We start from the raw sequence: 144,179 nt of genomic DNA, 5'->3' as shown, positions 1-144,179 counted from the left end.
TAGGTATACACATTGGTGGATCATAAACATCGGTGGATCATAAACTGAGGGTGGGTTGTAATTATACACATCAGAGAATCATGAACTAAAGGTAGATATTAGTTATACACATCAGTGTATCCAACACTGAAGGTGGGTTGTAATTATACACATCAGAGAATCATGAACTAAAGGTAGATATCAGTTATACACATCAGTGTATCCAACACTGAAGGTGGGTTGTAATTATACACATCAGAGAATCATGAACTAAAGGTAGATATCAGTTATACACATCAGTGTATCCAACACTGAAGGTGGGTTGTAATTATACACATCAGAAAATCATGAACTAAAGGTAGATATCAGTTATACACATCAGTGTATCCAACACTGAAGGTGGGTTGTAATTATACACATCAGAGAATCATGAACTAAAGGTAGATATCAGTTATACACATCAGTGTATCCAACACTGAAGGTGGGTTGTAATTATACACATCAGAAAATCATGAACTAAAGGTAGATATCAGTTATACACATCAGTGTATCCAACACTGAAGGTGGGTTGTAATTATACACATCAGAGAATCATGAACTAAAGGTAGATATTAGTTATACACATCAGTGTATCCAACACTGAAGGTGGGTTGTAATTATACACATCAGAGAATCATGAACTAAAGGTAGATATTAGTTATACACATCAGTGTATCCACCACTGAAGGTGGGTTGTAATTATACACGTCAGAGAATCATGAACTAAAGGTAGATATCAGTTATACACATCAGTGTATCCAACACTGAAGGTGGGTTGTAACTGTACAGAATCTGATGTTAAAGTTACATCAATAGTATCGTTAACCTGGGACACAGATGTAACGCAAGCGTTTTGCGAGGCGGACGCTTGTGAGATATGCCTGTGCGTGGTACATTCATATCATTACTGTCACTAGAAGTCAGTGAGTATTCTTTTACACCGCTTGTTGAAATAGTCAGACAGCAATTCTTGACTGCGGGAGATACCAGAAATGTGCTTCACACATTGTATCCATGTGTGTGGTCTGACAAGCGAACGCTTTAAACCACTAGCCTACACCGTCGCAAACTCAGATATTATTAATGTTGTGGGGAGTTAACATACGTCACTTAAAGTAGAAATGATATTGTTAAGAATTCTCTCCAGGGAAATTCGAATATCAGCATGTGTTAATTTGGACTGAGAGAAACTTTTAAACCTTTCCATTGTGAGTATAACACCATACGTATACAACACGGACCTAAGCGGGTTTGTATCTGTGTAATGTATCTTAAGTTAGTGTAAATTTAACTTGATTTAACTACAATTTTTATCCACCGTCATAACAGCTGCATTTATTTATTTGCAGCTTCTGTATGTTGACGGACAGATGACATAGTTGACATTGAAGTGTTCTCAGAGAGCCTCGATCTTCACCTTTCTACGACTACCAAAACATGTGGGCAGCGTTCATTGTCACTGGCATGTGCACGAGTATCCTTGGCAGTGATGTGGTCAAGGTTGGAGTGCTACTGCCCTCAAGTGGAAACTATCCATGGGTCATTCAGAAAACACTACCAGCGCTACAGATTGCCATAGAGCAATTATCAAAGAGCACAGATATTTTACCGAACCATCTACTTCAACTTGCTATCAGAGATAGTAAGTGTTCCGGAACAGAGGGGCCACTTGAAGCCATAGACTTATATAAAACAAGCAACGCTCATGTATTTATCGGGCCGGCCTGTGATTATGCTGTTGCGCCCGTGGCCCGATTCAGCAAACGATGGGGTATACCTGTGGTGACCGCGGGAGCTTTGGTCAGTGCATTCCACGATAAATCCGAGTATAAGCTGTTGACACGAATGATAGGTCCCTACAACAAAGTAGGGGAATTCGTCTTGAGCATTCTAACACATTTCAAGTGGCAACATGTTGGCATACTATACCCGGATCATACATACGGTCCAAATAAAGGAAAGTCAAGCTGTTTCTTCCAAGCGGAAGCGGTTTACATGGCACTGAAGAAAGCCTTTCCCGTCAGACCTTGGCATAAATCCTTCAGCCCCACACTCGGGGATGACCAGCTGAAGGCTTTGCTCCAGGAAGCTATAAACAACACAAGAGGTGAGTAAATCAGTTGCCTACATCATTCCATGATGTGGCATACTGTACCTTATACAACACGGCATGTTGATACCATATTCAATGCACAGTAAACAATGACTGCACGAAGTACATGGGTATTACATAGTAAAGAAAGGCTCAGCCTTAGCCATAGAATATTTAACACGTTTGAATCCAACAATCTGCAAAAGACATTGATCACCTTTAAGGAAAACTTATTAAAGGCTGTGTCAATAATGTTTTGCCATCTCACAATCCCCCAATGGATAGACATATTTAAGATACCTTAGGCCAATATTTTCTCAAAATGTTTGATGTAACGACGCTGTTGGCGCTTCGTGTCGCCATACTGCCCGTTCAATGGCGGCCACAAAGTATCATTAATTGTCTCATATATTATTTTAAGCAATTGGTCTCATATTTAGAACTGATACTGTATCATACTACATCGGTCCAAGGTCAAGTGCACAAGTTAAGGGTCAGTGCATATCACTGTACATTGATTCGTTCAACTGGTAAACTCGCGACACATGTTATAATGAAAAGTAAGCGTGGTGATCTAAATTAAACAGAGAAGAGACTGATATGGTTGTATCTGATACTAATTACAATGCTATTGAGTGATCTCGTTAAATCCTCAGTGTGGAACCGGAGTATTACCCATTGGTTACATGGCCTTTGAGACAGTTTGCTATGGTATATCTTTACAATATTCCACCAAGTGTGAACTTCACACGCAACACCAAGATCGGGAAGGTAGCGGGCAGCCTAAGTGTTAAAGCACTTGCTCTTCAATCCAAAGATACGGGTTCGGTTCGGCGCATGAGTGAGATGGCATCCACGGAGATATTGCTGAAGTATTATAAAAACTCCCACTCCATATTAAAGTCGAGTCTATTTAACATCATTACACAGAGTTTAACACTTTGTGGTTTCACTGTTACTTGAACGGATTTCGCACTAATGAACATTTCCGCAAGCAGGAATCATCAAGTACATTGGTTGACAACAACTGGTTGAAGCGAGCAAATCTTGATCAGTGATAATACAAGATTAGTATTAGTCATTGCACAAATCCATTACACGCACTACACAGCTGGTGATAATCATAATTAAATAAGACAGTTAGTGATAACCATTATTACTAAAGACAATTAGTGATAAACCTCATAACACAAGGATAGTCGTGATACTAAACATCACATATCATAATAAATCATAGCCTTTATTGAACGAGGACAGGAACTGATTGCACAGGACAATCAGTGAAAACATCACTTCAGTACACAAAGACTGCCATGATAAACCTCATCACACAAGGACAGTCCTTAGAACCCTCATCACATAAGGACAGTAAATGGTAACCCGCATTACACATGGTCAGTAAATGGTAACCCGCATTACACATCGTCAGTAAATGGTAACCCGCATTCCACATGGTCAGTAATTGATAACCTTCATTACAAACGGACAGATGTATAACAATAAAATGTTCTCGTCACGATATGGCTGAAATATTGCCGATGTGACGATAAATTATAACTCACTCACTCACTCACTCACTACAAACGGACAGTAAACGGTAACCCGCATTAACCAAGAACAGTCGTGATAACCCGCATGACACTAGAACAGTCATGATAACCCTCGTCACCAAAGGAAAGTCCTGATAACCCTCTTCACACAATGAGAGTACATGATAATCCGCATTAAAAAATGACAGTAAAAGATAACCCCCATAACTATAGGACAATAAATGATAACCCGCATTACAGGAGGACATTAATGATAACCCAAATTACATAAAGACAGTAAAAGAACACCCGCATTTCTCAAGGACAGTAAATGATAATGCTCATTAAACAAGGACAGTCATAATAACCCTCATTACACGAGAACAGTAAATGATAACCCGCATTAAATAATACAGTCCTGACAACCCATATTACAGAAGGACAGTAAATGGTAACCCGCATTACAGAAGGACAGTAAATGGTAACCCGCATTACAAAAGGACAGTAAATGGTAACACGCATTACAGAAGGACAGTAAATGGTAACCCGCATTACAAAAGGACAGTAAATGGTAACCCGCATTACAGAAGGACAGTAAATGGACAATCCTGATAACCCTCATCACACATGGACAGTAAATGATCACCCAAATTACACAAGGACAGTCTGTGATAACCTTCATTAGACAAATACAATCAGTGATAACCCTCGCTACACAATTACAATCAGTGATAACCCTCATTACACAATCACAATCAGTGATAACCCTCGTTACACAATAAGAATCAGTGATAACCCTCGTTACACAATAACAACCATTCATAACCCTCATTAAAAAAATACAATCAGTGATAATCCTCATTTCACAATTACAGTGATAACCTTCATTACACAATTACAATCAGTGATAAACCTCATTACACAATTGCGATCAGTGATAACCCTCAGTCCACAATTACAATCAGCGATAACCCTCATTACACAATTACAATCAGTGATAACCCTCATTACACAATTACAATCAGTAATAGCCCTCATTACACAATCACAGTGACTGTTAACCCTCATTAAAAGTTACAATCAGTGATAACCCTCATTACACAATTACAAGTTGCGATAACCCTCATTACACAATCACAATCAGTGATAACCCTCATTACATAATTACAATCAGTGACATTCCTCATTACACAACTACAATCACTGATAACCCTCATTACACAATCACAATAAGTGATAACCCTCATTACACAATCACAATAAGTGATAAACCTCATTACACAATTACAATCACTGATAACCCTCATTACACAATCACAATTAGTGATAGCCCTCATTACACAATCACAATTAGTGATTACCCTCATTACACAATAACAATCAGTGATAACCCTCATTACACAATCACATTCAGTGAAAACCCTCATTACACAATCACAATTAGTGATTACCCTCATTACACAATTACAATCAGTGATAACCCTCATTACACAATCACATTCAGTGAAAACCTTCATTACACAATTACAATTAGTGATAACCCTCGTTACATAATTACAATCAGTGATAACCCTCATGATACAATCACAGTTAGTGATAAACCTCATTACACAATCACAATCAGTGATAACCCTCATTACACAATCACAATCAGTGATAACCCTCATTACACAATCACAATTAGTGATAATCCTCATTACACAATTGGGATCAGTGATAACCCTCATTACTATGTCACAATTAGTGATAACCCTCATTTCACAGTTAAAATCAGTGATAACCCTCGTTACACAATCACGATTATTTATAACCCTCATTGCACAATTACAATCAGTGATAACCCTCATTACATAATCACAATAAGTGATAAACCTCATTACACAATTACAATCAGTGATAACCCTCATTACACAATCACATTCAGTGAAAACCTTCATTACACAATTACAATTAGTGATAACCCTCATTACACAATTACAATTAGTGATAACCCTCGTTACATAATTACAATCAGTGATAACCCTCATGATACAATCACAGTTAGTGATAAACCTCATTACACAATCCAAATCAGTGATAACCCTCTTTATACAATTACAATTAGTGATAAACCTCATTCCACAATCACAATTAGTGATAATTCTCATTACACAATCACAATCAATGATAACACTCATTACACGATTACAATCAGTGATAACCCTCGTTACACAAGCACAATCACTGATAGTGATAACCCTCATTACACAATTACAATCAGTGATAACAATCTCGTTACACAATTACAATCAGTGATAAAGCTTATTACATAATTGCGATCAGTGATAACCCTCAGTACACAATTACAATCAGTGATAACACGCATTACATAATTACAATCAGTGATAACCCTCGTTACACAATTACAATCAGTGATAACCCTCATTACACCATCACAATCAGTGATAACCCTCATCACACAATTACAATCAGTGATAACCCTCGTTACACAATTTCAATCAGTGATAACCCTCGTTACACAATTACAATCAGTGATAACCCTCATTACACAATTGCAATCAGTGATAACCCTCATTACACAATCACAATCAGTGATAACCCTCATTACACAATCACAATCAGTGATAACCCTCATTACACAATCAGTGATAACACTCAATACTGAAGGACAACTAGTGATAACGATCAGTACTCAAGGACAGTGAATGATAACCCTCATTACACCAAGACCAGACTCACTTTCAACACTGATAGGGATCCTCTACCACCAACATTGCCTTCCATGCACTTTGTTGTATCATGACCGGGCGTAAACAAGAAACACTTGATTGTTCAAAACCAAACAACTCCCAGGAAACAGTACAGTCGAGTGTGAATGGTGGAGCTTGTGTGACCTGCAGTGTGAAGCCTTTGCAATCCGAGCATTTGCTTGTGATCTGCGACAGAGGACTTGTGCCACTACTTGTTTTAACGTGGTGTCACGACAACAAGTGGCTTCACTTCAACTCATGTCGTGTTTGCTCTGGCGGTGGTACGTGTACGTGCCTACAGAGTACATGCCAAAGAAACACCAGCACACGTCCGCTATCTATCACAAAGTTTGAAGTTTCAATCAATCTTTATTTGGTACTTAAAAGGCCACAGTCCTGTTGCACATGCAAATACACAATATTTACAACTGGGTAGCAGGAAGGCATATGTTAAATATATTTACAGATTACAGGTTCTGTAATTCAATAGTATTTGTTAACAATAAAGTCATTCTTATTTCATTTGGCTGGGTATAATAGTGGGATGTTAAATATCTCTTTCTAAGGTTTTCATAGGCGGGACAGATGAAAAGAAAACGGTATTTGTCTTTTACAGCATTAACGTTACAGATGTTGCAAATTCTACGATTACGGGGAATATTGATATAACGCCCAGTTTCAACAAACAACTCGTGCGGTGAGCAGCGAAAACGGGATAAGGTTACAATGAGTTTCTTTCCAGTGATTTTTGATGAATGCATTTCTAGGCATAGTTCCGATTTCCAATATTTATAATACAGACATTTAGAGGATAGATTGATTCAAGCCATGTTTGTTATAGTATGGGGGCGTGGTGGGCGAGCTGTATAAATAGATTATAATAAAATGAACATAAAATGATATGATGATAATATATGATAAAAATGGAAAAGCAAATTGGGTAACTGATGTAAGGGAATATTTTATTCAAAAGGGGATATGGTTATGTGTGGAATAATCAAAACGCCCAACCAGAACATTATTTTATCATGTCTCAGATCCAACGAATGAAAGACATCTACCAACAAAGCTTGAATTAGGCTTTGGCAGTGTAGGTATCCGTTTTCAGGCACGGATTCGTTCAGGAATACGATGTGTTTTTCAAACCAATGTTACAACACCATTTCCCACTAGCCTTGTGTACCAACAAGTCTAGGTATATGTGTGCTATCTGTTTCTAATGGTACAAAGTTTGTGTTCTTCACTGTTTATCTCATATACGTTTTCGCACATAATATTAAAAGTATTCTGTAGAGCTCGTCGTATTTTTGGCATCCTTTTGGGTTGAATAAATGTCTTTTTTGATATAATTCCACAATATTTTGTACTTCATCTTACATGTTTTATTATCCACCCAGAGGACTCTGAATCTGAAATCTTTGCGGTGATCAATGGTGTTTAATACGCACGTGACAAGGAGGAGAAAGACGGAATGTCATGTTTAACACGCTGGGTTTGGAGTATATATAAATGAGTTTTTTCGAAGACTCTGGAAGGAAGCCTAACTCGTATAATAGTTCTGAGTTACACATTACTGATGTTATATCCAGTTCATTTCACACTGACGGTGATGGGCATGGATTAAATGGGTTTGTCCATGTGTTTCTTGAGACCTTTACTGTGAAAATTACCTTTATTTTTTTTCTGTTTAGTTATTTTGCTGTGTGCATCCCCCGACACTGTGAGGAATATCATGATCCAGTTCGCCCAACTTGGGCTTGACAACGGCGAGTTTGTGGTCATCAATCTGGACATGTTCTCAAAGTAAGAAGAAGGCATGTTTGCATATATTTGGAGCTATGGTACTTGTCTTCACGGAAAGATAGTCTGTAATAGATGAGCTGTTTAAGTTAATTTTATCTCCCTTTTTAGAAGGCTACATTCAATTTATGGATACATTTGTCTCCTGCGTGAACTCATTTGGACGTTCTGACGTTCCAACGGATCACCCGGTTGTGTCAGGTGCAGCAAATCGCTGAAGAGATTCGTCCCTCTGGCAGGGCGAAACCCCGTGACTTTGATTTCCATTCCTGGCTCGATTCCTGGGTCGACCCGATTTTGTTTCCAGGTTTGTCAGCATCAGACTCGTGCTCTTTGGTTTCACCAGAATGGATAATGTGCGTGACTTTCATAACCTCGGCCTTTACACCAACATCAAGCTGACAAGAGATGTTCCAAGAGATGTTCATATCAAACTAAATCACTCCATATGTCTTTAACACACACACACACACCAGTTCATTTTACCTTGACGTCATAGAAGCTGCTGGCGTTTATGTTTCATGGCTTTGGACATTTGTGCACGAATTACCATTGTTTTTCTTCCCTTGCGTAGAGTACTCTAAGTTGATTTTCCAAAATATCAAGACACTCTAAAAATATACTTTGTCGCAGGATAAAGTACACTCAGTGCACACGCACACGCACGAAAGCAAGCTAACACACACACGCGCACGCTGGAAGTTTTGATGAAGGCTAGATAGGAACATGATAAATAAAAACAAATTTAAAAAAATCATTGGAATATGATTATCATTGCATTCACTTATGCTTACAGTTGGAAAAGCGGAAGCAGTATACCTTGGTTCCGTGGAAGTGACACGACAGAGAGAAACACACAGGCAAAGAAGGCATATGAGTCTGTGATGACAGTTACCCACCGGCACCCCGCCAGTGCTGAGTTCGCCACGTTCTCGAAGGAAGTGAGAAGAAGGGGGTCCAGCTTGTACCCAGACTACGTTTATGACGAGGAGGAGGTACAGGGCTTCATTGTGACTGGTCAAACCTCCTTTCATCTTAAACATATATATATAACAACCAATTTTTAAATAGAAGAAAAAATATTATAATCTCAAAAGTGAATACGTTACTCTTGATCTTGCTCTATTATTAGTCGAGAACCATACTCAACGTGAAAGTAACATGTCACACCAGCTTTTCTATCATTTTTGTTGTTTTTGATTCACCAAACTTCTGTTTAGTGTGACAGTTCCACAGGCAGCTAACGGTTTCACTTTTGTCTCCACCTATTACCTGTCACAACAATGGACCAGCACACGGTCATGCGCGATCTTAAATAAAAACTACAAACAAAAAATATGGGAACACCCTAAAAATTGATAGTCATATATAAATTGAAGCGTGATGGGGTCATTTATACTCTAAGGTAAATGCAACTTTTTGTGTGCTTAATGGGCACTATAAACGACATGTTGGAACATGTAGTGAAGGATGCTGAAACACACCAGCACCATGTTTGATTCAAACGCCCAAACACAACAGCCTAGTGCATGTGGAAGACAGACTTCCCCTGCAGCTTGTGTCAACTGGGCACAGGCAGTTGTGAATCGGTTCCGAAGGGCTCGGACCATAGCATATCGGTCATCTGCCCTTGATGCTTTTCTGGGTATTCGAGAGCGAGGTCTCACCTTTACTCTACCAGTGGCCTGGAACCTGTCCCTGGGGACACCTCAAGACGGAGAGCAGCACTTATGCATTCTCCATCCTGTAACCATGCAATGGTCCTGCCTCTGTTGCGGACGCTTAACGGTTTGCTCTGTGGCATGGTGAAGAAGATGCAAGGCTTCAATACTGCCTGTAGCTTCTTTTAAAGGAAACGTTGCCACAAGCTGCATGGGAAGTCTTTCTACCACATACACTAGGCCGTTGTGTTTGGGCGTTTGAATCAATCATGGTGCTGGCGTGTTTCAGCATCATTGTTTTTCGCTGTTTTTAACAATGTTTCATTTCACTCAAACTCAACGAATATTGAATCAGTTGCTTCACTGCATGTTCCAACATGTCGTTTAAACTGCCCATTAAGCACACAAAAAGTTGCATTTACCTTAGAGTATAAATGACCTCACCACGTTTAAGTTTATATATGACTATCAATTTTTAGGGTGGTCCAATTTTGTTTGTTTGTAGTATATAATCCTCTTGCTTGTTTGAAGGTAAACCTGTTTGTTGGCGCCTTCCACGATGCTGTGTTTCTGTACGCTATCTCGCTGCATGAAACCCTTGAGTCTGGAGGGAACGTAACTGACGGTGTCGCCATCACCAGCAGAATGTGGAACCGGACATTTCGAGGTACATATGCAAGTTTTGTCACTGCATACTATCAAACACTGAATATAGAACCTATCATAACATGATTCTTTTTCGCATTAAATATGGAAGTAAAAGATGTTTATATTTTGTAAGTTGGTGACTACATGTAATGATGATGATAACAGAAGTGTCTGAAGCATTATGGTGGAAACAGAGGCAGAAACAGAGGCAGATGGTACAATATATGATTACATATGATCTGACTTCCTGTTTCTGATTCCATCACAAGGGATAACTATTTCAAAGCACGAACCATGAAGGATCGTTTTACTAATATAAGTTCTCTTTTAATTATTGCATTTTAAAAAGAATTAGACTTGGTAACTGATTTGTAAATAGATACATATTTTATTATTGGGAGTTTAGATTAGTAACTGAGATTGTTAGTGGCTGTACCCTCAAAGGGGGTTGAAGTAGCGTAAAATTATTGTCCTCCTGAGAGGGTACGTAAGTCCCAAACATTCAAAGGAAATTTAAATTTACCAGCTGTTTTAAATGTAGTATTCTTGTCATTTTAATTTTGGCTAAATTTGACTTCAATCGCCAGCGGCTGAAGGGATGATATAAATTGAGCTAGGGTCCATGCACATAGCAAAACTAATGTAAGTCCCCATGGTCCCTAATTTGGTGATCTACCTTCAGTTGTTGGCGATCTATAGCCAGTTTGTATGTTGTATTGTCCGAATAGTGCTATTAGTTTTACCTTTCTACACTAGTTTTAGTTGTAATTGTGATATTCTAGTTGTTTTACTGTCCTTCGTAGACAGGTTTTTATCATATACGTATATTCCATTTCATTGTCAAATATGTTCTCGTCACGATATGGCTGAGATATTGCCGATGTGACGTTAAATATTAACTCACTCACTCACTCTTGAATCTGATGTGTAGTTCTTAAGAAAAAATATTATCTTTTGATACTATTATTCCAGTCTATGTGTTGAACAGCTTGGGTATGCATACGTTCGTGTAAGATCTCCTATTAATGAACTATTTCTACTCAGCTGTAGTGCTGTCGGTGTAAACACAAAATGTAAAGATGTAACTCGTCCAACATAAAATCGTAGAGCTCATCCATCTGGATTCAAACTGTGTTGCAAAGGATTTCATTCCTGTGAATTCATATCAGTATGGACCTTCACCGAGTGAGGGTGAAATATTTTAAGCTCCGATGTTCATACAGTTTTGGCTGTTACTTTATATGTCAATGACCACACGCGGTGTGAGCGTCAGGTAGGTATCATTTTACTCCCCAACAGTCTACACTAGTAATTCTATTACATGGGTCATGCGGTTCAGGTGAAAAAGACTTTGAGTACTGTGCCTTAACTAATGTTGTTATTGCTATAGATTCAATTATCATTTAGGATCGGGGAGAGAGACTACGAATGTGGGGAAGAAACAACAGTTGTATTCCCAGAACAGATCACACCCCCCACTCACCTGAGATATAAGGATATGTTAGCCAAACATTGTACATTGTGCCTAACGTATGGTACGGAGATTTTTCTGCTGTTTGGTTTGTAACACCTTACTTATCAATATTACAGCTGACGGCGGTCTGTAAATAATCGAGTCAAGACTAAACAATCCACTCATTGACATTATGAGCGTCTAAACAATTGGGATACGATGAGTCAACCAAGTCAACGACCCTAACCACCCGATCCCGTCAGTCGCGTGTTACGACAAGCACAGTTTTTTGAAAACCAATTATTTCTGAGTCTTCACATGTCGGGGCTTTACGTAGTCACAAGGGCCACTGGAATGCGGGCGTGTGTTTGGAATGTGTGGCACCGTGTAGACATACACAGCGTCACACAGTCACAGCAGGGGATTCTATACTTCCAGTCTTACGAGATTTAACGATGCATTGCTACAGTCTGTACCATTAGTGGAATTATATTTCACTGATTGATGCTTATATAGTAGGTTTTGATCTAAGACTGGTATATGCCTTCATACCTGCGGTGTAGTAATGCATCAGACATGGTAATATCGCACATTTTCCGTGGTTAAACAATACACGCTATTCCATTGTTCTTTTGGACTTACTGACAGTCGCCACTTGGGATGGGAAACACATATGTTTCTCAGATGAGAAGCTAAGGGGAATATGTAAGGTAGCCTACTCGAAACTCGGAATTCAGGACTATCTGTCTGTTGCAAAATCTCTGATCCAACAGTTGTATTTCGTTCTGATTGATTATCCGTGATTCCTGGTAGCTCGGACGTTAATTTCTGCGTGGATCTGTTGAAGGTCGTCTTAATGCAGATCTGGTGACCAGCGCTATGTGATAGGTTATTGTATGCCTTTGTACATTTCCGTCGTGGATCGTTCTTCATGCAGTCAACCATTGGCTATGTGATGAAGTTGAGATCTCCTTGATGACTTCTCTGTGTGGCATTTTTAGAAGTTGGAGAGTCAGATAAGGACACACTAACTTTACAGAGGAACATCTTCTTAATTCAGGCGATGCGACGTTTCGATACGATTCTTGTTTCGTTGTCAAGCAAGCATGAATCAGGTAGAAACAGGGTAATATATATATATATATATATATATATATACAAAGTAGAAGCAACAAAAGCAGCCAGAAGAAGATTTGCAACAGTGTAAACATTGATTGTTGCAGGTATCACGGGGACGGTGACAATAGACAGCAATGGAGACAGGGACAGCGACTACTCGCTGCTAGACCTCGACCCTAGCACCGGGAAACTGGAGGTAGGATACACAATATTGCGTGAGACACAAGACAGGGGACACCAGAAACGGGCTTCACGCATTGTGCCACTTTGGGGAATCGAATGGCCTGTGATTGGCTGCAGCGTGACGAGCGGGGGAGTGAACCATAATGCTACCCTTTCTCCCCACTCCATCGCCCCGCGTCAGTAGTTAGAGCACAGTTAAATACTTACGGGTAATCACTGGTCACTTGTTGGGTCAGGATATCTATATGGTGATAACGTAATCTAAAGTACGCAGTGGGACGTGAAACTATCGTGTCTCATCACAATTATATGCTTCATTATGAGAAACGCTAACCAACAATCACGTTACCGCATGGATAATTCATTTTCAGTAGGAAATCGAAACATCGGTAGTGGGTGGTGGACTTGGTGTGATCTGCAGTGCCGATTTTGTGGAAGTCGAATATTTGTCTGTGGTCTAAGAGAGATCGAGAACTTGTGGCACACCTATACCTGGATATACGTAGCTGCTTTCCAATACACTGGCGACAAAACGTTTACATAAACTTTAAAATCACTGTCACTCGTCCACTGTTTCATGTTTACACCTGGTGTTTTCAGTGAAGAGCTAGCTATTTGTTACCTGTACATTTAACGGCTGTGAACTGAAATTGGGGCCAAATGGGCACCCCAGTTTAATTGTCACGTCACATGCAATGTGTAACCAGTATTGTCCTTATTGTGAACTGGCTAATGACTGTGGTTAATAAAGGAAAACTTTTACATAAATATTTGCTGTAAAGCGAGTGTCAATCCGATTTTATGAAACGTGACCAGTGAGTACAGTCTATCAACAGATTTCACGAAGAATGACTATTTATACATTCAATACTACATTATTGTTAGATATCAGTGTAAATGCAATCCAATACATGCTGACGGTCACAAGGGTCTCTCACGAAATGTTATGATTAATTGAATAAAAGGTGAGTAAAAGGCAACAGCTTCACCATAGAAATTTGAAAGTAAGTGTCATGGACCAAGAATTAAAACAAAGTTGTTTTGAAACAATGCAAGGAGAGAGGAAACCTTAAGGTGGTTTAGTATTACGTGTAAAATATAACACACTAATCTCAGACCGAAAGCGTGATTGGCTTAACACGTGAAGGTCCCTTGTACACTTAAACAATGCTCGGTTATCCGTCAAAATGTTTACAAAGATAGATTACATGAAGCGTCGTAAAATATTTCAACCATTCTTGCTGTATGATGGCGCCTGGTTCACAATTATTGAATCTATCAACAGGTTGTCTCAAACTACTTCGGGAATAGGAAACGATACGAACCGGTTGCCGGGAGAATGATTCACTGGGCTGGAGGAAAGACTTCTCCCCCACCAGACGTGCCTAAGTGTGGATTTGATGGAGCCAAATGTCAACAGCCAGAAGATCAATCTGATGGTAAGGGTGTCAGGCTGTGTTTGTTTGATGAAGCCGATTGTGTGTTGTGTTTGGATGCAGACGTACATCTGGTGTGATGGAGTCATTTGTCCTTCTAGGGGACAGAGTCGTAATGCAGACATAGTTGGGTCTCATAGAGCCATCTGTCCACCAAAGGGAGAGAGTTGTGATGCAGACATGGTGTGGTTGTGATAGAGCCAATTGTACACCAAAGGGAAAGAGTTGTGATACAGACATAGTGTGGTTGTGATAGAGCCAATTGTCCACCAAAGGGAGAGAGTTGTGATACAGACATGGTGTGGTTGTGATAGAGCCAATTGTACACCAAAGGGAGAGAGTTGTGATACACACATGGTGTGGTTGTGATAGAGCCAATTGTACACCAAAGGGAGAGAGTTGTGATACAGACATAGTGTGGTTGTGATAGAGCCAATTGTCCACCAAAGGGAGAGAGTTGTGATACAGACATAGTGTGGTTGTGATAGAGCCATCTGTCCACCAAAGGGAGAGAGTTGTGATACAGACATAGTGTGGTTGTGATAGAGCCATCTGTCCACCAAAGGGAGAGAGTTGTGATGCAGACAAAGTGTGGTTGTGATAGAGCCAATTGTACACCAAAGGGAGAGAGTTGTGATGCAGACATAGTTTGGGTCTGATAGAGCCAATTGTACACCAAAGGGAGAGAGTTGTGATGCAGACATAGTTTGGGTCTGATAGAGCCAATTGTACACCAAAGGGAGAGAGTTGTGATGCAGACATAGTGTGGTTGTGATAGAGCCAATTGTACACCAAAGGGAGATAGTTGTGATACAGACATGGTGTGGTTGTGATAGAGCCAATTGTACACCAAAGGGAGATAGTTGTGATGCAGACATGGTGTGGTTGTGATAGAGCCAATTGTACACCAAAGGGACAGAGTTGTGATTGTGATAGAGCCAATTGTACACCAAAGGGAAAGAGTTGTGATGCAGATATGGTGTGGTTGTGATAGAGCCAATTGTCCCCCAAAAGGGAGAGAGTTGTGATGCAGACATAGTGTGGGTCTGATGGAGCCAATTGTCAACCAAAGGGACAGAGTTGTGACGCAGACATAGTGTGGGTCTGATGGAGCCAATTGTCCACCAAAGAGAGAGAGTTGTGATACAAACATGGTGTGGTCTGATAGAGCCAATTGTCAACCAAAGGGAGAGAGTTGTGATGCAGACATTTTGGTTGTGATAGAGCCAATTGTACACCAAAGGGAGAGAGTTGTGATGCAAACATAGTGTGGTTGTGATAGAGCTAATTGTCCACCAAAGGGACAGAGTTGTGATGCAGACATAATGTCGGTCTGATAGAGCCTATTGTACACCAAAGGGAGAGAGTTGTGATGCAAACATAGTGTGGGTCTGATAGAGCCAATTGTACACCAAAGGGAGAGAGTTGTGATACAGACATAGAGTGGTTGTGATAGAGCCAATTGTACACCAAAAGGAGAGAGTTGTGATGCAAACATAGTGTGGTTGTGATAGAGCCAATTGTCCACCAACAGGAGAGAGTTGTGATGCAGACATAGTGTGGGTCTGATAGAGCCAATTGTACACCAAAGGGAGACAGTTGTGATGCAGACATAGTGTGGGTCTGATAGAGCCAGACTATATCTTAGGAAACATCAGACGGCATGTTACTATAGAAATATAATAACCCTAATTTCGGTGGAGTCTTATGACGTGAAGGAATGGCGATAGTCGTCCGTTAACAACTCATATTTTCTTAGTGTGTATAGCGACCACAAGCGTGCTTACTTAGGACACTATCATTGACACTGTATCATTTCAGAAGGATTTCCACAGTACGGCATCGTGATTATCGTACTGGGGTCCATCCTGCTGCTGGTGCTGGTGGCCGCCCTCCTCATCTACAGATGGAAGTTCAGCAACTATTACGCCATGTCACATTCCACGTGATAGACAGACGTCACACCTATATATCTCTGCAACTCAAAACAATGTTAAATTGATACGTACTACTAAACCGTACATTCTACAAAATTGATTATGAAACAGTCAGGATTATCTTGTTCACACACAATCTGCTATATATCATCTACACAACACAAAGTATATCATTATAAAACCTACTATACACAATTACACAACCTGCTATACACAATTACACAACCTGCTATATATCATTACACAACCTGCTACACATCATAACACAACCTGCTATATATCATTACACAACCTGCTGTATAACAATTACACAACCTGTTATACATCATTACACAACCTCATATACATGATTACACAACCTGCTATGTATCATTACACAACCTGCTATACATTCTAAGACAAGCTGCTATATATCATTACACAACCTGCTAAACACAATTACACAACCTGCTATACACAATTACACAAACTCCTATACACAATTACACAACCTGCTATACATCATTACACAAATTGCTATACACAATTACACAACCTGCTATACACAATTACAGAAATTACAGAAACTGCTATATATCATCAGACAACCTGTTATACATCATTACACAACCTGCTATATATCATTGCACAACCTACTATATATCATTACACAACCTGCTTATATCATTACACAACCTGCTATATATCATTACACAACCTGCTATACATCATTATACAACCTGTTATATATCATTACACAACCTAATATATATCATAACGAACCCTGCTATATATCATTACACAACCTGCTATGCACAATTACACAACCTGCTATACATCATTACACAATCTGCTATACACAATTACATAACCTGCTATATATCATTACACAACCTGGTATATATCAGTACACAACCTGCTATACAGAATTACTCAACCTCATATATATAATTACACAAACTGCTATACATAATTACACAACTATGCATCATTACACAACCTGCTATTACACACAACCTGCTATATATCATCATTACACAACCACAACCTGCTATATATCATTACACAACCTGCTATATCATTACACAATTACACAACCTGCTATATATCATTACACAACCTGCTATACACAACCTGCTATATATCATTACACAACCTGCTATACATCATTACACAACCTGCTGCATATATCATTACACAACCTGCTATATATCATTACACATACAAAATTGCATATATATATATCATTACACAAACTGCTATACATCATTACACAACCTGCTATACATCATTGCTACACAACACAACCTATATATATACATCATTACACAACCTGCTATACATCATTACACAACCTGCTATACACATATTACACAACTGCTATATTTCATTACTATATATCATTCATTACACAACACTGCTATACATCATTACACAACCTGCTATACATCATTACACAACCTGCTATACATATACATCATTACACAACCTGCTATATATCATTACACAACCTGCTATATATCATTACACAACCTGCTATATCATCATTACACAACCTGCTATATATCATTACACAACCTGCTATATATCATAACACAACCTGCCATATATCATTACACAACCTGCTATACATCATTATACAACCTGCTATACATCATTATACAACCTGCTATATATCATCAGAAAACCTACTATACATCATTACACAACATGCTATATATCATTACACAACCTGCGTTATATCATTACACAACCTGCTATTTATCATTACACAACCTGATATATTTCATAACACAACCTGATATACACAATTACACAACCTGATATATATCATTACACAACCTGCTATACACAATTACACAAGCTGCTATATATCATTACACAACCTGCTATACACAATTACACAACCTGCTATACATCATTACACAACCTGCCATACACAATTACACAACCTGCTATACACAATTACACAACCTGCTATACATCATTACACAACCTGCTATACATCATTACACAACCTGCTATACGCAATTACTCAACCTGTTATATATCATTACACAACCTGCTATAAATCATTACACAACCTGCTATACAGAATTACACAAGCTCATATATCATTACACAAACCGCTAAACATCATTACACAACCTGCTATACATGATTACACAACTTGCTACACATCATTACACAGCCTGCTATACACAATTACACAACCTGTTATATATCATTACACAACCTGCTATACACAATTACACCACCTGCAATACATCATTACACAACGTGCTATACATCATTACACAACCTGCTATATATCATTACACATCCTGATATATATCATCAGACAACCTGTTATACATCATTACACAACCTGCTGTATATCATTACACAACCTGATATATATCATCAAACAACCTGCTATACATCATTACACAACCTGCTATATATCATTACACAACCTACTATACATCAGTACACAAGCTGCTATATATCATTGCACAACCTACTATATATCATCACACAACCTGCTTATACATCATTACAGTTCCTGCTATATATCATTACAGAACCTGCTATTCATCATGCACAACCTGAGATATATCATAACACAACCTGCTATATATCATTACACAACCTGCTATGCACAATTACACAACCTGCTATACATCATTACACAACCCGCTATACATCATTACACAACCTGCTATACAACATTACACAATCTGCTATACACAATTACATAACCTACTATATATCATTGCACAACCTACTATATAGCATCACACAACCTGCTATATATCATTACACAACCTGTTATGCAACATGTACACATACTGCTATATATCATTACACAACCTGCTATACATCATTACACAACCTGCTATACATCATTACACAACCTGCTATATATCATTACACAACCTGCTATACATCATTACACAACCTGCTATACATCATTACACAACCTGCTATATATCATTACACAACCTGCTATATACCATTTACAACAACCGTGCTATAAACTCACTACACTCACTTTCTATACATCATTAGGTTGTTTTAGTTTCTATAAATTACATTTAGCGCTATACAATGGTTTCATTGCATAATATATGTTATTTCTCACCCTGCTTTATATCATCACACAACCTGTTATGCAACATGTACACACACTGCTATATATCTTATACGAATGGTAGCAGTCGACGCACCGAACCTACTATATATCATCACACAACCTGCTATACATCATTACAGTTCCTGCTATATATCATTACAGAACCTGCTATTCATCATGACACAACCTGATATATATCATAACACAACCTGCTATATATCATTACACAACCTGCTATGCACAATTACACAACCTGCTATACATCATTACACAACCCGCTATACATCATTACACAACCTGCTATACATCATTACACAATCTGCTATACACAATTACATAACCTACTATACATCAGTACACAAACTGCTATATATCATTGCACAACCTACTATATAGCATCACACAACCTGCTATACATCATTACACAACCTGCTATATATCATTACACAACCTGCTATACATCATTACACAACCTGCTATACATCATTACACAACCTGCTATATATCATTACACAACCTGCTATATACCATTGCACAACAACCGTAAAACTAAACTCACTCACTCACTCACTTTCTGCGAAGCGCCTTAGGTTGTTTTAGTTTCTAAATTACATTTAGCGCTATACAATGGTTTCATTGCATAATATATGTTATTTCTCACCCTGCTTTATATCATCACACAACCTGTTATGCAACATGTACACATACTGCTATATATCTTATACGAATGGTAGCAGTCGACGCACCGAACCGAATTATTCCCCTTCAACCAATTTTTTTCTGATCAACATCGGTGCATTTCAGACCGTCAACGTTCTTTATCCGAGATGAAATAATGTGTGTTGAATAATTTCGCAATGGTCCTCACGAAAGGTTTAGCCCGCTTATGAGATGGTTGCATGTACTATAACGCAGAAGCCATTAGTTTAATGAAAATTAAGATAAATGTATTTATGATATTATTCATGTTCCACATGCTAAAGAGGCAACACAGAAACGGTTGTGTAATAAACATATACGTATTAAGACTGATATGGCTTGTCAATACATTCTCAATGAGTGGGGGCTGTGGGGTAGCCTAGTGGTTAAAGCGTTCGATCGTCACTCCGTAGATCGGGGTTCAATTCCCTATATGGGAACAATATGTGAAGCCCACTTCTGGTGTCTCGCGCCGTGATATTGCTGGAATATTGCTATACGCGGGGTAAAGCTAAAGTCACTCACTCACTCACTGAATGAGCGATTTGATTTTGAGGTCGCAGATCTCAGGACTGGATCAGGGGGTCAGTGTAAGTTAATATAGCTACCTTCGGAAACAACTTAGTCGCAGTCGGTTCCATGTGAAACCCGCAAGAAGGAACCACCTTTCATGAATGGAGACGTTCTATAATTTGATATCGTGGTATTTGGCAACAATGACTATTCTTTTGGCAGTTCTCGTACGAAGCCCATATCATCCCTGGGCCTCTTTGCTAGTCCTTGGCCTTCTGCCTGCCAGCTAATGTGGGCGTCCCAGGTTCACCTGTATTTCTTTTGCGAAACTGGTATATAATAAGCTCTACTATGACCTTTAGGGTAAGTGGAGAACTACTAAATCAGTACATCGAAGAAGGTACAGTACACCTGAACAAGTGCTACGTTTGAAAGGCCATCCTGGAACATATATGTCAACCGTACACAATACCCATTTTCCATCACCATGTCAGGAAAATGTAAACTATCGATCGTATTTGCATTGTATATACGTTATACATAGATGAACTGTGGACAGTATATACTCTTCAAAGAAAATAAATGACATAGGAACCATTTGAATTTAGGAAAATATTTGACACAAGCCAATCCATGCTGAATCCCAACATGTTGGGGAATGGTTACCGACAACAAAACGTTTGAGAAAGAAACGTTGAACAAAAACGTAACGGTACACTCACGTCTGTAATGCACCCCACATGTAATGCACGTGCATCTTGAAATTGTGTATCACCATGAGCCGAAACCTATGAATGTAGGCTTTAAAAGCCACATCAATGGTACTCCACATGTATTGATTTAAGCCACTATAGACGACAAGGGAATGAAGAGACTGACAGAAGCTCAACGACACAACGCCATTGCAGCATGAGGTGGCAAGGCACTTCAGCGTGTCCAGACAGACCATCGCAAACATATGGACCTGATACAACAATGCTGTGAGTGTTAATGTCAGGTCGACCTAGAGCTACGACCGTTGCCCAGAATCGCTACATCCGGTTGAGACATCTTCGTTCAAACACCACGGCAGCATCATTCACAACACTCCAAATCCCTGGACTGCCCCGAATCTTCGACCAGACGGTGCGCTATGGGAAGCCAGATTGTTTGCCAGAAGACCAGTTCAACGTCACGTCATTCCATTCATCAACGTCAACGGTTGATCTTTGGAGCATGAAAATGCTCGACCTCACGTTGCAAGTGTTTGACAAGACTTCCACCAGCAAACGATGTTCAAGTGTTACCTTGGCCAATTTGTCCCCAATTGAACATTTATGGTATACTCTTGAACGACGCTTGCGTTAGCGTATTCCGCCACCTCAGACAAACACTTTCATCTTCGAGCTACAATGTGTCTCGAATGCCTGTATCATTTTGATTGAGGTACAATGAGAAAGCAGTATATCTCACCCTCGAGAATTGTTTACATTTTTTCCATTTATCCCCTACTTTTTGAATGAATCGGAGCCCAATTAACAATGTTTATCCGCGCATATACAATTAAGATTGATAACATGCCACATCACATTTTACACGTATATGTACTAAAGATTTATAATGTATTACAAATTCTCCGATATCCTAAGGTACGACTAAAGATGGATTGAATCTTTTCCACTTTGTATTATTATGTAAAACATAAACAGCCCGGAAAAACAACTAAGAATTTACTGAGGATGAACTTTACTAAAACTGTCATTTACTGTTTTGACAATGCAATATTTTCCCTTTGTGATGGAAAAATCACATGCCAGACCATGATTCTGTCCTCTCAGGGGATACAAAACGAAAGATATTCACGAATATATACTCATGCCAATAATGGTTGTCACCCCCTCCCACCCCAACCCCTCCCCCACACCACACCCCTTCTCCAATAACAAAAATTAAAGGGGGTGACAACCATTATTGGCATGAGTATATATTGACTGGCCAATACGACATCGACTTAAAGGTACCTCCCCAAATCTGGACTGACAACCCAAGTAGGTGTAACTTATAGTTAGTTTAGTTCCATGTAAGTTGTTGATGCATCCTTGTGCGTCCCCCCTCTTTTGCATTAGATCCTGGATTTGACAGCTAATGACAGGATTATAATCAGATCTTGGGATAAGAAGAGGTGTCACAGAGTTCTGCTTGAGCTGTAGCAACAACTATTGTGGCAACAGTGATCCAATCATGGCGGGTAACCAACAAAATACGATATCGTATCGTCCAGAGGCAAGATTTTCGACAAAAGTGAATGTAATTAGTTTTAAATTTTGAGAATTTCAATCCATTTGGTATACAACATTTATCAGTTTCTTTGAAACACAGTTGAAGTTGTCTTTCACAAGCAAGTATGCATATTTTTGCCACGGTAAGAAATATTAACATCCTCTACAAATAGCTATTGATCAACTGCATCACATAAAACTGTTGATAAACTGCGAATCCTCATGCTAAATAAAAAAAGGCAAAATACTGCCTTGAGGGCTACCCTGATCCGGACTGTAATGATCAGCCAGCGTAGAACATACGCCGACTTGCAATTGCCCTAAACGATCGATGGTACTTCTGGTTTTACGGACGCTACATTGAATATGCGTTATTGGGTTATTGTTTTCTGAGTACTAAATCAGTCGATTACTGGTACTTACCACGCGTTTCACGGCTTTGCAAACGCAGCTTGTTAATGGAATTAGTCGATGATTTGAAGGATCGGTGTGATCACTTCCAGGTATAGGTATTAAGACAATTATCAGCATGCCATGAAGAAGGACAGTTCCTCGATGTCCAATTGTTGTCAAACATACTTAAAGGAGTCTGCTATCTGAATTGAACTAAATATTTCATAATTGGAAGGGGGAGAATATAAAGTCAAGATGTCACCAAGTTCATGTGCAATATCTGCTTTATTCATTAATAATTGGTCTATGTCTTAAAGAAGGTGAATGCTACATTTAGAGCCCTTACCTTTTATATTCTGGATCATATTAAATACCAATATATAGTAGACATCGGCGTATGTGAAGTGAATTTGGATACGTACTTGTACCCATACTTGCGTTTACTGTGTTTGAACGAACACCATGTTTCAGCATTAAAAATCTTCATTTTTTAGGTTTGTAGAAAATAGTTTGGCGACGGTAATTTTTTTTAGCCTTATTCCTCGCCTTCCAAGCGTAAGTTGTTTGCAGTCATTGTTTAAGCAACTGTCGAGAACATTCTGATACACTTGCCACCTATGTTATTTACTTCAACAAAGAAAGGTTTTATAACAGGAACATTCATAAAAAGTTTAGGATTTAGTTTAACAATACATAACGTTTGATATTAAGGTCGGTTAGCTTCTTTTTAGAAAAATATCTTGTGAATAGAGAAACATCAGATGTGGTCACAGAGTTTCGTGTAGGGAAAGGGTCATTTCCAGAGATGGCGTTGTGAACTGAACGTTCAGTTTCATTCAGAAGGCTCGAGTCTGTATCTGCCAAATCTAGGTTGATAATATTCCTGTGCCGGGATGCAAATACGTGTTGGAACCTTCATCATAAATGCATACATAATCAATTGAAATAGACTCCACCAGTATTTCACCTATAGTGTTTGAAGTTGTACCACCCCAGATTGGGTGGTGGCTATTTAAGTCTCCATGGTTAAACATGGTCCAGGCAGTAGATCATACAGTGATTGCAGATCAGCTGGTTAAACATCTGATGAAGGCGGGTGAGCACAGAGTAAATGAAAAAGGACGGGCAATGGAAGTCAAAAGATGTTTAGTGTACAAAAGTCCTCTGGCCCATATACGTTGGAGTTATACATATACATTATACATACATGTATGCTGCAATAAGTAGTAATCCAAACAGGGATTCATGTTACAAGCAGTAAATCACGTTACTAATAGTGAATTACGACGGACCTCCAAAACTTTATGTCCAATTGTTACGTTTAATACGAGCATAATTAATACAGTACGACAGCTTTGTTGTTACTTGCTGGCCACCTGGTGAAAGATGTAGTTTAAAAGCTAATGAAAGTGGCTTACATTAGTAATATTCAGTTATATATTTCGTACGCAATTCATCATAAAATGACATACAAGTGAAAAATGAATATCATTTTTGATATCTAAATTACACAGAGGGCACTTTCTCTTGCATCTTTCAGTTATATATAATGTATATAAACGTATATATAAACGTATAAATGGATATCTTAATTTCTTTGGTGTTAAAACGATAGATATAGCTCTGGCTGAGTCTAATATAAGTGATTCGACATATCGTCAGAAAAACAGATCTGCTGTTGCATCATCTTGCAAAGGACAATCATCAAAACAACCATTAAAACAGAATCAGTATGCAACAAAAAAATAAATGATTTAACCATTCCGCTTTCGGAAATACATTTTATGGTATTGGTCGACTTTTTAAGTATCTTATTTGTTAACAAAATGAGGTTCAGCTTTTAGACCCCTTTGTTAAGCTTCTGCCTTACCATTACTCATGCCCCATGTAAATCTTCTACAACAGTTTTGTGTCTATATCAGGTTTTTTTTACACTACAGTTTTCCATTAATATCGTTACGTTTAGGTCGAAATGTCTTTAGCGATTTTCGTGCAACCCGTCGGGCACCCTTACACTTAGTATTTAGCTGTAGGTCTATATGTAGAAAAAAGAAAACTGAACTTGAAAATAGTGAAGTTCAATATCTTTTGAATTTGTGCTCTAAAAATGACAACAAAACTGTCTGGTGTAAAGTCAAGTCACTCACAGGGTCTTAAAGCCAGTCTAACACCATCACATCGACACAGTCGACGGACTATTTTATGAGTGTATGTAATATAACTGATATAGCTGTCGACGATGAGATGATTGATGATGCTAAAACATTGTTTGACATTATTGATGGATTGGATTGTGTCGGTTGTAATATTGATATTGGCATTGATAATGATGTTGACTGTATTTTATACAGTGATATCTCTCCAGAGGAGATTGAAGCAGCAGGTAAATACGTGAAGTGTGGGAAAGCTGCTGGGCCAGATGGCATTAAGACTGAAATGATCATTTGTTGTATCTATTTGTTATTGCCTTATTTGGTGTTGATTTATAATCATGTTCTCTGCTCCGGTGTATATCCACAGGAATGGGCGAAAGGTATTATTGTGCCCCTGCATAAGAAAGGTAATGTAAATACAGTTGATAATTTTCGTGGTATTTCGCTCATGGATGTTCTGGCTAAATTATTCTGTATTGTCATTAATAATCGCCTTCAAATTTTTGCAGACTGTTATGATAAGATATATCTTTCTGAGAGCGAGAGAGAGAGAAAGAGCGAGAGAGCGAGAGAGGGAGAGAGAGAGGTGTCATCACAGGCCCTATGGATTTGAAATTTTGTCTGAGTAGTAGTTTGCTCAAATAAATATTATGATGGTGTCGCAAGTTCTTCATTTTTGCTTCTGGGGTTAGGACAGCCACCTTCTGTGTTCTTCTCTCTGTCCAGTTAATAGTAGCTGGATTCTACAGGCGCTGTTGGAGTTTCGGGGAGGGTGGGGAGGGTGTGTGTGTGTGAAATTCTTGCATTGCGAAAGTTATGTCCAACATTTATTCTTCAGAGCGGCACTTGGTCTAATTAGATAATGGCACATTACGGTGATGGGTAATGACATGAGATAAGGAAAGTTATTCTATTACAGGTATATAGCGATGTGATAATATATAGCACATCATGTCAGTTAAGTGACTCATGGTATTTCAAACTGGTGTCAGGAAGTTTATAAACCGGTACAAATGATATTATACAATCCAGTTTCAGGAACTTACAGATCGGATTCTTTTGTTTCTTATAGCATCTTCCCTGCGTTTTTCTTCCTTTCCTGTATTCTGCCGACGTCGATCGTCCCTCTTGCTCCTCCAGATTATCCAAAAGGCTTCTATTAAGAAAAGCAAATGAGTTCATTTTGATTCGTCCAATAATAGATTATTACAATCCTACAAACATTCATTAATTTGATCATTATCATATTCACCATGTATCAAACCAAGTAATAAGTAATTGTGGTATATTCATTACTGAGAGGGTATGAGAAGTTTTTTATTAACATGATCGACATGATTATGGGGAAATTTGCACTCCATAATGGTAAGGTATGCTATGTCAATTCTACTAGATAACTGACAGAATGAAATAATTAGATGCTAGATTTACCCAATTGTGAACAAGAAACGAGTTGATGACAATTTAAATTTTAGTGTCAATAACATCTCTAATCTTATAAAACCCACATATATATTGATTATGATGTCGAGCAATAATAAAACTTGGAGAAAGTTATTTTACCTGAAGTAAGTAACCTTTAATGGATTTTCAAGGGACTCCACCGACTTTTCCATGATTCTTCTCACAGCAGCCTAAAACAAAAAGAGACACACATTTGAATCATGAACATATGTCGATTGGTAATATTTTCCACCTAATTATCATGAATTACTAGCTTTATCTATATTTGTTGCCTTGCTGCATATAACCATATCAGACTCAACGTACAGGAACACAAAGGCATACTTGTCTTATGGTTATATTTTAACGGAATGTTCAGCTGGTATCAACAATAATGGGTTTTTTAACATATTTCACACCAAAATGCAATGTCCACATTAATAACCGTGAGCGAAATCGAAATGCGAGCGAACCGTTACTGGAAGATAACGGTTGCTAGCGAAAACGTTTAATTCAATGCAAACTGAACATAGAATAAGAAAATAATGAATTTCATCTGAAACCTACCTGACAAGGACGGGGTACTGCTAATTCCTGTGCTGGGTTTCCAATGAGATCGCTCAAGTTCCCGGATCCTTGGTTCCAAAGCTTCGATTGTCAAGTATGTTCCCATGTGTCAAGAAAACTGTAGCAAGTATACAGACTGCCATTTCTACTACCTTACTCTCATAGACTTTACTTCAAAACAACAACAACGAAGTTTGAACAAAGATGGCGGCATTTCAAACAAAGACTTATGGGTCCTCAATTATATATTTTTCAATTCTATTGTAAACATGCCAAAAGTCTGCTTACCCTTCACAGGTTTAGAAAAACACTGATTACTGCAATATGTGTTTATGTAAATTGTTGGTTTTTTACAATGTCCGTCACATCTCGCGGGGCCTTATTCATTCCAAATCAAGCGCTTCCGGTTTCGGGATAACAATTTTAGTACGTGGTCTGACTGCCAGGAGGGCAGCACCTGCTCCCTCGACCGTGACGGACACAGGGACTGGGCACCTATCCACCTTGGCAGAATTTCCTCAACCTAAACAATAAAACAATAAGAACGGTGGATGTATTTCCCGTAATAAAGTACTCCAGCAGTGTAAACTTTTTTCAGATTTTCCGATGCGTTGATAGTATGATGACCGATCCAATTTGATCCTATTTCTGTGTTTTTACCTCGATATTTAATCATATCAAGAAACAATGTGATGTTTGATGACCTATTATTTTAAAACCACACAGTGTATATCCCTAAGATTTTGTAGGCAAAACAACACTGCATGCAATACAGCGATTACTACTCCCTTGCTTGTAACCGTGTTTGGTGATATAAACCTACACCCGTATATTTGTCATCATTCACTTGATGGTCAGTTGGTGAATTTATAACAGGTATAATAAGTGGTAACATCACTCAGATTACCCTACAAAGATTCCCATTTAACATTTCTCATGTCTGCACTAAATATTCAACATTTTAAATTAAGGTCTTATGTACTACATGTTATGTAATATATGCATGGAGGTGCAGCAAAAGGAATTATCAGCTGAGTTAAAAAAAAAAACACAGATGAAAGGATTAACCGATAACACGCTAATTGATTTATTACTTTTATCTTGCACGACCTATTTGTCAAAAGGGCCCCGTCAAAATTTAGGGTTTATGTTTGTAGTGTTACTGACGTATACTGAAGAGATTTATTACCGTGCAGTAGACATTTGTGATGTTTCTAACAACAATAAGGGCGGTACGCAAGGGATTTTCAGGTTGACCGCATTTGGATAACATTACACATAATCTGTGATGATAAGCATGCAGGTAACACTAAATTCCAAAGTTGAAACTAAAATATATTGTACAACGAAGTGATATACGTAGAAAATACCAGATTTTAGAGAATATTTTACTTTATACCTGATATGGCAACAACAATAAAATTCATTAAAGTGACATCTTAGCACAAATTATTTTAATCATCATCAATTTCATAATACATGTACATAGTACGCATCCAGTCTACACTGCAGTTTCATTAAGTATGAAACTGCGTCTGCGAACGCAATTACACTTATTCTGCATTGTAAAATATATTTATGTGGCATTGTAAAATATATTTATGTTATATGTTGTATTTATTGTCACAGCTGATAGTTATACCTTTATATCATTGTTGACACGTTTGTGGTTACGTATGTCAGGATGTTTTGTGACTATATCATCGACAGTGGAGACAGCTGAGTGTCTACAACATACCCAGGCCATCCAAGATGCAGCATTTCTCTAAAGTGCACCATACATTGATATCTTCCACCTTCATGAGAGATAACAACTGCCTCTCAAATTTACAATCTGGATTCATGCCAGATGATTCAACAGCTTACCAACTCACGCATTTGTATAATTTAATTGCTAAAGCTATAGACAACGGAAAAGAAGTAGGAGCTGTATTCTGCGATATAAGCAAGGCATTTGATAAAGTTTGGCACAAAGGGATTATCCATAAACTAAAATCATGTGGGATAGATGGGAAGTTATTGAAATGGTTTGGAAGTTATTTGCAAAATAGAATGCAAAGAGTAGTTATCCAAGGTTACAAGTCAGAATTAAAACCGATAATAGCCGGAGTGCCCCAAGGATCATTCCTTGGACCTCTTTTATTCTTAATATACATATGAGAGGTAGCCTATTACATGTATACATGTATTAAACTAAACCGAACAGTTATGTTCCCTCGACCGGGCAGGGAGCCCAGCATGCGGCAGCTATGCTCAATTTTTTTATTGATTATGGTACAATATCGAAAATATAATTAAACTCTCTGGACAGTTACGTTCCATCAACTGAGCAGGTTACCCGGCATGCGGAAGCTATGCTCAATTTTCCATGTATCATATAAAAATATCTACCCTTAAATACCTAAACCGAACAATCAGGTTTACTCAAGCTGTGCTAAATTCATCAAGATGTTAAGATGATTACCCAGTGATTCAAAAAGCAAGTTGTAATTTTCACTGACAAATACATTTTATTAGATTAATTAACTAACTTTTTTTTTATTGCAGTGCGGACAGCATGTGATGGAAGCTTCATTAGAGCCAAGTGTTTCGAGGCAATGAAGAAGAATGATTTCCCTCATACACAGAATATTAAGATTGAAGATTGTGATGGTATTACTATACTGAATATCATTGAAAACGCACCAGTCGTATATTGTCCATATTTTCATCAAGATGGATTTCAGCATGACAATGATCAATGAATATAACTAACATGAAGTCGAAGGGCATGTCCAGTTGAAAAAATGCATTAGAAACAAATTCCTGTCCACAGTATGACTCTTAATTCCAAAATGCATCAACATGCAGCCACGCCATGAAAAAAGCGCGAATTTCATTCTGAAATCATATTGACTGTGACATTAAATGCAGGTGTATGAGAACCGATTCTCATTGCTTAACTAACGATTGTGAAACGAGGACAGAGATGCCGAGGTTAACACCTCACGAAAGAGAACGTGCACTAGGCATGATTCAGGTTGGCACCAGCGGCAGGGATATTGCTCGACAACTTGGACTTGGCCACTCGACCATCGTTAGGCTTCATAGACGACATCAGTAGACAGGCAGCACCCGTGACCTTCAATGACCTTGGCAACAACGTGTTACGACGCTCCATCAGGATCGCCATATTGACCTTGTCCAGATCAGTGATTGAACACTGCTGCACTAGTTCATGGTTGACGTGGGGTTCATCAGCGCTGACACCATGCGACGCCGTCTACACGTTACAGGGTTCCATGCTCGACGTCCTTACGTTGGACCAATTCTGACTGACAGACACCGTAATGAGCGTATACAATGGGCTAGCAGGCATTTTCAATAAAGGTTACAACAATGGCATTGTGTGGTAGTCACTGACGGGTCACGTCTTCATCTACGTAATGCTGACGACCGATTACGTGTTTGGCGTAGACGTAGTAAACGTTATGCTGATGAGTGTGTGGTTCAGACAGACCTTTGGGTGGTGGGAGTGTCATGGTCTGGGGTTGAATAAATTACAATCACAGGACTGCCTTCATGTCTGTCAAGGGAGAGTTAATGTCCTTTATTACCGTGAGCAGATTCTTCAGAATAACATCGTATCTGTCTTCAATCACCACCAAGATGTCTATACTTTTCAACAGGACAACGCACGGGTACACACAAGACTTTCCATGCAGTATCTGGCCCAGCAACACATCCAGGTTATTCATTGGCCAGCACAGTCGCCAGATGTGTCCCCCATGGAGCACTTGTGGGACGAAATTGGTAACAGTCTTTCGCGGCGACAACAGATGCGAAACATCCGGGAACTTGAGGCTGCACTACTGCAGAAGTGGAATGCTATCCCCATGAACTCTATTCGGACGGTTATTGACTCAATGAGGAGACGTTGAACTGCATGTGTCAATGCAAATGACGGTCACACGCAATATTGACTTTTCGATTTGACCCCACGTGTGTTTGATCCTTTCTGACTGTGGAACATTTCAATGAATGAGCGTCTTTTCTGTGTTGTTGTTTTTGTCAGTCGTCCTTTGGTTATTATCCACTCAAAAAATATCAATTCCTTACACGTGCTTATAATAATCTGAACTTTTATAAGTGGTGCGTTTTCAATGATGTTCAGTATATTAGTAACTGTTCATGTTCATGTAAGGCTGGTGCAGGTGACTGCAACCACATACTTGGTTTGTTATGTCTTCTTCACCATTACAATAGGTGTGGATTCAAGACTGTCCCCTTAATAATCAGCAAAACATCTTTACCTCAAGCCTGGCATGTTCCAAGAACTAAAGGCATTATGCCGAAGAAAATAAGTGACATAAAGATCAATAAAGTTAAATTTCCAACATTAAAACCTGCCAAGGTGAGAAGAATTCAAGGAGTACATTCCACATTTTATAATCCTATCATGTCACCATTACCATGTCAAGAATTTACTTCAACACTTTCTCAAAATTTGGAAAATGTGAGCTCATCAGCTCACATTAGATCATGTTTAGCATCTGCAGAGATACAAATGGTTGGCAGTGAACTTGGTCCAGTTCCTAAGGGATGTGTTCTGTCATACTAACGTCCTGTAACAATTAACATGGAATCTGACATTATTTCCAATCACCCACACATTAAGGATACTCCTACTTTCACATTGCCAGATGTAGTATGTAATATATCAACAGTTTTGACACATGGTCAGCAAGATGTTTTTGATGGATTGAACATTTCAAAGGAAGATTCAGTTGAAATAGAAGTTGGAACAAGGTCTCAATCTGACAGTGACATGTGGCATGATTTGCACTCAGATAGATTGACATCTTCAAATTTGAAACCTGTTTATTCTAGAAAAGGTGACTATCGCAAACTTGCTGAGAGACTTTGTCCGAAAAAGTGTCAAATGAAGTGGAAAATATTATGACAGATGCTATGAAGTATGGAATTGAACAAGAGCAAACTGCAGCAAAGTGTTATGCTGAAAGGACTAACAATAATGTTTTCAAATGTGGTTTTGTTTTTAAATCCAAATTGCCCCAATTTAGGCACATCACCAGACCGTAGAGTCTATGATCCGACATTTGGTTGCTTGAAATAAAGTGCTGACTCTATCACAGAACTGAAGTACTTACATCTGGTGAATGGAGTGTACAAACTCAGATTATCAGACAAATATTACTGTCAAGTCATGGGACAGATGGCACTATCTGGTTCTAAGTGGTGTGACTTTTTTGTCATGTGTAAAAGCGACTTTAATCTTGAGAGAATATATTTCTCTCAACGGAAGTGGGAAGACATCAAAATAAAATTAGACATATTCTACTTCAATCATTACCTGCCACATCTTTGCAATTGTAAGTACTCTTGTGTGTGTGTATCTACAGATGACATGAATACAGACCAGAGTTGGCATTTTATCAATAATTTTATTGTTTACATGACATGTATCTCCTCTCCATGGGATTTGAAATCATCAAAATATATGACTATTGACAACAATAAAAGATAATATAAAAGGAAATGCAGTATTTAAAAACAAATGCTTCAAGTTTATTCAATGCTGTTCATGGGTTTGCAGTGAAAAATGTGTTGTGATGACAAAGTGTTTGATACGCACAACACTGGTTTAACAAGTACAAAAAGGACAAAGTATGCATAATATTATTGCCATTACTATATCCATTATATTCAGTGAATACATTATTCATTATAATATAAAAGTATTGATATTGTAAGAAATATATGTCGTACAATGGTGCATAATTATGCTTCACGTTACAAAAAAGAAAAGTTGTTAATATTATATAGCTGCAGGAAATCTCAAGTATTGATTCTTATAAACTCATTTATGTACTATGATAAGTGCAAATTCATAATGATTCATAGGCCAACAGGGTACGTTTTTGTACCGATGAAACTGCACTGGACAGCCTAAAATTGTCATGTGCAGGTAGTTATTTTTCTGTGGCTGCACTCAGTGCAGTTGTGTGTTTTGACCTAAATTAATTCTCAACCATTCAAATTGTCGTTGATTGGTGCAGTTTCCCCTCAATGGAGAAATTAGATACAAAGCACATTTAGGCAATATATCAGGATATGTATATCACGAGGGTCCACGATACATCGATGTATTGCCACAAGAGATGATATATACCGATACTACTTAAAGTTACAATGAGTATTGCATTAGGAATAGGAACAGAGTCTCTTTGAAATGCTTCTTTGTTTGTATCTGTTACATGAACAAAGGAGTTGGTGTGAAAAAGTGTGAAAATGTTTCAAACTCTGTGAACTGTAGAATACTTGTCTTCAAATAACTGAAATAGGTTTTAGACAGCACTAATTGCAGTCTAGATAAAAAATGTGAAATTGTACCCTGGCCAATGCCAGTGGCAACTTCAGAATTTCTATTACATTGAACTTTATTGCCATGTAAAAAAACAACAATAAAATTTGAAGCATATTGCACATGGACAAGGAAATAGCACCTTTCTACACGTTCGGTAAATATTGCACATATATGAGAGATCAATGATGATGAAGTTTGAATATTTTGCATATGAACATGTTCCTATCCTATACTGTTATCATATCTATATAGATATTTTATGAAATAGCATGTGCAATATTTCAATGAAAAATGTGTTTCATATATGAAGTCCACCATCACTTGTCAATGGTCACACTTTGTCATTATATAACAATGTCCATGGTGTTAATAAATACATTCCATAAACATTGTTTGTTTGTTACACTTGTCACATACTTTGGCCCATGAACTAAAATAATTTACTATAGAAATTTGTCAACAAACAGCAGACAGTCCAAACTTGATTTATGGATCCTGCTAATGTTGGAGGTATGACAGAGTCAAAGATATGATATTCCTTGCACCTCCGAATGGCTCTCTCAATGTGAATTCTAAGCCTTGCAATCTCTTGAGTTTCTTTCACTTCTCTGCGAGAAAACTGTCCTTTTTGCTCTCAGAAAAAGATGAATAATCCATTTTGCAACTTTCGGTGTGAGTAGGTCTTGTATTACAAATCCCTTGTCTGCCATCACATCATCTCCAACATCAAGTAAGTCCAGTATTCCACACTGTTTGGTTATTTCCTTCTCAGAAACAGAACCTGACTACAAAGCACTGACAAAGCTAATCATGCCATCTGGTGTGATTCCAATAAGCCCTTTCATAGTCGACTGAGACTTGTAGTGGGAATACATCTCAGAGTGTCTTGTCTTTGAACCTGGAGTTTGCACTCTGATCTCTGTACAGTCTAATATGACTCTGGTATTGGGATATGTGCTCTTAAAACACTCTGGCATAACTTTGTTGATACCAGCTCTCTCTTGCCAAATCGGTAGCATCCCCAACATGACATACAAATAATTAGCCCAGGTGACCAAAATACGACTCATTGAACTGACGGATACATCAAACCTCACAGCTCAATCAACCTCAAAAAAGCCCTGTCTGATACGACATAAGAACGTGAAAAACTGATTTGTTTATAGAATATCCAAGTATACCGGTAAAGTTCATGTTTAAGTTGTTTGATAGTAAGGTAAAACCTGTCTTATTTTATGGGTCTGAAATCTGGGGGTTCGGGGATAGGAAATCGCTTGACATCTTCCACACTAACTTTTGCAAGTATGTACTTGGTGTAGGTTAGCAGGTTTCTAAAGGACTTTAGTAATGGAGTTTTAGCTGATTGCGGTAGATTAAATATGTATGTTGATTATTATGGCAGATGTATAAGTTATTGGTAAAAATTATTGAGGATGTCCGAGGATCGTTATCCAAAACAGTCTTATTTACTTACGAGGGAATTAGATTTAGCTGGTAGAGTAACGTGGGCTACTTCTGTTAAATATTTGTTAAGTTCCTATGGGTTTTGTTCTGTTTGGTACAGTCAGGATGTTGGTGATATTTCTCAGTTCATATAGAGTTTTAAGAACAGACTAACTGAATGTGATAAACAACTTTTTTTTTTGTAGTATAAATCAATCTTCTCATATGGTGTACTTTAAAGAAATAAAGTTACTTTTGAATGTTGAATATTATGTAAATTTCATCAACCAAGTAACTATTAGAAGAAATATTTGCCTTCTTTAATTACATTCCCTCCCTTTACGGTGTAATATTAGAGGTGTAAATGTCGATACGTATTGTAGATACATATTATACATTTTTTGTTGGAGTGTAATGCTTACAATGTAATTAAAAATAGGTAAGTTCCTGTAAATAGTCAGTTAAATTTAGTCGCTAATTACCATAATATATTAACTAGTAATTGTAGATATACCCTTGTAAATTGTTCTAATTACATCAAAGTAGCTCTTGCTCATAGCAAAATGTTACAAAATTAGCCATTTATTTGAATTACTTTGTACAGTTACTCCTATTCTACGAAAATGTATTCGTTGTGCACGTATTGTACATGGGCCGATGGCCTATAAACCGAAATAAAAGAAGAATGTATAAAGGTGGATTGTTTTGCGGCGGTGCGATCGATACACGTTTTTGTTCATACAGCTTGCAGAATCAATATACTTATAAAAACATCAATAGCATCGTCTACATTACTGTCAAGTTTGTTAAACACTGACACAGGAGATATTCTAGAGGAGATATTCGTTGTAGATTTACCTTAATTATGTTCATTTTCTGAAACAGGCAGATGATCGGAATCTAATCGATCACCTATATCCAACATACTTATGTATTCAAAGAGATCAGGATAACAAAGGAAATAATCATTAATACTACAGCCATGCTGTCTGACAAAAGTATTTTCACCTGTTCATCTCCAAGCAAACACTCTAACATTGACAAGTTTAACAAGTGTAATTGGGCTAAGGATAGCATAATGCCTTACCAGGCGTGCCGATCTCCCAGTAGCCTTACCACCGGAAGGCACTGAACTGATGTTGGTCCAAATTATCCGTCTGTTTTATAGATTCCTTGTAATCAAAATGTCTAAGATTGTTTACAAAGAGTTGTTAATCATTTAAATTAGCCCTAATCCTCGACAACAGCCCATTGCATTACAAGGAGGCATTGAACTGAAGTTGGTCGAAATAATCCGTCTGTTTTACAGATAGGTTCCTTGTTAGCAGAAAGTGTAAGATTTTATACAAAGAATTGTAAATCATTAAAATCAGCCCTAATCCTCTACAACAGACCATTGCATTACAGGTGAAGACCTTATTTGTTCGGAGTAAGACATGGGGCCCACTCATCTCCTTCCTTGATGTCAACAAGCTAAGAGTCCGCAATTAGAAAAAACCCCAAAACAATAACACTATTATCGCTTTGAAACCACTAGGAAAAAGGCGTTTGCCATAATTATAGGGAGACACCGAAGATTAAGCTTTAGCATGCTGTCTTATGGACAGGTATCACACAATAAAGATCACAGAAAACAATATTACATTCAGTTTTGCAGATAAAGAATGAGAATTAGAAGGACAGTTAAGGAAAACTGATAGTTTCGGATTTGTTAATTTAGCCTAACAATTTACGCAAGAAGTAACTGAGGCCCAGTGACACACTGTTATCGTTCTTTTGACAACACTTTAAACTGTTGACTGCATAACCCGAGGAGTCTTGGGATGTTGTTGTAACCTGATTAATGCCAGTTAGGGGGCGTGTAAACAGACATTCGTCAGTTATGGACAGTATTGTCGGACATCCACTGCAGTGGTGTAAAATTCAAGCATAGACGCTCCAGGACAAATCATATACTACCCTTATGCAATAATCTATTCGAAAACCTTCTTGTAGGAATCTACGCACTCCCATATCGCCTTTTTTAGATATCACCAAACTGCCGACATATTTTTATCTTAACCATATGACAAGCTATAAGGCGAAAAACCAATAAATGTGTACACACACACACACACACACACACACACACACACACACACACACACACACACACACACACACACACACACACACACACACACACACACATGCAGACACAAACACTCGCACGCACGCACGCGCACACACACACTTTGGTTGCGAACATCTATTTATCAAAAAATACATGAAAGTAGATTGTGAATCCTAACATATCTCCGGTCTTGTATATACTGCTTTGGCAACAGCATCACCTTATTATAAAGATCAATACACTGTCGACAGGAAGGTTGTTCCTGTAACAACCGATGCTTCAGTCTTGAAGACTCACCATGTACAAGCGGGTGTTCCTCCCACTGTTCCTTCCGACACTGTGGACAGCAATGTCAGCATCGTCAGCATGTGGAGGATTACCATTTCTGCGACACGCAGACTTAGATGACGTCTTGTTTACTGAAAGTCTTGTGGCTGAACACGTCGTAGAAGGAAGATTTTTATGTTCAGAACGTTGTTACCATCACCCCTTCTGTAACATGCTGCTGTACAACCCAGAGTCTCAACGATGCCGCCTATACAAGTCCTTCGTGAACACAGGAGGCACTGCAGACATGGGCTGGCAATGCTATGCAGGTGAGCACAATTCTCAAGCAAAACTATATTTGATATATAATAAATATCAAATGAGATTCCACTGCTGCCAAAAAGGTAAAGGTAAAGGTGTGAGAAATGAACCACAATAACATTGCTGAATTTAGCGTAACAAGTTGTTTCTCCTTTACTACTTTGAAGATAAACACTTCGAAGGGACTTGAAGATGACTTTCAGTAGGAGTTTAATTTAAATGGAATTGTTAGTGTTAACTATATACTATATATGTGTGTGTGTATATACGCACACCTGTTAACGTATAACCCTGTAAAACCCTGTTATACCCTGTTATAGTGGATATATAATATTCAACTGTAAGTAGAGACTTATATTCTTGAGAGAAACATATAAGATTTATTTGATTCACAAACTTTAGCAAACCAATCTTGCTGGTGACAATTTTTAACTCTTTGCACAAACTTACTAAGAAATAAAGAACAATTACCAACTTCGTGAGAGATCCAAACAGATCAAAAACCATAGGAGAAAAGTAACATTTTAACATTTGAAGCTCATGTAACACAATTACAGTCATCTAAAGATTTACAAAGAAGATAGCTTTGCTTAGGATATCTATGATTAGGCATGGACGGCAAATTTAACCAATATTGAATACACCTTCTATGACAATAAACAAATAAACCATATCAACCCCATTCACCAAGTGCAGCAACATTAGAAACATAACTACCTACATTAGTATCATATTTACAAAACGTAATATGAAAACGCTCGATGCATTCAATTTTTTAATGACCCCATACTTCACTAGAATAAAGTAAGATTGGCTTAATCTGAGCATCAAATATCTTGAATAATACATCTTGAATGCCTCAAACATTCGATTCCTGTAACACAGCTTCCAACTCAACAACAAAAAGAGCGAACAGCAAAGGACTTACAATACATACCTCTATTACTCCAATTAAAGTATCAAAATAAAGAGATATGGAACTATTTGAAAGTTGAACAGCAGATTTAACCTTAGAGTACATGTCCAATAAACTGTAAATATTTTACCAGGACTATATTCATTTAAAACTGAGAACCACAATAATTTTCGATTAATAGAATCAAATGCCTTTCTGAAATCAACAAATGAAAAATAAAAATGATCATTTGTTTTAATGAGATACTTTTTAACCGGACACTGTAAACTGAAAATATTCCCCTGTTCCCCATTAGATCGAAAGTAGGTGTTTTGATAGCTACGAGTAATTAATTCAAATAATATGCATGGTCGATGATCATGGTCAATATGCGCACAGTCATCAGCTGGAAACGAAAGAGTCGCGTCAAATGTGATCAAAACTATATGAAGTGTTTTAAGCTCATTAATTGAATTAATTACGCGTAGTTCTTAAGACAGAGAAACTATTGAAATATTGGCCATGAGAAAATCTATAGAAAATCTATAGAAAGGTAGGGTATGTCCCATTTTTGAGTGCTATATGTTGGATACCAAGTTGTATGATTGCAAATGGATTAAGGACATTTGTAGTCAATTCAAAACCTGTTATAAATTTCCGTGAAAGCGGGTTTTTTTTATCATGTGCACGTGAACTAGGTTTGTGTAGAATTCGAAATTTACAGGGAATTGCCAGGGTGTTGTTGCACATTTCACTGATAAAAAACAACATGAAAGTTGTTCTGATATTGCAACAGTTTCAAAAATATCATTTTTATGGAAATTGACATGGAACAAGAACTAATATTGTGGCAGGAGCTCTTATGCTTTCACGGTCAGTAATTATCAGATTACAATCACAAAATTGACAGTTGATAATGTTAATTACAGATGACCAAAGGCGACAATTGGCAAACGTCCAATTAAACAGTCGCCATGTGTCTGTTTCACCACAAGCAAATGTTTTGAATAATTTAACAGTTCATCGATTTGTAAATCAATAGATCACTTCACCATATCGTCTTTTCGATCAATCTTGCAACAAACAAGGGTGTTTCACATTTTCCCTTGTCATGCTAATATACAATGCAATGACGAAACGACCATGAATGTATTAAGCACTTGAACTTGATGAACATGATATCATTAACACCCTTAAGAACAAGACAGCAAATAATTCTGTGTGAATAAGCTGCTGACCTTTTAGACATAAAGAGAGAGCATTTCTGTATTGTATACGTAATATGATATTTTGGAAAACATAAAGTATTGATACCGTCTCCATTGGAGGGTGAATGAGAACAAAACTCTATAATCACAAAACGCCTTCAGCATAGCAAAGCTTACTGAGAATTGGCTTATGTTGATGTATGAGGGACTATACAAACACGCTAAACTAGTAAAAGTCTTTCTTAAACACGAATGCAAAACAAACCTAAAGGCACGCAATAACTAAAGCATATTAAGGATAGTTGTGCACATATTAGGATATATATATTTAAATGGACACTCAGAAGTTACTGAAGATGTCAAACAGAGTAATTCTAAAGAGACATAAGTTGTCAGTAAAGGGTGGATTTAAAGGAGTCTGTTCAACTCATGATGCAGCGCCTCGCCATGTTTAGCCAACGCTGTCGGCTGCCTATCGCCCTGGCGTATATATCTCCCAATCATGTCTAATTGCTATCCTGAAAGACAAAACGTCCTTGGAAATGAAACAACAAAGGGCGTCACCCGTCCTGTTAGTACTGTGCATTGAACCTTCCTTGCAAATATTAACTGGGGTTCGATCAGTCATAGTGATGCAGTCCTATCCCATCCCATGTGATCATCTAAGCCATCTTTTCTAAAAGGGAAGTGAACCCTTTCCGCTGCCAGAAGTATGTTTCCAACCATCGTGTCAGAATAGTGTATTCCTAAATATGTCTAGTTCTACACATTTATGAAAAGCACTTTGCAATGCCGTAATAATAACAACATGGGTTCCGCTATGTGCTAGAAACTATTTATGAACGTTTTTTGAAAGTCAGATGAATACATATTCTCGACAATACACTCATGTGTTACGATTGCACACGATAATAGTACAAAACAATACAAAAACCAAAAGACAACAACAAAACGTCCACACTTGAAGACGTCCCTCATTATATGCAATTTTTCATCATCTGATCAATTTCATCAATCATGATCGGAATACCAAAGAAACATGTTCAAGTGTGCTTTTCTTTAAATTCATCATAATGTGCACAGCTCCTGTTGGCGTGTTTCTGGGTCCAGTCTATTTATTTAATTCTGTACAGTTGATTGCAACAAATTCCGGCTGGAGAATGCTGTGTCTCTGTCCGTCGTAAACCAATCTGTGAGTGTTGTCTGTAGAAGCGGATTCTCGTACTTTCCCTCGCCCCCGTTGCGCTGTCACCTTAACACTGGAGTCATCAACATCGGGATGTGTGTCCAGACACGTTGGGTCAATCAGGTATATTTGTAATTGTAATATGTGGAGAATAAATTAAGTTGTCCATGTTGAGGTATATTAAATATCATTTCGGGTGCAAAACTGAGAAGTCAATTTTGATATTAGTTACAGAAATCATGTTTGTATAAATATACTTTCTTCTCTCTTGACATTAGCCATATCCATTCCGGACTGTTTTTCCAGCACCGTTATCAAATGGGGCAGAAATCTCAGTGAGATGGGCTGGCAAAGGAGAAAATGTGTAAGTAGCCAACACTAGTACTTAAGGAGATTATTCCTTGAGAGACTGAGCAGCATTATAGTATGGGCAACAGAAACTGATCACATCTACTCACTTTGAGGCCAGAACTGTTTCAGATTTGAACAGACGCGGTGATGTTTGCGTTATGGCCCTTTATTGTCTGATAATTCGTATAAAATCACAGAAAAAATTGAAACATTCTTCAGACTAAACAAATATATGCTGATAGATAACATCAATCGTTAATGTCATCTTTAAATACAACCATTCACAAAATATTATTATTGCTAACCTATTTCATATACAATGCCTCAACAATTCATTGATGGCATATTCCATGTATACTTTAATGCATCCATACATATGCATAGAGAAATCACATCATACAGGGAAACAAACTAGCAGGTCTACTCCCATTTGTGAGAACTCCCAGTTGTGAGACTCCCAGTTATGAGACAGTGGAGTAGGTAATTAACAATGAAAACACACCATACTCCCCTGTCTGATAGAATGGATTCACCCTAGCTAATTACTGATTTGCTATGTAACTGAATCTTGTTGAGGTAACTTAATGACACTTTATAATGTAAATTGTTTAACATACTCAGGTAAATGTCTTTAATAATTAAACACTTTGTGTAGGTAACTTCGTGATCAAAGAGAAATTAATTTACCTACTCAGATTTATTCCGTCTCCGAAACTACAAGCTATAGTTTAAGAAATAACTCTGAAATAACTCTGAAATTTACAGTCGAAATGACCCTTATGCCAAACCTTTTCTACCCGACACAATAAATTTATGGAATGCCCTACCAAATTCCAAAGAGTCATGCAGTCTCAAAGAATGTTAAAACCTAATTACAAAAGCCTTGTTTTTGTCAAATCGTTCATCGCTGCCTCAGGCTCGGATCTAGCGACTCAAACGCTGATAAGTATAACAGACATTTAATAGACAGTGCATGTTGCTCTTGTGGATATCAACTACCCGTTATAACCTGGATCATTTTTTGAACGGAAACAAAGAACTTACTCCTTGTGTAAACCAGAAAATAGTTGAATCCGTCCACGATTATATCATCGAGACACAACCTTCAAGTTTCCACAGGGAAATACTGAAATTAACTCAACACCCTTCTCATGATTGATTTATATTCCTACAATAGCTTGTTAGACACACACACAACTGTAAGTCTCTAATTATGACTACTTAGAGAATAGTTGTGTTTGATGTAATCTGTATATATTTATATGTACTTAAAAATATATTTATGCAATAGTCATTATCGATGACGTCACATCCTCCATTTCAGTTTATATTTTATGTTGCATGGGAGCGGTGTTAACATAAGCAGTAATACTTCACCAATCCCAATTCATTTTCATAAATAATAATAAAATATGTTTAAACCAAAATGACTTTCAAACTTCATAATAGTCAATAAAAAGGTGTTATCATAATTACATATTCTCTGAATAAATAAAATATTCAATGAAATATTTCCTCTGTGTAAATATAATCTTTGATAATCTATTTCATTAATCAACTCATCAATGAACTATGTCCCCTGTGGGCACTGGGCGGGGCTGATCCCACTTTCATTGTAGGGATGTGGAAACACTACCTATGTGCACTGAACCATTAACTAATGTGTCTCACAACTGGGTGTTCTCACAAAAGGGAGGACACCAACTAGCATGATACATTTCTTATCATGTAGTGATTACACAATGCATGAAATATAATAAACCTACCAAGTGTGTTGACCTGGCTACAATCAGTGTACACCCACAGCTGCACTGACCAATGCAGATACATCTTCAGAAATGATACCAAGATAAATAATGTCCAACTAATCCAAATGTGCGCAAGTGATTTGTGACCAGTTGACAGTCGAAATGTTCTGAACTGTACATAATTCAAAACTTTTAACAGGGAACAGTAGACTAAAGCGGTTTGTGGCAAAGGGACAGTAAGTGGCGGGCTTGTGCAGGCTATTGGCAGTGCTCTAAGTGATTGTGGCTGAGGCAGAAACTTCATGCAGTAAGCTGAGAGAGGGGTTAGGAGAAGCTGAAGAATGAAGAAAACGTTTAAATACACTAAACTGAATATTTAATTCATTTACAATTAAAGAATAAAAACACTAAATATGTAGAAACATTTTCATCCTTTCACATCTTTACCAGTTGAACTGTCGTGAAGCCAACTCTGACCTGCGTCGTACTATTTGAGAAGGAATTTATGCACCAATGGGTAAGGTCAATTAATTTCACGTTTCTACTTCAGTTCGTCCATTAATCTGCAAAGTGGCGACAACAGTTATGTGTTCCACTTTGCCGTCCGATGGTGGGAAACTGAAGCGCTCTACAACACGAAGTCATCAGCTGGACAGTGGGAAACAGAGCTGTTTGCATCGACCTTCATCTTCACTCCTGACGTGGTGTATAACGTCAGCGTCAGAATAACGACTACCCATTATCTGGTGAATGAATTGCCCGTGTAACCCAAAAACCTTGAAGTGACTTCAGGCAAAATTAAGCTTATCAGTGATAACTCTCGCATAGCATGTCTTTTCCGGCTCTGATCAGTAATGTTTTTGACAGATATTGCCCACGCACACATTTGCAATGTAAATATTTGTGGGGTTTTTTTTACTTTTGGACAAGAATGCATTCTTTGCGCCCTTAACATCATATACTCTCGCATAAAAGCAATGGTATTTCTGACACAAATAACCTGGGCCAAGCAACAAACACATTAGGTTAGCAGCTTCTACGAGGTCATGGTAAAACTCTCTCTCTCTCTCTCTCTCTCTCTCTCTCTCTCTCTCTCTCTCTCTCTCTCTCTCTCTCTCTCTCTCTCTCTCTCTCTCTCTCTCTCTCTCTCTCTCTCTCTCTCTCTCTCTCTCTCTCTCTCTCTCTCTCTCTCTCTCGTTAATCTCTCTCTCTCTGAATGTATCCATCCTTTGATTAATGACATGTCTCCATCTTTCAATTTCAGATCTTCATTGACGGCGATAGTTTCCTCGAAGCCCCAATACGTAAACCTGTGGAAGACGCTGTGTCCCTTGTAGTGTATGTCAGTCACTTGGAGTCAGTTGAAGTCAAATACCCATGATAAGTGTGTGTGTCCTGGGTGCCAATGCCCCGGTCACCATCAGCCCTGCTTGTCCGGGATCAAGTGAAAGTGAACGACATTTGGTGTGATGTTGTACTATTTATATAAGCCGATTTAGCAGCTATACCACTTATATACTTTGATACATTCTGAGTAAATGAAACTTGACTGAGCTATTTCATGGACAAAATTACAAATTATTAAAATTTAAACGTGCCAACAAAAAGATTCAGAAAGAATTTCCTTTGTTACGATTTATATTATACATGTTGCATTTTACTGATTAGACTTCGGGTAAGGGTGTGATTTGTACAAGACATTTTTTACATCAATACTTTAATAATGTAGTTAATTCAGTTACAAATGGCCAAAAAAGTGTCGTATTTTCTAAGCTCGTTGTTAATTTCAGAGTTCTGTATTTTTACCGTTGTCTGCTGTCAGCATTAATGTCAATAAAATATGCATAAGACAAAAATAAATTGCAATTTTCGTCATAAATATTCGTCATTATCCGTGACTATTCTATCATGTACACGTATATTGGTGACATTTCTTAATTTATCCATAACGAAGTGAGTGGATCCAAGCATTCTTCAAGAAGACATAGTTAAAGCCGTTATCGGTTGTAGTCCATCTCCATTCTGTTGTGATACAGAGATGAAGAAAAACACACAGAAATATTTTATTTATATAAATATTATTGTGTGCAAGAATACCCAATAAAACACTTGATGAATAGCCCATCCGCTCAAAGTCACTACGAAACCCCGTTGTGATCATTCATTATATATGTAAACCTAGCTGTATTACAGTTATATTATAATGAAACATTCCATAGTGTAACTGTACGTAATCGCTATCTTATTATACCGAATATTTACATCTATTACACATTTAATTTTAATGTATACGTCTTACAAATTTGTGATTACTCAGACTGACTGACTGACTGACTGAGTTTGGTTTTACGCCGCTTTTAGCAATATTCCAGCAACATCACGGCGGGGGACACCAGAAATGGGCTTCACACATTGTACCAATGTGGGGATTCGAACCTGTGTCTTCAGCGTGACGAGCCAACGCTTTAACCACTAGGTTACCCCACCGCCCCCTACTCAGTTAGAACGTTAGAAGTTAGAAGGCAGAAGTATGGATATAACAGTCACCATCTTTCCTTTTGTTGCATTCTAATAACATGGCATTCTCTAGGTAACATATAATAGGAGAACTGACTGGAAAATGAGTGAGTGAGTGAGTTAATACTTAACGTCACATCGGCAATATCTCAGCCATATTGTGACGAAAACAATTTATACAATAAAAGTGAAAATATTTTGAAGATTAAAACCTGTCGACGATGGACAGTAAAAATACTAGATAATCACAGATATAATATAAAACTAGCGAACAAAGCTAAAACATTCCAATTAAAGAAGACAATACAATATAAAACACGGGCTATAGATCGGCAACAACTGAAGGTAGATCACCAAACTAGGAACCATGGGGACTTACATTACTTTGGCTACCTGCATGGAACCTAGCTGGATTTACACCATCCCTTCAGCCGCTGGCGATTGAAGGATAATTTAGCCGAAATTTGAAAGAACAAAAATACTACGTTTAAAAAGTTGGTACGAGAAAATTTCACTTTGATAGTTTTGGGGACTTACGTACCCTCTCAGGAGGACAATAATTTTACGCTACTTCAACCCCCTTTGAGGATACAGCCGTTTGGAAAATGAACTTCATTGTCAGTGGAGTCACTGTCACATAAGTACTCACCTAGTCTATTCTCTTTGGGTGACTTAGGGTCAGATATATCAATTCATATTTCCAAACACATAATATCACACCTTAAGTTACTCAGCAAACAGAGGCCTGGGTAGAATTTCAGTAACATGAGATACACATATCAAAATGTGCCCCTTCTGTTAAATTGTCAAAGTTTATTCCCATCAGATTGCTCTCGGGCAGAAGTCCAGTCTTCCGATTCATATACTGTTTGCAACCAAACCTTATACTTTGATACCTCCATTGATTCCTTTAGCCACCACAGCAGTGTTTGGTTAACTCAGGAACAAAGGGACAACATGGTGAAATGTATAATCACCAAATACATGCATCCGTGGATAGTTACTATCTGTACACATGTATTTTGACGGTAGTTGTTTGCTCCGCTAACGTTTTTCTCTTGTGTACAATCTTTAAACCGAACTTGGAAATATGTGTATATATCTTGTCAGTGGGTAACAAAACTGACATACCTACCATGTTGATTATATGCAACATATGATGAATTCCTAGTGACACCGTGAACCTCATGTCGTTTAATGTAATGAAAGGTTCATGTTGACGCATTCTGGCTGAATCGTCGTACACTGTTGCACTGATTTAGAATAATCGGGCAAGTGAATAGGTCTCAATCTATATGCAGAAAGGAACATCAACATAGTTTATCATAAATATACATGCCTTTTGAAATTAGTTCTTATTTCTGCTACGCGAAGGGGAACAAATACAAGTGGAAAGGGCATTATGGCGGAAATACAGTAACTACGATGCTCTCAGTGCTTCACAGATGTAACATCTTGCCTACAACGAAGCAGCAGGTGGCACTGAACCAATACCCCCACTTCGACTAATAACTCTCGAATTATACACATGGAGTGTTTTGTCAATATCTGGTTTCATGATAGTCAACATTTGCATCCTGATTCGGGGACATCGTGTCATCGTGTGTAAATCACGAAGCCAACGTGACTGCATCATAACTTAATAAATATATTTCACATCCGTAACAGACGGTGATGGACGACGAAACACGAAACCTCGATACAGATGAACACGACGACACTATCACGATACTTCACACGAACGTGTTTGCCAAATAGCCAAACGTGTAATATCGCACCTGTATGTTGCTGTTGCATGTGGTCAGAAGAGCATGACTAAACCTGATGATAGCGTGTGTGACACAATCAGGATGGCAACACCTGCGAGAATGTGATAGATCCTGGAAGGGAAACATATACATATGAATTCATACTCAGATAATTCACTTTCCAAGAATGCCGACGATGCGAACATCAACATTGGCAGCCTGCATCTTGCTTGCTACTATATCTTCGGGTAAGCTGCCAAAAATTGGAATATATGGAATGTATCTTGATAATGCTCTATGTTTCCTCTTTCTGGCGTATGATATATCTACTGGAATTAATACTTGTATAGGACTTATATTCAAAGTCATTCAAATGTATTGAATACCTTTGTCGGAAAGTGTATCTAAGTCATGTGGGTCCGTTGTTTGATCTTGAGCCGCACAATGGAGGGTATGTGTAGCCCAATGGTGTCGGCCCGGGAAAGCTACATTTCAATTTTCCCTGTTACCTCACTGTGCCTACACCCTGTATGTTGTTACAAGGGATTAAAGGCCACAGCTCACTACATTTCTGAGTATAGCCTGTTTAATTAAAGTTGGCATGTGCCAGTGAACTGTTCTCACAGTGTGAACACTGTTTAATGAATGTCAAATTATGATGGCTACCCGATCCTTAACTCTTTTAAAGAATGTCATTGATTAAAATCATATGTTTATAAGTGATACGTTTTGAGTGGTAAGTGCCAGTGTTGCCATGTATAGACATTGCTTGGACTGGTCACACTGGTCATTGCAAAAGGGCAAATGTGCCAGTAAATGTTCGGTTTGTTGCTAACTCCCAAGGTGGACAGAGCCTTGTTCATAATGGTCACAGATTTAGCATCAAGAGCAGGAGAAACACAACTGTGCACTGGCCATTTGGCGTTGATGTAGAAAGAACTGTCCGGCAACGGTAAACACATCCAACCACTTCGCCACAAAATTATCGTGATATTCACACAAAAAACCGTACTGGAGACGACAAAGATATTGTCTTTCAGGAATTCTTTTCCAACCTGAAATATAGTTCGAAATGAGAGCAAGCCTGTACCAAGAAGAATTGATCGGTAAATTGAAAAAATGACTTGTTGACCAGGAGAAAAAGTGCCATAGAATATGCTGATGCTGAGTCGCATTTGGTTGGGGTTTTAAAGTAAATGTGTATGTTATTAAAGGCATGTATGTGAGTAAATTATGTGAACAGAGAATACATTCTCCAAGTGGATAGAATGTCAAGTAAAAATTTATGTTATGTTATGGATCTTATTATATTCATGTACGTGAATACATTATGTGAACAGAGTATTTCAGGAGTTGAGGTCTAGTTTACTGCAACAGACTATAGTTAATCGTCCCATTGTTGACCTATCTACCACGGCCGACTGTACCTCTACCTCGAACAATAGGTTCAGGCACAATCAGGTGTCCCCTTCCCTGGAGAGCTAAAAGGCAGGTTGTGACAGTCAGGAGCGGTAGTCCCACGAAAGCTAAAAATGAGTAATTGCTAGATAAGCATCAGATTACCGTACTCTAGATTAGGTGCCGAGTAGTGAGTAGTGAGCGTTGTTTCTTAACCATACATAACATACATTGCCATTATACCTCAGATTAGTAAAATGTTCACTTGTTTCTTAGAAATGTATAAACACGGAAATTATATTAGAATAGATAAAAGAAAAAATGCTTATGTAAAATTTAAATCTTTGAGTTACTATATAAAGATACTATATAAGGGTACTCGGTGATTTTTCATTATCCAAATGGCGAACGCACATTTGAGAGTTACGTTTATTGAGTGAGTAAAAGAGGTGGCTAGCATCTATTCTATGATCAGTACAAGTTTCGGTGTAGGAGAAGTCGTGGAGAAAAGATTATTGGGCCTGTGTAGTTGCCTGTTCGTTCTTGGATCGCATTACTTTAAATTCGATTCACACAAGATAGTATGTACTATGTAATTCCGGAAAAGGTCACCTTTGTTTGCGAGTGTCTGCGTACAGATATAATTCGAAATAATGGTTTGTGGTATAATACTGCTGAAGGAATATTGAAAGTCATATATGAATTACTTCAGAAACTAGGGTGATGATAATAGAGATTTCCACATCAACACATCTCAAGAACATGATACGGCTGCACATAAACACACACTCCAGATTTATCTTTGAAAATCAAGTATAGATTAATTCCATGTTAGAAGCTCTAGCTGGAGGTATATTTCGGAATTGTACAAGTAAATGTGTAAAAGACAGTGCACTTAACTTGTCACAGTGTGTACTCGGCAAATCATGGAACTGCACACTCAAAACTCAAATTTTCAATATCGTCTTCTGACACGAAATTTGTCAAAAGCACCCAACTTTTATTTCTGTGACATGGGACAGGATGAATATGATAGTGCTTAACCATTATAAATTGAAGACACAGAACTAAGTACTCAACTAAGACTGAAACCTTACTTCCCTTCCCCTCCAACATTTCCAACATTGTAGTGAAGTGAGTAAAAATTACTATCAATTATTATATATACTATGCCAATTCACATTCAATAAATCAAACGTCCAACTTCAAAAATCCAACAAAACACCAATTTAATGGCAATACAAGAGAAGAGACAAGACAAGAAGTTTATTGTATTCAAGGCCTCCGGCCCACATACCGTTTACAGAGTTACACATAAGCATTTTTTACAAGTCAATTGTAACTAATTTTTCAGCAATTCATCCCTTAACTTACTGGAGTGTTTTATAACAATGACAGATTTCTAATAATTTGTTCATTGCAAGAACATAATAATGATTTAAAAGCTACATCGGAGGATTTTGACAGAAAATACTCTGGTATATATTTCTGTCTTATATCAGCATACGATCTACAGATGAAAGTGAAGTGAATTTCGTTTTCTCCCGCTTCTTCGCATAATGGACAGATTCTTTGATTCCTTTCAATGGACATTTATCTTCCTTCATTTACCATCAAATTTAGCAAACCTAGTCTACATTTTATACACTTGTACCTTAAATCGTTGCACCTGAGTACAGATCAATATTTTTCTGGTTGTAGTAAAGTTTTAAATGTCCTGATAAATAATCATAGCGTGAGTTATTATTCAAACTTGATTGTCATTCCTGGTAATACATATTAATAGCTCGATTGCGAAAATCATTAATGAAAACATCAATATGACCAACAGTTTGGTTTAACCAAACGTACCCATAACCGTGAGAAAATAATAAATATCTTGATTTAAACATATTTTTATTCATGAAGATGAATTGGGATTGGTGAACAAGCATTACTGCTTATATTAACACCGCTCCCATGCAACATATAATACAGCATGAAAATGGAGGATTTGACGTCATCGATACTGACCATTGCATAAATATAATATTTTTAAAATATATAAATATATACAGATTACATGAAATACAACTATTCTCTAAGTAGTCATAAGTTAGAGAGTTACAGTTGTGTGTGTCTCACAAGCCATTGTAGAAATATAAATCAATCATGAGAAGGTTAATTATTTTCCTGAGAAAATTTGAAGCGTTGTGTCTTGGTTATATAATCGTGGACGGATTCAACTATTTTCTGGTTTACACAGGGACTAAGTTCTTTGTTTCCCTTAAGAATGGTATCCAGGTTATAACCGGTAGTGTAAAAATACATGTTAAGTCTTATCCGAGTATAGTTACGGCAAGTGAGGAAATAGTGTAGGGCGTTTTCACTCTGATGTCCACAAGAACAACAAGGGCTGTCTATTAAATGTCTGTTATACTTATCGGCGTTTAGGTCGCTACATCCGAGCCTGAGGCGGCAGTGAACGATTTGGCAAAAACGAGTGCCATAATTAAGGTCAAAGTAAATCTTATTTTCAGTTTTTGTATTTAGGTTTTTAAATTCTGTGGGATTACATAACGCTTTGGAATTTGGTAGGGCATTCCATAAATTTATTGTGGCAGGTAAAAAGGATTTAGCATAAGAGGCAGTGCGACTGTAAATTCCTTGTATTTCAGAGTTATTCCTCAAGCTGTAGTTTGTAGTTTCGGAGACGGAGTTTGGGATCAGGTCACAAAGATATTTTGGCAATTGGTTGTTGTACATCTTATAGGAGAAAGTTAACTTCTGGCAATGCCTTCTATCTTGCAAGGACTGAGATTAGGTTTAATTATAAGTTTGTTATGACTTGTGCCACGAACGGCACCACATATAGTTCTCAGAGCATCAAGATGTAAATTTTCTAATGTACGCGATTGCTCAGAAGTACAGTTATCCCAAATATGCGAACAATAGTCAAATATTGGCAAGATATAGGATTTATACGTAATATCCAACGTTTTACGTGATAATCGGTATTTAAAACTCCTCAGACAACTGATCATAGGGCGAACCTTATATCTTATAAATATCTTATGCTTGATGCCCAAGTTACTTTGCCAATACTATCTAAGCGAGCCAACATATTATAGGACAGTTTTGGAATGCGATGGTTAGGCATGTTAAGAATATTAAGCCAGTATTGTAAACATCTTATCTGAGAATGTATGTAAAGTGGGTATCTCCCGCACTCCCCATACACCATAATATTCGGTGTTGACGATCCAACTCCCAAAAACCTTTTACATGTTAATAAATGTATTTTTTTCTAAACAATCGAAACGTTGAAATCCCCATATTTCTGTACCATATAATAAAATTGGTTTATTTGGGCATCAAAAAGTTAAAACATAGACCTGGTGTTAACATTCAAGTCTTGTAAATATTCGGTATTAACTGGAAAGAGCTTTCTTAGCGCGTAGGGAGAGATCATAAACACTTTTTTTCATATTGAACGAATGATAAAAACGAACACCGAGATACGTGTAACAATCAACTGTTTTCACAAGTGGATTACCAAGAAACCATTTATCTTTTTGAGAAATTTGACCACCCCTCCGAAATATAACTACATTGGTTTTATAAAGATTTACTGACAGTTTCCATTCCTTAGTGTAATTACCCAGACTGTTAAGTTGTCTTTGTAATCCCACCACTGTATCTGATAGTAAAATCACATCATCTGCGAAGAGAAGCATTAATATTTCCAAGTAATCTGGAAACAGTTGAATACCATGTTTTCCACAAGAAGCAATATCATTATATAATTCACTGATAAAAAAGTAAAATAGGATGGGACTCAGGATGCAATCTTGTCGCAAACCTATTGGACAATCAAAATAGTCTGTTGTACCCGTCTCACAACGGACACAGGACTTTATGTTTGAGTACATTTCCTTCAGCATAGAATACATTTGGCCCCTGAGACCAGCATCTCTTAAGCAGTTCTAGAGTTTGAACCTATCAACTGTATCGAATGCTTTTTTGAAGTCTACAATTGCAACATATAGTTTATGTTTTCTACGTGATAGCATATAAAGTGAAGATATGATCAGTCGTGGAGTAGTTTTTTTCTAAACCCTGCTTGTGTTTCTGGAATTTTATCGCGCATATTTGCCCACTGGTATATCCTATTGTTCAATATTGTTGTAAATATCTTCCCTAATAAACTCATCAGAGATTTTCCCCTGTAATCATCTGGGTTACTGGAGTCTCCCTTTTTGCAGTGGAATAATGATAGAACGTGGCCAGCTAGCGGGAAATGTGCCGCTGTTAAAAAGGTAATTGAAGCATTTTATGAGAAAAGGCATAGTTTCATTTTGCGAACATTTTAACATTTCTATAATAACATTATCAGGTCAAGCTGCTTTCACCCTCTTTAAATGTCTTATAGCTTCCCTTATTTCAGTTTCAGTTATTGGAGAATCTAACACTTGTTCGTCAACGCTATCATCGTAATCAGAGTATATGGTATCATCGTCAATTGTAGTGGCACTGTTGTTGAATATATCAGTATTTGCAAATAGATTTTTAAAGTGTCCGAGCCATTCAGATTTAGAAATAGGAGAAATTATCTTTTCCCGATTCTGTAGCGATCGTATTTGTTTCCAAAATTTTGAAGGAGATTTTGAAGGTATACAAAGATTATCTAGTCGTACTTTAGCGAGATCAGATTTATATTTTCTACAACAAGTCTTATATGCATTCCTCTGTCTACAATAATTTGCGCGGTGATAATCAGTGTGCTTAGTTCTAAACTGCCTTAGGGCACTGCTCGTTTTGCATTTATGCATTGTGGGTTTGTTGACTGACGTTTCCTGTTGGCTCTATTAAAATGAAATCTTTTTTTTTTCATAAAATCCACGGAGTCTATTATGATATCTACAAAGTCATCAATAGCAACATTCACGTTCACTTCGATTGTCTCGCTTAAACTCTCACCATTGGTCAACAACCGTTCCTGTAAATTGTGAATGTATGTTTCAGAAAGAGAATCATTCCAGATTACCAGTGTCTCTGTCGAGTCAGCAAATTTATTAATGATAAGAATAATAATGGCACTTATATTGCGCTATATCCACGCCAATGAAGGTATGCTCAAAGCGCATTGCCTCAAACGATGGAAACAGAGGCAGTTGAGTTCTACACAATGGTATGAGTTGTGTGGGGATTCAGTTAGGTATAGTGCTTGAAAAGGTGGGTTTTAAGACTGGATTTAAAAGATTCTAGATGGAATCAACTACAGTGATTCGGGTAGAGAGTTCCACAGAGTAGCGGTTGAGACAGAAAAGGATCTGAAAGTTTTAAGTTTGGTGACAGGCACCCGAAGGAGGTGTTATTGCCTAGAGCGCAGAGTTATTGAAGGGAGGTACGGGACAGTCAGACCACTCAGATAGGCAGGTCCAGTACCATGGACAGATTGGTAAGTGAGTGAGAGTATGTTTAAAATGATTCACCCAGGAATGCGGAGCCAGAGAAGCGAGTTGAGCACTGGTGTGATGTGTGCCTTTATGCTCGTCCCAGTGACCAATCTGGCAGCATAGTTTTTACATGTTACATGTTAACTCCAATGGAAAATAGCCAGAATTCAACATGTCTCCTACATTGAACTTATCAATGTGCTTGAAGAAATTTGGTGAACAAATGAAGTAATCATTTACACTTTTGCCTTGATGACCACATTAGGTAAATTCCCCTTCGCTATCCCAAAGGCGTTGCAAAAATCAATCGGGTACTGTCCAAACTTATTTATAACTTTATCATGAGATTTACAATCATTAACTATGGTATCCGCTTCCTCTGGCCAAGGTAAATGAATATTATCATTTTCATCATCATTTTCTTGAACTTTTGGGTTATTCATTTCTCCCGTTCTAGAATTCATGTCGCCGCAAGTTATAATGTGAGAGTCCTGAATAATTGATGAATTGTCTAAAATTAATTCTTCTAAATATTCTAAGCTTCACTTAGTATTGGAACCACCGTAGTAAGAAGAGCCAGATGGTGGAATATAGGTACATATCAAATTCACATGGCTATCAAGCTTAAACAATTCTTTTGACAGGTGTAAACATCATAAGTTATCTTGTGTGGATGGAATCAGTTTACAGAATTTACTGTAAGACTGGTGTATGCATACACATACACCGCCACACAGACGACCAAAGTCGGATACATTAATGGCAGGGCTGTAAAAAATATTAGTTTACTAACCAATTATTCGGGGAAGACACGACAAATGTTTCGACGAGGCATGTTACCTTATATTGACGAAGGTATTGAATGAAGTTAAAGGCACTGATTTTACTCAACAGTCCGTTGACATTCCAAAATAAGAAAGAAAAAGATTGTTCCCCCTCCCTGTTCACGTGTACTTTAGTTTCGGCGGTGCTAACTTCGGCTGTTCCCCGTAGTAAACTATCCGGGCTTTGGCCAGTGTCCTAACTGGACGTATCACGTTCACGTCTCTCGCGTCTGATGTTTGCCACGGTTCGCTTTCTTGCTGTTCCACTTTTCGCATTTGCGTCATTATCCGTGCGTTGCTTGGTTACCAGTTAGCCGTTCTTGAAGAATCCGTACTTTCCGGTTCCTTTCAGTTCCTGTAGTTGTCGGCGCTGCTGCGTAGTTATGTCGCTCGAGATCCCATATCCAGCTTCTTTGAGATCGTTACGTGCTTTTAGCGCTATGACCTTGTCATCCGAGACTTACAACTTGGCGATCACAGGGCGTGGTTTCTAGCGTTAACGCGTCGTGCACCTAGACGGCGGGCACGTATGCCGTCGGTGGACTGCCAGGTCTTAAACGTCACATGTTCGTTGAAAATTGACAGCACGGTTTGTTTACAGGCCATAGATTTCTCACCTTCTGGCTCGGTGATACCGTAAATAATAACATTATCACGACGACTGATCGATTCAAGTCTATCAAACTCTAGTAGTAGTACAATGGGTGTTCTGCATCAAGTGCCGCTTAGAGGCTTATTTATGGGATTTAAGCCTCCCAGCCCCCCTTAAAAACGACGAGGGTGTAAAAAAAATAGCAAAAGCCCTCATTGGCCACAACCCACGGAGGGAGAAATTGGTGTTTTGACCAGAGACCCGCCTGGACCCTGGTCTGATGATGTTTGTGGTGCGCTGGTATTTCTCCCATGGGGTTGTGGTCGACTGCGCTCTCCCATGAGAGCTCAGTGTATTTTTTTTTCGAACGGTAGGCTTCGAACCTCGGTGACAGAGATTCGCAACTCTGTACCTTGATAGTACCCAGCAGTCGTTCGACTGAGCCACAGAGGACCTGGTTGCCGAATGCTCGGTTTAACGGGTCTATCCTGAGATTGCATCATCCTCTTAAACCGGACTCCGTCTATAGTAGCGCAAAGGATGTCTGAAACCTGCCATTCCACTTCCGCTTCAATACTTCGTGCACGTTTGGTGCCTTTTTCACCTCGAGTCAATGTCTCTAAAAAAATACAAACACGATGCCCGATGCCCGTAGGTAGTCTGAAGAACGCTGAATACGATACATTTGTCGACGAACGCTGAAATAAACTGCAGAGGCCACAATCCATTATTTATCTTGAGCTGGGTTCTGTCTATACTAGCTACAGTAGCGAAGAACAAGTCTCACTTACCTTGTGCACGTTTGGTGGCTTTTCACCTTGAATCAAGGTGTAATAAAATACAATCACGATGCTCTTAGGTAGTCTAGATCACGCTGATCATGATGCATGCGCTGAAAACATGTTTAGAAGCCACGCTCGGCTAATTTAGAGTCGGGTTACATACGCTCACAAAGCGTATAAGCTATATATAGCTTGAATGCACCATCCCTGCAGAGTGAAATTGCCGGTCTGAGGTATACATGCCGGACTTCAAACTTAGAGTTTTAGCGTTCGAATCCCAGAACATTTTATTTATTTTTTTATTTTTTAAAATTTGTATTACTAGTATTTACAAAGCAGTTTAACGTGAATCTTTTATGGTATCTTTGTTCTGGGTCAGGAAGGTTTGAATGATTTGTTGTCGACCCTGGTCTATGAGCTTTTTTTTTTCTCGTCTTCGCTGATGTTGGCGGTTTTTCGAGCCTTGGTTCGAATCGCTTCTTTCATTCGGTGGTATTTCGCAATTTCCGACATTGCCAAACGTAACTCTTCCTCGGAGATTTTGCTATCAGTGATCGCGGTGGAAATGTGATCGTCGATCATGTTTAGCTTGGCTTCGGCCAGAACCCTGATATCTTTCCGCTGCAGACGGCGAGAAATGAATTTCAGGGTTACTCCCGCCAACCCCAATAGCCCGGTGGCTATTTCCATCCCGAGGACGACGGGTGCGGCCACGATGGTGGATAATAAGCGACGCCTGCTACGCCCAATCCCATGCCAGCTGCCACGAGAGATGTGTCCACGCCGTCACTGACGGCTCGATGGTTCTTTTTGTGCAATCCGAGTCGCACGTCCCGTTTTCGTTCCAATTGGTGTTTAATTTCGCCGATCTGTCGCAACCGAAATCCATCCACGGTTTGAGCGTTTGAGTCACGTCTTCCATGGCCGGATACAATCCCATCTCGAGTATTAGACGAGTTTAGGAAACTAGCTTCAATTGGTCCGCTGTCAATCATGGAACGCCCATGTCAAAATGCGTTTCGAAGACATTTAAGATTAATACAAATCATTTACAGTCATATGTTAGTCCGTTGTTTGGTCTTGAGTAGCACCATTGTAGCACCAGTGGCAATAGTGGCCTATTATCATTGGTCGTTCTTGAATCTGATAAACATTGGATCGAATCCCAGTTTCGTCCTGTATCATTCATAGCACGTATTAAATATGCTAAACTGGCGCGGCACAATATCATTGATTTCATACTTGATTACTCTAATCACACAAGATATTACCTGCAACGGGATTCCTGTAAAGACCGCCTTTGATTGTGTTGTAGTCGGCAAGGGAGCTGACCCTCTTGTGACCAGTGATACTCATGATTTGGGCTCTTGCAAAGATACCGCGAGTGAGGATCACAGTGCTAATAACTTGATGTCACCTTCGGTTTTATCCTTTCCTTGATTATCGAATATGTACATTGTTTCATACTTTTTTCCAACATTGACACGTGTTGGAATAGTACTTTAGGATATCGAATCGATAGATTACAAGGGGTATGCACATTAAATGAAACACCGAGAATAAGTGGAGTTGGTCTAAGCTATCACTCATTATGTACCGCTCGTGCATTTGTTTCACTGTTCCAACTACAGCACTTACCCCCTTGTTATACAAACCAATCAAACCAACTACGATCGTTTGTCAAACAACTTTTATCCTGGAATAAAATTCTGAGTTTTCAATGTTCAACTGGCAAGGTAATATTATGAGGTTTCGCAATATGAATTTCACTTTATTTGATTTACTCTTTTGTTTGAAGTCAAATTCATCGGTATTTTTCACTGCAAACAGACTGTAAGTCCCCATGGTCCCTAGTATGGTAATCTACCTTCAGTTGTTGGCGATCAACAGCCTGTTTTTTTGTATTGTATCGTCTTCTATAGTTAAACTGATTTAGATTTAATCAATAGTTGTAATTGTATATCTGTGATAATCTAGCTGTTTTACTATCCTACGTAGACAGGTGTTTATAATTTACTGTTAATTATTATAAAACTACAACTTGATTTAGTCACGATATGGCTGAAATAAGGCCGATTTTAAGACCGATGTGACCTAAATCTTAACTTGTGTTTTATTGGTGGTATAAGTATAGATTGATCAACAAAGAGGAAATCTTTTTTACTCGATAATATTTCCATCTTCATTAATTTGATAACAAATGAAAACATTTTGAAGTTTAACCATCTGCCAGTGGTGAAAACTGTTAGGAATAAAATATAACGAAGCCAATATATCGAATAATCCTTTGATCAATGTTTGTTTTTTGTAACGCAGCTGATAATCTTAGTGCACTTACATAAGATGTAAGACATTTGCCACATCAGACCTTAATTTATAATGTTCAGTATTTACTCCAGACAGGTGAAATGCCAAATGGGAACCTCTGTCGGGTAATCTGAGTGGTGTTACCACTAATTGTACCTGTTATTAATTCATTAACCATCAAGTGAATGATGACAAATAACGTGTAGGTTTACCACCAAACACGGGTAGTGAAACGGAGTACTAATCGCTGTGTTGCATGCCATTGTGATTGCCTGACAAAAACTTCTAGGCCGACACTGTTCTGAGGATACGAACGGAACTGCATTGTTGCGTAAGAAATACATATTGGCATTTGCTGTATATACCCATTTCCCTAAGTAAATTTTCAGATTTTCCTAGCAATAGCAAGGTGGAGTTGTTTAGTTTACGGATTCAAATACATCAAATGTGTGTTTTTAATATCATAGCATAGGTAGTAAACATCATATTTTTACGTGACATGATTGAATATCGAGGTAAAAAACACATCATTTCATAGGATCAAATTGGATCATTCATTATACCATCCAGGCATTAGAAAATATGAAAATGTTTACACTGCTGGGTTTCTTTATTACAGTCAGACAAGAACTACCGGGGATATTTTCAAATAACGGGCATCCACCCTTCCTAATATCCCACTGTTAAGGTTGAAGAAATTCTGCCAAGGTGGACAGTAGCCCAATCCCCGTGTCCGTCACGGTGGAGGGAGCAGGTACTGACCAGCCTGCAGCTTGGTTTCGTAATTAGACTGTTGGCGAGAAACATTAATCGCTCTGGATCAGGGACCCTTCAAAGCACTCAGAGCTCAGCTAACGTCAGCCACAAGATGGCACGTTATAGGTATGGTTAATGACAAATTGCCAGGCATTGTGGTCACCACCCCTCAACAATCAGTCGATTAGTGCCGAAGTATCACCAAACAAAGTATGTACAAAATCTACATCGTTCAGGGAGACCACGCGATCGGCGATGCACCAATTAATGCTAAACCGGCAATGACTTCCACACCAGCAACTGTGTCATAAAACTGTCAGAAATCGACTGAAAACAGCAAGATATAAAGCCAGGAAAATTACGGTGGTGCCGAGTAGTAGATACAATGATAGTCCGAGACCAAGTCCAACAAAAGCCTCTGCAAAGCTTTATTTCACAAATAAAGCTTTTGTCAGACCCTAAGATCTCGCCCCAGTATATCTACTACTTTTGAACCCCCAGTTAACTTCCCGGCCCCACGTGGACCCACGTGGCACTACTGTGACGCTATGTCGCGTTGACCTCGATGAAACAGTTTAATGTGAATCGCCTATGATCTCTTTGGTGTTCGTAATAAAGGCTTGCTGGGCTTTTCGTACCCCCTGTTCTATGTACTTTTTTTTCTCGTCTTCGCTGATAGCAGACTTACGAGACTTGGCCCGGATTTCTTGTTTCATCTTACAGTACTTGTCGAGTTCAGAGAGGATTGAATGAAATTCCTCCTCTGAGATCTTCCTGTCAGTGAGTGCTGCTGAAATACGCTCACTTACCGTGTTCAGCTTTGCTTCGGCCAGAACCCTGATCTCGTCGTGTTTCAATGCCTTATGATGCAGTCTGCGGGATACAAACTTAAACACCAACCCTGCCACCCCTACCACCCCAGCTGTTATTTCAATGCCTAGCACTATAAATCGGCCACTATGGTGGCTAACAACCCAACACCTCCCGCCCCTAGTCCCATGCTGGTTGCCATAAGGGCAGTATCAGTCCCGTCCACGATATTGAAAGCTCTATGGTACTTCTTATATAGTGCTTTCCGCGTGTCGCGGTCTTGTTCTAGTTGGCGTTTTACCTCACATAACTGTCTCAAGCGGAATCCGTCTACGGTTTCCAGTGTCTTTGCTACTTCCTCTACGACTGGGTACAGCCCTATTCTGTGTGCATATAATATATCTTATGGGATATTTTTTAATTGGGCTTCAGTTAATAGCCGATCAATGTACTTGAGGCTTAGATTCTCGTATGTGGAGATACGGGAAGGATCACTAGGTAACTTCTGATCTATATCAACATGTGAGCAGTTTACTTAGGGGGGTAGTAATCCCAGTGGGAGGTCCCCCAATTGTATAATGATACGGCAAGGTAGGGGGATTGGTATTAGGGGGTCATCCCAACGTATTGTCACCCCAGGTAAAAGTTGCAGGTTTGGGGATGGCCCCAGGTCTGAATCATCAAACTTACCCTTGTAAGCGACTTCTATGATGAGTGTGGAGCCTGGGGCCATAGCCCTAAACCCTACTATGGCATCGGGGCGGTTGTCTATTAACTGCGACCACCTGGATAAAACTAACATGTTGCCCCCCGAGTAATATGGTATTTTAGAAACTATCATCCTTTCACGAGTTGGAATGAAAGACGTGAGCAAGATACCGTTGTTCCTAATTTCGGAGACATAGCCATCATTGTCTAATGAGATATATGGTGCGGTGAGGGTCACGTTGATCAACCATTTGGGTTCTTTAAAGTCTACCAGGGACTGCCGTATGTACACACCGTTTTTAAAGAGTAGGACGTACGGGACGTTTCCCCCACCAGACTGATCGAATCCCTCTATGCCTCCTAGGTCCCCGAGTGTGGGTTTGGGTAGATGATCGTCTATTGCCGCCCGCCTATACACGTTATCTTTTAGATGTAGGACGTACAAGGCGTCTTCCTCACCAGGCTGATGGAATCCCCTCCGTGTCTCCTAGATCGTTAAGTGTGGCGTTGGGCCGATGATGATTGGCCATTGCTATAATACTATTACGAGAGAGTTTCCAAATGTTTTTCTGATAATTTCGCAGGGGCGCACTTCAACCCCATGAAGTGTATGTTGTTGGGTAGGAAGATCTTGGTGAGTGATATCGTGTCTTCCACGATCACGGTGCCCCCCTGCAGACTGGTGTGAGAGTCGGCACCCACCCGCACGTAAACAGTGCAAACCTGATACTGGTGCAGTTTCGCCCACCCGAGTTTGACCCCCCTTCACGATTTCGACTTCATTCTGCGATAGTTCCCCTAGGTAGACTTTGATGACCAGAGTGGAGTTCGCCGGTAGACTCTCCAGGATGTTGACCACGCCTTCGAATTCAGACACCAGCTGCAATGTCATGTTTTGCACTCCCGGTTTACTCGATAGTATGTGGGCTGCCATACTGGCGGCTTGGCTGAAGACTACGCTACGTCTCTGAGCCGGGACGTAAGCCACGAGCAGGGTTCCGTTGTTCACGACTTTGTTTAGGTAGTTGTCTTTGTTCTTCATGAACACGTAGGGGAAGCCGAGCCTAATATTGAGAAACCAGTCGACTTTAGCGGGTAACAACACCCACTTGTCATCGTCGGTGAAGACGAGCGTATATGGCTTGTTTCGGGCGACGGTAGTGCTCTCAATATCTTCTATGTCAAACAGTTTGCCTCCGAACGATCGGTATACCATCCATTTATCATCACCGGTGCTGTCTAGGGCGTACCGAGTGTTGACGACTGCCCTTGAGGTATTTACTATATCACCTAGTGTTCCACCGGAGGGGACTTCAACACGTTTGTAAATGTTGTTTTTAAGTTGCAAGGCGTACAATTTACCATCTACTCCGGGGTCGTCGAATCCGCGTGTGTCCCCGAGGTCGAAGATCCCAACATCGATGCATTTTTTCAACCTCATGCCGGGGCCTTGTGCGCTAGTCATTTATGTGCAGCGTTATGCTGAGGTACCCTATAGTCACAGGATTATGATTTATATCTAACACCGATATTATCAGCTCTAGGATGTTGCCCTGAGTTAACCTCTTATACTGCCGTGGTGAAAACGAATCGGTTCTGCCGTCGTTGTATTTCTCCGTTTTCACTGGTACGGCTCTCAGTATATTGGAAGGGTGACCACCTTGAATGTTGTCCGTTGTGCTCAACTGACCGAGATGAATGCACAGGTCTCGGTACGGTACTAGGTCGGGTAACTTCGTGCCTGTGACGGTAGTTGTTGGTTTTATCTCATCAGGCGGCATACCGGGTGTCCTCGCCAATGGTCGGCCGAGCCTCAAGGGGTTTCTTCCGTTATTGATTAAAACCACTGTGCCGTTTGAGTCGTTCATCTTGAGTTCAGCTCCCAAGGGTTTGAAGACCTCATCGCTTAGCGAGCACACGCTGTAGTAGCCGTCAGTTATCTGGTTGCGGGCACCACTGACAGCTTGTTGTTGTTGACGGTGATGTTAGTCCATCGCGGTAGGTAGGTGATATCGCAGAGTGCGACTTCGAGTTGACCCAACGTGTTATCGATCGCGTGTATCAGCTGAACGGCCTCTCCGCTCGTTATTCCTAGAAGTGTTACGTACATGTTAGAGTATATATACCCATTATATAATACTTTAAAAATGTACAAGCCGGGAGTGTTTTACCCTAAACTGGACATAGATTTCCCACACATGAAAATTGTGGTCGACGCTGCTGGGATGTATTTCAGCGCTCAGTTTATAGATGTGTTCGACCGGTATAAGCTTTCGGTGACTAATGACAAGGCAGTCCACGCTTGGTTCAACAACCCGATGCAGTTCTGGCAGAATCAACTCAACTTCGCCATGTGGTGCGCTACAACGGGGTGTGGTGTGACATTGACCGACACTCGGCGTGGCCTGCTGAGTCAGTCTGTGTTCATGTTTCACGTGTACTACCAGGTCAGGGATATCATCAAAGAGATCAGCGCCCCGCTCCGACAGGACAACGCGTGGGACGCAGTAAACAACCAGTACGATAGACGGGCCTACGAACGTATTTGCAACGAATTTCGAACTAAACCCGAAGACGGATTGGCGTTTGCTGGGGCCCGAACCACGGGTTGGGTATTCCATATAATGGGGGGCGACCCGTGAAAGAAGTCAGTGATGATTTACTGAAACGAGATATACTACGCCAGGACTTTGCTTTGTCGAGTAATGAATGGCGAGATGATCTTATGAACTTTAAAGGTGGTGTTGCTTTCACCGTCAAGAAAGTGGAGCAGTCAACCGCGGACGGGTGGAAAATGTTCATGCTGGACACACCGAGAGGGTTCACTCGTGCCGGTGTAATCAGATTGAACGACTCGATTAGAACGTACGTGTGGGCGCTGTTGGGTGCGCAGACGCAAACGCGTTCCAACAACCTCGGTAAGGGGACTGCTTACGATGCTCAGAAACACTTCATTGTTAACGTTGAGGATGCTATCAATACTCCAGTTGATCTACCGAGTGCCATCAAACGCTATCAAGACGTATTTGAATATGCCCGGTCGAAAGTCGACTACGTCTTCAATGTTGGATTGTACATGGCTCCGAGCAATAAAAAAAGTGGTGGGCTACAACAACGAAATAGTCATAGCCACGGCGGGCCAAATGTTTGGCGTCAACCCCGATGTTAACACCCCCCACTTCCCACCACCCACACATACTGGTGCGATGGGTATAGTCGTACCACCCCCGGAGCCCAGGGTTCAACCAACACCCCCACAACCCCAACCCCCACAATCCAATCAGCAGCACATCGATCGTAAAACAGCGCTGGTGGTTGGCGGGGTCGCGGTCGGGGTGGGACTCATTTGGCTAAAAATTCCTTAGCCGCTACGTACACCAGCCCTACCACGGCGACGATGGCTGCCCACAGGTTTTGGCAGAGCCACGTGGCAGTTTTAGCCAGAGTGCTCTTCAGCCACGAGACGATGCTACCCAGGATGCCGGGCAGGGCTTCACCGGCCTTACCAGCCAGTTTAGCCAGGGCCTCCCCGAGGGATTTCAGGTGTTTTTTTATCCAGTCTCTGATGCCACCACCACTTGGGGGTGTTGGTGTTGGTGTACCACTGCCACCGGCAGGCGTCAATGACACCACCAGGGTTGATATGATGGAGCCCAATGCAGTCAGAATGTAGTAATCCCTTGCTCTCGGACGAGGATTCGGATCCTGTCAGCTAGCGTGGTGTCCTCATTTAGGACTCGATCGATGGTTTCCCGCACATGACTGATCTGGGATCGGAGGGCTTCCCGGTTCGAGGAAGCGGATTCCAACCGAGTCCGTCTCTCGTCTTCTAAGTTTTTTATTCTCTCCTCGATACGAGGTTTCATATCATCGTCCTCCGTTTCGCGTGAGTTTTATTTTCTCACGAGCGATCTGCTCATCAATTTCGTTCAGTTTCCCCATGTTGTTCACGAGTTCTCCACGTCACGTTTCAAGGATTCATTTAGGCCTCGCAGTTCTTGAACAGGGAATTCGAAACCAGGCAAGGGTTTGTCATGGTACGTGGCCAATAGTTTTTCGATGTTGTCTGATGTTTCTTTAGCATCACCTTCACCGCTGAGTTCGGCCCTGATGTCTTGTAGATCTTGGACGACCTTCGGGGGAAGCTTAGACCGTGCGCCCCCGTAATCTATGAAGCCTAGTTCATCACGGAGCAGATGACTCCCACCAGGGCGATGGGTGAGTGTTGACAAAGCATACGGTCCTTTCCCGTCTTTTTTCATGATATCGCCCCCCGGGTGAGCCTTCAATCAAGTTGAGCACGTGAGCCACAAATTTTTATCCAAAAACGTCAACAAGGTATCGAAACCATCTTCTTTCTTCAAATCAGCAAGATTGATGTTATCAAACACTTTCTCACGTATACCAATCTCGTTTTCAGGCAAAGACAGAGCTAAGACGATACCTTGTTTCTCTTTCTTTAAGTCAGTAACTTCCCGCCATGCCAGCAGTTCCTGCTTGTAACGCTCGTAACTCTTAGTAAGGTTGAAATCCGGAGGGTTGATTCTCACAGCCATGGTACGAAATGTTTCACTTCTGTACACTGAATATACTTTGTCCCGCTACCGAGTCCAGTTTTCGATCATGTAAACAATGGAATAACTTCGTTCAACTACAGAGTCAATTGTTCAGATTGATAATTGTCGCTTTCACTGAAGATGTCACTATGCAACTGAATTCCATTCATCACATTATTTACTGGCAGAATACAACCGAACGCACATTTCACTTGTCCAACTTGTCCATACTTGGTCAAGGTTCAATCAGTAACTTCAAACTTCATACGGTGTAACTCACAAGATATACAGTCAATACACTTGCCACAATGATTAGAATATGCAAACCACGCTCTGCTACCACTGTTAATTCATCTCCATGATAACCAACACTGTATTCATTCACATACACTCTTTATCTGTCATGTCACCTTGTATACACGCTCACTCGCTTATACCTGGGAATTACCCATAAGCCCCATAGCTACGCTGTAACATGCGCCGAGCAGAGTTCATAGCAGACGACATCAACATCGACGACAGCGACGTCTTTCACTTCACGGCAGAACGGTGAAAAGGCCATAGCCCAAGCGTACGGGAACAGGTTCTGCGTGCCGCTCAACTTCGAGCTGCTCATGGGACACGCGCCGTTTTACCAGGCCGTGCTGGGTGATAGGCTTGAATATGAGCTCACGTTTAATGACCTCAGCAATGAGGCCAGTTACGGTGATGAGGCCAGTTACACCATCGAAAACATCTCTCTGGAGTTTGACATGGTCACTAGCCCGGAGCTGGCCAGGCAGGTTCGAAACCAGTACTGGGGGAAGGTGGCCATCCTGTACGACAGGGTCCTGCAGCATAGAGCGATCGTGCGGGATAAGAGTGACACGCTGTGGAATATCAACCTAAACGTGCCGGCGTGATCGATGAAAGGTATCCTGATCGTCCGCGTGGAGGATTACGAGCCCGTTCCGAAGGGATAGCGAGAAGTTTTTCAACCCCGAGATTGAAAAGGTGGAAGTGACCATTGAGGGCGTGCCAAACCAGCTGTTCAGCGCCGGTATGAGGGCACACCAGCAGTGGGATGAGATAATGAAACTACCGACCCGGCACCAACACGTCATCAAGGACCTGGACCTATCCGCTGTGCAGATCGGTGAATACCTGACCACCAAGTACGTGCTGTGGTTGGACATGCGATCCAAGGACGACGATAAATTGCACGGCAGCGGTCTCCGCATCGACAACGGTAGCGAGGGGATAACCATCCAGATTACCAAGAAGGCTCAACCTGCGGGCAAGTTGAAATTATATCTGTACGTTATTATGGACGCGCAACTTAATATAGACAAAGGGAGATTCGTGCAAGCCATCTATTGATTTGCCCCGCGACCCGCACTGTGCCATAGTGTGCGGGCAGACGGGCTGTGGGAAGACCGTTTTCATGCTGGATATGTTGGAGGGGGTACTACCGGGATGTGTTCGATAACATCGTTATCATGTGCCCGACTTTGCAGATGAATAGAACGTACACGGAAAGACCTTTGGTGATGATGGACCCGGACGTACACAAAGTCGACCCGGGAACACGTCTGCAGGACTGGTTGAAGGCTTATCATAACAAATTTAAAGGGGAGTCGATGCTGTTCATACTGGACGACTGCAGCGCTAATCGTGAGATAACAAAAAAGAGAGACATGCTATCGCACCTGGCCTTCTCAGGCCGGCACGCAAAGCACAGCGTCTGGGTACTAATGCAGAAGTTCAACTCGGTGTTGAAAGACCTCAGGGAGCAGACGCGATGGGTGGCCTTATTCCACTGCAAGGACAGGGATTCGTTAGAGGAGTGTTTGAGAGAGAACGATGTGATGAGCAAACTAGAACGGGAACGGGTAAAGAAACAGCTCGCTGAAACTAAGCATGCTAAGCTCGTGCTCAAGACCGACCAACCCGTGGCCTATAGGGTGTTTTAGCTTAGCAATGCTTAGCAAAGCTTAGCAAATGCTTAGCAAAGCTTAGCAAAGCTAAGCGAAGCTTAGCGCTTAGCAATTAATTGTTACAGTTCTATACGATGGTTGTTTTTGAAGTGCTAGCCGTGTGCAACTTAACCTTTATCTCGTTATGTTTCACCTGCATCGGGTATTATATTATTAAAACTAAAACTTAAACTTATTACATTATAAGATGGAGTGTGATGAATTGCTAGAACAACTGTTGGAGGGGGATAAGCGAGGGGACGATGATAAGCGAGAGAGACTGGTGGCGCTGGCAGTCGGTGGTAAAGCCAAACATTACTTTGGGGACTACACACCCGATAAAATTCACAAAATGTCAGCCGAAGAAATCGATAAGCTGTACGCTAGATACGAGGATAGACTCGGGGCCGAGATGACAAAGACTATAGGATCGGCTATGACCCAGATCTACACTGGTATAGTGTCGTACTTCCTTCCCATTCCCCAGGAACGCCGACTTAACCTGTGGGGGGACCTCAAGAAAGACCCTTTTATTGAACACGTCTTGAGCTCAGCTGACGTGCTGTACCACAAATACGGTATGGTTTTAGCCCCGGTGACGGCGGCGATTATCACAGCAAAGCATTGCCAATTTAAGGAGGGGAAAAATAATAATAATAGTATACAAGATGGATGCTGCCCAAGAAATGAGTCCCCAAACCCGCATGGAGGAGACCCCCAGGGAGGTGACCTCTTCAGAGGAAACCCCACCCCAAACCCCCAGGGAGGTGAACCCTACAGTCACCAGGCAGAAGAACCCTAAGAGAGTCGCCGCTGGTAGAAAAAGGTGGTCAAACCAACATAAGAGTAACACGTGGAGCCGGGCTCCACTCCTGTTGATTGCAGGCGCAACTGCTGGCGTGGCTATCTCATGGTTATATAATAAACAACCACCCAGGGAGCCCCGAGAGGGAAACCCTCCCCCAAAATTAGAGGTCAACCCACATATCATGTTATAAATATATATTTTTATATCATATACATAATGTCTGAGGGGAAAACGTTCGTCAACAATGCATACCACGCCACCGTGGTCGCCAGTCTAGCTGTAGGGTACGCTCGGTTGACCAAAATGGTGCTGAAACAACCGACTATCAAGCTAGATTTCAACCTGCAGGATATGGGTATGCTCATAATGAACCTGGGTATGGCGATGGCCACCAAGGACATCCTAGTAAAACAAGGGATCCTACCGGAAAATATTTTGAAGTAAATGTAACTATATATAGGATGGCTACGATCGCCATGATGGTCGGCGGGGCGTTAGTAAACGCCCTGGCATTTTCCGGGAGTAATTTCCTCTTCTCGAAACTACGGGACTCACACGCGGCTGAGATACAAGCTGAGCGTAAGTGCGCCACAACCTGGCCTTTGAGAAATTTCAAGCAGCGCAAGCCGAGTACGCGAAGAAACGTGTACAGAGGATCGATTACATTAACGAACAACTCAGGCGTGAGAACCGTGCCGTTAAAACATTCCATGATGTCGACGGCGCAGGGGGAGAATACTACCTACTAACAGGTAAACAGCTAAAACAACTCAATAAGCCCACACTCGCTCAGTACTACACACCATCCCCGGGGCAAATGGACCGGGAATTGATCTTTATTGCGCTGGGTCTAGCAGCGACTGCGTTGGTTGCGAAACAATTAGACTAAGTACTCATATAAGTATACTAAAGATGAGACCTGCCCCGTACCGATGTCAGTACATACTTATGGGGAAGACCGAGGCCTGTGGTAGGAGCTGCAGGACTGAAAGGTACTGTTGTTTTCATATAAAGAGTATCAACTACACGTGTTCTGTGTGTGGTGTCGGGGTGAAAGGTCACTACTGCTTATGCAAAGCTCATGGAGCAAACGTAGTCAGGCATCATCTTATCTACGAGAAGAAAAAAGTCTACAGAAAAGAACGTAGAACGTAGGCGCCTCCTCAGGATAGCAGTGTAGTGAACCAATTAGAGACTGTGCACACCTAGGTATAACAATGTTCGTGGAAGTTGAGCCAAGGGAAAGTCGTTGCCTGAGAAGCTGGCAGATGGATGTGGGGGAAAGTATAGATATCAGTGTCCTCAAACCCATGATTGTTAGCGAACTATATAAGGGGTGCTCATTTACAATCATGGTGAAAGTAGGGTTTGATGTACCATGGGCTAGGCACACTTGGCATTACTTTTATGGTGGACGAATAGATGTGCATTGGGAGATAGATATACTTGTTGACGACTCGTTGCAAATAATACAAAACACCCTACTATGCTGCGCATGTTCCGGGTGGATCGAGGGTATAATCGATAAGGTCTATCTAGATATTTACTAAGGATTTTATAGCGCCTCTATTTTTTATCAAGGTTGGAAGAGTTACCTCCCTTGCCGGTGGCCCAATTAGAGATTGATATACTTAGGTGTGTACACAATGTCTACTACTCGCGAGCTCAAGCAGATCGCGAGACAGCGAGGTGTAATTGGTTACTCTCCACTGTGAAACTACTCAAACAGGAGGCACGCAATTTGGGGTTAGTTGGTTATTCCCGTATGAGGAATTCACAGCTTGTAGAACTATTACGGCAGAATAGAGCTATTGACCTAGAGTTCATACCCACTGAGCGCGCTGTAGGTAAATATTTGAGAGGCTGGCGCATGCATGTTGATAGGAACATAGACATCGCCGATATCAAGCCTCTAATCGCTGATAAAGTCAATGAGGAACTAAACGATTTGGGAAGTATAAAGTTTCAAATCACAGTGAAAATGTCGCTCGATAAACAGCAGGGGGGAACCCCCACTGGGGTCATTGAGTACGTTCAGCCTTACTTCCGAGGTAAACAAGAAGTCGTGACTCATACCGAGACTATAGACAAGTCAATCGATACCAGTTTTCAGCAGATACGAGAATACCTAGAACGCTACACACACATGGGGTCCGGGTGGGTAGTGGATAAAATCGATAATGTCTATCTAGACATAGCTAACTACGTGCCATTCAGAGGTGGGTCGTACGTAGACTTGCCCCCCTACTACAAAGCAAAACAGGCCATGGTCAACGTCAAGAATAGAGGAGACGATTGCCTGAGGGTAGCTATCAGGTCAGCCTTGTTTCCAGCTGACACTCATTCAGACAGGCTTTCTAGCTATCCCCAAGACAATGGGCTCAACTGGGATGGTATAGATGAACCAACCCCCATATCCCAGATAACTTAAATAGAAAAACAGAATGATATAGCCATAAACGTCTTAGGGCACGAAGGTAACAAAACGATCGTGCACAGGGTCAGCCCAGTGTTGGGTCGCCGCGTTATCAATATATTCATGATCCAGCGAGGTGATAAGTATCACTACACGTGGATAAAACACCTCAGCAGGCTGTTGCACGACCAGTCGAAACACGTTGGGAAAAAACACTTTTGTGTATGATGCCTGCACGGTTTCAGCCGAGCTGATTTATTAGAATCCCACCGGGAGGATTGCCAAGGTGTGGGGCAGACGGCCATACGAGTCGACATGCCTAAGGAAGGTGACAATATCTTAAAATTCGACAACCACAAGAACCAAATGTCTGTGCCTTATGTCATCTACGCCGACTTTGAAGCCTTGGTCAAACCCGTTGAGGCTGCCGGGGGTACCCTAGCCACACAAAAAAACACAGGAGCATGAGGCCTGTGGGTTTTGATACGTCGTCCGTTGTGATGGGAAAACGAAAGCTCCGGTAGTGTATAGGGGTCCTGACGCGGCTGAAAAGTTTTTAAAGTGTTTGCAGGAGGAAGAGAAAAGTATTAGGAATGCACTATACACAGTCGCTCCCATGCGTATGACTCAAGCCGACCGGCTAGCTCACACCTGCAGCACTCTCTGTCACGTGTGTGACTCACCACTGAACGGTGATTCGGTGAGAGATCACTGCCACGTCACCGGTAAGTATAGAGGCGCCGCTCACAGCGCGTGTAATCTCAAGCTTAGAATCACCCCCAAGACAATAAACATCCCCGTGGTCTTCCACAACTTGATAGGGTACGACTCTCACTTGATCATGCAGGCCATCGCGAAAGTCGACGGCAACCTGACGTGCATCCCCAACAACATGGAGAGATACATCTCCTTCAGCTTGAATGGCCTGAGGTTCATTGACTCGGTTCAGTTCCTCCTGTCGTCACTCGACAGTCTGGTCAAGGCCAACGATACCTTCCGCATCACCGATCGATATACCGACGCCGAGACTCTATCCCTGCTAATGAGGAAGAGTGTGTATCCCTACGAGTACATGGATGGTTGGGCCAAGTTCGCCGAGACCCGACTACCCCCCATCAGAGAATTTTACAGCAACCTGACCGACTCGACAATCACTCAAGACGATTACTCGCACGCGATTAACGTATTGAATAAACTGGGCTGTAAGAATCTGGGTGACTGTCACGACCTGTACTTGAGGACAGATGTACTCCTGCTAGCCGATGTGTTTGAGACGTTTAGGAGGACGTGTTTTAAGCAGTATCAACTCGACCCCGCATGGTACTACACCAGCCCAGGTCTGTCGTGGGATGCATTGTTGAAAAAGACCGGAGTTAAGTTGGAATCGCTCACTGATTACGACATGCACCTATTCATTGAGAAAGGTTTGTGACGTGGGATTTCCATGGCAACCAAACGATACGCAAAAGCAAATAATCAATACGTGAAGGGCTACGACCCGAGCAAGCCAACCGATCATATTCTCTACGTCGACGCCAACAACCTGCACGGCTGGGCCATGAGCCAGTATCTACCCACAGGGCGATTCGAATGGGCATCGCACGAGATCGATGTTATGAGCATCGCGGACCATTCGAGCAAAGGTTATATCCTCAAGGTGGACTTGGAATACCCCAAGGCATTACACACATCACACAACAGCTACCCCCTGGCCCCCGAACGTATGAGGGTCAACCCAGACTGGATGTCTGAGTACCAACATAACTTGGTAGGTGGGCGGGTGTCAGACGTTGAAAAACTCGTGCCCAACTTAATGAATAAGACCAAGTACATCGTTCACTATCGCAACCTACAGCTGTACCTGTCGTTGGGTATGAGGCTGACCAAAATACACAGGGTGCTCGTGTTCGACCAGAGCCCCTGGATGGAGCCTTACATCAGAATGAACACAGACCTGCGAAAGCTGGCCACCAGTAACTTTGAGAAAATCCTCTACAAGCTCATGAACAACTCGGTGTTCGGTAAGACTATGGAGAACCTGAGGAAACACGAGACCGTGAAGCTGGTTTGGTCGAATGAGGAAGACAAGCTCAGGAGACTGATAGCCAGCCCGGCATTCAACCAGAGCAAGATATTCACCGACGACCTAGTTGCCCTACACATGAAGAAAAGCCACATAAAATTTAACCGGCCTGTTTACGTGGGGGTGAGGATCCCCGATTTATCAAAACACCTGATGTACGACTTTTACTACAACGAGCTCAAGAAACAGTACGGCGACAGGTGCGAAGTGCTGTACACTGACACGGATTCCCTGCTGTTGGAGATTCGAACCGAGGACGTGTACGAGGACATGAAACATCGCCTCGATTTGTATGACACCAGTGACTATCCCAAGGACCATGCCATACACAGCACGGTAAATAAAAAGGTCCTAGGTAAGATGAAGGACGAGTGTGCTGGCACGGAACCAAAGAAAGTTTGAGGGTATTTACTACAGCCCGCGTGGGTACTGGAAAGGAGCTAGCACCATACATAAGCTTGCTAAAATGGCGTGAGTACCCTCGGAGGAGGCCAAAGGGTGGCTTGAAAAACAAGCCCTGTGGCAGATCTATTTACCGGCACCACGCTACGTGCCTAGAAGGAAGTTCGGTATTAACATACCCAATAGCGTTCACCAGGCTGACCTCCTATTCCTACCCCATGACAAGAGGTACAAGTATGCCCCTAACCGTCGTGGACGTTGCCAGTCGCTACAAGGAAGCCGAACCCTTGACCACGAAAGACTCGGCCCAGGTAGTCCTCAGATTCGAACGCATGTACAAACGCAGTCCGCTGACGTGGCCCACAGAGCTGCAAGTCGACCCCGGGCGTGAGTTCATGGGTGCCGTGTCACACCTGCTAGACAAACACGATATCAAGGTCAGGCGTGGCGCTGCCGGGGCTCATCGCAGCCAAGCCATGGTCGAGAGATTCAATCGGACTTTGGCCAACGCTTATTCGGGCATCAGTATGCGAGAGAGATGGACAACCCGGGGAAACGATCGACTGAATGGGTAGCGTCGTTACCTCAGGTGGTGTCGGCCATCAACCACGAAATCACCCATCTCACCGGCAAGAAACCAGCCGACACTATCAAACTAAAATCAATAGTGGCAGAGTCGGCTGCACCCATGCGTGGGAAGGAGATACCAGATAGGGCCCTTTGTGAGGTACCTCAACCAGCCAGGGGAACACGAGGGGGATAGTCGTAAGCGAGCCACAGATCCGATATGGTCAGTCAAAACTTACAACATAGAAAAAGTCGACGAGCCGAACTTGTACTACTTGAGAGATGGGCCAGCTAGAGGTTTCGTTAGAGAGGAATTATTGATCATACCGTACGGTACAATGTTACTTCCTGTCAACACGTCATAGTGGCACAGTAGTGCCATGTGCGACACTATTGTGCCACGTGGAGCCGGGAAGTTAACTGGGGGTTCAAAAGTAGTAGGTATACTGGGCCGAGATCTAAGGGTCTGACAAAAGCTTTATTTGTGAAATAAAGCTTTGCAGAGGCTTTTGTTGGACTTGGTCTAGGACTATCATTATATCTACTACTTGCCGTGACCAGCATCTTTGAGGAGGATCTATTTTTCAGACAAGAGCCTGTTTTTCCTGTTTGTTACTGACAGAATGTCGCGTGTATGGAAGAACATGGCCTATGTTCAAAGAAACACCCTGGAAGAAGTTCCATTCACCTGAGGATCCTTGATAGAATGGGACTTTGTGTCGTTTTTACTGGAAACTTTAGCTTGTCACAGTGAAGTCATTACTACCGTTCCCTGGTCAGCCAGAAGCCCCGATTTAAACCCTATCGAGCATGTTTGGGACATTCGGGGGCATAAGGCTCGATCGCCAGTCCAGAATATTGATGAATTTGAGCAAACATTGTACCAAGAATGAAACAGGTTGCCCCAATATTGGGTTCAGCGTCTTGTGCACTTAATTAATGATGACGAGGGTTCAAAACGTCATCCAGATGGGCGGAGGTTACACAAGATACTAAATCTGTCTTCTGTTTCTGAAACAAGATACCTTATTTGTGGATTGGGTGTATTAAGTAGGACTGCATCGTCTTACCAGTTTGGGATGACCATACGTTACAGAACCGATTAGGCTCTTGGATATGTACGTGTTATTTGTAAATTGCAGGTGAAGACTAAGAAGTGTTATCAAGTGTTTGATACTAACGTTGAAAGTGAAATGGCACCAATGAACTTAATATAAATATCATTAGTGCCATATTATGACTCAAAAGATTGAAGTGTACTTTACAAATTAGGTTTTGATTATCAGCACAACCAAATATGGAAATATGCACATGTTTGTTTATCAATATCGATCTGTTTTACAGTTAAGGGTTATGGCGGAGCGGTCTACACTCGATGGGGTAAAACTGGATGTCCGTTTAAAACTCAACTTGTATATAAAGGTAATACAAACCCCAAATCCTCTTTTTCATACTTATTTAGTATGTGTAGACAAACTGAGGACGGAACTATTTAGGATTATATAATCAATACATTGACCGACAAGTGACAGTCGGTAGGGAGTTATGCATACAAAGATTGTCTACTCACATTGTGCAGTGATCCATCCATGCACGAATCACATTGTACCATACATACACACATTTCCCTTTCGGACACACAGAAACACCATGCGTTGGGAATGACTGGTGATGTTACAGTCGGATTTCTTCTGTTGGCTAAACTGTCTTACAACGTCGTGTTGCATTTGGGACATTTGATTTTAGGGATGGTACTCTACATAATACTTCAAGTCTTTGGCGTCGATTCTGAATAACCATCGGCAATTGTATAGATTACCAATCCCCATGATCAGCAATGTGTTATATTTCATTCTAAGGGTAAACAACTTGAAATTTAAAACATACACGAAATGACACCACCTCCTTCAAAAGTAGCCTTATAAAAACGAACCGTATTTCAGAGGTGGATTTCGATCATGTCGATTTGTATAAAATATGGGGCTATGATATCACAGATCACCCTGAGAATATAGACCTGTGAAGTGTATTATGTGCGTGATGTATACTGAGTTTGCGTCACCTTCAAAGTGAGAGCTGAAGAGGGGGAACATGTATGTCCTTGTCGTATCCATGGTTTAAGCAATATCCTATATCTGAGTAGCCTGAGCATTACTAGTAATGCTTATTTTGACTAACCCGACTGCATTATTATCACAGGAATAGCTGGAGGAACTCATTATAGTCATAAGGCCGGACCTGCTAATATCCTGTGCCTGCCAGACAACCCTGAATATGGAAACCACACTCCAGGATTTCAATCTCAAGGTGCCATATATGGTACAGAATATGAAACCAAACAACATTCCATCAGTTTCAAACACCTTCATAACCATGACGTTCCCTGTGCTGTGTGCAGAAGTACAACCAAGACAAGCGTCATCATGGTGCCTGCCAAGATGTCCTGCTTTCCTGGGTGGCATGTGGAGTACACGGGGTATCTGATGGGTGGCCATTATAATTATGCTGCCAGTGAGTATCTGTGTGTTGATGGAGATGCAGAAAAGGATCGCAGTGGCCATGAAAACAAGAACGGGCAACTCTTGTATCTTGTTGAAGGTGTCTGTGGTTCCCTGCCATGTCCTCCATACAAGAATTACTGGGAGCTGAGATGCACTGTTTGCTCGAAATAAGTCACAGTCAATCTGCCACTGTCATATACGTGAATAAAACCATTTTGCGTGCATGAAAACAAATGTGGAATGTTTTAATTATTACTACTACTGAGATGCTGTTACAATGTGTGAATCCCATTTCTTGTGTCCCCCGCCGTGATATTGCTGTAATATTGCTAAAAGCGGCGTAAAACCAACTCACTCACTCACTCACTCATTAAATACTGTCTTCTGGATAAGGCTTGAGAAAAGTGGTTTGTATTAAGTAGAATGTGGATGATTTATTAAATTGAGAATGACATTCTACAGAAGACGCAGCTATAGATATAACTACGCTCTTTTACATGTGATACGTGTATACATAAGATATGCACTCGCATGCGCACATGTAAAACAATGCATATCAAGCAGCCTAAGTAAATCAATATCATTATACAGAAAGCGTTGTTCAATAGTCACAGGAGTTTATCACTCGCACATAAATTATACATGTCTGGACGCCACTTCGGTTTACCGATTTGCTTTGTTCCACTACAAACGTTCAAAGGACAAGATAAGTTATTTCATTTACTTCTTGAGTACTTGGGTGTATAATGCGAAAACAAACATTTTCTTCAACACCACTCCTCGCAAATTATTTGCAGCAGCACGAATGATTATTTTGAGTGAGTGAGTTTGGTTTAACATTATTTAAGTGATATCACTGTAACGGCGTTTAGTGATACCACAACGTCTCGGGTTGATGTGGCGAAAAGATCCTAAATTACCTGAAGTACTATGAAGTGTGACAAAGTTAACAGAGCGACTTCAGTTCCCTTTTTTTATACATCATACGTATCCATTACAACATAACTTGATTCAAGTAACCTATTGCCCATATGAGGCTGATGTGTTCATATTAATGGTGTACCGGTTGACAAGTATACTTGTGCTGCAGGACTCGTATTAACACACATTAAAAACGCTGACACACCAGAAATAATAAGTATGAAACTTGCATTTCAAGTAATTGTGATAATGATTATTTTGTTTAGTGCGTTTGTACCCTCAAGGCAAACTTTCTAAAGGACTTAAGCTGAAAAAAATATATCTTTCAAATTATAGATGTAGTGAGAAAGCGGTTTTAAATTCTCTCAGAGTGACATATGTTTAGCACACAAGCGGGAAAATAAATTTGAATACAAGTTCCCATACAATGTCTACGTAACATAATTCTGATCTTCTATGTTGTCTTTTCGTCACTTGGCAAAACAAACATAAAATACGAAATAATCACAATAAACCATAAATACGTGTCATACACAATCTTCAGCTTCCAACACTTGTGGTCATACACATTTTAAAATTCCATAACCTTAGGACTTGTCATACCATTTTGAACTATCCAGATATATTGAAAATCTGTGTTTGGCAATAATGGGCGTGCATGATGGACCTGCTTTTGTCCACAATCTCGAAATATAATGGCATCTCGTAACATGTTTTTTTGGAAGTTATAACTTTCATTTAATAAGCCATGCAAATGTCCACGATAACGGACAGATAACTCCCTTCTTCCAACGCCACCAAGAACTACACTAATGGCCGTTGGTTTGGCAAAGAGCCCACATTGCACTCTTTTCCAATGACACCAGAAAGTGATTCCAATATTGCACACTACTTTACCTTACAATCGCTGTGTTTGTGTGTTTGTTTGTTGTTTAACACCGTAATAAGCAATATTTCAGCAATATGCCGGCGATCTGTAAATAATCGAGTCTGGATCAGACAATCCAGTGATTAACAGCATGAACAGAAACTATGCAAGTGAGATAGGATGACATGGCAACCAAGTCAGCGAGTCTAGTCGTTAATCGACAAACACCGGTTGGTGAAGACCAATTCTGAAACGGGTCTTTGCGGATCTACCTCATAATCAAATATTGTTTCAACACGAAAACATGAACATACAACATTCCTCAAAAACTGAAAGCATTGAATGAGAATGGACGATAAGTCACATATCTCAGTTGTACAATCTCTACTTTTATTCAGAAGCTGCATTCTGTAAATGCATACAATTGAAACCATCATTAATGTGAAGCGGATAAGAAGCACCGTGGAAATCAAAACAGGCAAGATTCAGACGTTGATTATTCCTGAATACAAATGATGTATGCTTTTATAGGAAAAGCTGTCGACCTGTGTCAAATTTGCCATTTCTATCAAAACTCATTGAAGAGGCTGCGGCAACGAGGCTGATGGAACACCTCTCATCACATGACATACTCAATAGATTACAGTCGGTATATCGTCCACATCATTCCACAGAAACTCTTCTCCTGAGATTTGTAAATAACTTGAGAAATATTCTGGATTCCCGAAATTTAGTGACCCTTGTGTTGATTGATTTGAGTGCAGCACTCGACACTGAAGAACATGAACAGCTACTAGAATTCCTGGATTTGCAAGTTGTGGTGAGAGGAACTGCTTTGAGGTGGTTTCAGTCTTATCTGAGTAGTCGGAGCAAAGAAGCGTCTGGCAGATCCTCAGATTGTTGATGACTGTGTGGCATCCTCTGTCATTCAACCTGGCTCTGTTGCCAAAGATCTGGGTGTGTACATAGGCTCTAATCTCTCACTTGATGCCCATATTAATCATCTACGTAAAATCTGCCATCACCACCTCAGAATCATAAGACTATTGTCATAGCCTCCACGTTGGACTGAACTCTATGCAAGTACAGAAACTCCAAACAATTTAACACACTGCTGCCCGTATTGTGTGTCTGAAATCTAAGCGAGATCACATCACTCCATCTCTCATTTTCCTACATTGGCTCCCTGTTAAGTACCGTGTGAACTTCAAAATCCTGTGACTTGTATATAAATGTCTCCACAGCCAAGCTCCAGAGTATCTATCTCAACTTCTAATGCTGTACACCCCTGCAAGATGTCTAAGATCCGATAATCAACACTTACTTACAGTCCCTAGAGTCGGACTAGTCTCCTCTGGTCAGAGGACCTTTGCCTACACTGCCAGCTGACGTCAAATGTGCAGAATCACTGAACTCTTTCAAGTCCCCTCTAAAATCCCATTACTTCTCTATAGCTTTCTGTTTGGTATTTTCTTCCTTTTTAACTCCCAACTATTTGTAATCTCCTGTATACATTGTACATAGATTTACCCTCCTTTTTGTAGCGCATCGGGCGAGCATTGAATGCACGGATACAGGCGCAGTTATAAATACCCACGACGACTCTTATTATTCCCTTTTTGAGACAACCATGACTATCAACATTAAACAAAATGTTTTCTGATCTAAACTCACAACTAGGCTTAGTGGGACGGTAAAGGAGTGAATATAGATATGTGAGTGCATGCATGTTATTCGGAATTAATTTTGGAGACTGATATCCCACACGATTGAGGTTTTTCGGTGCGCATGTTATAACCGTATTTTGTTGTCGTGTGTTCTTAAAGTTAAAATTCCACAGATACTTGACTTTCTACTGTACACGTCTCAAAACGCGAAGTCAACATTGTCAGTGAAAGAAATTACATCTAGTAACTGGTTGACCCTGCCTAAATGTAGCAACCGTTAACAATGTAACACAAAACCTTATACTGAATGAGCGTCCATACTTATGATTGAAGAAGGAATATAAATTGCATGTTTTATTTATTATTTCGATTTTGTTTTGAGTTTAATTTCCGTAATATATTTGCAAAACTATCAGGTTCACGTGAAAAGGCACATGGCGAAAGGGGTCCGGGTAGTTTATTCAGGATCTTAGTAGTTAATGTTATGCAGTCGATCCGGGTACTCGGGTAACCAGTCACAGCTCCAAGCTATGTGAACATGACACAGATATGAACTATATGGATTAAACTTTGTCCTAACCTGCCTCATTACTACCTGTGTAACGAAAGGGATCAGGTTAGTTCTCATTCGAGAGATACCAGAATGTGAATCGCTGAACAAACACTAACAATATTTGTACACTGTGATTTCCTGTTCTGAGACGCAACACATTCATTATTTCATTCATTATCAGTGTTTGAACTGATCTGAGTTTCCAGCAAAACTGGGCTAGGTATCCATATGAATTAAACCGTATATACATTATTCAACATGAAACCACATGAACAACAGGGAATTGAGCATTATTTATGAAGGGTTGTCCATACCGATTAGTGAGTGAGTGAGTTATTATTTAACGTCACATCGGCAATATTTCAGCCATGTCGTGACGAGAACATATGTGACTTTGAAATGGAATAGATGTAAATTATATAAACCTGTCTACGAAGGACAGTAAAACAACTAGAATATCAGAATTACAACTAAAACTAGTGTGGGAAATTAAAACTAATAGCACTATTTGGACAATACAATATAAAAACTGGCTATTGATCGCCAACAACTGAAGGTAGATCACCAAACTAGGGATCATGGGGACTAACAGTACTTTTGCCACCTGCATGGACCATACCGATTAGTCTAGAGGTGTTAGGCCATGGTTACGAAATAGTACATAAAGGCTGGCTAGTCATGCCGTTATTCGTTGCATGCAGTCGAGGGTATGGCGAACATCATCGAACTGATCAGCCTTTTGCAAGCTGTTGGCGTTTGTCAAGGTTCGTATTTCTCACTACATGTATATGTTTTACAGTGAAATAATTTCATATTTCCGAAATGCATACCATCAAGAGTACCTATAACATGTCTATTTTTTAGGACAAACAACGGCAGATGGATCACAAGGAAAGACGATTCACGATACGACTTCGCAGGTTTTGCCAACCTCAACACCATGCATTGCCATTCTTGGAGGAGTTGCGGCAGATGCTGAACACAGAACAGGAAACGTCGGTTCCTGGTAGGACAGGGGCTTTACTGTTTTCTCCGTAGACCTGTATTAAGCTGGACTGACCTTTCCCTATGAGTACAAATACTGTTTTCAAATGCCAAATGAAATTAATTGTGTATGTTTCGATACATTGCAATATATTTCCTTCCTGACATACATGACCCTCAGTCAAAGTTCCAACAGGAAATTATAGGTTGTTTACACATTTATAATGTTGTATTTGACACTTGAAGGTTTACTTGTAGTTTGTATATCACAACTGAAACCCAATTATAATATTAATTCAATCTTATCCCTGTGTCATGTCGACAGCGTACACAGTGAAATTGCATCAATGAACACGGAGGCGATATCAACAGTGACGTATCATGATCAAAACATTGATGTATACATACATATCCACATATCTTTTAATGCGTGTAGTATAAGCACAACCAAAACTACAAATGACAGGTAAGACTACAATGGGTATTGTAAATGGAATGTGTCAACTGTAGCTCTCGCCTTGATTGAGTCAAGGTTTATGTCAGTGTCAAAGAGTTTGCCAATGTTTAACGCAAGCACCCAGTAACCCTACTTGGTAGCCGGGCAATTGCCACCCGAACAATTGCCACTGCACAATTGCCACCGGACAGTTGCCACTTAGGCAAATCGTGGGACGATTGCAAGTTGTCCAGACTGCACGGAGGGAAGCCAATCATTTTAATGTTCATGTTAGGACAATCTGCCGACTGTAGGAGTGGTATCAGGTCACTAACAGCGTCCAAGACCGTCCATGCAGTGGGCGACATTCAGTAACATCGTAACGTCAAGACAGACAGATTGTGCGCCACCATTTGCAGGATCGCTTCCCCAGAGCGACGGAAACAGCACGCCATGCTATTGGGACTAACAACAGACCCATCAGTGCCGATACAGTGCGTCGACGTTTCCGCGGAAGAAACCTCTGCTGTCAGATACCCTATCGTGGTCCTGTCCTCACCGCTCATCACTGCCCAAACCGACTGCAACTCAACATCGAAATTGGCGTTATCGACAATGGAGAACTGTGCTGTTATCTCATGAAAGTCGATATTGTGTTTCAACAGTCGATGGCAGAGAGAGAGTATATCGAAGGCGTGGTGAAATGTTTTCCAATAGAGTATTGTTGAAAGAGACTAGTGGGGTGGTCCAAGCATCATGGCGAGGGGTGCAATCGGTCTGAACCAGTTAGTTGACACCGTGGTGTTCCAGAATCTTGGTCCAGGATGAGGAAATGACGTGACAGCTGCTCGCTATATTGATTAAGTCATAACACCCCGAGTTGTACCACATTTTGGACGTTACAGAAATCACACCTTCCAGCAAGACAACGGTCGTGCCCACACTGTCAGAGCAACATTGGACTCCATAAGACAACATGGCATCCAAACCCACCAATAGCATGCACTCCGTTCGAATTTAAGTCCAGTACAAGACCTTTGGGACGAGATTCAAAGAAGACTGAATGACTTCCAACCAAGGCCGACAACTGCGACTGGACTCGATCAGGCATTTTGCAGAGTATGGATCCAAGTGCCTATGGCCTTCATCAACCGGCTTATTCATTCCATGTACAGACGATGCAACGATTTCATCGATGCCCATAGAAGCCTCACACGATACTGACTTTGGGGTATCTTAATGGTACCATTTTTGGTCATTTTGTTTGCGTGAACTCTAAATGTGATTCCCGAAAATGTGTTAACTGTAATTGTCAAGTTTGAACTCAGTCCTCCGGTTTTATTGTTTATTAGAGTGAATTAAAGTGTGTGCTTTAAGAAACCGCTATCGGTGCGATATTTCTTCTGTGTTTCAGTACATATAAAGACCAAGTCATCACATTGGACCATACATACACACACTTCCTTTACGGACACAAGGAGACACCCAACTTTGGGAATGGATGGCACTATTGCAGTCGGATTTCTGATTGCAGTCGGTTGGCTCAACTATGTTACAACGTCGGGTACTATTTGGGACATTGATTCGAGGGAGTTATTCTAAAACATAACACATAACAATTCAAGCTTTTGGTGCCGTTTCTGAATGATCAATGGTAATTTTATAGATGGCTAATTCCCATGGCCAGCAATGTATTATATTTAATGCTCATGAGTAAACATTCGTGATATCTAAAACATATCCAAAATTACACCACAGAATGTGAAAATCACAGAACAGAGACCACCGGAAGAATATAAACTGTGAAATGTATCATGTACGTCAAGTATAGTAAGTTAGCGTCACCTTGAAATTGAGGGAGGAGGGGGTGGGGGGATTATACCTCCTTGCCGTATCCATGGTTTAAGAAAGATCCTACATCCGAGTAACCTGGACATGTGTGTAGTGATTGTTTTGACTAATCGGACTGTATCATTGTCACAGGAATAGCTTGAGGAACTCATTGGACTTATAAGGCTGGACCTGCTAATATCCTGTGCCTGCCAGACAACCCTGAGTATGGAAACTACACTTCGGGATTTCAGGCTGATGGTGCCATCTATGGTACAGAATATGAAACCAATGGACACTCCATCAGTTTCAAACACCTTCATGACCATGACGTTCCCTGTGCTGTGTGTAGAAGTACAACCAAGACAAGCGTCATCATGGTGCCTGCCAAGATGTCCTGCTTTCCTGGGTGGCATGTGGAGTACACGGGGTATTTGATGGGTGGCCATTATAATCATGCCGCTAGTGAGTATCTGTGTGTTGATGGATCGCAGTGGCCAAGAAAACAAGGATGGGCATCTCTTGTATGTTGTTGAAGGTGTCTGTGGTGCCCTGCCATGTCCACCTCACATGGACAAATGGGTGTTGAGATGCACTGTTTGCTCAAAAAAAGTCACGATGTAATGCTTTACAATATGAGTATCATTTCTTGCTCGTATGACCATTTTATTCACAAGAGCGCTCTTTGCACATTCCTGATTTTTATACTATATATCCAACCAGATCTAAGTTTAATCAGTTGTATTAATGTAAAACTGCTAAAAACATTGCAATTTATCTTCAACTATATTCACCTATATAAATTGTAAATTTTGCACCTGTCCATGTGCTATATTCTGCTTATTCAATTGTACTCTTGGTCATGTGGCCATGATACTGAATAAAACTCTTCTCCTTCTTCTTTTACTGTCATAAGCTTGAATAAATCCATTTGGGGCGCATCTAAGCAAATGTGCAATGATTCAGTTATTATGATAAAGGAAATGGATTCAGACTCTGATCGTTAAATACTATCTTCCGGTTTTGGTTCCATAAAGGTTATTATCACGTAGAATGTTGTTGAATGATAGGATGTATCATTATGTTGAATGGAATCATAAAGAAGGTACAGCTGTAGACATAACTACGTTCCTTCAGTTGAGTTATTGTTTCAATTGTTATGTTTAAAAGACATACTAAGATCACATACACATGTATAACAATGCATATCACGCAGGTAGCAAGTAACTGGTTTGTCAATATACAGAAAGTGCTGTTTACGAACTATACATGCCTGGACGCCACTTCAGTTTATTTGCTTCGTTTCTCTACATACATTCTAAGTACAAGATAGGTTGTTTCATTGACTTGCTTAGTAGACTATTTCTGCTCCTACATTAATAATACGAACAATGCCACTGTCACATACTAGAGTAACCACAAACTCTAAATTTAAAAATTAATATAATTTATTAACTAAATCTACCTGATTTACAATACAATTTGTAGTTCATATATGCTTGCATTCGCAACTTTATTCTCACATCACAAAACACACTCACATTCTTTTCCCTACACGCCCAAACACGCACATTATACCTCACCATTCACATCTACATAGAGATTATTAACCTCGTGTGTGTCCGTATCATTAATATCATATATTAGGAATAAAATTTGTATCATGCGAGCCTTTGGCTATGATATTAATGATACGGACACACACGAGGTTAATAATCTCTTCATCATATAATGTCATTCTTAAAATTACTCTAAAAAATGAAGCAATTCGTACATGAATTTATATAAGAAGAGAATTGGGCATTAGCGTAAGAATACGTAGCGGTACACCAAGGTGAAGGTCGTTCATGACGGCGGCATATGGTTGTGACTAGTTGCTAATACAGTGCAAACATAACTCATGCCTAAACTGAGATCTTTCTGTCTAGAAAGAACAACAAAATCAGGCAGGGTTTTGTTGGTAGTGGTTTCTATTTTCTTGGCGGGTAATAACCTCATCAGTATCAGTTTCTGATACCTGTCGGAATCGATTCGTCGTCCTCTTTGTTGTGATCAATAAATCGAAATCCTAGGATGGTACCTTTCTTAGACGACTGCCTGTCACTCATATCTCATAATCCGTACTTTCAATTTGAACGAAGTTCTCCGTTGCATGTTTTCCAAGGTCAAGTACTGCAGTAACGACTCCAGAACCCATGTCATCAAAGAATCACCAATTGTGAGAATGGGGGTAGCCATGTTTGTTTTTCAAACTCGTCCACGCAATGTTAACCCGCGACGACGTCATCAATGAAATGTTAAACGTTTTACAATTCGGATGACATGTATGGAGTTTTGAGAAAGTAGTTCGTGGTTTGACGTAATTTGCATAGTTATCAGATTTGGATAACAAGTTTATCAGATTGTTTAATTGCACCGATAACACCCTCCATTAGATGACAATCATATATACTCACATACACGCACACCAACGCTCAAAATATCACAACACTTCAAATGTCTTTTAAAGAAACACACAACAAACCGAAACATGAGTCTCATTAACCTATTCAGACAATGACCTACTTTTCAGCCGATCCGAATTTTCTCGTGTGAAAGTGAAAATAGACATCACACACAACTATGGATACACTGAATTCCAATTCTTTGTTTCATAAGAAAATGGTATTTACAAATGAATTTTAATTTTAAACTTTAATAACGTCGTAGTTCTATATTTTATGTGAGCTTATTTTATGTGCGCTTATACGGTGTAGTTCTGTAATGCACAATGTGATTGATAGAATATTAAGACCGTACCAGACCGCCCAACTTTCCAAGCGGCAGAGCCTCGTTTTGAGATTTCCACGATTTCCAGGTTTCTGATTGTCAGAGCTCGCTGTACGACAGAGCACGCTGCACGACAAGTTTGCAAGGATTATAAGGAGCGTAGTGTTGCAATATACAAGTGCTTAGATGTATGAAATAATACTGATTAATTATCATGCATCCAGTTAAATGAATTGGTCTCAAAATTCTGGACTGCTTATTGTACTAAGTTGCGCAATAGGACGGAACCGAGTCAACAGGAAACGAGACTGTTGTGTAATCAATGTTTTGACTTGCGATGCATACCATTAAGTTTATAACTTTCAAGATGGGATGATTAAACAAATTCATTGAAAGCACAAATCAACTTTGTATACAAATCACTGATGATGTTGTTATCACCACATGTGGGATTTTCGCACAGTTCAGTTCTTTCGTTGTAGGTTAGGGGTCCTTCCCTTGCATGTACATTTGTACATCTCTACGCACTTTGGCGGCATGTCACTCTGATCCTTGCTGATCAGTCAGTGCAGCCTTACTGGCGGGGCACGTCACTCTCCCCAGACACACAGATGTCCATTCACAGTCACAGGCGGCATGTCAGGATCGATTCTTCACGATCGGTGGGACAGCCTTATGTGGTGTATATAACACTTACCCCGGACACTGGATTAAAAAAGCACACCATCTACTCGGTGACTTTTCATATACACAAGACGTATATTTCACACACACAGGGTGTGTTTACGGGGCTGTTTTATACATTACACATGAATGCTGACTGAATATCATCATTACGCCAACCAGTTGCAAACTCACAACTTTCGGATGATCGACGTGCTGCTGCTGCCAATTCGGCCGTGACCGATTTTATTCGGACGGCTTTGACAGGCCTCTTGGCCAGGAGTCGGGTGACTTCGTTGTTGATGGCATCCGACACTCGCGGCAACCGTACGACCCATTCCGTATTTCTGTTTTGTGGAGAGGTTAAATCCTGCGTGTACTGGTGCAAGAACAGGCATTCAAGGTGTGATTGAAACTCTCCACGATGGTTTGGCTGCGGTGAGCTCCAGCCACGCCTCGTCAAACCTGGACTTGGTGCTTGGCCAGCAGCTGCGACACGGTTTCCATAAACTCGCGTCTGGGATCGACTTGCAGCTCGGCTGGCAATGTCAGCGGACTGCGTTTGCAGATGCGTTCCAAGGCCTTGGCCACTTCGTTCGGATCTTTAGTTGTTAATGGTTCAACGTCCACGACGGTCAGGGCGTACTTTTACGTGTTACGCCTCACCCTGTCGTGTGGGAGAAACAGGAGGTCGGCTTGATGGATGCGATTGGGTGTCGAAATGTTGAACTTTCTTCTCGGGATGTATTGGGGCAGGTACACTTGCCAGGCTTTGGCTTTTTCTTCGGAGACGCGAGCGGCTTTGACGAGTTTCGGGATGGCAGCCGCGCCTTTCCAGTATCCCCGTGGGCTGTAATAGATAGTCGTAATACCGTTACGAGCAATCCATCGTTTGGTATCCATGGGCGACAAGGATGTTTTATTGATGGTCAGTCCATATATCTATGCTTATCGCTTCTGAGCATATTCATTTGGTGTTTGAATGTGTGCTTATCGAAGAGAGCCTGTTTAAAGAGGATGTGTTTGATTTGCTGTTGAACCACGTATTTTTTCACTCCTTTAGCCTTTCGGATTTCACTGTTGTCGGCTTTCAGGATGGAATACATTTTAGGTCTTAATCCGACGTATTCCGTAATGGGTGTACCGATGCATTCGTCCTTCATTTTTCCCAGGATCTTTTTATTGGTCGTATTGTGTAAAGCGTTTATCGTACCAATCTATATTTTCTGCTATATCCTTGTACACATCCTCGGTACGAATGTTTAAGAGCAACGAGTCGATACAACTGGTATCCATTACCATAGTGCTTTTTGAGCTTGTTGTAGTGGGAATCGTACATCAAGTGTTTGGAGAGGTCCAGGATGCTCATCCCCACGTAGACTGGTAGATTCAATCTGATGTGGCTTTTGTTCATGTGCAGCGCTGCCAAATCGTCGTCAGGTGAGTTCGTTCAAAATTGCCTCTGTTCACCCAGCAGAAAATGGGTACCTTCTAGCGCCAAACAGGCAGCTTGGGTTATCCGGGGTAATAATGATGAGTGCGTTTTGAGCAGGATATCTAGCCTGGAAAAGGCGCGTTATAAATAGTATCATTAATATTATTGTTATTAATCAGGTTTTTACGATTTTGTTATGAAGAAGATACCTTTGATGTGATACACCCAGCGACATATGACTTTAAAATGACAGATATGCACACTGGCTGGATGAGATGTAGAGAATGTGGCAATGTTAGTTCTCTGTTGTCTTCTACAAAAAGATGACAGAGCAACGGATGTCTCTATCTCTGGTGTGCCACCTGGAAGGATGTTGAAAGTGAGCCGCTTATAGGGTGTGATCTTTAATCTCATGAAAACTCACATGACTAACAGGAATTGCATGTGGTAAATATCCATATTTAATACACATTCAACTTAGCATGTCAACTTACCTAGCATCTCAACCTGTATACAATTTTTTTATAAGATAACCAAATCAACATGAAAGTTCTTTTCAAAACAAACTCATGTCCACTGCACTCACACGATTTCAGACATATTTCTTTGGTTCTATATTTACTAGCGTTTCAAACATCGAGCAGTATCAAGTGATTTTACGAATGCTTTTCATCAGTCGGCAGTGAAACAGTGCCCTTGCTAATGGCACGTTTGACATCATCGGGGCAGTCATAACACAACCAGCCACTACACGGTGTTAACAGTTAAGTATATGTATCATTTGGTACATGATAGCACAATAAATCACATGCGCCCATATTCACTACGAGACGCAGGTATTATCATCATATATGCATCTTAACAATCAACTCATAGGTGATTTTAAGAATATTGACTCGAGTAACAGCCTACAAAAAACAATACAAAAATACTCTTTCTTTCAAAACGTCCCCTTTGTGTTACTGTAAACAATTTCAGCGCCAATGCGCGGCAATTTCAACCAAATCCAAAACGTCTCCACGAAAACATGCAAAGCAAAATGCACGTGCAAGTAAGCGGAAACGCAAGCGGTATCGATCACTATTAACAGGCACACGTTGTTTTTAATTTTGTCATTCGTTTTGGACTGGAAACGAAGAAAGCATCCTGAAGTTGGGGAGTCGTAGTCTGCAGTTGCCCTCATTTCAACGTTCATCAGAGGACCATATTTCGCTAGAAGAATTTCCCATAGGCGCAATCACTTGCAGTGGTGTCGTAGAGTCCTGAACTGGAACCTTAGAAACTAGAGGCGAGTCTGGTTCAATGGTGAATCGCGCATGCTTCTTCATCGGCGAGATGGAAAACAACGTGTTGACCGTCGGAGAAATGAACATTTTGCCCCTAATTGCATCCGACGGTATCTTCCCATTTGTCATACGTCTCCGTTGTCATCTTATAACCACACTGGCCACGGTTGACCGCTTTACTGATTCCACACTGTCTCCCCATGGTTGCACACAATATACAGATCCAACAAATATAGACAGTAACGATGTTTACATGGTTCATCTTCTATTTCCATTCACGACGTCACACATAAAACATTAACTTGCATGCCATGGTCAAATTCAATGTAAAATTTGATGTGGTTCACATGATCTTCATAATAAACTTAGCTTGTATACACTAGAGCAATCCATGGTCAAATTCAAATAAGAGTTGTTCCAGCGGTAACCTCCCCAAACCCCTACAAACCACAACCCCTACAAACCACAACCCCTACAACTTATAACAACAAAGTTCATGGTCCAGTGCACTGCTAATTTCCTGCCTGTTACCTATTTCATACCATTTAGAAAATAAGAGAATGATGATTTTAGTTAGCAATAACCAAACTAAGAGTTCGAGAGAATGGTTTTAATAGATGATAGCATAAATAGTTTAGCCATAGAGTTAACAAATATTTAACTCGAGGTTTAATCAACTTCAATAAATACCATAGGGTTATAACATATTGAATATCAATTTCCATCCAAGTACATTGTTTCAAGGTCTTCTACTTTAGGAAAGGTTAAAAAATACTGAACTTGAGGTTTACGAGTGTGTGCTTCCGTGTCTCTATCCAAGTTTAAGCAGATGGCCCACAGCGTCCAGGAACTGGAATGGTGTTTTCAGTCCAAGATCAAACTGCTTCTTTAGACAACACTTGTGATGCTCAATGTCTCTGTACACATTGCGAAGACCAGCCATATTGTTGTCATGTGAGTTTGTTTCCAACATCTCTATACCAAATGATTTATCCAAGTTTACTATCTCCAGCACTATTACAACTTGTATAATTACGATTTGCAAAATCTGTTTATTCACTATGTACATCAGGATATATAACAAAAACTAGTTCAACATTTACTAGTAATTCATCTTATTTAAAATGAATTATTAAAACAGTACCAACAACAGCACAATTTTAATCCTTTCTTATCTGTATACTTTTCTATGTAGCTTAATTTCGCACAGTATGCTCCACCGTGTAATATATCCGTTGGGTCAGTTCATTATGCCAGTCAGGTAAATGCTGCGTGTTGTTTTTTAAACTAATTGTAGGGGTACTGGGTTGTAGGGATTTTGAGCTGTAGGGGCTGTTTCAGCATGGAAACGCTACTTCAGATACAGCACGCGTCACGGTCCTCTGCCTTGTTAATTTTAACGTCAAAATCTTGACATGGACTTCCCGCTCACCAGATCCAAACCCGATAGAATAACCATGTAATAAACTCGATCGATGAGTGAACTCACCTCTTTTCATAAACGTTTCAACTATCCCACCTTTCAGGAACGTGACGATATGTCTGATATTGAAACATTTGGATGACACGTAGAACCTTAGATGTGTGAATATGAAAACAAATGCACTTTAGCGCTAAATGCTCAGTTGTAACACCTCACTGCTACGGCATGGCATATGTTTTAATAGGGTGAGTAAGTTAGTGAATATGGTTTTATCAATATTCCAGCAATATAACTGTGGGGGACACCAGACGTTCTACCCAAGTGGTCTATTGGGCTACCCAACCACCATGTTAGATAGAAGGAAGGGCGACTGTGGACATATATGTTCTATTTGACCCCATTCACGTTCATACTTTTTCCAGTGTTGCTGCCCTCTTCTGTTTAAAGATGTCGCGTCAACGTTCGTGTTTTGCTTGAGTGAGTGAGTATGTTCGCAGCATTTAGCAATATTCCAGCACTATCACAGCAGAGGGCACCAGAAATAGGCTCCACACACTGACTTTATCAAATGGGGACATGACTTGGAGTTGACCATTTACCACGTAAGGTATATTCGTCATTATCCGTGACTATTCCATCACGTCCATGAAAGAAGAAAGTGACTTAAGTATATCGGTGTCATTTTCGTTTACCCCTGAGGAAGGGGTCGATCCATGCAATCTACTAGTAGAAATCGCCATTCTGTTGTGATACACAGAGAAATACAAAAAGACAGAACTATTCCTTTTATGTATAGATATAGTTGTGTACAGGAATACACAATAAAACACTTGATGAATAACGTCCACCCAAATTCACTCCGAGACACCGGTATGGTCATTCTATATACATGTAAGCATTGCTGTATTACAATTATGGTATAGTGAAAATAGCATAGTGTAACTGTACGTTCTCACTGGGTTATTATACGGAATATTTACATCTATTTACGTCTTTATTATAACTAATGCGGCATACAAATTCATGATTACTCAGTTGGAACGTTCATGGACAATCGGAGAGAGACGGCAGAAGTATGGACATAACAGTCACCATCTTTCCTTTAGTTGCATTCTAATAGGTAACACATAATGAACAACTGATTGGAACATAAACTTTATCGTCAGTGGGGTTACTGTCACATAAGTACATACTATTAAAATGAGTTCTTGTTTCTGCTTCGCGAAAAGGAACATATTCAAATGGAAAGGGTATAATGATGGTAACACGGTAACTACAATTTCATCAAGATAAATGATGCTGAAATTCTCTCTGGAAATCGGATGCGTTATTCAGATGTGACATTTTCAGCCTACATCGAGGCAGCAGGTGATACTAATAGCTCTCCGTGTTGTGTTTCACCAGGTATCACACGTACAGCAAAATCAGTTACGCATCAGTATGAAACAAAAACATTGGGTGTGATGTCCAGATCTGGTGTGACGATAGTCAACATGTGCATCCTGATTCAGAAACATCGTGCCCTCAGGTGTGAATGTGAGACCAGCATGACTGCATCATATCTGACTAACAATCTTATATCCTTAACAGACGGTAACGGTCGACGAAACACCAAACACCAAACATATGAACACGACAGCTCACGAGGTCACTATCAGGATACTTTACACGAACGTGTTTGCCACATAGCCAAACGTGTAATATCGCACCTGTATGTTGCTGTTGCATGTGGGTAGAAGGGTATGACTACAACTGATGATAGTGTGTGTGACACAATCAGGATGGCAACACCTGCGAGAATGTGATAGATCCTGGAAGGGAAATATATAATATGAATAGATACTAAGCTGATATGACATTGCAATCATGCTGACGAGAGGAATATCAACACTGGCAGTCTCCATCTTGCTTGCTTCCCAGACTACTATATCTTTAGGTAAGTTGAGACAATTTGAAATGTATATTATGTGTACAGTGTGTTTGTGTATATGTGTGTGTGTGTGTGTGACAGAGAGAAAGACACAGAGAGAGAGACAGAGGGAGAGCGACAGAGACAGACAGACAGACAGACAGAGAGATTATGAGCATGCTTCAGAACACCTCAAGTCAACACTCGCCTCAAAGACTTATGTCTAAAGTTGGAGTTAATAACCTTCCATTACCAATGCTGTTGATCCTTTCTTAATGATGCGTCTGTGGTCCTGGTAGCATTAATCATAAATAAGCAATCTTTTTTCCATTTCTTCCCGTTTAGTAAAATAATTACTAAACCAGATAGCCGTTCGAAACGAGGCGGTGGAGTAAGCTGATCGTTCATTTCAGGTCATTTTTTACGTTTTGTTGATGTTTTCCAATCGCTAATTAAAGTCATGCACTATATGTCTGAATATCAAACTGTATAACCTGGATGTATTGCAATGTCTACATACTCAAATCTATTTCGTATTGTGGCTGATTCGGCTATATGAATGCAATTTAGGGTAGCTGATGTGTTACTCGCAATGCTAATGTATGCAACGTGTACATGTCGTCGGCCCGTACACACTGTGACTTCTGTTAACAACAGATATATGTAGCAGGTATATAACTGAGAGAAGTGAGAAATATTGTTTCAAGTAAACAAGTAGTTACAAAATAAACAGTCTTGTACTAAGTATGTTAACCATCACCTACATATTGTTACCCGGCTCGTTATGGGATAACAAGGTCAAATCCTTAAAATAGAATGTAGAATGCCTTAAAGTCAATAATCAGTCAAGGAGATGTTTCAACATATATTGTGAGGTCAAGACTTAGTGTGTTATTCACAAATACATATACATAAAAGATATTCAAACAATAATCTAATATACACATTTTGATGGGGAATTAGCATCTCAAACGGTAGAGCTTGTATATATAACAATGTATCATATTTCTTCTTTCAATGTTCACTTACATATTCAATAACGACTGAGGTATTATGCATGACAATGTTCATGCAAAATTAAAATATACACATGATATTGCCACAATATATACACATGATATTGCCACTTTTTATTCATAAATAGTACATTTCAGTCATGACATTATCTGACATAAATCGTAGAGTTGTACCAAAGAACTTACCTTAAAATAGATTGTAGCATTCCTTAAAGTCAATGATCAGTCAAGGAGATGTTTCAACATTTATTGTGAGGTCAAGTGTGCCGATCGGAAATCACTGACCTCGTTTTATAGCCGAAAACATCACTGATCAATGTTTGAATTCTTTGCGATTGGCCAAAACATATAATAGGGTAATTACGATTTTGGTTGGTTGACATAGATCAGATATTTTTACAAACAGTAACTCCGAAACGAGTTTTGGAGGTGTAGTCACGTGACCGTGACAGGATAATTGCATCAGCTTAATTACGGTTTGTTTTACAACCCTTGTCTGGATTAGATTTTATAGCTGACGTCACAGGACCGTATCACAGTGGTAATTGGCGTCAATTAGGTCAGATTTATTGCAGTTTGCTTATACAGTTGTAGCCTGGACATCTGCACGGTGGTCATTAAGAAATTTACTGGTGCAATAAACAATGGATTGAGTTTTAAGCTGACACTTTCAATGGTATATGGCTTATGTTAATTATGTTTGCGAAGTGCGTTACATCAGCTGGAGCCATGACATGAAGTGACGTTTCAGTATTACAACTCTTAAAAAATGAAAGGGAAATTTGTGGCAAATATATACAAAATACATAAAATATAGAAAAATATACAAATATGAAGAATATAACGATAAATTGTGCGCTGTCACAATATCATAATTCAATGCTCAAAGACGATTAAAAATAGTACGGAAATCACTGACGGCTGTTTTGGTATCTGTAAGGTTTTGTGGTGCCTGAAATGATTTTAAGGATGAATGGTGGATTATGTATCTAAACGTCTACAATGACGACATTTTAAGTAAATATAAACATTAATATGGCGTTTTTAATGGAATAAAAACAATATATTAACACTAAATGTCTCTATTTTGACATTGTTAAGTGCTGTAAATATCAAATAGTTCATAATTTATTGGCTTGCAGTGTTTACACGCAGTCTCCGTTCACAATGATTAGTTTACTAAAATAGTAATGACAAAGCTATTACATCATTCTTTAGACCCAGCTTTTTATGTTTCCTTGCTATAAACTGTTTTAGCAAATTCACCCGCAAACAAATCGATCATGTGAATATTTAGTTCTCTTTACATCAATAGATATCTGCATTGTACAATGTTAATGTTATCTGATATTTCTGTATGATTGTGTTATGTACTATAACATTGCATTACACATGCATGACCTTTTAGCAGTTATTATGCATAAGTATAATCTGTTATTGTGTACATATATGCATATGTAAATGCATAAAACATATCTACATGGAATGATTATGAGTTCAATTCGAATTTATATCATCATAAGAATATCTGATTTGAAGCAAATTCTCTTTGTCATTTTAATTCCTAACAAACAGACGGAATGCTACATTAGTCTTTGCCTACTGTTGAAAAGAAATCAGGATATATAACTATAGTTGGATAACAACTGTTCTGTAGGGGGAAATATATTTTAACATGTTACCAAAGCAAGAAGATACATCTGTCATCGAATTCTATTTAAGTAACATACGCACGCTATGTTGGAGTCAGTGGGATATGTTGTTTGTTGGTACAAATTTCTGCAAAATTACTACTTATTTTACGAGCTGTAAATGGTATCAAACTTGTGTATGAAATGGCCAGTAAAATACTATATATAATTGCTCACAGCACTGGCAAATTTTACAAGGGATAGAACATTATTGGTAAATCTTTTATTCCAAACTATGATAACTGCTTTCTCTGCTGCAACTGTCTAACTGTTCGGTGGATAGATGAATTGTCAGACTTTAAATCCAAATGAAATCAGATGCGTGAGAAACTGCTGGTTAAAACGTTACAGTAATATTTATAACCAGCTGTTAATTGTCCATGCTATCAAAAAGCCAGGGAGTATAATATAATTATATATCGGCGATAAAGGCCTGCGAAAGGATGCCAGGTAATGCCGTGACAATATACCGAATTTTCATGGCGTTTTTCAAAAAGTTTTCAATTAACCCATGTCATTCTCATGTATGAAAAAGAAAGAAATTCAGATTTTTCTTCCGAGCCACTCTTCAGTTACAATTACTGATTATATACTAAGGGAAATAACTTCGTTTAACATAAAATTGCATAAGAAAAGGTTATTTGAAAAGTACATAAACATGTAGCATAGCACTTCGCACGACATTTGATGTCCAATATCAAGCGTGGCTCGTGCACTTTGTGAACAATGAACTTATTCACTTTTTGCCAGCATTTGGACACCTAGGCCTGAAGTTCACAAAGCTGATATTCTCTTGCCTACAAAAGATGTGTAAAACGTGTTAATTTCATCCTAAAACCAGCGTCTCCACGCCGTGGGTATGCTTGCGACTTGAATAGCCCAAAATGAACTTGACAGACATTTTGGTGTCAATCGAAAATGGTCGCATCTCTGTGGAGACACGAGAGGTTTGCCTCTGATGTCACAACATTCGGCTGACCCATCTGAGGAAATGATTCCAGACTGCCAGTTTGAGTGCTTGGACCATTCCTCGCTTACTTCCAGGACTGTACGGAAACGACTGAGGGCACATAACATCCAGCCCCGACGGCCTGCAATACATCAATTTTGTTCAACGTCACCAACGAGTCGAGGTTTCATCTGGACAGTTCGGATGGCAGGGCAAGGGTGTAGAGACGGCGAAGTGAACGGTATGCTAACGTATGCGTTGTTCAGTAGTTTTTTGGTGGAGGCGTTATGGTATATGGGTGCATCACATTTTATGGTCGGACATTTTATGGTAACTTCATGCTTCAGAAAGATAATGCCTGTCCACATGTCGCTCGTGTTGTGACAGATTTTCGGAGACAACATAGCATTCTGTTATTCCCCTAGCCAGCTGCTTCTCCGGACCTGTCGCCTAACGAGCTCGCTTGGGATGAAATAGAGCCACGTTTACCTCAAGCCCAGAATCAGCCATTGAGGTTAGCTTACATTCCCTAGTGCTTAAAACTCAGAAGGCCAAGGTTTGGTTCCCCACATGGGTACAATGTGTGAAGCCCATTATGGTGTCCCCCGCCGCGATAATCTTGGAATATTGCTAAACATGGCGTAAAACCATGTTCCCTCACTCACTCACTAGTATTAAAACATGAGTTATAGCATGCCAGGATCATTCCTTTTACCAAGCTGATAGGAAAAAAAGCTCATTCAGGATGTAGCAGACTTTCAAAGAAACCATAGAAGCCCTCCAGCGACATGGACAACGCAATCAGTGTTACGCCTGATACTATTTCAGGGCTCGAGACGGGAACCTGTGTTAAAAATCATGTTGACGCATGCGCACTTCAATGTACCATTTTATATGATACATAGTGATATACACAAAATCGAATGAAATACTCCAGTATGTACTGTTAAAGTATAAAGTTATCATCTCAGAGACACAGCGCCAGCCCGGCTTTCTACAGCTCTTGAGGTGGACGGGTCGGCAGATATGAAGGTGTCGTACAAGTAAACGAAGGATTTCTTTAAAAACTGTGGCAATAACTATTACTATCTCTTCAAAATGCACCATATATTGAGCTACACGCCTGTAATGTATCGTCATTACACCTTCACTATTATTTCACGCATTCTTGCTTTTTCCAGTTGTGCGTTTCTGACAAGTTCCGACATTGACTTCAGCAGCAATCGTAACCCAGTGTACGTTACGAACAAGCATATAAGTCAAATGATGAATCGCTTTGACAGTAGAAAGAAATGACCGATCATGTGGCCCTGTGTACATAAATTTTTGTACTCAAATGTGTCAACGCGTAGATATGTTTTCTGGGGAACTAGCTCATAATTAAGATGAAGAGTACGTTGACAAAGACGAAGGCATAGTTTAGTTAAAACTTCTTTAGTTGGTTACACAATACAGGATATAAACATGTATACATTAATGAGGTGAACGGAGTTCCAGCTCAACCCCGGGGCGTTGCCTACAAGCCGCATCATCCTGCTCGAGGTCGTCCCTACAAGGACAGTCGGAATACCGGACTCATTGACAACAGAGATGTGAGCATATATACAGTTTTTGACAACAACGGACAGGCCACGACTCAACAAAGGACATATCGAGAAACGTTAACAATAGCACTTCCTTTACCAGTTGATGTGATGGCAGACACGGCCAATGGGGATGACCAATCAAGGCAATAAATGTCATATACAATAATTAATGACAGTGACAGAGTGGTACAGGGTGGTTGGCAAGACAATGTACACTGCGATTAAGATTGCAGATTGAATAATTACAAATAAGTCACACGTGGCTTGACTACATAGTTTTTGGTCTTTAGAAATATTTGGACGATGCCTGTCCTGAATTAGACACTATAACAACTTCCCTCTGCTCCGTAAAGCTTGGACCCCAAGCTTAAATAAGTTGAGTCTAAAATCATTGTAGTGAAGCTGTATTGGAACCAACAGTGCGAATCAGTAAGTAATCACTGAAAGAACCATTCTTGATGCCGTTAAAATTATGTGCAATATAATTATATCTATGGAATGACGGTATATGAGTGATCACCTTGCCAAACTGACTTGGTGTGCATAAAACTGATATTTACAATGTGCATTTCACATCCAAGTTTATTTACAACTTTGGACAGATTCAATAAATATTTCAGAAAGCATCTTTCAAATCAGGAGTCTGGCTTTGCGTTGAGACTCAGTACCAAATAATGATAATAACTAGAATCATAAGAAGTACACATTAAACATCTCAGCAACTATTTCGCATTAAGAAATTTGAAACCAGGAGTCTAACTTTACCGCGCGACTCAGACGGTACTTGTGGGTATTGTTGCCCTTTTAAGTACAATGGGTGCTCTTCCCGTGTCTGTGTCTATAACGGGTGCTATTCCTCTGTCGTTGACAGAACTTGCCAATATATTGTGGGTGCTATGCCCAAATGAGAGAAAATAATAATAATAATAATAATAATAATAATAATAATAATAATAATAAATCTAATACAGCTCCAGGGCCTGATGGCATTCGAAACCGGTATTGGAAACTGTTCCCCTGTGTCCAAACACCATTACTACACTGTTTCAATACTCTCGTGGACACAGGTGACGTTCCTCCATGGTTCTGCAAAAGGTCGCACAATACTTCTCCCCAAGAAAGGAGACTTGACTGATCCCCAAAACGTCCGCCCTATCACATGTTTGAATACACAATACAAAATATTCACAGGGTGTTTGACAAACCTCGTGTCATCTTACTGCTCTTCCAATGATGTAATTTATAGAGAACAGAAGGGAGCAAGAAAGGGATGTTGGGGGTGCAAGGATCAACCTCATGTACAGAAAATGATTTTGGAAGAGGCTAAAACATATCACCGCAACCTCTCCATGTGCTGGATTGACTACAAAAAAGCATACGACTCTGTCCCTCACGAATAGATTCTGAAGTCTCTTCATTGTACTGGCCTCCCTGAGCGACTACTTGATTTACTCGAGTCTTTAATGAGTTGCTGGTCGACTCAACTTGAGATGTACTCGCAAGGGCAGGTGCAGACTTCGGAATCTATTCCAATCAGAAGGGGAATATTTCAGGGGGATTCCTTTAGTCCTTTGCTTTTTTGTCTGTCTTTAAATCCTTTGAGCTTTCTGCTCAATAAAGAGGAGGGTTACCATCCCGGACCTCCTCAGCACAGATCCCCAACACCTCTTACTCATCTACTTTACATGGATGACATCGAGCTCCTTGCCAAAGGAGATTCCAATTTGAAAGAGCAGGTTCTCCTTGTCGAGCCCTTTTCTAATGAAATGTAATACTCTTCATTTGAAACGTGACATGGTAACTAATGCTGGATCGGTCAAGTTACAAGGGGGGAGCAGTTATTGAGCATCTTGTGGAAGATCAGGCCTACACCTAAAGAAAATCTGGAGCTCAGAGCTAAATGCTCGAAACAAGGTCAAAGCCACCAATACTTTTGCTGTGCCAGTCCTTTCCTATTCCTTTGGAGTAGTTGATTGGACAAAACAAGACATCCAGAGTCTTGACCGCCTGACCAGAAGGATCATGTCTGATAACAGAGCACACCACCCTCGTTCCTCTCTTAACCGTTTATACATGCCAATCAATTCTGGTGGTCGGGGTTTGATTAATGTGGAGGCTCTTCATGATAGAATTTTATTGTGTACTTTTGCACATAGTTTTTTGTCAGATGATCCTCTAGTGATGCATGTGAAGACTCATGATGAAAGCGAGGAATTCCACAGCTATTTTAAGCCTGCCAAGGTTGTTGGACAGAATCTGAGATTTGAGGTTGATTTTGTTGTTGGCGATGTACTGCTGGACGGTACAGTGATGGGAGTAAACCAGGTGAAGTTCTTCACAAATTCTGCCCAGAGTCGGCCTTTTGTGGAGAAGCTTTCTGAGAAGCCATTGCATCGTGTGTACATGCAGTGTGTTGAACAGAATAGCAATCCAACCGACTCCTTCGCCTGGATGACGTCGGCTGGTCTTCAATGTGAAACTGAGGGCTTCCTTTTTGCTGCTCAGGACCAGTCACTTCCCACTCGCAATCGGCTGAATGTGATTCTTAAAGAAAATATCCTTATGAAATGTCGACTTTGCAATAAATTCACGGAGACTGTCCAACACCTTGTCAGTGGATGCCCTTCCTTGGCACAAACATCATATCTTAAACGACATGATGGCATGGCTCGTTGCTTTTACTACCGTCTCCGCCATGCCTGTGGCTTTGACTCCGAGGTCCATCCATGGTCCAACCCTGAACATGTCCAGGGCGTCATGGAAAATGATGCTTTCAAACTTCTCTGGAATAGGCCCATATACAGCCTCAGAAGAATTCCAGCCAACAACCCTGATCTTGTCCTTTTTGATAAAGCCAATGAATATTTATTTAGATCATTGAATTTTCTGTCCCTTTTGACACCAATGTTATTGGCAAGATTCAGGAAAAGCATGATAAATATGCGGACCTCGCCTTTGAAATGTCTCGCTTGCATCCCAAGTACACTGTCGTCAGGCTCCCCATTGTTCTCGGTGCCCTTGGTTTGGTACCTCCTGATCTCTTGGCGCAGATCAGGAAAGTGCCCGGGTTCTCCACCGGGAGCACAGCCCTTCTGACAGTCTGGGTAATGCAGAAGGCTGCAGTGTTGGGGAGCCTTCATATTCTCCGGAAAGTTCTTGGTGGGTTCGACTAGGCAGCGTTTCCTGGGAGAAGTCCCATTCGCTGTCTGTGCTGCGTGTAGAGGGGGCAAGGGCCCTGAGCTGATGATGAGCCTTACCAGCCTGACAGTGCCAGGATCACCCGAACCCTCTCTGCTGCATACTATCTTTAATTTGTAAAACAACAACATAATAATAAGTAGGATTGCCTCCTGGGCAATACTGGCGGTCTTCAGACTTCCCCATACACACCCCGTGGCTACCTTTACTTGTACCGTTTCTTTAGACGCCAGCTGGAGCGTCCATTTTAACTCTCGGAGTTAGGGTGTTTGAAGTGTATTTTAAGGGCTAGAAACACGTTTTTGACACGAGAGCGGATCGGTGAAATGCAGCCGGGGTCATGTACCCTTTAAGTAGTTCTGGAGAAGATATAGTTCTCTCTTGAACAGGCCGTAGATACGCTGTCCTTGGGTCTACGGTCCAAACGATTAGTGTTCTGGAATCGCCACGATCCTAGCTATCTGACGCATAGACGTATGTGCATATACTGCACTTGTGAAACAACCATAGATTTATGTGTGTGTATAGTGTATTTGTTAAACACCCATTCAAAAATTTGAAATAAAACTCATATCTGACTCCGTACTTACAATGTTTATTAATGCAAACTTGTTCTCGACGCTGTATGGCTAGGATAATGCCATAGTGATGTAAAGGCCAATTCAAGGGCGAGTATTTCTTTGGGCATTGAATGACGTTTCAGCAAAGATTTGACAGCTCCTTGTCATTGTCAATTACATTTGTCGGTGAAATTCACATCGTCTCCCATATCTGCACGGGGACCACGCTTTGCAGTGGTAGTCTCTTTATAGGAGATATCTGTTCTCCCGCGTGAGCGCTCATCTGATAGTGAACAACCTGAAGGAAGTTTATCTGTATCATAAATTGTATACTGTGTAATGTGACTAATGAATTGCCTGCTTTTAAATTTCGTGTTATGACTTTTTCTGTTTTTAAATGACAACGTAATGAATAGATGTTTTTTAGATATAACTCATTTTGACTCTGTACTTACAATGTCTATTAATGCAGAATAAAGCTGTCTTTTGCAGTATTCAAGAACATTCCATGAAATATCACAAAATTGACTTACCGGTTCAGGCTGATATTCAGTCATAGTATAAAGAAATATGTTATGAAGGCTCATAGCAAACTGTCTACAAAACATACATTTTGAAAATATACATCTTCTCTGCTGAGGAGTAGCAAATGGGTGACAATTTAGAAACCCACGGGGGGTTTTGGAGGTTTTAAAGATGATTTGAAAGTACGACTGCCATGGCCGCAGTTTTGTGTGTAAAGTTTTATTCTGTTTTAAATGTATAAAATAGTGTGCGTTTATGTGCTGGATTTCTGCAATTATGATGATGTAGGAGAACGGGTTTGCGCGATCCTGGCACAGTCAGGCTGATAAACAAACTGCTTGAGTCCCAGTTGTTACTTAAAGCGCATTGCTCTTTGGGCACTGGAAAACCAGGAAGCGGCGATTGTTGCTAGATTTTACTGTCGCTTCCTGTGATATGAGATAACTAACTGTAGGAAGCGACAGTAAAATCTAGCAACAATCGCCGCTTCCTTCAGTTAGTTATCTCACAACTGACAAAATGCGAACATCCTAATGTCCCTCCCTGTTTGTGGCGTAATTGTGGCGTAACTATTGACTTTTACATGACAATAATGTGAGCAAAAATGTTCCACATTTAATTATCTACAGTTTGGTACCTTGAACGAAATTCATTGTGTTTTCGCAGAGCTGTGACATTTTTATGAAATGTGTCTTGGAGAAATTGACCAACTTGCAAGGGTGATAACTCCACAACTATTCAAGATATCGACATGCCTTGAGGAAGCTAAGTAGTCTGGAGTGTGGGCTTTACAACGATATATCAATACTATATGCCGTTCAGGAGGAGGAGATTTTTAAACACAAGCAGCCTTAAAACGGAAAAGTCGACAAAAAATTCAGTTTTTCCAAAATTGCGGAAAATTTCTTCAGCGGCCCGACTGATTTTATGCGGCGTTGAACGGATGGAGAATGACTTTGTCTACATTGAGTGAAAACTTGGTCAACTTATCTCTTATAGTTTTGAAGATATTGAGATTGAAAGATTTTGAAAGATTTTGACATTTTGGGTTATCTGCCCTTACCGGAAGCCGGAAGTCGGTGTTTTTTCGACTATGAATCAATTTCAGCATACAGGCTATCATCCCTGAAAGTTTCATGAAAATCGTCCAAGAGGTTAGGTCAGAGCTGTGACATTTTTATAAACACTATAAAAATGCGTTTGAAAAAATTGACCAACTTCAAAGGGTAATACCTCCGACACTATTCAAGATATCGATATGCCTTGAACAAATTAAGGTGTCCAGAGTATAGGCTTTCCAACGGTGTATCGAACGCAATTGTACTATTTGCCGTTCAGGAGAAGAAGATTGTTAAACACAGGCACCGTCAACACGTTCGGAAATGTGCAAACTCGCCAAGTTTGTGCTTGTGTCGTAATGGTGACGTAAGAATTGATTTTTACATAACCATAATGTGAACCAAAAATGTTTCCCATTCAATTACCTACAAGTTGGTACTGAGGGAAATGGAATCCATTGATTTTTCGCAGAGTTGTGACTTTTTTTTTAACCCTATGAAAATGCGTCTTAGAAAAATTCACCGAATTCCAAGGGCGATAACTCCCAAACAGTTCAAGATATCAACATGCCTTGAACAAATTAAGGTATCCAGAGTATAGGCTTTCGAACGGTGTATCGAACGCGATTGTACTATATGCCGTCCTGAGAAGAAGATTTTTAAAAACAGGCACCGTCAAAACGTGTGAATCGGCAAAAATTTCAGTTTTTTCAAAATTGCGGAAAAGCTTTTTCACGGTTTTCTTCCGCTATGCCTTGAATCAATGGAACATGATGTTGTCTATATTGAGTGACAATTTGGTCAATTTATCTCAAATAGTACTGGAGATAAAGAGGTTGAAACAGTTTAAAATATTTTGACATTTTGGGTTCTCTGCCCTTACCGGAAGCCGGAAGTCTGAATTTTTTCGACTATGTGTCAATTTCAGCACACAGGCTATCACCCCTGAATGTGTCATGAAAATCGGCCTAGCGGTTAGGTCAGGAGAGCTGTCACAAAAATTGTACAAATAATAATAATAAGAAGAAGAATATTCGGATAATAACAGTAGGTCTTCCAGACTTTCGTCTGAAGACCTAATAATAATCCTACTCTGACTTGAAATCTCTAAAATGCTGAATATTGCTTTGCTGTTAATGTCTTAATTCTGTCATATAATATAAATGTCTTTGTGGGTGGCCGGACCCAAGAATATCCGTATTCTCACTTCATTCTACAGAAGTTATTTGGAGCTCATTGTTCACATGCAAAAATTAATTGTAGTATAGACGTATTAAGAAGGTATTAATGTACTGGCCTGGGATCAAGCACTTATAAACAATAACACAATAACAGAGTCTATTAAGTACACACAGATAAGTAAGTCCTGATGAGTCATGTTGTACACAGTGTCCATCTCGTAGGTGTCCGTGAGGTATTTTCTGTGGAAATACAGGATCTCCATAATGATGGCTGTGATCAGATCTCTGTGGGAGAGACGCATGTACGTGTTTGGTCCGTGGGCTTCTGACTGTTTCGTACACTTAACGTTAACATGCATGTTGTGTTACGGTTAATAAATTGCCGTGACAAAAGGTTTAAAAGTCCCCTTTGAACCATCAAATAGAACACAGACAAGTCTTAAATATTGAATAATATATTGAACAAACAATGAGCAAACTACAATGAATGACAATACAGATGTCTAGTACAATGCAATTGAGTCACAAATCTAAAATATTGGGTTACAAATATAAAATCTTGACATTTACAGTGACAGCATATATACTGATTGAATGGTTGTTTATAATGACAATAGTTGAATAGGCAAGCACGTTGAACAACTTGATGATGGCAGACAGATGTGTATAATTCCAGCCATGTGAACATGCACGTGTCGCACAACACAACAACCAGTCTTGATATAGCTCTTACGCAGTTCTGGAGCATTCTAGAAAATCTAGGGTGCATCTTTCTGCTCTTGAACTTTCTGCTCAGGGGATAAATATGATAGTTTCTCATCAAACTTCACACTGCTAACACCATCGTCAATATTGTCAACATGTTCACCATCGTCTATAGTACAATTAGTAACTGGAGAGAGTGTGGCAATACAATTGACCTGTTTGGTTTATAACCTGTCATGGTATTTCGTAATCATGTTTACATGACACAACCTCTTTTGTTTATGACGGCCAGTCGTCAGGACGACATAGTCTGTGTCGCTAAGCTTTTTATCAGCAACATATGGACCTTGATATCTAGCTCTCAGTGTTTGACCAGAAACTGGAAGAAAGACTAACACTTTCTCACCATGGAATTCCTCTCTTTGAGTTTCTGTCATAATTTAACTCAACATCCTCACCCTGCGCAATAATAAGCTGCTCTCTGGAAAGAATGTGATCACCACCTGACAAACTATCAGATTTATCAAGAAGACCTGAAGAGTTACTACTCTTAGAAGATAAGTCATCAGTCTCTGCCTCATGAAAAGAAAACTTAGTGTTACCAGGAGACCTAAAAGAACTGTTGTGAGTCAAACAATAATAATCCGCCAACATCGCTACCTCATGTAAATCATCATCCTTATGTTCAATCAAATAAGTCTTTAGATCAGAATGAACACTCAGCTTGAAATCCTCCATCATAACTAACTGTCTCAAACCATTCCTTAGACCCACACCACCTGTCAAACAAAGTTTCTTTTTCTCTAGCAAACACTACAAAGTTCTCATTGTATCTTTTATGAGCATTTCTGAATTTCTGACGATAAACTTCAGGCACTAAGTCATAAGCTTAAAAGTGCCCTTTTGACAAGATCATAGTCTGACCTTTGCCATATGACAAGGCCGAATAAGCATCCCAAGTTTTACCCTTCAAAACAGTTTTGCAGTAGCATAGTCCATGACTCCTTAAGCCACTTGAAGTTTTGAGCAACTTTTTTTCAAAAATGTAGAAAATCTGTGTCTACTTCTTTCTCATTAAAACGGGGTACCAGTCTGGCATGCCTTTGCAATGTCAAAAGAGGAATGGTTTGATGGAGGAGGAGGGTTTCCAATCTTTTTCAACCACAACCCACACTCAAAACTTTAAACATTGTGACCCATAATAATTATCACTTAAGCAATGTAATATTACAAATTACAAAAAGCACACTCTCATAACAGTTGTCCATGAGGTGGTTGCTGTAAGATGGGGGTAGATTTACTTGCTGTATGATGATCCATTCAAGATGACGGCGTTGAGGTTCCATGTTGATCATCGAAGCTTACAATCTCTTCAGATACAATGTTAATGCTCGGCACATAGAGAAGTTTCCAAGATCGGGAGTAATCTAAACGTTACTCCAGCCGGATTCTGGCACCCGTGAAGAGCCACCTCGTCGTGGTGGGTGCTGGGTAACGCTAAGCGCTCTTCAAACCCCCGTTGTGGACCCGGGGGTATATTTGGTCCACCAACCTGTTTGCCGTGGGTTGCGCCCCTGCGTCGGTGGAGGAAGGGATTCTGGTGGTTGAGGGCACTGGTTCCAGGAACAGTGTTCCTTTGCCCAACACACCACTTCGGCCCTGACTTCACCTAGACGGGTGGTTGAATGGGCCCGGTTCAACCAATCGGCTGGTCATGCTGAGCCCTGAGCACTCTCTTTTCATTGCTCCATCACTCTTTGGCTTGTTTTTTTTATACATATTGTTAAACTTATTGTGCTTGTAAGTTTATTATTATACACTGCTTTTTGAAACGTCTGAAAAGTAGAAATTTGCCTAGATGCTGGTGCCAGAAGGCGATGGCTCATGGGCCAATATGGTGGAAAAATTAATCTTTTAGATTTTCTGCTTGAGTATATCATCCGAGTATCCTTGGTGCTGCTAGCTGGAGACCCACTTGTTTTTAGAATTGTCCTTGTGATACTCCGTGGTGGGTGGGGAGCTCGGATGATGAACCGTTAAAAACTAACCATGGCTTATGAAAGCCCCATTACCAAAACAAAACGTCCACTTGACACTGATCCAGATGATAACGACCAAGGACTGTCCACTTCAATTGATTACTGGCCACGTTTTCTTGTGATTTAGGCTCAAGAAAACACACGATTAAAGTTGAACCCTTTTGCAATACAGAAAGGCATACAAGGCATTGCTGGTGACGTTAAAATATGAAACGTTTACGTTCAGGTGCATTGCTCGTAGAGTGCTGCAAAAGACAACAGGCTAATAACCTGATGACTACTGAAACATTCGTCGGCATTCCAGTGTCAGTATCTCCTCATAGAACACTTAACACCAGCAAAGGAATCATCAGAGATAGAGATCGATTGTTTGCCGACATGTCTGAACTTGATATTGTTTCAGAAATGAAAGATCAAGGGGTGACACACGCTAAGCGTTTTACAACACGTAAAAACCAGGAAACCATTCAGACTAATACGTACCTGTTTTTGTTTTCCTCTCCAAATGCTCCCAGATCAGTAAAGGCGGGATATTGTCACATTAATGTCGACACCTACATACTAAATCCTTTAAGGTGTTTTAAATGCCAGAAGTTTGGTCATGGTGTTAGTACTTGCACATTGTCTGTTGTATGTGCTCACTGTGGCGAGAAGACACATACAACAGAAGATTGTGACAGTGACTTTAAGAAATGTACAAACTGTGCAGGCAATCACTCATCATTCTCAAAAGATTGTCCGATCTGGAAACAGCAGATGGAGATGAATGAGATCAAGTTCAACCAATACATTAGTTTTACTGATGCCAAAAAGCTTGTATTACGATCTGAAATTAAGGAAACCAAAACATCGTCTGATTCCACTCCTCCAAAAGCCAAATCATCTGTAAGCTGTCAGACGAATTTAACCTGGCTCAAAACCGATTCTCCTAAGATTTTGTCACCTGCTATGTCTACTTCTCAGATTTTGTCACCTGCAATATCTACACAAACTGCAGAACCACTTCCTGGTACGCCCCCAATCCAATCTGAACCATCTTATGACCGTGACACATCTTCTCAATCAACTCAACGGTCTCAATCAACGTCAAACGTTCAACAAATCGTTAAAAACAAAAGTAAACTGAAGCCAGATTCTTTGAAGAAACAAAGTGGCAGAGCCCCAAAAGGGTCAGATGATAAAATCAAATTATTGAACAAATGCGGATCACTTGAGGACCCTCGAAAACAGTGCGGGGTAGATCCCAAATTAATCCGCCTAAAAGATAGGTCTATCTAACAATATCGTGCAGTGGAACTGTAGAGGACTCCGGACAAAATTTAATGAAATACAGCTATTAATCCAGGATTTAACACCATCAGCGTTCTGTCTGGAAGAACTTACGTCAGTTTGAAGCCTATCATTACTTTTCCCCTCTGGGTGATAGAGCCACTGGAGGTTCTACTATCCTTATACGGCAGGATGTTATTCACAGCCCTGTTACACTTAACACTAATCTCCAAGCTGTTGCAGTGAGACTTACTCTGGGTGTAGCATTTACGTTATGCTCTCTGTATATTCCACCTTCATCGAACCTTCAGCTGACTGATCTTCAATCACTCTTGATCAACTCCCAGAGCCATGTGTTCTTATGGGTGATCTAAACGGTCACAACCCACTCTGGGGCAGTACTGACACTAATACTAGAGGCAAAATACTGGAAGAGTTCATTTCCAATAATGACCTGTGCATATTTAATGATGATTCAAGCACCTATCTGCATCCTGCAACTGGCACTTATTCTTGTCTGGATTTGTCTCTTGCAGATTCTAACCTCCTGAATGAATTTGATTGGTCTGTTCATAATAACCTTTGTGGAAGTGACCACTTCCCATCTATCCTTGCAGAAGTAACTCCATCTGATTCTCCATCGTATACAAGATGGAACTTTTCGAAGGCTAACTGGTCTTTATATCAAACAATATGTAAATTGAAACTGTGACCTGAATTTTTCAGTGATATAACTGATCCCATTTAAACTTTTGCTGACGTTTTAAGGCAAATAGCTGATGAGTGTATACCAAAGTCCTCTACGACTCCACATGTACGAAAACCATGGTTTAATACAGATTGTAGACAAGCCAGAAAAACGAGGAAAAAGGCCGAGCGTTATTTCCGCCTTCATCCAACGGTCCATAACTTAAATAAATTTAAAATTCTCAATGCAAAGGCGCGTCGTACCTTTAAACAAAACAAATGACAATCTTGGAGAAATAATGTCTCAAAAATTAATCAATGCACGCCAATGTCTAAGGTATGGAACATGCTTTAAAGAATTAAAGGCAAAGGTTCAAAATCTGCTGTTCACCATCTTAAAGATGGTGGTAATTTAATTACTGACAAGTCTAAAATTGCAAATACAATTGGTGAAACTCTTGCCAAAAATTCATCATCAGCAAATTATGTCCCTGAGTTTCAGAGATATCAGAAACAACAGGAAAAGACAAAACTTAATTTCGAATGAAATATCGTCGAAGATTATAACGAAGTGCTTTTCAATTACATGAGCTACATACTGCTCTTGAGCAAGCTCATGACACTGCAGCGGGTGATGATAATATACATTACCAGCTACTGAAACACTTACCTGAACCATGTCTGATGACACTTTTAGATATATTTGACCAAATATGGACATCTGGAGAATTTCCTCCTTCGTGGCATAATGCCATTGTAGTCCCAATACCAAAACCTGGCAGGGATCATACAGATCCGTCTAATTACAGACCAATATCTCTAACTAGCTGTGTCTGTAAAACCATGGAACGTATGGTGAATAATAGATTAACTTGGTATCTTGAAACCAATAACCTTATAACAAATATTCAATGTAGTTTCCGTAGTACCATTGATCATTTGGTACGTTTAGAATCCTTTGTTAAAAATGCTATAGTAAAAAAAAAACATGCTGTATCAATTTACTTTGATCTTGAGAAAGCTTATGATACGATCTGGAAGCATGGCATTTTGAAGGATTTACATGATTTTGGTTTGAGAGGCCGTTTGCCTCTTTTTATATCACAGTTTTTAAAAGACAGGCAATTTCAAGTCCGAGTGCGTTCAACCCTGTCTGATCATTACAATCAGGATCAGAGTGTCCCTCAAGGCAGTATTTTGTCTGTCACACTGCTTAGCATCAAGATCAATAGTTTATCAAAGGTTTTAAATGATTCAATTGATAGATCATTATTTTGATGATTTGAATAGTTCTTGTGGTAAAAATATGCATACTATTGAACGGCAACTGCAGTTATGTTTAAACAAAATAAATAAATGGTGTCTTGAAAACGGCTTTAAATTTTCTAAATCTAAAACTAATTGTCTACATTTTTGTAGAAAATACAAACCGCATAAAGACCCTGAACTATTTTTAAATGACACCCCTATCAAAGTTATAAAGGAGGCAAAATTCTTGGGTCTTATTTTCGATTCCCATTTAACATTCCTGCCACATATTGAATCCCTTAAAGCTAAATGCCTGAAGGCACTCGATTTGTTAAAGGTTGTCTCCAATTCAAACTACCCTCCTTCACTTATATAGATCGTTGGTGCGATCTAAACTTGATTATGGCTCCATCGTCTATGACGGAGCTTGCAAAAGCAACCTTAAACTACTTGATTCTATCCACCTCCAAGGACTAAGACTTTGTCTTGGATCACTGAGAACTTCTCCAGTTGATAGTCTCTACGTCGAGACAGATGAGCCTTCTCTTACCCAACTCTGTATAAAATTATCTTTACAATATATTACCAAGCCTTGCTTGACTGTGTCGAGTACTCCATCACAAGGGATATCTATTTCAAATCCCGAACTATGAAGGATCCTTTTACTAATATCAGTCCTCATTTAATTATTGGTTTTTTAAAAGAATTAAATTTGTTAACAGATTTGTAAATAGCTAAATATTTTATGATTGAAAGTTTGAATTAGTAACTGAGATTGTTAGTGGCTGTATCCTCGAGGGGGGTTAAAGTACTGTAAAATTATTGTCCTCCTGAGAGGGTACGTAAGTCCCAAAACATTCAAAGTAAATTTCAACTTTCCATTGTTTAATCGTAGAATATGTGTAATTTTAATGTATGGCTAGATATATCTCAATTGCAAATAGCTGAGGGGATGATGTAAATCCAGCTAGGGTCCATGCAGGAAGCAAATGTACTGTAAGTCCCAAAGGTCCCTAGTGTGGTGATCTACCTTCAGTTGTTGGCAATCTATAGCCTGTTTTCATATTGTTTTGTCATTTATAGGTCCAATATTTTAGATTTAATTGCTAGTTTTAAATGGATATCTGTGATACACTAGTAGTTTTACTGTTCTTCGACAACAGTTTTTTTTTAATGTCCTACTTTATTGATCTATAATATAATTATAAACTGTTCTCGTCACGATATGGCTGCAATATTGCCGATGTGACGATAAATATTAACTCACTCACTCACTCAATATATTACCAAACTATATTCTAACGAATCTAACCCTGCATTTAACTGTGTCTTCAATCCTCTTTATGAGGATTTGTATAACAAAAAGTCTTCTCTTGTTCCGCCTCTTGGACACACAATTAAACCATTCATTTCTGCTGCGGGAATTGAGCTTGAGAATATATCTCCTTATCGTCTTCTTTCTTCTCCTCCTTGGCAATTGGTGAGGCCAGACGCTGACTTAACATTAACCACATTTAAAAAATCCGAAACTAATGATTTACAGTATAAACAAGAGTTTAGTCAATTAAGAAATAAATATAATACATATAAATCCTTATTTACAGATGGATCCAAGGATGGTGGCGCGGTGGCTTGTGCCACTGTCATTGGATCCAAAACAATATCTTCTCGACTACCAAATAATAGCTCTATTTTCACAGCAGAAGCTAACGCTATATTAACAGCTCTTAAACATATATATAAACACTGTAAATATAAACAATACATCATCTTTTCTGATTCTCTTTTGTGTCTTCAGGCTATCAAAAATCTTTTTTGTTAACATCCACTTTTATTAGAAATTATTGAATTGTATAATGAGCTTGCTACTGGCCAATGCGACATCGTCTTTTGTTGGTTACCCAGCCACGTTGGCATTTTGGGGAATACACTGGCTGATCTTGCTGCTAAGGCAGCACTCAACAAATCTGTGACACCACTTCTTATTCCATACTCTGATTACAAAGCTAGCATTAGAATTTACATCCGGGATCTGATGCAGAAGAAGTGGGACACCCAGGTGGGTCTTAATGAATTACATGAAATAAACCCCATATGTGTTACACCTACTTGGGTTGTCAATCCAGATTTGAAGAGGTCATCATACGACGATGTCGTATTGGCCACACAAGATATACTCATGAGTACCTATTAAAGGTGAAGATACTCCGTTTTGTATCCCTTTGTGATGAAAGAATCACGGTCAAGCATGTCCTGCTTGACTGTCTTGAATATTCCATCACAAGGGATATCTATTTCAAATCACAAATTATGAAGGATCTTTTTAGTAATATAAGTTCTCATTTAATTATTGTTTTTTTAAAAATATTAGACTTGTTAACTGATTTGTAAATAGATGCATATTTTATTATTGGTAGTTTAGAGTAGTAACTGAGACTGTTTGTGGCTGTACCCTCAAAGGGGTTGAAGTAGCGTAAAATTATTATCCAGCTGGGAGGATACGTAAGTTTCAAAGTTTCAAAGTTTCAAAGTTTCAAAGTTAAATTTTTGCTTACCCGATTTTTAAACGTAGTATATTTGTTCCTTTAAGTTTCGGCTAAACTTGTCCTACAATCGCCAGCGGCTGAAGGGATGGTGTAAATCCAACTAGGGTCCATGCAGGTAGCAAAGGCACTGTAAGTCCCCATGGTCCCTGGTATGGTGATCTACCTTCAGTTGTTGGCGATCTATAGCCCAATTTTACATTGTATTGTCCAGAAATCTCTGATAATCTAGTGGTTTTACTGTCCTTCGTTGACAGGGTTTTATATATTATATGTATGTATTATAAATTTAGAACTTGTTTTACTCACGATATGGCTAAAATATTGCCGATGTGACTTTAAATCTTAACTCACTCACTCACTCACCGCCTGTCTCACCACAATGTGTGGCAGGTGAGATATCATTCAGAATTCAACATATGAATCACCGACAATAATTGTGCAGTGAGCCATCTTTTCTGAACTGCAAGAATCCATTATTTGTATTTCAGCTCATCTCTAAGCAATACTGGAATAGGTGTCCATTTCAGTTGTGTGTAAGTACTTTCATATGCCACCAGTTTCTCCCACAAGCAACGGGGTAATACACAATTTATGATTTGGGCAGTGCGTATGATATATGCACAAGAAAAAAAAGGTATTGCAACACCTTATAGGTTCTTCTGTCAGTATCTTAAAGATTGAAAATAAATGAAAACCAGAAGCTAGTACGTGTCTCAAACGCAACAAATCATGCTGCAGGTATCACGTGTATGAAACACTTGCACCCTTCGTGTCATAAAAATACAGTTTCAATTACCATTCACTTTTGTTTGAAAACTGCGATATACAATGATAGTCCTGGACCAAGTCCAACAAAAGCCTCTGCAAAGCCTTATTTCACAAATAAGGCTTTGTCGGGCCCTTAGATCTTGCTACCATTGTATCTACTACTTTTGAGCCCCCGTTGATTTCCCACCCACACTTGGCACTACTGTGCCGCTATGTCACGTTGAGATCGATAAAACAGTTTAATGTGAATCGCCTATGATCTCTTTGGTGTTCGTAATAAAGGCTTGCTGGGCTTTTTGTATCCCCTGTTCTATGTACTTTTTTTTCTCGTCCTCGCTGATAGCAGACTTACGAGACTTGGATCGAATCTCTTGTTTCATTTTGTTATATTTTGTGAGTTCAGAGAGGATTGAATGAAACTCCTCCTCTGAGATCTTACTGTCAGTGAGTGCCGTGGAAATACGCTCACTTACCGTGTTCAGCTTTGCTTCGGCCAGAACCCTGATCTCGTCGTGTTTCAACGCCTTACGATGCAGTCTGCGTGATGCAAACTTAAGCACCAACCCTAACACCCCTGTCACCCCAGCTGTTATTTCAATACCTAGCACTATAGGTGCAGCCACGATGGTAGCTAACAACCCAACACCTGCCGCCCCTAGTCCCATGCTGGTTGCCATAAGGGCAGTATCAGTCCCGTCCACAGCATTGAAAGCTCTATGGTACTTCTTATATAGTGCTTTCCGCGTGTCACGGTCTTGTTCTAGTTCCCTTTTACATCACATAACTGTCTCAAGCGGAACCCGTCTACGGTTTCCAGGGACTTCTTCTACAACTGGGTACAGCCCCATCCTATAATATATATTACAAAAGATATTTTAATTGGGTTTCATTTAAGAGTCGATCAACGTACTTGAGGCTTATAAGGTGTAGATTCTCATGTAGGAGAATAGGTGAGAATTTAATAGGTAACTCTGCATTCACACGAGCCCCATCGGAGGGGCTTTATTGAGGGGCTATAGAACCCGTTGAGGTGTCCGGTTGTATGATGATACGGTAACGTTGATCATTGGTCCGGGGCTCCAGTGTACTGTAGCCCCGAGTAAAAGTTGGTGTTCTTTACTATCAAGATGTCCCAGGATATAGACTTCTATGATGAGTGTGGAGCCTGGCACCATAGCCGTAATCCCTATGTGCCCGTAGCAGTCATACCTTAACTCACCCCCGCGGAATGCCAGTAACATATTGGGTAAAACCGGTCTTAGTATAATCCTTGTATTAGGCCCCGGAACGAAACACGCGGGTAAGGTACCGCTATTCTTAATTTCAGAGATATAACTATATTCCTTTAATGAGATATAAGGTGAGGCGAGGGTTAAGTTGACTACCCATTCAGGCTCTTTAAAATCTGATAATGACACCCGCCTATACACGTTGTCTTTCAAGTGCAGGATGTATAAGGTGTCTTCCTCACCAGGCTGATCGAATCCCTCCTTGTCCCCTAGGTCGTTAAGCGTAGCGTTGGGCGGTGCCTAATCATTGCTATAATACTATTACGAGATAATTTCCAACTGGTTTTCTGATAATAGTTCAGGGCGCACTTCACCCCCATGAAGTGTATGTTGTCGGGTAGGAAGATCTTGGTTAGTGATATCGTGTCTTCCACGATCACGGTGACTCCCTGCAGACTGGTTTTGGAGTCGACACCCACCCGCACGTAAACTGTGCAAACGTGATACTGGTGTCGTTTCGCCCACCCGAGTTTGATCCCCTTCACGATTTCGACATCATCCCGCGATGGTTCCCCTAGGTAGACTTGGATGACCAGAGTGGCGTTATCCGGTAGGCTCATCAGGATGTTGACCACGCCAGCAAATTCAGACACCAACTGCAATGTCACGTCTTGCACTCCCGGTTTACTCGATAGCATGTGGGCTGCCATACTGGCGACTGGGCTGATGATTACGCTACGCCTCTGAGCCGGGACGTAAGCCACGAGCAGTGTTCCGTTGTTCACGACTTTGTTTAGGTAGTTGTCTTTGTTCTCCGTGAACACGGATGGGGAGCCGAGCTTAATATTGAGAAACCAGTCGCCTTTATCGGGTAACAACACCCACTTGTCATCTTCGGTGAAGACGAGAGTATATGGGGTGTTTCGGGCGACGGTAGTGCTCTCAACATCGTCTAAGTCGAACAGTTTGCCCCCGAAAGATGGGTATGTCATCCATTTATCATCACCGGTGTTGACTAGGGTGAACCGAGTGTTGACGACCGCTCTTGAGGTATCTACTATATCACTTAGATTGCTAGTACCACCTATGGAGGGGACTTCAACGCGTTTGTAAATACTGTTTTTAAGCTGCAAGGCGTACAATTTACCATCTACTCCGGGGTCGTCGAATCCGCGTGTGTCCCCGAGGTCGGATATCCCCGCATTGACACATTTTTTCACCTTCATTCCGGGGCCTTGTGCGCTGGTCATTTTATGTGCAGCGTTATGCTGAGGTATCCTATATTCACAGGATTATGATTTATATCTAACACCGATATTATCAGCTCAGGGATGTTGCCTCTTATACTGCCGCGGTGAAAACGACTCGGTTCTACCGTCGTTGTATTTCTCCGTTTTCACCGGTACGGCTCTCAGTATCATGGAAGGGTGACCCCCTTGAATGTTGTCCATTGTGCTCAACCACCAGAATCCCGTCCTCCACCGACACAGGGGCGCAACCCACGGCAAACAGGTTGGTGGACCTGATATCCCCCCGGGTCCACAACGGGGGAAATGAAGGACGAGTGTGCTGGCACGCCCATAGCTCCATCCTGAAGGCCGACAATGGTGAGATCCGGAAGGCTAAGGGTGTTAAGAAGTATGTGGTGAAACAACACATCAAACACGCCAGATTCAAGGAAGCCCTGTTCAAGGCCCGTACCTTTAGACATAAAATGAACACACTTAGAAGTGATGGGCATAGGATATACGGACTGACTATAAACAAGACGTCCCTGTCGCCGATGGACACTAAACGTTGGATAGCTATTGACGGGATAAACACGTACGCGTACGGGCATGAGAAAATTGAACCAAGAACATAGGTGTATATGTAATTACCATACCCTGTCATTGTGACATGTCACGGAACCAGAGAAAGTTTGAGGCTATTTACTACAGTCCACGTGGGTACTGGAAAGGAGCTAGCGCTGTACATAAGCTGGCTAAAAGGGCGCGAGTACCCCCAAACGAGGCCAAAGCGTGGCTTGAAAAACAAGCCCTGTGGCAGATCCACCACGCTACGTGCCTAGAAGGAAGTTTGGTATTAACATACCCAATAGCGTTCACCAGGCAGACCTACTGTTCCTACCCCACCACAGGTTGAGGCGCAAAACCTACAAGTATGCCCTGACTATCGTGGATGTGGCCAGCCGGTATAAGGAAGCGGAGCCCTTAACCGCGAAAGATTCTAATGAGGTGGCTCAAGCCATGGAGCGTATATACAAGCGCAGTCCACTAACGTGGCCAACAGAGCTCCAAGTTGACCCCGGCCGGGAGTTCATGGGTGTCGTGTCACACCTGCTGGATAAACACGATACCAAGGTCAGGCGTGGCATGGCCGGAGCCCATCGCAGCCAAGCCATAGTTGAGAGATTCAATAGGACTTTGGCTGAGCGCTTTTTCGGGCATCAATACACTCAGGAAATAAGTCTAAATAAACCCAACACCGAATGGACCACGTGGCTACCTCAGGTGGTGTCTGCCATAAACCATGAAATCACCCGTCTCACTGGTAAGAAGCCGGTAGACGCTATCAAACCAAAATCAATAGTGGCAGAGTTGGCTGCACCATTGCATGGGAAAGAGAAACAGATACCAGATAGGGCCCTAGTGAGGTACCTATACCAGCCGGGGTGATAGCCATAAGCAAGATAGACATAGATAACGTGGACATGAAAGCCGACGAGCCGAACTTGTACTACTTGAGATATGGGCCAGGGAGAGGGTTTGTTAGAGAAGAATTATTGATCATACCGTACGGCACAATGTTACCTCCTACCAACGTGGCATAGCGGCACAGTAGTGCCACGTGTGGGTGGGAAATTAACGGGGGCTCAAAAGTAGTAGATGCAATGGTAGCAAGAGCTAAGGGTCCGACCAAAGCCTTATTTGTGAAATAAGGCTTTGCAGAGGCTTTTGTTGGACTTGGTCCAGCACTATCATTGTATATACTTCTTGCCGGCTTGTCCATGAGACAATATGCCAGGCATTTAGGTCACCACCCCTAACAATCAGTCAATAAGTGAGGAATTATCACCAAACAAACTATGTAAAAGGTTTGCATCGTTCAAGCGAGCCACGCAAGATACCAGCAAGACAAGACGCAGCCCTTCTTAGACTTGTTAGGCGATTTCCCTTTGCACCAAGTTCAGTGCTAAATCGGCAATGGTTTCCACACCAGCAACTTTGTCATGAAACTGTTAGAAATCGACTGAAAACAGCAAGGTATAAAGCCAGGAGACCTGTCCGAGGACCTTTGTTGACACATGAAGGCAATATTATGGTGGTGCCGTGAACAGCCTCTTTGAGGAAGATCTATTTTGTTAGACGAGAGCCGGTTTTTCCTGTTTGTTACTGACGTAATGTATGGCGACAGAGGAACAGGACATGCTGGAAGAAGTTCCATTCGGCGAAGGATCCTAGATAGAATGGGACTGTGTGTCATTAATGACTGCAAACTTAAACGTGTCACAGTGAAGTCATTACTGCCCTTGGCCAGCCAGAAGCCCTGATTTGAACCCTATCGAGCATGTTTGGGGCATAAGGTTCGTCAGAGAGATCCGCCAGTCCAGAATATTAATGAATTAGAGCAAACATTGCACCAAGAATGGACACAGGCTGCCCCAACATCGGGTTGTCCTCTTAATGAGGACGAGGGTTCAAAACGTCATCCAGATGGGCGGAGGTTACACAAGATACTAACTCTGTCTTCTGTTGCTGAAACCACCAGTTTCATATTTCCGTGTGTACTTAATCCACGCTTGTACTTCAGGACAAGCCGTGAGGGGTGGACCACAAGGAAGGGCTTCTTCGCAGGTTTTGCCAACATCAACACCATACATTGCCACTCGGACATTCCTCGAGGAGTTGCGGCAGATGCTGAACACAGAACAGGAAACGTCAGATCCCGGTAGGACAGAGACTTTACTGTTTTATCCGTTGATCTGTATGTCCGTGTGTCTTTGGATTAAATTGAATTGACCCCCACCCCTCCCTCAAAAATATTAATAGGGTTTTCAAAATTCAAATAAAAAACAAACCTGTATGTTTCAATACATTGCAGTTACTTTCCTCTGACAGGCGAGGTGCTCAGCTAAAGTTGTAAAAGGAAATTATATTTTGTTTACACAGTCATTATATCGTATTAGGCTCTTGGATATGTACGTGTTATTTGTAAATTGCAGGTGAAGACTAAGAAGTGTTATCAAGTGTTTGAGACTAACGTTGAAAGTGAAATTGCATCAATGAACTTAATATAAATATCATTAGTACCATATTATGACTCAAAAGATTGAAGCACTTTACAAATTAGCTTTTGATTATCAGCACAACCAAATATGGAAATATGCACATGTTTGTTTATCGATATCGATCTGTTTTACAGTTAAGGGTAATGGCGGAGCGGTCTACACTCGATGGGGTAAAACTGGATGTCCGTCTAAAACTCAACTTGTATATAAAGGTAATACAAACCCAACATCCTCTTTTTCATACCTATTTAGTATATATAGACAAACTGAGGATGGATCTATTTAGGATTATCTAATCAATACATTGACCGACAAGTGACAGTCGTTAGGGAGTTATGCATAGAAAGACTGTCTACTCACATTGTGCAGTGAGCCGTCCATGCTCGAATCACATTGTACCATACATACACATATTTCCCTTTCGGACACACGGAAACACCATGCATTGGGAATGACTGGCAATGTTATAGTCGGATTTCTTCTGTTGGTTAAACTGTCTTACAACGTTGTGTTGCATTTGGGACATTTGATTTTAGGGATGGTACTCTACATAATACTTCAAGTCTTTGGCGTCGATTCTGAATAACCATCGGCAATTGTATGGATTGCCAATCCCCATGATCAGCAAAGTGTTATATTTCATTCCAAGGGTAAGCAACTTGAAATTTAAAACATACACGAAATGACACCACCTCCTTCAAAAGTAGCCTTATAAAAAGAACCGAAATTCAGATGTGGATTTCGATAATGTCGATTTGTATAAAATATGGGGCTATGATATCACAGATCACCCTGAGAATATAGACCTGTGAAGAGTATTATGTGCGTGATGTATACTGAGTTTGCGTCACCTTCAAAGTGAGAGCTGAAGAGGGTGAACATGTATGTCCTTGTCGTATCCATGGTTTAAGTAATATTCTATATCTGAGTAGCCTGAGCATTACTAGTAATGCTTATTTTGACTAACCCGACTGCATTATTATCACAGGAATAGCAGGAGGAACTCATTATAGTCATAAGGCCGGACCTGCTAATATCCTGTGCCTGCCAGACAACCCTGAATATGGAAACTACACTCCAGGATTTCAGGTTGATGGTGCCATCTATGGTACAGAATATCAAACCAATGAGCATTCCATCAGTTTCAAACGCCTTCATGACCATGACGTTCCCTGTGCCGTGTGCAGAAGTAGAACCAAGACAAGCGTCATCATGGTGCCTGCCAAGATGTCCTGCTTTCCTGGATGGCATGTAGAGTACACGGGGTATCTGATGGGTGGCCATTATAATCATGCTGCTAGTGAATATCTGTGTGTTGATGGAGATGCAGAAAAGGATAGAAGTGGTCATGAAGACAAGAACGGGCAACTCTTGTATCTTGTTGAAGGTGTCTGTGGTTCCCTGCCATGTCCTCCATACAAGAATCACTGGGAGTTGAGATGCACTGTTTGCTCTAAATAAGGTACAGATGTGACGCTTCACTTTCGTATAAGTGAATAAAGCCATTTCGGTGCATCAAATTATGTGTGGAATATTTCAGTATTTAAACCCTTAAAAAATCAAAACACAAATCCCTCGCACAGTCCAAAAGTAAGGACATATATTAAACGTATTTACATGTATACTAGCCACATAAAGAAACTGCGCACACTGAAAATGCCTTCAGAATTGGAATACAACACAGCAAAGACGAAATGATGTAGACACTTTATAAGCTGAAGTATCGGACCACAAGAAAATGTCAAAAGAACATGAACAATATCCGTAACGATGACGCCAGAAGTTCAAAATCGAGTAGGGGTCACACGACGAAGTCACAAAGTCAATGACGGGTATGACCACCATGTGCGTGAAGCACAGCAGTGCATCGACGACGCATAGAGGCTAGCAAATGAGCATTGAAGGCCTGGGGAATGGTCTGGGACGTGGTCACTGCTGTCTGGAACCTGTATCTGAGATGAGTCACCCGAATCCATCTGTCCTGTCTTGGCGTCGTTACAATGTGTTGTCAGTGTTCACACATCTGACGTTTGATTCCTGTTGTTGACGTTGAGACTTCACGTAGAATTGGACAATGCAATAATACAATCTGTTAAATTAGTAATTCCGATCGGTGAAAGGGTAATGGGATTTTGTTTTCTTCCGAACCTGATTTCTAAAGTTAATCTGTTAACATATCAATCAGCATAAATAGATAGGTAGTAAGATGGTGAAGACTATTTTTTACTACTTAGAAATGTTGAAATGGCATCAATATGTGTCCTTTGTGGACGTTTAGTCCCCCAAGATTGATGAAGTTCTTCAAGGTCACCTGAATCTGACAATGATAGAACTGAACATAGAAACAACCAGCTTCCCATCCCAACATTCCTGCTGCAGAAGATGGTCAAAGGATGACCATCCATCTCAAACCGTCACCCAGTCGATTTCCCCTCTCGAATCCCTTTTACATAAATAGAATAAACTTCATGGTCGATATCCCTAACTACTCGTCAACCTCGTCTATTTCCCCTCTTGAATCCATCGAACCTAACTAGAATAAACTACGTAGTCATCAAACCAGAACCAACGTCAAAACCCGGGGATTGATGTTTGTAATGGTCAGTTATTTAGTTCCGTTGTAATGAAATGTTTCATCATTACCAATCATCAGATGGTCAGATTTAGTGTCTTGGCATATCAGGGAATGCGTCTACATCAAAAGCATGGTGATGTATGTCCATACCTAACACTCTACATGTCCCCTCCATCCGATGATGCAATAGTAAAATATCGACAGGCACACCACTTTATAGTGTCCCAGGTTGTGGTACTTAAAGGAAACACGTTGGCCAAAGTTAATCCTGTTCTGTGCAAAATATGTTCCCCGTTAATTCACTTTCAAGAATTTTGTAAACATTTCATTTTGATCTAAAAGATATAATATTTATATAGCCTTATTATAAAGAGCAACCCATATATGCATAGGAATGTATAATTAACTATTTCAGGGGACAGGATTGAAAATTAAAGTCTTTTGTATGTTTTTTCCAAACTGTAAAAATATAATCTTATTTTCAGTTTTTTGTCTATATACGGATGTGGCGCGTGGAGGTGAAATAGAGTTGAGAGTAGTCTGTTATTGCCACAATGGACGAGTGTGTGTCAGCGTCTATGTGCGCTCGCCTTCCCCAGTGATACACGATATCGGTCGGTGCGTGCGTGCGTGCGTGCGTGCGTGCGTGCGTGCGTCTTGTCCAGTGAGATACGTAGTCTGCAGTTTTAGATCTATACATTTCTATTTTGAACGCATGGCAAGGTAACAGCAATACTTGACTTTTTTTAGTGAACAGATAGCAGATTGAACCCCTATCCACCCACACAGGCAGATCATGTCAACGGCACACGGACATTCTTGCAAATAGAAATGTAATGAAGTAATGACCTTGTATGAACCTCCTTGCGACTTTGTGTGGGTTTTCCTTCCATGCTGTGATCTTATGTGGGTTTCCTTGGCAAGTTGTGACCATGTGTCGGCCTCCTTTTGAAGTTGTGGCCTACTGAAACCTTGTGTTGGGCTCTCTGAGATAGTGTGTCTCCCTGGCAAGCTGTGACCTTGTGTTGTCCTCTAATTGAAGTTGTGACCTTATGCGGGCCTCCTAAAATCTTGCGTGTGCCTCCTTCCAACGTTGTGACTTTGTGCTAGTTCCCTTGACATGTTATGTTCATGTGTGTCTCCCTAGGCAAGCTGTGACCTTATGTCGGTATTCGTGTGAAATTGTGACCCTATGTGGGCCTCCTGAGACCTTGCGTTGGCCTCCTTCCAACGTTGTGACTTTGTGTTAGTTCCCTTGACATGTTGTGTTCATGTGTGTCTCCCTAGGCAAGTTGTGACCTTATGTCGGTATTCGTGTTAAATTGTGACCCTATGTGGGCCTCCTGAGATCTTGTGTGGGCCTCCTTCCAACGTTGTGACTTTGTGTTAGTTCCCTTGACATGTTGTGATCATGTGTGGTCTCCCTAGGCAAGTTGTGACCTTATGTCGTCGGTATTCGTGTGAAATCGTGACCCTATGTGGGCCTCGTTAGGTATCAAGAAAGGTATGTACAAACAGGTTGGTCAGTCGTTAAACTTATCAGTCCCTTTGCGTCATAAAAAGAACAAAATACTAATATCCCAGAATGTAGGTTTTAATGTCAGGTTGCACACTGTGTATTTCTATTGTATCACGTAGTCTTTGAACTCCACACAAGTAAAAAATACTTAAGTGAAGGAAAGATTAAGAATATTCAATATGGAGACAGTGACATTGTCGCTAGGTCCCCAACATAAGCCTCAGTAACTGATCACGTTTTACATTTTCATATTTCACATTTTCTTTCGTTCTTGTAGAATGGATTTCATGTTAAAGACTTTGGGGCAAGTTTGTGGCTGTGGCAAAAAGCTGTGAGAGAAAATTGTCAATACTTGACGAAACAGGGCATTCATGTCACAAGAAGAGAAATTAAACTTTGCTGCTCGGCAATGTAGTCATTTTTCAACTCACCATCGCCATCGGCGTAATGAAACAGCAGTCTAGCGTCTTGACCACCTCTACCCATAATGCACCGTCCATGAACATTTTTCACACATTAAAACCTTCAGCACAACCCTTTTCGCAAGACTGATCCCTCTTTCGTCCAAAAGGTACCATGTAAATACACGGGTCTTCCTTTCACAGGCATCAGTGGGTTAGGATCTAATCAAGGCGTCAGTTATTTTTTTTGGCGAATAAAATAATTAATTTTCTTTCTTTCGTATGTTTCTCCTGCCTTTCATGTTAAAAAGGAGGTGAGTTTAACATCTGCCCAATTCTGAAATACAATGCCATCCTTCCTGGTTTAAAAGAAAGATATACCAGATATACTCTGTTCAGTGCGGTGTCACTTACCACTGTGCTCTAAGCAGAGTTCATGTAACGACGCCGAAGGCCCGGGTTCGATTCCCCACATGGGTACAATTTGTGAAGCCCATTTCTGGTGTCCCCCGCCGTGATATTGCTGGAGTATTGCTAAAAACGGCGTAAAACCATACTCAGTCAGTCAGTCATGTAACGAGGTTTTGTGTCTTAATCAATATCACAAGATAAATATTGAAAAGTTGATGATATAAACATCTCGCCGTGACAAAAGACAAGCGTGTCAGACCATAGTATTGTCACGTGTAGTAGGACGTGAAGGGACGATACAAAAAGTTCAAGATTCGACTTTTCATGACTCGTGTTTTATCGTCAAGACTTTGTGGTCGTTAACCAGATCCCTGCGTTATCGTTACATGTACGTGAGAGTGAGTAGGCCTGATTTGATGCAGTTTTCAACAGATTAAACCACGATGTTTCACGGTATGATCAGGAATCTGTGATGAGAGCTACTATCATCCCGGAACATTAACGAGTGATCATCCAATAATAAAAGCTTCTACACTGTCCGATCACACGTATGAGAATAGTACCATGTTCATCACCATATCTATCACAAAATCTTATCGGGTAAATTCTATTTAGAACCTTATGGTGGCGAAGAAAGGGGCTGTAGGAATCTCAAGTAGACAGATGTATTAAAAGCAATAACTAAGTCAATATGTTTTGTTTGATAAATTGCAGATTGCTCTATCTCCTCGCTCAACATTGAATATCATTCCCTTGTCAGCAAATAATTTTCAAGTTAATGTCGAATATTGCATATCATAGAGTTTATGAAGGTCCTTTAATGGGAAGTCCACGTGGGAGATTCCATACGTACATAGGTCCATGTGCTACACTGTCTAAACAGAACTCTCCACGTACATTTGGAAACCATACATCCTCAGTCAAAGTGGTTGAACATCCTTACAATTCGCTAAACGTTGACAAAAACTACTAACATGGGTAAAATTGATATAGTAGTAAGAATCTTGATCTGATAAACCAGACGTATTCTGAAACAAGTAGATGAATCACAGCCATTGTAATACGAAACACAGAGAATATATGAATGAAGTTTGCACATTTTGACAGTCAGCACAACAACACATGGTGACGTCAAGACCAAGCTTGGTGTCAGATAGATAAACACAGTGAAAACCCATATCAATGACGTATTTCTCCACATGACTGTTGATTCTCCAACAAGTTGTCTATGAAGTGGAAGGATAAGTACGGTTCCGCTTGAATGGTCCATGTACCCTCAAGTCATCGTATAGAGTTGGTGAAACCATTTAAACTCATTCTTTGTGCCATGGTTATCACATAAAGAAATATTGACAGTGTCCAGATATACAACCAACAATTGTTATCCGTCAATGTTCACACACAGATCTGTATCCAAACATTCACAGCTTTGTACCACCAAATGATACATCCATTTGGGGCATCTTCACTATGGTAACCAAAGGGTTCCACGATTTGACAACTCACATCGCAATTTGACTGATCTAACAAGATGTCAGCATATGACCGCCGTCCTTGTAACATTATCAGTTAGTTATGTTTTCCCCTCGTTCAGCTATTAGTCAGTTAGGAAATACACGATGTCAATCATAGTCCGTTGTTCAGCATATGCTTGATACATTCTCTTCAGATCTTTAGCACACTGTCCGTTGTTCAGCATAAGCTTGATACATTCTCTTCAGATCTTTAGCACACTGCCCGTTGTCATTCATGAGTCCTTCATACGCATGTGATCAACACATTTCCTGTTCTTTGAGAGGAGTTTAATATTATGTTGAGCCAGTGTATTTTCCTACGAAATGACTCGGTATGTTATTGTTTGTTTCGTCTCAACAAACTGATACATGGTTTCCTGTACCGCGTCTTTCGGCTGTTTGAACCAAATACATACTAAAGCCATGATCATTACAGTAAGCCGTGGCAAACCCGTAATATTCAGTCAAGGTGGTCCAGAATAACCAACTTGAAAACACGCGACAGAATTGTATGAAAATAACCAAATACAGTTTCCAACGATCCAACTAGGTTTCCTGCTGATCGTTGAGATCACTTCAGTAGGACATACTCCATTCGTTCCATACGGACATTTCCATCCCTGGTGAAGTCACAACATACACTCTGTCTTCGTTCGAGAACTGCTGATTTCAGCGTAGTGGCCACACGTATCACCGGCTATGTATAAAGTACTTCGTCAGTCACAGCCATATCGGTCCACGTGGTGGATCCAGAGAAAGATCAAACATGGATGCTTCACAAAGAAGAAAAACATCACGTTCCACCACAGCTCTGTGCAATGTATTCCATGGTATTGTAAGCACAAACTAATATCATGCATGGTATTTCAACACTTCGCAATGTCACTAAAGGCAGTTCAGAACTACCCGATTCCATTCATGGTAGTTCACAACTACCCAATGCCACTAAAGGTAGTTCCACACTACCCAATGCCACTAAAGGTAGCTTAGCACTACCCAGTGCCAGCCACGGTAGTTCACCCCTACCCAATGTCAGTAAAGGTACTTCAGCACTACCCAGTGCATCCATGATAATTAACTACTACCCAATGCTGTCTATGGTAGTTCATCCAATCGCCATTTATCATATGGTAGTTCCGTGTAATACCATCTGTTTCTGAAATACCCAGTACCAACTTAAACATGATCCTTGAGGTTTCAAACCATTGCCCACAGCGGAGTCTCCTTGAGTGTGAACGCAGCGCTATAGAGAACATGGTATGTAACAGTGGCTCTAACGATGGGATGCAGGTCAGGAGGATGAGGATGTTGGCGTCTCCCCAACCAGCCAGTAGGTTGTCTGTGCTCCCTTCCCCTGGAACAGATAACACAGTCATGCATGGCAGAACCTTATTACCATCAAAACAAATATCTTACTTATCATGCTTCAAATTATCAAAGAATAATATGTTTGTCGTAAGAGGCGACTAACGGATGGTCAAGCTCGCTGACTTGGTTGACACATGTCATCGCATCCCAATTGCATAGATCAATGCTCATGCTGTTGATCACTCGATTGCCTGGTCCAGACTCCAGAGTATTTACAGACATACAGCGGGAAAATTACTGGGTGCGGCGTAAAATTAAACTCACTCACTCAAAGAATGATAGAAAAGGTTTGACGGAATCACAACATCACGATCATGAGAATGTGATCACAATAAATTGGTTCGTTTTAATAGGAAGATTTTTACTCCTGATGTATACATAGAAACATCATCGTAGATAAATTAAAAATTAAAATTAAACAATAGTCAGGTCGATGTTTAATCAGTACTTGGAATGTGATCTAAACTGATTTGTCTGTTATTGTTATTTAATGCTGTAGTCCAGCTGTATAATGACGGAATAGAAAACTTATCGATGATCGGTTGTGAACATCCTGGTATTTCCTGTCTTTTGAAGTTAGTATTCATTTGTAAAATGAACAAAATGCACGTGACCTAAATCCATTTAAAATGTCTAACCGAAAACAAATGCATTCACTTTACAAGGGTTCAATACACTGTAGGCGCGGTTTTGTACACCCATGATGTATAACACTCTAAAATACAACGTCTTGCTTCTTCCCTGACAAATATGTGTTTATTTGTTCTTAAACAATGCTAATAGTTTGATTTAAAAAACAAACAAACTTGTGAAAGATTCACATGAGGCTAGAAGGACTCTCTTAACGCATTCTCTGCCGACCACGATGGAGCAGGTTGATGGGAGTTTCTGTGATTCACAATAGCAGTAAATGGGTGAAACGTTCGTAAAATACTGACCTATGCGTGACCACAGTGTGACAGAACATGCCACTTTGAGTCACCATCATTAGTTGTTTACAACCACGGGACAGCTTGATCGTTCGAGATGTTTCGTGCTGGGACACTTTCTTAAAGCCTTTTTACTTGTAGAGCGGCTGATGAGCTAGTCCATGCCTTGTACGTTTGGATTGCTAACTGCTGGCTAACTACTTATAGATCTAAAACCTTCGAACCCGACAGATCCTACCATCTGATTCACAATTCTATTTAAAAGGGCTTATTGCTGTAAGCCTAAACTGTTAGTTTCAATATTAGTTGCTGCTTTTTCAGTGACGACGTAGACTATTTATGCGTTATCCTCTATTAGGGAATCCCCACGTAACACTAGCTCATACTGAAATCATAATATTTGATGGAAATCATCATCTGAGTGGATTATGTGTAATCTCGACCAACCTTCGGAGTATGTTCTAACGTGGGTATATACAAATGTACACTTGTGCTCCGTTATTCCGGCCAAGCACTGTGGGAGGTGTACACACAGATATTGTTCTTATAGCTGTGGCACTCCGGGCAGTTCCACATGGCGTGGTGTGGATTTGTCACTTACTTTCATCTCCACTTGTCCCCGGAGCTCCACCTCAAAGGTTCGGAAATGGTCCAGCACGTCTTTGGTTTGTTGGCTTAAGTGGATCTTCAAAGCTGCAATGGAGTGTTTCGAGTTAGATAGCATCGTGCAGATGGAACTTTAAATGGACCGATAGTTCTATTTCTATTCCATTTACTAACAAAATTAGAAGGGTTACTGAATACTTACATAGACCATTAGACAGCAGATGAGAGGACGTGAGTAAGCAGACGTCATTGAACACTTACGTTGACTATTAGACGGTGAATAATTAGACATGAGTGAGTAGACGTTACTGAACACTTACGTAGACAATTAGACAGTGAATGAGTAGACTTGAACACTTTACGGAACACTTACGTTGACCATTAGACAGTGAACGTCTAGATGTAAGTAAATATACCTTATCGAACACTTACGTAGACAGTTAGACAGTGGATGAGTAGACTTAAACACTTTACGGAACAACTATGTTGACTATTAGATAGTGCATGAGTACACGTGAGTAAGTAGCAGTTACTGAACACTTACGTAGCTATTGCATACTTACGTAGATCAATAGACAGTGAGTAAGTGGATGCTATTGACCATTAGACAGTGATTAAGTGGACGCTATTGACCATTAGACAGTGAGTAAGTGGACGCTATTGACCATTAGACAGTGAGTAAGTGGATGCTGTTGACCATTAGACAGTGAGTAAGTGGATGCTATTGACCAATAGACAGTGAGCAAGTGGACGCTATTGACCATTAGTCAGTGAGCAAGTGGATGCTATTGACCAATATACAGTGAGTAAGTGGACGCTATTGACCATTAGACAGTGAGTAAGTGGACGCTATTGACCATTAGACAGTGAGTAAGTGGACGCTATTGACAATTAGACAGTGACTAAGTGGACGCTATTGATAATTAGACAGTGAGTAAGTGGACGCTATTGACAATTAGACAGTGAGTAAGTGGACGTTATTGACACATAGACAGTGAGTCAGTGGACGCTATTGACAATTAGACAGTGAGTAAGTGGACGCTATTGACCATTAGACAGTGAGTAAGTGGACGCTATTGATAATTAGACAGTGAGTAAGTGGACGCTATTGACAATTAGACAGTGAGTAAGTGGTTGCTATTGACCAGTAGACAGTGAGCAAGTGGACGCTATTGACAATTAGACAGTGAGTAAGTGGACGCTATTGACCATTAGACTGTGAGTAAGTGGACGTTATTGACCATTAGACAGTGAGTAAGTGGACGCTATTGATAAATAGACAGTGAGTAAGTGGACGCTATTGACAATTAGACAGTGAGTAAGTGGTTGCTATTGACCAATAGACAGTGAGTAAGTGGACGTTATTGACAATTAGACAGTGAGTAAGTGGTTGCTATTGACCAATAGACAGTGAGTAAGTGGACGTTATTGACAATTAGACAGTGAGCAAGTGGACGCTATTGACCATTAGACAGTGAGTAAGTGATTGCCATTGACCATTAGACAGTGAGTAAGTGGACACTATTGACAATTAGACAGTCAGTAAGTGGACGCTATTGACAATTAGACAGTGAGTTAGTGGACGCTATTGACCATTAGACAGTGAGTCAGTGGACGCTATTGATAATTAGACAGTGAGTAAGTGGCCGCTATTGACAATTAGACAGTGAGTAAGTGGACGTTATTGACAATTAGACAGTGAGCAAGTGGACGCTATTGACCATTAGACAGTGAGCAAGTGGACGCTATTGACCATTAGATAGTGAGCAAGTGGACGCTATTGACCATTATGCAGTGAGAAAGTGGACGCTATTGATAATTAGACAGTGGGTAAGTGGACGCTATTGACAATTAGACAGTGATTCAGTGGACGCTATTGACAATTAGAAAGTGAGCAAGTGGACGTTATTCACCATTAGACAGTGAGTAAGTGGATGCTATTGACCAATAGACAGTGAGCAAGTGGACGCTATTGACCATTAGACAGTGAGTAAGTGGTTACTTTTGACCAAAAGACAGTGAGTAAGTGGACGCTATTGACAATTAGACAGTGAGTAAGTGGACGCTATTGATAATTAGACAGTAAGTGGACGCTATTGATAATTAGACAGTGAGTAAGTGGACGCTATCGACCATTAAACAGTGAGTAAGTGGACGCTATTGACCATTAGACAGTGAGTAAGTGGACGCTATTGAACACTCACGTAAACCATTAGACATTGCGAGAGTAATCATTTCTGAGACTTACGTAGACCGTTCGACTCCATCCTCGACGTGGTGTTGACGGTGTCTCCAAACAGACAGTACCTTGGCATCTTGAGGCCTACCACCCCAGCACATACACCACCTGGAACACATCATATAATGACATGTTATCCAGTGTTAAAGGGTAAGTCAGTGTTGCTTAACGCCGCGCGCACAGTCCAGGTACATACAAGTTACTTGTACGGAATCAAGTCAGACGCCAAACGCCTCACGCTCCAAAGAATAAAGTCAGTATTAAAAAATCAATATCTCGGGTAAAACTATATGTTTTGTTCATATTCATTACTATTGTTTTGTCATCATCGTACAGCTGTAATACTGCTGAGTGCGGCGTTAAACCGATATAGTCTGATTTGTACATTCGACTCTACTTGGAACAGAAATTTCTTATGGATGTCACCCGTGAATTTCGAAGGTCCGGGTTAGAATGAACATTCAGTAACTAAGGCGACTAGTAGGAGGCGACTAACGGCATCGGGTGGTCAGGCTCGCTGACTTGATTGACACATGCCATCGGTTCCCAATTGCGTAGATCAATGATGATGCTGTTGATCACTGGATTGTCTGATCCAGACTCCATTATTTACAGACCGCCGCCATATAGCTGGAATATTGCTGAGTGCGGAGTAAAACTTAACTCACTCACTCACTTATGGATGTACAAACTGTTTTGCCGTTTCTATTCATATAAATGTATGGGCGAATAAGTTAATTCAGGACCCCAAAATCGACGGAAGAAATGCAGTCTTGACCACTTACCTTGTACACATCGAAGTTTTCTATATCGAACGTAAATTATTACGGAATCAACGTTAAAAAACATTGATTGGGTGGCACGTGATACTTGAACACCGTTCTTTGGAGCAAACTGAATATGTTAACATTCTTTTCATCTCTGACTATACACATATTACAGTGGACGTAATTGAGATATGCGCGAAAATGTTCGTTTCCGAGCGGTTTAATGTCGAAATATAACTGTGAGTAATTCACAAACTATCGTCTTCGTACCTGTATGTATGCCTATCCGTAGCTTCAGGTGCTCCTCGGGTCTGTGGCGGATACGGAAGTGTTTTATAGCATTTAGCAGTGCAAGAGACATTCTGGCGATTTCCCTGGCGTGCAGGTTCCCGTTTGGTACTGGCATACCCGATACTACCATGTAGGCGTCGCCTATCGTCTCCACCTGTACAGAAAACACAAAAGCTAGAAACATCTGACAGCATGGCAAGAACGTAAATACAAAGTTTGATCATAGCTTTTATCATCCAAAACTGTGTTCCACTGGATATATCGCTTGTGTGAGATCAAACGATATCTCCTAGGGGATATCATTTTGACAGAAGATTTTGTACAATGCACTGACAATGCTATGACGTCATGAACTTGATGACGTAACAATGCTATGACATCGCTTCACTGCAAGTCTAATGGTAGTACCGTTGATAAAAGTAAAAATGTGTCATGTTATCAACTCGTGTTGATATAATTGATATCAGGAGACACTTGGGTAGGATTACCTATATATCCGTTACAGTAAATGTGAACTGCATCATATTCTGAGAATGGGGCATTGCCATACCATATAAGGAAATCCAAACATACAAAGTAAATGCATGATTTGGGAAATAAGGCTAGTAAAATGTCTCAAATTAGGGTCAGCACCTCTGTTAAGACATACAATGAACAGGATATACGACACAATGCAACAACCAATATTTCGGTAAATTTCTAGTGCATGTCGAGTTGCCCAAAATAGTACTGTTAGTTGTAAATGAATGTCCCAGTTATGACAAAACTGCATGAAGCTGACTCGAGGAGAACATACAAAATATCGAAATATGAGATTTTCAGGTGACGCCATGTGTTATACAAACGTATGGCCGACTTGGTGTGCACTTTGTTAATGTCGCCCATTTAACATTGACGGAAGAAGCAATAACTACCTTATACACGTCGAAGTTTTCTATGATGGAGTCAAACGTCGTGTACAGGTCATTCAGGAAATCAACTATCTGAAAGGATACACAAGAGTAATATGTTAAAGTTTGTACTCCACACAACACAACTCTCTCTCAGATCTTGACGTTATGATAAACAATCACTGGACGGGAAGTCGCGGCAGTTGAATGCTATTAGATATTCGCATATAAGCTACTCTTATATCCCCACGTGCATCAATAATCTATGAAGGTCGATACTGATTGGCAGATTAGAAAGATCTCATGACCGAGTATGGCTGGTTTGACTCATCCTCCTCACAAGGAGGTATCAATCCATACGAAAAAGTATGATTAACGGCAATGTGGGTGAAATGAACCTGTGTTCCTGGATTGACTCCAAAGCTGTAACTATTGGGCTATTCCAACGACTCTTGGAAACATATATAATATTTTACTTGTATTTATATTTACAACACAGCAGCTTCGTGATAACCATCTCAATCAGGTAAATGAACATGTGCTGATATCTTCATGCTATTTATACGGTGAATTAATGATATTGTGAGAGAGTTAGATTTTACGCCGTAACATACCTGCATAGGAGTGCTCTCCGCTGACATAGCAGTGAAGCCGACGATGTCGCTGAAGTAGATAGTGACGCATTCGAACGCCTCTGCTGTCACCGACTCGCCGCGAATCAGCTGACCAGCAACTGACCTGCAAGAGAGACTTATGTATGTGCATGACATTGGCTTCATACTGAGGCAGAAAGGTACAATTATCGGATCTACCTGAAGAAATATGTGAAATATCCACAGTCACTGGCCTGACTGGCTAGTGAATTGTCAAATGGTCATTAATTTTTTTGGGTAAATATATCACGCTCTCCGGCTTGTTACGTTATAACACAGTTTCAAATCATGCAAGCCTGATAAAAATGTTCACCGTATTAGCAGCTTAATTACGAAACCCGTGTCATGCCGACAATATCTGTTTCTCAGCTTTTTTTGTAATCTTTTGCTTAGTTTCTACAATCACATTTTGGGCTTGTGAATTATTTTGTGGGCTAGTAACTTTCAGGCACAGCTAGGCAGACTGCATGTGCATGACAATGGTTTCATACTGAGGCAGAACGGTACAATTATCGGATTTACCTGAAGAAATATGAGAAATGCAATGCATACAATCACATATGACGTTCTGCAGCGGTATTGGAAAAATAAAAGATGCGCATTCTGGTTGATCAAGGTAGCACAGCTAATTGTGGCGCCTGTGGTCTCTTGATCCATTTGTACAATACATCTTTACCGTTACGACTGTCCCATACCTGGGCAGTTTCAGTGATAATCATGAGTGATAAGACCACAGAGTACAGCGCCGTCCTGGACACCTGTGTCCACTGTTGCTAGAGGATGAACCTGATGGACATTATTCCGTATACTATTGTCCACAAATATACTTGCGCAAGAGAAGGAACGAGCTGGAAGTAAGAATTTTATTACGATCACATCTCGTTATCTTGAGACCACGGGGGGTCATCGATTGTATATCTTTAACGATTGGTAAGATGACTGATTTCAAGTTAACGTTAAGTACACAATATGTTCACACATGGTTTAGAATGTGTTCAGTTCTCAACACAATATTTGTCCACAAAATATGAATGTATTGGCGAAAGAAACACGTCCCTTAAGGGCAAACTAAATGGCAAATATCGATTTTTTTATTCAGAACTAGTCTTGACAGTGTTACCCAATAGATTCATTTGTCTGGAGTCTATAACGTTGGCTTCAACACGACAGCAGCCACCTCCAACGTGTTTTCCTACTGTAGACATCGGTGACTGATTGACTTCCACCTCACCCCTGACTACCACCAGGGCCATGACGTCACAACGCCCGGATGTCCTTGTGAAACTGACATTTTCATCAGTAACACAGGGAATGGCTATAGATCCGATAAATTACAGTGATTTGTGGAGTGTTGGAAGATTACATTTTTTACCATGAGATAATGTGCAGGCATTGTCACGAGGAACTGATTACCTGGTTACTAGGTGTGATATACTTCGATCTGTGCCACGAGATGTTGGACACCGGGGGTCGTGTCCAACGGATTATGTTTCAGAGGGGAATTCATTATTTTGTGGAAAATAGTTGGAAAATACATGAGAGATATGAAGACACAGCGGATAATCCGCCATTGATAGATAACGTTCCATTTGATAAAAGATTCAAATAGTTCACGAAAGAAAATTAATGATGCGGGTGAGCTAAATCCATAATTAACGAGAAATTCAGGAAATTTAGTTGCCCCTTCGGTCCAAAGTTCAAAGTAAGTTAAGCATAGGTGAGTAAGGGGAAGATACACCAGAAAAGGGCTTCACACATTGTACACATGTGGGGAATCAAACCCGGGCTTAGGCGTGACGAGCGAACGCTTTAGACAACCACATTGCTACCGTCACCGCCCCGAATCTTCGTGACAGGGTGTACAGGAGATATGGGTATTTTCACAACACGACGCTTGAACCCTTTCTCAAGCAAACGTCTCCCAACAGTTCCAGATAACAAAACTGATTGAATTGTGTTGTAATATTTTGTTGCTAAATTTCATTGTGTCTGTTTCTTGTTGAATTCAACAACGACAAAACATCAGCTCCGCTGTCGATACTGTTTTACGTGGTTGCCCACTTCGCAGCCAATGCTCTTCTAACACATTTTGAAATTGTATTCTATGATAATTGTACACCTGTCAATTCTTCTTTTTTTTCCCGGAATAACTCTGTCATTTGACTGATTGATAATTATTTTCTGTATTTTATCAGGTATAATTCATGCTGCGCGCTGCCAACGCGGACGACCATAGACAAAACATTATAGAGAAAGGGAAATACTCAGTAACAAAGAGTGAAGAAGAATAAATAAAACCGTATACAATGTTGCAGTTACAGACATCATGACCTATCACGACCCTGAGGAGACAATACCCTGGTGGTATTTACCTTGATCACCGTATCTATCTATCTGTTTTATAAACGCGCTTTATGCTCAGGTAGTGATGTTTTCACACAACAACCGCACTAAGTGTATCGCGTACCGTTTCTGTATGTATTCCTACGCGCGGAAGAACACCGAAGTACTCAGCAAGAAATCCAAACAGCCTCTTGAACTGGAGACTATTAAACTGTATATGTAAGAGATCGACTGGATGCGGGGGCTGTTGTGCATCGCCTAGCTGGAGACGTTGTAGTCCCTGTTGTTGTTGAGATAAACAGTTACAGTCTGGAACTGTCAGTTTGATGTGAGACCAAATCTTGCTGTGTGACAGGAACGAGCGGATTAGTCCTCTGCTTGAGCTCCATGGTCCCTGACATGTAATTGCCTGAGTGTAGCCAGCCGACATAGGCTCCTTGTGGAAGAGCGCACACAGATTTGTCAGGATTGAGACGTTGCCAGTGTACGTAATGATGTCTGATGTCCTCCAACTACATTTACTGCCCAGCCTATTTTGGATCACTTTCCCTAAGCCAACAGGAGCCGTGTTACCATGTACGATCACTAAGTGTGATCATGGCCAGTGCCTACCTGTTTAGGGGTAAGATATAACTGCAGTTGAGTAAACAAATTCCATATGTTAATCTTCAGATTTGAAGCTACTCTAGACCCTTCATGTCTTGACATTATGACGAGAATCAACGATGCTTTACAAATAACCCACATTAACGCTGACAAGTCAATATGCAGTACTGGGTTCTTTGGAGGGTTCAGGAATATAAAGATATAATATTAATATTCATATTTGAGTCGGTATACTTCAGGCGGCTCTTTCGTATTTGAGTCGGTATACTTCAAGCGATTCTTTCGCATTTGAGTCGGTATACTTCAGGCGACTTTTTCGTATATGAATCTGCTGTATACTTCAGGCGACTCTTTCGTATTTGAGTCGGTATGCGTCAGGCGACTCTTTCACCAAACTATAGTTTGACATATAGACTTTTAAACATAACACCTTCCTTTAGCATCCCATTCAAAATGGAAGACTATCGGAACATGTAGATCCGCAGGGGAGAAGGCATATGTTAAGGATTAAGTGACACGTATCAACGCGGTCATGTTTCATTTTGATATTGAAAATATTATTATTATAGGATATTTATATAACGCACATATCCACGCAACTAGTGCATGCTCAAGGCGCTGGTATTTATTCCGTCGATCATTGGATGTCAATCTCAACGGCACATCGTATTATCAATCTCAACTCCCTGGGGAATATGCAACTCTTGCAGCCACTAGGCGAGTTATTTCGGCATTTCCATCCTTACAAGGTACCCATTCACAGCTGTGTGGACTGGGACACATAGTCACAGTACTTTATCTGAGTTTACTACACGTTGCTGTACCTGCAACTAGGTGTTTGCACGTATTCATGTGGCCACCATCTGGTCACATACCAACGGATTCGTGGGTTCTTTTAAGTGCACAGGGTTGTGTACTGAACACTAGGGGTTGTGACAACACTGAAAGAATCTGCACACAAAGCTGACTCCAAGGTTTTTACACCCAGTCACAGGTGGGCTCGATCCCTACACACCTCCAGCTCGCTGGATCACTAGCCTGGCACTTTTGACAGCTCGCCCACCACGCCCACCACGCCCGCAAAATATAATACACATTTGATTCCTGACAATGTGGATTGTGGACAGCTACGTGCAAACTGTCCTCGGCTGACGGGTACAGCCTCTCTTTAACACTGGCTGTATTATACCGAGAGTCGGCGACGTCGTGACGAGGTCGGCATCACAACAAGAAGCCAGCTGTGATCACCCCCACGTCTGTGTGGCTGGGGAAACTGATTTGATCAGGTTTGATCATCGGTATACAATCGGGATTGATGACCAGGTCATCCGGGGTTTATCCGCCGTGTACGTGGGCAGGGGTCGCAATGATTACCTGTCTCCAAGGGATGAGATTCTATCGACAAACGTGGAACAAACAACCAACATTTGTCAGCTATCTCAGATACAACAATTGGCTGATACTATCAGCATCGTCCTTCACCGTCGGATACGATGAATTTCAACCCGGGCAGGCTTGAGCATCACCCAAGTCAGCGCATCTAACACAGAACCCGCGAAGATTAGAATTGATCGTCGTCGTCGCTTGTCGTAAGAAGCGACTAACGGGATCGGGTGGTCAGGCTCACTGACATGGTTGACACATGTCATCGTATCTCAATTGTGTTGACTGATACTCATGCTGTTGATCACTGGATTGTGTGGACAAGACTCGTTTATTTACAGACCGCCGCCATATAGCTGGAATATTGCTGAGTGCGGCGTTAAACAACAAACAAACCAAAACTAAGATAAACAGAGACATACTTCTGGTAAGTCGGTGAACTGTAAAGATAATGATGACCTCGTGTACTAAGACTGCATAAGCATAGGGATTAAAAACAAAACGCAAAGTGGACGACGTGGAACACCGGGTGTCTACTCACTTCGGCAGCATGGAGTACAGTAGATCCTCCGCCTTCCGCTTCTCCTCCAGGTAGTCAGACGTCCTCTCCGCTACCAGGGCCTCCAAGTTGTTGGCGTACTGCTCCATCCGGGACAGCAGGTTGTCAAGGATGTTGCCCTTGTCTCCATCCCTGTAACCAATGGAAACAGTGTACATACGAACTGGCCAGATCAGTTTGACAGTCTTAATACTCCAAAGTCACTTACTCCGAATGTTGCAAATGTTTGGGGTTTTGCTCTTCAGATAGGACAATGTCAAGCGTTCCACTTGTTGATTGCGTGAAACTAAACACATATCAAGTTCGTGATTACAAAGCTATGTTCGTCATGTAGAGAGTGAAACGTTATTTAGTTTCTATCATGTAGCCACATTTAATTGTGGAAGGAAAGTAAGAATTTACGCAGATGGAAGGCGTTTTCCGTGTTGTGAGACCCTGGTGCTTTCAAACATAATCGACAAAACCCTTTCCACATCAAGAAGAAATCGATTGTACGGTTTAGTCTTTTTCATAGATAAGCGTTTGTGAATCACCATCAAAACTTTGATGACACCGGGTGTAACCCAAAACGTGGGCGTATCCTGTCCCCTATGGCACCAGTCATTAACACTATCCCGGCAACCTGAAGGCAACATCTTCCCGTCAGTAAGCATGATTCGCCAAATATTGCTCTGGAATTGCATCTTTGTTACAATGACGACATGTTATTAGCATCACAGTTTAAATTGTTGAATCTTAACGCACTCCACGGCGAATGCGTATCACCAGCACTCCACCTATGACACATTGTAATCATAATTGTAGCAGCAAGAACACAAATGCGAAACTCGCGCCACAGAATTTATTCATTCCACACATGTGACGAGGTTCAAAAACTACAATAAAAACAAACAAAAAGAACCTCAGTTATACAAACACAAACTCATATCAATACAGATATGAAAAAGCCTTTTTTACATAATTTTACTCATTTTAGGCCTTATACACTGTTACAGAACCATATTCGTTATTTCATCTAGGCTCAGTCATGAAAACAATGCAAATAACAGAAATAGACAGTTCACATGAAATTTCCTTCAAATTACACATTTCCTACCAAAAACATAATAAACAACACCAAAAATAGCAGATATTCATTACATTACACTTTCTAAAACATTATGGTAGGATACAGCAAAATTGTTACTTACACCTTGTGTTCCCACTTGGACCAGGTGCATGACCAATATGGAGAGTCAGTGACTTCAGCCAGGTAACAAATTTGAAACAGCCACCAGGTGGTGATGATATGCAAATTAGGTCAGCTGACCCCATGTTTGTAAACAATGACATGTGCTTTGTTTTGATTACAATAAGGAGTAGAATCAATGTTTTGATTTACTCATCTAAAGAAGTGAATTAACTTATTGGAGATGTAATTGATTGTAGATGATGATTTTGAAACATAAATATGCTTATAGATGATTGTAATAAGCATTTTGTACAAAAGTGAAAAAAATATGGTTTTAGCCTTTACATACTCGGCCTCTTAAACATATATAACATGTTTAACACAAAAATAAAGGCTAAATACTACCTTAAAGCTGGAAATTCAAGCAGAAAACACACAAATTCACTGGTTGCCTGCAAGCAACAACACAAGCTTGTGGATAGGCTCATGCAACGAGACCCCGCGCCTCTTCACAGTTACAGTTCGACATAACCTTGCTGATCAGGCTCCGTTTCTACGATGCGTCCCATAGACCAGTAGGTTCGGGGTAAAGACTCATCTTTCAGCAGTACAATGTCTCCCTACTTCAAAGTTACGTTTCGGAGCATTCCACTTTTGACGTTTTTGTAAGGTAAGGAGATACTCATTTTTCCACCTTGTCCAGAAAAGGTTGGTCAAATGTTGAACACATCTCCAACGTTGACGCATATAGACATCATTCCTCTGAAATGTTCCAGGCGGAGGAATAAAGACTTGTGTTTTCACCATGAGGAGGTGATTTGGCGTTAGAGGCTGGAGATCAAGCGGATCATCAGACGACGTTGTCAAGGGTCGGGAATTTACAATACCTTCAACTTCAGTCAGCAGTGTTCTGTAGGACTCATCATCTATTCGCCTCTCCAAACTCTCGCTTGGTAGGGGATTAAGAACAGTACGCACGGAACGTATAAGTCGCTCCCACACGCCGCCCATGTGACTAGCTGTTGGTGGGTTAAACTTCCAGGAAATGTTGCTTTTCAGCAAGTACTCATGTAATCTAGACTGATCCATTTCTTGTACAGATTGTTCAAGTTCTTTGCTGCCCCGGTGAAGTTTGTACCATTATCACAATGGATTTCCTGTACAGGTCCTCTTCTTTGCGATGAAACCACGCCAAGGCCTGTATGAAAGAATCTGTGCTCAAGGAATTTGCTACTTCGATATGGATAGCTTCGACTGGTGAAACAAGTGAAGAGAGCCCCAGTAGCGCTTCACGCTTTTTCTTCCTTCTTTCACTGTATGTGGGCGAAGAAATCCACACCACAATATGCAAATGGAGGAGCTGGATTAACTCTTTTCTCTGGTAAGTCCGACATGAGCTGAGTACTTGTCTGCCTCTTATATCTTCGACATGTTGTACATTTGTTGATGACGCTGCGGACTGTGCTATTTGCCTTCGTTATCCAATAGCGCTGTCTCAAAGTAGACAGTACCTGTGAACGTCCAATATGTCCAGAATTCTCATGAATCTCTCTGGTGATCAAGATACTGATAGGACTGGTACAAGGGATCAGAATAGGATGCTTCATATCTTCAGATATGCGCGCTCGTGATAGACGACCTCCAACATGCAGTAGTCCGTCATAGTAGTTTATCTCTGACCTGTAATGTTCTGATTGTATGAATCTCACAATAGATGTTTCAGCATCTTTCAGTTCTGTAACAGTGAACTTCTGATCAGTTAGTAGGGATTTGATATCACGTTTCATATTTCTCTGATACAAGATTTTGGCTAATCGTTGGTAGACTGCAACAGCTCGTTTCAGGCGATACCAAGAGGAGTAGTAGTTTATCAGCTTCATCAAACCACCACAACTTGAACTTTGAGACTGTTTTACACTCACAATAGCGACACACTCCTCGGCCTCAGTGTGGTCTTTGTCATACAAAGTGTCAGCAGGCTGGGATGGCCATTCTGAATAAGGTAGTCTCATGAATCGTGGACCTTCAAACCATGTTGCTGACTTCACTAGGCCTTCACAACTGCTTCCTCTTGAAGCGATATCTGCTGGATTGCTGTTTGAATCCACGTAGAACCATTGCTGAGGAGTAGAAAAGTCTCGTATCAGTCTAACCCTGTTTGCTACGAAGACAGGAAATCTTCTGTGCTCACTCTTTGATGTAGTGAAGGACTGTGGTTGAGTCTGTGAAGTAGGTGATATTCTCATCGTCAATGTCCAGTTCACATAGCGGTTATCGTCCGATCTTAACCGCCACTGTAGCCGCCGCCAATTCGAGTCGGGGAATACTCTGGGTTTTCATAGGTGCTAAACGTGACTTGCCATGAGAAGTACTGTATGGATGTTGTTGCAGTTGTCAGAAAGCCTAATGTAGGCTGAACATCCATATCCGTTTGTGCTGGCATCGGAAAATACACAGAGCTGCTTTGAGACAATGTTGCCGAAATAATCAGGCTTCATGCAGCGATCAATTTTCAACGACCTGAAGAGATTGAAGGTTTGCAAGCCACTGTTTCCAGAGTTGCTGATTCTCTTCACTGACAATGTCGTCCCAGTCAAGTGATTTGTCTTTACACAAGTCCTGTAATATCTTCTTGGCTGGCAGGAGCACAGGTGATACTAGTCCAAGAGGATCGTACAGTGAAGACATTGTCGATAATATACCTCGCCTTGTCAAGGCTTTGTCTGGTAATACAACTGCATATTCAAATGTGTCCGATTCGGTATGCCACTGTAATCCAAGTGCTCGTTCTACAGGCAACTTGTCATAGTCCATATCTATTGCTTGAATATCTTTAGATCTGTCTTCAGGAGGGATAGACAAAACCACTGCTTTGCTGTTACTGACAAACTTTGCCAGTTTGAATCCGCCTTCCATGCTTGCTGACTGTAAAGTCTTTGATAAGTTTGATGGCGTTTTCCTCAGTACCCACAGACTTAAGACAATCGTCTACATAAAGTTTCTTCTCAGAGTTTCTGTCACACTTTCATCATATTTCTTTTCAACCTTGTCAGCGGTTGCCTTGAGTGCGAAGTTAGCGATAGATGGAGATGACAGACGCTTCCAAAGACCTGGACCGTCATGCAGTATTCCTCCAGTTCTGCGTCTAGATCTCCATTTGGCCACCAAACAAAGCGAAAGAAGTCCTGATGCTCAGCTGGCAACCTGACCTGGTGAAACATAGCATCTATATCACCCATGAAAGCTATGCTGTTTTCTCTGAAGCTAAGAAGAACGCCTAACAATGAATTCGTGAGGTCGGGACCCTGAAGCAGTACATCATTTAAACCCAGACCTTTACATTTCGCACTACAATCGAAGACCACCCTGATCTTTGTTGGTTTCTTCGGATGGTAAATGCCATGGTGAGGTAAGTACCATATACGTCCAGGTTGTTTGTTCAGTTCAGCAGGAGGGATCTTGCGTGCATATTCTTTCTGGAGAAGAGATTCTACAAACATTACATAATCTCTGTGATACTTGTCATCACGGAGCATCTTTTTCTTTTGACCCAAAGCTCTCTTGACAGCAAGCTCACGATTGTATGGCATAGTCTGATCCAACTTCTTAAAGGTAGTGGAACTTGGAAATGTCCATCAATGAAACAGTGTTGACCTTTAACAATTTCCATAAATCTTTCATCCTCCACTGAGAGTCCCAATTCACCAGGTCGTTTACCTTGACCATGTTCACTAAAGTCCTGTTCAAACATCTTGAGAACTGTTTTCAGACAAGCACTCATTAGCTGTTGTGACTGGACGCAGAAGAATTCTATTGCACACCACTGTATTGTCTTCTCTGTTGTGCTTCAC

The 144,179-nt window shown here is 40.5% G+C and overlaps 5 protein-coding genes across 9 annotated transcripts in view; 4 read left to right on the top strand and 1 right to left on the bottom strand.

Moving 5' to 3' along the window:
* LOC124269309 (atrial natriuretic peptide receptor 1-like) overlaps positions 1-17,225 on the top strand; it is a 23,400-nt gene extending 6,175 nt beyond the window's left edge. For all 3 annotated transcript variants that reach the window (XM_046704321.1, XM_046704319.1, XM_046704320.1), the window contains exons 2-8: positions 1,368-2,125; positions 8,081-8,192; positions 8,986-9,184; positions 10,382-10,517; positions 13,175-13,266; positions 14,539-14,692; positions 16,511-17,225. In XM_046704321.1, coding sequence (XP_046560277.1) covers positions 1,456-2,125; positions 8,081-8,192; positions 8,986-9,184; positions 10,382-10,517; positions 13,175-13,266; positions 14,539-14,692; positions 16,511-16,638 — 1,491 coding nt within the window. In that variant the 5' untranslated portion in view covers positions 1,368-1,455 and the 3' untranslated portion in view covers positions 16,639-17,225. The remainder of the gene's footprint in view (positions 1-1,367; positions 2,126-8,080; positions 8,193-8,985; positions 9,185-10,381; positions 10,518-13,174; positions 13,267-14,538; positions 14,693-16,510) is intronic.
* A 20,587-nt stretch (positions 17,226-37,812) lies between these two features.
* On the top strand, positions 37,813-45,488 carry LOC124269307. The gene is made up of 5 exons (XM_046704314.1): positions 37,813-38,265; positions 41,494-41,669; positions 41,825-41,910; positions 44,196-44,391; positions 44,910-45,488. The coding sequence occupies exons 1-5, from the start codon at positions 37,968-37,970 to the stop codon at positions 45,024-45,026; spliced, it is 873 nt and encodes a 290-aa protein (XP_046560270.1). The 5' UTR covers positions 37,813-37,967; the 3' UTR covers positions 45,027-45,488.
* A 21,068-nt stretch (positions 45,489-66,556) lies between these two features.
* Positions 66,557-77,400, top strand: LOC124269304. The gene is made up of 3 exons (XM_046704312.1): positions 66,557-66,630; positions 75,568-75,734; positions 76,512-77,400. Exons 1-3 carry the CDS (start codon positions 66,557-66,559, stop codon positions 76,982-76,984), a joined length of 714 nt encoding a protein of 237 aa, XP_046560268.1. The 3' UTR covers positions 76,985-77,400.
* A 4,286-nt stretch (positions 77,401-81,686) lies between these two features.
* Positions 81,687-121,626, top strand: LOC124269308. Of its 3 annotated transcripts, XM_046704315.1 has the most exons (4): positions 93,466-93,584; positions 119,626-119,763; positions 120,238-120,315; positions 121,092-121,626. In XM_046704315.1, the coding sequence occupies exons 1-4, from the start codon at positions 93,515-93,517 to the stop codon at positions 121,562-121,564; spliced, it is 759 nt and encodes a 252-aa protein (XP_046560271.1). In that variant the 5' UTR covers positions 93,466-93,514; the 3' UTR covers positions 121,565-121,626. The 3 variants fall into 3 exon arrangements, with proteins under 3 accessions (XP_046560272.1, XP_046560271.1, XP_046560274.1); XM_046704316.1 differs by lacking the exons at positions 93,466-93,584; positions 119,626-119,763 and adding an exon at positions 81,687-81,828; XM_046704318.1 differs by lacking the exon at positions 119,626-119,763 and having other exon boundaries at positions 93,500-93,584.
* A 6,040-nt stretch (positions 121,627-127,666) lies between these two features.
* LOC124269306 (atrial natriuretic peptide receptor 1-like) lies at positions 127,667-139,316 on the bottom strand. Its single transcript, XM_046704313.1, has 7 exons — positions 139,140-139,316; positions 134,228-134,351; positions 133,638-133,706; positions 132,703-132,877; positions 131,675-131,773; positions 129,422-129,513; positions 127,667-127,877 (listed from the first exon to the last, which is right to left on the bottom strand). The coding sequence occupies exons 1-7, from the start codon at positions 139,313-139,315 to the stop codon at positions 127,815-127,817; spliced, it is 798 nt and encodes a 265-aa protein (XP_046560269.1). The 5' UTR covers position 139,316; the 3' UTR covers positions 127,667-127,814.
* Between the last annotated feature and the right edge of the window lie 4,863 nt (positions 139,317-144,179).

This window comes from Haliotis rubra, unplaced genomic scaffold (genome assembly GCF_003918875.1).
Source record: "Haliotis rubra isolate DU_JTF1 unplaced genomic scaffold, ASM391887v1 Scf1439, whole genome shotgun sequence".
Classification (NCBI taxonomy): domain Eukaryota; kingdom Metazoa; phylum Mollusca; class Gastropoda; order Lepetellida; family Haliotidae; genus Haliotis; species Haliotis rubra.
Note: the sequence above shows the minus strand (reverse complement) of the source record. Positions and strands in the feature narration are given on the sequence as shown.

Excerpts from the sequence above, each read along its gene's own strand:
- LOC124269306 (XM_046704313.1), bottom strand. The coding sequence starts at position 139,315 with ATGTACACTGTTTCCATTGGTTACAGGGATGGAGACAAGGGCAACATC. Across the intron at positions 134,352-139,139 it reads CTGTACTCCATGCTGCCGAA|GTCAGTTGCTGGTCAGCTGA; the intron begins GTGAGTAGACAC and ends TCTCTCTTGCAG. Across the intron at positions 132,878-133,637 it reads AAAACTTCGACGTGTATAAG|GTGGAGACGATAGGCGACGC; the intron begins GTAGTTATTGCT and ends TTTTCTGTACAG.
- LOC124269307 (XM_046704314.1), top strand. The coding sequence starts at position 37,968 with ATGTACAAGCGGGTGTTCCTCCCACTGTTCCTTCCGACACTGTGGACA. Across the intron at positions 41,911-44,195 it reads GCTGGCAAAGGAGAAAATGT|TTCGTCCATTAATCTGCAAA; the intron begins GTAAGTAGCCAA and ends TTTCTACTTCAG. Across the intron at positions 44,392-44,909 it reads TAACGACTACCCATTATCTG|ATCTTCATTGACGGCGATAG; the intron begins GTGAATGAATTG and ends TTTCAATTTCAG.
- LOC124269308 (XM_046704315.1), top strand. The coding sequence starts at position 93,515 with ATGCTGACGAGAGGAATATCAACACTGGCAGTCTCCATCTTGCTTGCT. Across the intron at positions 119,764-120,237 it reads ACAGGAAACGTCAGATCCCG|TTAAGGGTAATGGCGGAGCG; the intron begins GTAGGACAGAGA and ends TCTGTTTTACAG. Across the intron at positions 120,316-121,091 it reads AACTCAACTTGTATATAAAG|GAATAGCAGGAGGAACTCAT; the intron begins GTAATACAAACC and ends TTATTATCACAG.
- LOC124269304 (XM_046704312.1), top strand. The coding sequence starts at position 66,557 with ATGCGCCGAGCAGAGTTCATAGCAGACGACATCAACATCGACGACAGC. Across the intron at positions 66,631-75,567 it reads TTTCACTTCACGGCAGAACG|TGTACTTTACAAATTAGGTT; the intron begins GTGAAAAGGCCA and ends AAAAGATTGAAG. Across the intron at positions 75,735-76,511 it reads AACTCAACTTGTATATAAAG|GAATAGCTGGAGGAACTCAT; the intron begins GTAATACAAACC and ends TTATTATCACAG.